Below are 144179 nucleotides of genomic sequence, written 5' to 3' on the forward strand. Positions count from 1 at the left end.
CTTAAGTCCAAGTCCCACCCTCCCCCCGAGTCCATGTAATTCAATTGAAATCTCCAGAGAGACATTTTAATTCATAACAATTAAGCAAAACATATTTTCAGATGCTGATAATCATAAACCAGCTCTTAGTTCAGGGTAAACTGTAATTTAACGAGCCAGAAGTCTTTCAACGCCGCTGAAGTTGTGAAATCTTGTAAAGCACCATGACATCTTACGACAGTTCATGATTTATTTATGTAGTGTGTACACTGTAAATATGTGAACACACACCTGAAGTGTTGATGTAACATTATGATAGAGGGGGGGGGGGGGGGGGGGGGGGGATGTACACACTTCCTTTTCCAACCTGTGGCAGGTAGTCATTATCTATGTCGATGTCAGTTTGACTGATGGCGACATGGAGATGAGACTCCTTTAAACTTTGGAAAAAATCCAGGTGAGAGTTCTTCAGGCTTCATTTATTCCAAATCAGCCAGATTCTGACTGTTGGACTGCTAGAAAGGATTTTCTATGTTTCCCTATTTTTCCAGAGAACAACACTGGCCATAGTTTTTCAGAATGAAGGGTTGTTATCACAGCATCCCCTTGTTTTAAAATTCCAGAGTAGCCTCTTTGTTCCTTGTTTTCCTCACGCCATGCTCTCTAAAGATTTTCAGGTTGCTGTCTGAATGCGCCCACATTAGTGCATTGCCCCCTAAACATCAATAAGGGCGCTCTTATCTTTGAAGGGTGAGGGAAAGTGCACACAAACATGACTGTGAGGGCAGCAGGCTCATGAGCATGCAGAAAGCTGTGCAGTGAGGGACTCATGCACAGACACACACAGTCACGACATAAGGAACAACCCAGTGAATGAGTGTAACTGATTAAAAGGAAACTCAAGGATCTACTCTCAGCCTTAGAAAGAGTATTTTGCTCTGAACAGTATATTGAAACCCTTTACAACTGTTATATACTGTATTAACCGTGCTAGCATGGTAGTAAAACTTGCTAAAATATCCTTTTAAAATACTCTTAACACACACACAGCTTCAAAGTGTTTTAACAAGTCCTCCAACGATCATTACCTCCACCAGAAGGGTTGTGTTTTCATTGCTGTCCGTCTGTTGGCAAGATTACTTTAAACCTTCAGTACCGATTTTCTTGAAACCTGGCAGAATGATTCTGGAATTTCTTATAGGGCGTTTTTTTGGGACATTTTCATTCACCAGGGCTTCACCTGCTACACGAACACTTGCTGAGTGTTCATCCTATATGCTATCCCTATTGTCAAAACATGGTAACACACAAAAAACAACTTCCTTAAGCCCAGAGACGGATTGTTGTTTTGTTTTATTGGTCGGGCTTAGACATAGAATGTGGACGGGGTTAAAAGAAGACAAGTCTGTAGGAAACAGGAAATGAACAGCCAACACACGGTCTGTTGATCCATTGCCCTCTGCCCCAGTTCTTCTTTAACAGGCTTTGCGATGCCAAAAACAACAATGTGTTACTTCTGCAGGTCACAGGGCTCTCAGGTAAACATACAAGTTAGTTGTGTTGCTCATTTTTAAAACAACTTCTTGTTCTTGTGAGGAATATACAATGCACACAGCCAGAAATCATATGATCACCTGAGAGACACTAAAAGAAAAACAAGTGCAACACATATTTGCAACTGAAAATTGATTTAGCTTTCTTTTTATAACGCAGTGAAATTAACTCACACAGTATAAATATATATGGATACTTGTTTTTCCATGGTGACATTAAGATATATAATAAAAGAGGATGATAGCAGCAGCAGACACATCTACTGTCAGTGTCCTTGAACAGCTCGGTGAACACGCTCGCTCAGCTGCGAGTCACTTTAGACAAGAGCATCTGCTGCAAGCCTGTAACACTGACGGCTTGTTAACGTGGACATTTCTGCTGCATTCTACACCTTGTGCTTGATCCAACAATTCTTATGGCAGGACAAAGTTACCCATCGAAAGTGAGCACAACACAACACAAGCACAGCATATCCCTGTGTGTGTGGGTGTGTGTGTGTGTGTGTGTGTGTGTGTGTGTTTACCTGTGCTGACAATCATGCGGGAGGGTGTGTGGTCTGCTTCTTTCAGGGTCAAGTAATGAGCCGTCAGATAAAGGCAAACCACTGTTTTGGTATCATCTGCTTACAAGTGGCAAAACAAGCCTTGTTTAATCACAGCACAAACCAAACATGAGGGTATGGGAACGACTGCTGATGATTATCTGTGTGCATGTGAGGCACGGAACCCAGCGGCAGCTGTTGGTTCACATCAGAGCCTCACAACAATAAGACACATTCCAGACCTCCTCGCACCATTTGATCACTGGTTTGGTGAGTGGGAAGCGATTGGAATGGTGGCTGTGTGTGAGTGCGTGTCTGTCAGAGGTGAGTGACGATCATGAGGGGTGGCGGCACCGCGAGTGTACAGGGGTGTGAGAGCCTTTGAAAAAAAAAACCTGGCTAATTGAGGATTAAGTATTTGAGTTGAGTGTGTGAGTCTGGGAGCACAAACAGATGTTACACTCTGTGCTTTCAACTCAGACACCTTTATCTTTTTACAAGGTACAAAAACAGGTTTGAAGGCATGTTGTGTGTGGAGCATCTCCAGATTACAGTGGACACATTTCCAATTGGCCATTGCTGCAAACAACTTATGGGCTCTCACTAGTCACTAGATGTGATGTTAGTCAGGAGCAGACACGTATTACCTTATTTAAAGAATGTCATGCTGTTGAAAATATGAAGAATAAACTGTGAAGACAACTTAAAGATGGTTTGTATCCTGCTGGGCAGAGAGGAGGAAGATCAAGAGCGCAGGAGGAGGTGGGATATGACTGCTTTGTCTAACCTGTAGTTACAGCGGTTGTGACATGACAGGACCGAACATAGAGCTGCAGTGAACTACATAATTAGCCAGACAAGAGCGCTCCCATTCCACCAGACTACCGACTCTACCTGGCTTTATTGCTCTGTGTTTCTGGGTTTGGCAACAAGTACTGCTGCCGAACCTCCCCTCTCTTCATTCTCTGTTTCTCTATTAAACATTAATGCACAGAAAAACACAGATGAGCCTTAAAGCTAGGTTATCTTAAAGCTAGGTTCTCAGGGTGGCACGGTGGTACAGCGGTTAGCACTGTTGCTTCACAACAAGAAGGTCTCCGGCTCAAATTTCTCTGCTGTGTTTGTGTAGGTGTTTCTCCAGCTTCTCCAGCTTCTGCCCCAGATCTCAGATAGAGGTTGGGTTCATTGGAGACTTGACCATATAGGTGTGAATGGTTGTTTGTGTCTATGTTGGCTCTGTGATACACTGGCGACCTGTGCAGGGTTTAACCCCGCCTCTCGCCCAACGCCAGCTGGGATAGGCTCCCGTACACCGCTCAAAGAATAAACAGTATAGATAAGCAATGCATGAATGGACTAACCAAGCTTATAGACACTTTGATAACAAAATATGACTTTTGTAATGACTAAAATTTCCATAGATATACAACTTAACAAATCACAACTCACACACAGTATGTTCATACATACATAGAGCCAGTAATCTCTAATCTTATCAACAAGGCCCGGGACCCCCACCTGACTTGGACTTTTATTCCGCCCCCACACCTCAAGGATGTGTAAAATTAACACATATTTTATTATATTATATTATACTGCATTACATTGCATATTGCAATTTGACACTGTTCACTGTTTTGCATTTTGCATTTCACTTTTTACTTCACTTTTTACATCTTTTATCTTTTGTATATTTCTATTTAGATATGTTTATGTATAAATAAATGTTACTTTGTATAAATATTAGAAAAAGTGAGTAAATAAGAAGTAAATAGTGAGTAAATATATATATATTGTTTTTTATTGCTTTCTTATGTGTGTTGTATTTGTTTTGTTTTTATGTTTCTATGTTCATTGAATGCACCAATAACCAGAGCAAATTCCTGGTAAGTGTAAACGTACTTGGCAATAAATACCTTCTGATTCTGATTCTGATTCTGATTCTAAATGCAAATACTAAAATATATTATGTCAAACTCAACTCACTTTTCCTCAACCACCAGTTTTCATACCTTCGGATTTATGCTGTGATGCATTATGGTCCAATTTTAACCTCCTGCCCCCTGCTAACAGCAATATGCACTGCTTCACCCGAGGAAGGGATAATTCCACAGTGACAAATCAATTTCTTCCACTCCCCGTCAGCTCTCTCCTCCAAACAGACGCTGGTTTTATAAGAGGGATTTCCTATAATCCACAGATATCTGGATGCATGCTATCTCCCCATATTTCACTCAGTCTTCCAAAGCTCCTCCGGTGCAGAGTGGCGACCAGCAGCCACCTCCACTCCCTGCTATCTGCCTAATGATGACGAGCGATGCTAAGACCTGAATGCTGCTGAAATCCACAGGAGCCACGTGAGAAAAGTGGATGTGTATTTAGTGAAGAAGGTATTTGAGCAGTAGAACAAACAAAGAAAGAATGTAAATACCATTTCTCTTAATGAGATAGTGTGTAGTAATTAGTGCTATTATATCTCTAACAGATAAACGCATTAAAAAGAGACTTATCTGATTGGCTGCTTTACTCTTACTATTTATGCAATTGTGACAGGAATTCAAAGCTTAACCTGCAGTAGTATGACTCCTTTCTAATAGAAAATATTCAGTTGACCCCCTAATGAATGTGCCACAGAGTAATTTGACATATATTTGTTTTTACACTCGTAGTTATGTGAAAGAACAACAAAATGTCTTAGAAATATATATTAAAAATGTATGAATTCAATCCTGTGGCTTCCATTGGATTGTATCCGAGGTAGATCTAGGATAGCAGTGCTGTGTGCGGCTAACATCATGCAGCTCTTCGGAGTGTTGTGGCTTTGATGACAGTGGGTGTTCAAAGTGTGGGCTGTTAGGAGAACTGTCATCTCGGGCACAATAGAAATATAAGACTCAAACCGATTCTCTCGGCAAGAGAACAAATCTTCGCCTGTCGGAGAGACGCGGGGAGGAAAACTTCATCCGGCTGACAGCCTGAGTGCCTCTTAATGGCTGTGACCTGGCTCGAGAGCGCACAATAAAAATACAAGGGCTGTTCTATTGTTCAAGCTTCCGTCTCTGAGTGACACGAGTGTCTGCTTCTAAGACACTGGGCCTTGAAGGTGCACCTGTGCCCACAGACCTAAATAACAAAGCCCTTAAGGGTGCCGCTCTCAATTTCCTGACAAACTGCTGGATCCGGAACCGTCACTCCTTATTTATCCTGCACTATAAATTAATTTGATAGTGTGTGATATCGATTTTACTAATTACCTAGGTTGGAGTAATTAAAAGGCAGTTGTGGATGAAGAGCATGAATTAAAAGTTGACAGTTAATTACATAATATTTATTTATGTCTCTGTAGGTAGGGTTAATTTAATTTAAAAGATGAAACCATCACTGCCAGTATATATTTCCTCGTGTCCTTTATGTAGGAATGCTCTTCAAGAGGGAAACCAAGAGTCAAGAGTCTTTGACAACAACAAAGATGGAAATGGTGGAGAAGTTTCTGGTAATGTAACCCTTTGCACAAATGAGGCTTAAGACATAGACAAAATATTTTGAAAAAATGACATTTCAATGGTTTGTCACACCCAACTGTCAAACAGAAATAAGAGAACAGCAAGCAGCTGCACCAAAAACTACTAAAACCTTTCAATTCCTGCTTTAAATCAGTGAATTATCAATGATTAATGATCACATAAACCGAGAGTTTGATCTATAAGCCTATTATTCCCCCCCAACACGCCTACATTTCCTCATAAAGCATGCATTTATACACCATTTTCCAATATCCCCACCCTGTTTTCATTGTCACCTGAGGAAACGCAAGGCAGGAGGTTAAGAAAAGGTCGGGATTGGTTTAAAACTCTGACAAAACTGCAAATTCACAGCAACTGGAAAACAAAATAATTATGGTTTGGGTTCGGGTATATGAAAACAGGAGAAACGTCAGTGTGTCAAACCAGATGGAAAGGAAAACCCGACACTTAATCGAGTGAAATCACTGACACTTTCATGACGTTCCCTGGTTTTCAAAGGAAATATGGCCCCACGCCATTTCACCTTCAATTTCAGACTAAACATCCAAAGAAAACAAGTGGATGAGTGGAGTCCCAGAGAGAGTCACACTATGTAAGCAAACCTGCATTCCAGGAAATAATAACTTCGCTGACGGGCCGAACACAGAACCAGTGATACACTTCAAATCGCCCTCTTCCTGTTGAAACCACTAATAACATCTGAGGTATTCATCTTTATGAAACCCACACATCTCGGCACAAAGAAGGAAGGAAACACTACACCCAGAGAGAGACTGCTCGGCTTTGAATGTGGCATCAGTAGCGAAGCAATTTCTATTAGCGCACTTAAAGTCTCTTAAGAATGTGAATACTTAGTGATTCTATTTGAAGTGGCGATGGAGGAGGACAATAATCAGGAGGTCTCTAAAGAAACATCGCAGCCTAATGGAACAAAGTACCATTTAATGTGAGCTGCTGTAGTTTTCATTTGTCATTGGGGACTATTGGGATCATGTCCTCGCAACAAAACATTGAAATTATTTTCTAATGATTATTTAAAACTCACTGGGATGTTACTTTTAACAAATGTATTGTTTCAGTACTTTGTGCAACACAACACAAACCAAATAAAAACAAATTAGACGAAACACCAGAAATCTTGGCGGAAAGTGAAGCCAATAGTTCAACTGAGAACATCAGGACATCAGGAAGAAATTTCCACTATGGCAGAGCTTTTTGAGGAGAGACTTTTACAGTTGATAAGTATGACCACCGCTGATTTTACGACAAGGCCACTTTTGCCTCTTTCTTTGGAGGAACATTATCACCACCACCTCCACTGTCACCATGTTTGTTGTTGTCAGAGACCCTTGACTCTGCGCTGCCCTCTAATGGGTGTAGGGCTTAACAACCATGCCAAGGTGAAGGACACGTGGACGTATGTGGGCAATGATTGTTTCTCCATTTCAAACGATTTAATCTCTTTTCGTACATAAAAGCAGCATAAATTAGCTTTTCAGAGGGGATTCAGTACATTTAATGGGATTAGCACTAATTGCAACCTTAATTAATTGGTATTAGCTGGACATAACCATGCTACATAAAATACTATTGCTTATAGTGACTGGTCTCATTTAATGTTAAAGCACGTTGAGGAGCACAGCTGAGCAGAAATCTGCAAAACCTCTGGCTAAATTCTGTCCACAATAACAGTCAAATGAAACCAAAACGATCCCACCGCGATTTGTAAAATGCATCATTTGTGTTCACTCTCTGTGAAACTGTGCCCTGCAACATATAACTGGGAGGTTTCTTATTCCCTGTGAGCTACAGTCTCCCAGAAGAGTCCTTATATTTATATCTGTTGTCAGTGCAGGGCTGGAGAGCCCTCCTGGCTCATAAATCTGGCCATGCTTACCAAGCACAAATTTCCCCCTCATTAGAGCTCCACACCCTGTGGAAGGACCTGAAATACACACCAGCTCTGAAGCTCTGCCCATCAACCAGGAGTATATGGCTCTGGTGGAGGCATTGACATCTAATCTTAGATGAATGTAATATTTCAAAAACAAAAACAATCACTGAGCTCTTGAAGACAGTAGTAACTACCTCTCATCGCGTAAAAAAATTCTGTATTGAGCAGCTTCTTCCATAAGTCATTAAAAAACGAATCACTAGAAATCCATCCCATTGCATATTTTCTCCCCTTCTACATTTAATGATTGTGAAAAGAATTGACAGCTCTGTGATGTCCACTTTGATTATCATACTGGTTTTTGCCTTTATCCTGCACCAGTGTTGCCCTGTGGGTGGATACACCCCATCTTTAAAGCCAAACTAGAGCCACAGGGAGGTCTGGTATAAAATAGGCTCAATCTGTCACCCCCTCTCCACCTCCCACACTAAGCCCTAGTCCTTCACTCAAGCTTCACTCTCTTCTCTCAGGGGAAACATGTATGTCAGAGACAGCAGGTGTGAAGTGAGATTAGAAAGCACAAGAGGAGGAGGAGGAGGGCAGGGAGGAGGATAATGGGAAAGGAAGGGGAGAAAAACACAAGGACGCTGTTGTGCCTTTGTCTCACTTTGTATGCAAGCAAGTTTTGGTTAAGTTAATTCTGCAATGCCCGTGCATCAGCTGTGCACTTTCACATGCACTGTTAATAGCTTTTGTTTCTCCTCGGAGAATGTCAGTCAGTGGGCCGATGTGATGGACAGCTTGGTGGCTGGCACCGGAAGATGAAGAAAGCTCCCAGGCCATCCACTCCTCAGAGCAGCAATTATCTCCTAGCCTCAGCCCCACACCATGGGCCTGCATGAGAATGAGCCCAGGGCCATGCCTCAACGTCTGGCACTCTGTCTTTGGAGATGCAGACCACGTACACATATACATGCACAGAGTTTTCTCCAAACTGACCTGCTGGAACTACTAAATGTATGAAAAATGCAGCGTGTCAGCAGAGGTTTAAAGTGGGAAGCCCGGGGCTAGAATTGAATTTACAGAAATTGACAGGTGAGGCCCTTTGGCCAGGAGCAGGACCAGCGTAGGCATTTCTGCTGCAGCCCGGGGGTAAAACAAAGGCAAATATAAATGTATCACAAGTTTTGATACAAGGACCTAGAGTGGCCGACTAAGTATTGTTGCTCCTCGGGCTGTAGCGGCTCAACAAGCCGACTACCTGACATCTGTGAATATCATAGCAAAATTAATTCCAACTTAGTAACGCTAAGTAAAGACCATTTCTAGATCTCCAACATTAATTCACATTAACATTTTCTGATTTTAGATTCAGACCTTTTTCTCTGTAATAACCAATCAACACAAAAAGTGAAATATAATCTTGTTTGACTTGTTTGGCACATAAACAAACACAAAACTACAGCCAATATTAGCCTGTTTACTTGCTTACCCGGCCCATCACTTACTTTACTGTTTTGTGTCTCAGCCCAGAACAAACAGTATTTCAAGAGAAGGCTTTTCAAACAGCTGAGGACGCTTGTACTTCCCGCCGGTTTCCCCAGAGATAAAACAAACAAACGTTCCCAGCTGCTCTTTCTGTTTACGGCCGACAGTGAATTGAAAAGTTCTCGAGCGCTGTGATTCCTTCATATCACATGAAATCTGATGTACGAGGGAGGTGTGTGTGTGTGTGTGGGGGGGGGGGGGGGGGTAATCATGCCATGGAAACTGGTCAGCAAAATCTAATATCAGGTGAGCATTTGACTCATTACCACAGAAAGCATGGAGAAAAAAAACAAATTACTGGTCTTTCTGCCCATCCAATTTCTATGGCCCACTTATCCATCCAATCATTATCTATATCACTTATCCTTTGAGGGTCCTGGGGGGGGGGGGGGGGGGGGGGGGGAGGCTGCAGCCAATCCCAGGCTCAATTGGGCGATAGGCGTGATACATCCTTGACAGGTCGCCGGCACATCACATGGCGAACATAAAGAGAGAAACAACCATTCTTCGACAGCAGAAAAGAAGTGATAGAAGCAAGACAAGAGCTAGCCATGCTATCCTTGGTGAGTAATGGAATGAACTGAAGGCTATGTAACAAATTCTCTCTTAAACTATGTAATGGAGACATAGTTTTGAAACTACCTCAAACTTACAGTATCTTTTTTTAACTGGAATTTATTTTCATTTATTGTAGAAATAAGTTTCTACTGATACTGATACACGATGATCCAATATTCCCTGGTATACAGTATCTAGATCTAGTTCTAGTATTATAGGACCTAGGCTACTGTTCAACTGACCAAAATACCAAATTGCGTTGCAGAGGAATAAAGTACGTACAAGAGTGACAGGTTTCTGGTGTCTTTTTATATAACCATCACTAATGTAACACACTATGACAAGAAGTTCACATTCACTGATTTCTATTGTGACATACTTTTAAGAAAGGACATTGTTTGTGGATCCTGACAGTCGTGATTCAGCGTAGACCGTTTCCACAAACACCTGCAGCTAAACAAACGTTTCCTCAGACCTGAGCGAGCAGAGCCATTTCTACATTTGTCACATAAGTAGAGGCAGTGATCACAGAGTGCGTTGACTTCGCTGATGATCTGATGGTCAGTGAACTTGTTGCTACAAAATCAAGTTCAACAGATGCTGCAGGAGCTGCAACGACAGCTCTTCTTTGCAAAGCTCTTGTTTATGTCATCCCTGGGTGACTTCTAGGAACTGTGTGTTGGCAGGATGCATACTGTTGTCAACACAGCAAAGAGGTCAGCTTTCATCTATTAGCATAGGGTTGCACCGGGGGGAAAACGACTGCTTTGTCCAATCGTCACAAAAGTAAGAACAAAATAAACACAGCAGAGGTAACGGCAAGAATCTGACTGCAGCACCGACTGCAGCAGAGAAAAAAAAACGAGTGGTAATAAGAGGAACGCTGTGTGTCTTTCTTGGTCAAACAAGGAAGCGCCTGAGGCCAGAATGAACACAAATTCCTTTCTCTTTGTTTTTTCTTCCCCTTTCCTTTTGTGTCTACAAACTTTATTGTTGCTGCTGTGTACTGTGCAGACAGAGCTGACAGAGAGATGACACTTAGCACACAGAAACACACATAGCAACTCCTGCTTCTCTGTGTGCTCTGCTAATATTTACTCTGCCAGCCCGAACACTGCCACTATTGAGTTTGGCCATTCAAAATAATGTTTGACTAGTATTAGAACAACAGTGAGGGAACACTGCCTGGGCAATAGGGCCACTACTGCTCAGGCCGTGGCCCAGATAGAAAGGGGAAGACAGAGGGTGTGGGCTGATGGCTCTCTTTTCTCACTGGTTAAACATTTAGTGAGTCAGTGTTTTTGTGTTGTTGGTTTTCCTTTGTTCATCCCCTGTGTGTTTGTGTAGGTGTGTGGTTTGACTAATGCTGCGTGTGGTTGTAATATCTGACATTTCGCTTTTTTTCTTGTTTGTCACGTGCAAAACAAACTTTTGAAGGCAAAGAAAAACAACCTAGAAAAAACTGATAAACGTGTTATCTCAGATGTAACAGAGCTATTCTCAAAAATTAAAAAACTACTGTGAATATTCCTGGAGAATATTTAACGAAAATCACATTGAATCAATCATCCAGCTGAGTGGAAAACGCAGGTTTAGCGGAACAACCCGGTCTAAGGGGAATTGCTCCGACTTCGTGAAACATTAGCCTGAGTTTGTGTTGGCTCAGGTTAAGTGTTTACAGTCTTTGATAGGCCAGCAAGTGGAGTTCACTGTCCATAGGTCTGTCATGATCATCACCAGCGGAGACCATAAAACCTCACAAACAGGTTAATCAGTGTCCACCGCTCAAGTGTTAAGCCAACACAGCAGTGAGCCCCTGCTGCCGAGCTTCCTCCAGAACAAAGGAACCGGCTCATTCTCCCAACACCCTCATCATAATATAATGAAAGATGAATGAGTGTGAAACTAATGTACAGGCAGATTAATGGGGAATTGACAGCGTTTTAATATGGATCTGAGACAGACAGGGCGGGGGGGGGGGGGGGGGGGGGGGAATAGGACAGGTCCACAACATCAGCTACCACAGTGAGCACCTTTCATGGTTAGTACTGCCATCTCCTGGTGATATGATAGACATTTGGTATTCATCATATTTAACACTGTACTGTTTGTTGATAATTATAATTTTTTTAGATTCACTGAATCTGGCATTTGGGTATTTTGGGGAACAAATAGCGTTATACTTATCTTAAGAGGAATTATGTGTTGTTGAATAATTAAACTACTAATAAATAGTAGTTAATACTGGGATTTGACTGAATAAATTTCACAAATGACCGACCTTACTATAAACATTCTCCATGTTAAATGAAGCATTTTGTAAAAAAAAGAGTAAGGATGCATGTTTTATTATTATAATTTTTCCCACTGTTGTGCAGATCAGTGCTCTGATACAAAATGTCTAATCAAGAAGAAACCTATTATCTAATATAAACAGCTCTACCTACTGAGATCTCCTGCTTCAACTTTACCCTGTTTGTCAGAAGAAACAATGTCACTGCACAATATCACTTCCTTATATGAGCTCAGCCAATTATTCCTCAAGCTTGGCAAACACTGTGACGGTTAACATTTTATTGCTGGTGGAGTCCTCTTTAAAACAATGACACCGCCTTACCGTTTTTTTTTTAACACGTGACCACCAATAAAATGCTCAGACAAATATTTGCTTTGGCAGAACATGACAGCCTATCAGAACAATGAAAGTCAATGGCCTTATTAAATGGTTTATAGATGGTCTATGTTTTTTTCCATTCAGTAGGTGAAAGACAAAGGGCACAGAAAGGAAAGAGATGTGCCGGGGAGGAGGAGCATATGATTACACTACGCTGTAAAAACCTGTTAGTAAGAGCTCATAAAGGTAATGCAGGACAAACATGCACAGTGAAGAATTATAACCATCAGCACGATTTAGAAACTGATGTCAGGGTTCAACCATTGTTCTTTCCATTGTTATAGTACTTCAGTTTTTTTTTTTGTCTACATTACAGTTACACTCTCTTTTGCGTTTCAGTCAATTAAGTTTTATGATAAAGTTGTGGCTACTCTGTCAAAACTGTTGGTTTATTTACCACAGGTCTGATCCAAGGTGATTTACCACAGCTTTATATAAACCATTATTTTCCCTTAAAGGAGGCCTTGGGTAGAGAACCACAACACTGAGAACCGAGTGGCCGCCTTAAGCAAAAGAGTTATTTCTATAGCAATCACCGAGCTAAGGAGTATTACCATTTCAGTAAAGTATTCAATTCAATTGTTAATTCAGAATTAGAAAAAACAGCATCTGAAATGAAAGCTATGTCGTTGCCAATACCTTATAATAAGGGTTATTGTGTGATTTCTACTAATCGCATTCGATGTGACACTGCTGGCTTAGTTTATACGAATTGCTTTTTTTAAACATGAGCTAAAAAAGAAAGAAAAAAAACTTGGTGTGCTATTTTCTAGTAACCAGTGTGAGCTCAGATGAAAAGGAAAGCAATTATGTCTCTTTTGAAAAGCCACTTGGACAGCTCTTGTGGCAGGCTGTGAGTAGCCCCACTCATACATGACTCATTTGTACTCATTTTCCTCCAGCGACTGAAAATGCACCACACTCTGCTGCTCCTGCCAGCTTTTGGTGCAATTATACTCCAGGCCCTCCACACACTTATCGTCTCCATGTGGGGTCAACTCAGGCACTAATAACCACATGTTTTCAGAATCCAGTCATCTTGGAGTAGTGTGGTGCATTTCAAAAGAGAGAAAAGCAGTGTTCTTACCGAGGGTTAAAATATGCAGCATATGAAATTAAAGCTGCTTCATGCATTTAAAGCCGGACATTATCCTGTGATGTTAAAACGTAGGTCGCTCTGGACATTTTCTGGAACTTTTCCTAGTGAAATTTCTGCAAAATTATTAAAAGAGCCCATGTGAGAATACAGCAGGATAATCACAGCAAGTGAGCGAGTGAGTCAATCACTTTTCTAACACACTATGGCTGCAAAGCTATGAGGCTGGAAAGCAAATGTTCCTGAGCCCAAACCTAAGGTTACAATGGAGAGAGCCAAATATCTAAATTTATACTAAAGCAAGAATTTGAAAGCACCACAAGCTCAAGTCAATAGCACAGTGAGAAATACGCAACTCAAAAAAACAAACTTAGACGTCGTGTCAAGTTCACTTGTGCTGTGAGTGTGATGATTCGAGATGGCAGCACATCCCATTTCCACTGTGATCGTTGGCAACAGTGATTCGTGTGTTGGATGTTTTACTCTATAGGTTGTGATAACAAGTGAGACCACAGACATTTAGGCCTGTCTCTGATTTAGAATAGCACATTATATAGATTTGTCAGTTGAAGTCTTTGCTCAGCTGTAGCTTGGTTGATCAAACACTGACCTATGTTCTAAGTAAACACGATGTGGGCGTGCAGATAGCACGTCTGGTTCACCGCCTCACCCTTAAGTAAATTACACTGACAGTTAATAAGGGCAAATGTGCAGAGGGCCTTCATTTGGAGCCCTTTCCAAGAGGAGAGTTAACCATTAATATCAGCTATTTACAGCGAGCCGTCATGTTTTTGGGGCCTAACCTCTATGGTGGTGTCAATCTTGGCCCAGTGACTTATGGTCCTGCCCCAGGCCGTGAGATAGACCAGCCTCAAAGATAAGATAGGACAACATGAGGGTGTTTAATAAGTGTTTTAAAAATGAGGTGAGTTAATCATCATTTGAACAGAAGACGTAGTTTGCAAAACCAATTGGGGAACTGGTTCTGTGCCGGCTCAGAATTCATATGGTAACAAATCCGACCGAAGCATGAGCGGCAGAACAGAAGCAAACCAGAGAGAAGCTGCTGATACTGTGGAAGTTCTGTTAGGTTGCAGTGACACTTGACTCATTTCCTTTGAATGTTAGCTATTACAAGTACTCTGACCTTGCACATATCAGTTTCGGTTTATTGGCTTAATAGAAACGGGGGGGAAACGTAATCGCCTATGTGAAATGATAAATAAGTGACTTATTCTATGATTACAAATACGCTGGTCCTTTTTATTTGCCTTTTTTCACAGTTACAATGCACATCAAATGCCTCAATGCAGGGTGCATTGGGTTAAGCTGTTTCTAGTTGCCACAGCTTTGCTCTTTGAAGATAAGAAAATGGTTGAAATGTTGCGTGGGACTTAAATCTAATCTGCTTATTTAAGTGTGTTGCAGCAATTGGTAAAAAAAGGAAAAAAAAGTCCTGTTTAACTTACATGAGGTTATAAAAAATGTTAGTTATCCTTTGACTCTCAGATTAAAAAGAAACAAACAGAATTCATTTCTTTCTTACATTTAGCCGACCAATCACACAGTAAATTGTGTTTTTACTCATTCAAAAAACTGGGTCATGAATGATTTCCTGAAATTATCATTTATACAAGCATGAGTCATCATAGGCCTGAGAAGCAGTTTGAGTTAAAGGGATATTTTAAAGTTGTGCCTGTTTGGCGTCTGATTGAGACGAGGTGTGAGTAGAGCAGGTCATCACCCGGAGAATTCACATGTCTATGTCTATCTACATGTCTGCCAGCGCTCACCTGAGCCAGAGGGTAAGAACAATGGGTAAGAACACGGATGGGAGGTGTGTCACATGTGTGCAACCACAGCTCCCAACACCGCCTGACCTGATTCTCCATTGTTTAAAGTTCACATGAGGATACGGTCTCAAATCAGAAACACATTATTTAAACTAGAACAATCACACTGTTAAAAATCAACACAAAAAAAGAATACTAACACCACCTCCCTCATTTGACCTGACTGAAGCTACAGGCCACTTTTGTCAACCCTTTCCTACGGAGGTAGAGCAGGTGCTCTTGTTGCATCACCAGTGCCTCTGTGTGACTTGTTGGTTCAACCATTGTTAACAAACGTTTTCATTAAATATAATTTGTGTGGCAGTTATATGACACCGGTATCAGTGCAATTAAGTTTAGCAAAACACAACAAACATTGTGTCAGGGTTGATGAATGTAGCTGCAAACCTGGCATCCAGTTCTAGAAGCTATTTTTGGGGTTCGTAAAAAATAACTCATAAACTCCAGAAGGGCTTTTTTTCAACATCAGTTAAATATCAGAATCATTACAAGAAATCTCATTGTACTGACACTTTCTACACAGCACCTGGGTACGTGTCTCAATCCTGTGGTAAAAATAAAAGAACTAGAAAAGGGGAAAATGAATAATGTCATTAGATGTAAAAAGAAATCAGGACATGACTTTAAAATGTATTTAGTAGTGGTGTATAGACCTCACAACCGAAATGTAAAAGAAGAACTGGAGTTTAAAACCAGGACGAGGAAGAACGCCAGAGAGCAATAGAAATTCACAGTAGACCTTAATGAGTGTGGGTAGATAGAGATCAGTCTCAACACTGTCATCACTGAGACCACAGCCAGTAAAGAGTCGGCCTGGGACTCACAGCGCCTGAGCAAAACCACACCACCGACAGCTGCAGAAACTGAAGGCTGTGCCAGGAACACGAGGAAAATATCCAACCCACTTTGGCTGAAAGTGTTTATCCCTCAACAATGCCTTCCAATATTTTCTGTGGATGCAAAAACCCAGAGCTTTCATTGTTCTTGGCAGGGACCTTCATATCCTGGTTGGTGTTGACAAGAAACTGGCTTAGCGGCAATCACTTGCAAATGTATTTATCTTTTATAGCTCATGATTGCAACTGTTTTCCACCAAGGATTAAGCCATGGGGTGTGAGTTAAGGCCTTTCTTTGGGATTTCAGAGCGGATTAATTTCCCCTGTATCCTATATGTTTATACTTTAATATACAGAGGCGGGTGGTGGAAGTAAAGAACACTAAGTTCCTCAGGTGTTGGGCCACCATGTGCTGGTGGAACATTTCAACAAGTATCTGGAACCTGGGACACGTTGGCCCTAGAGATGTTCTAAACCGAGAGGAAAAACTACGTAAAGAATCCGAACTAGAAAAGTCCATAAAGCTAAAAATGGGAGTTGTATAAAGTGTCCCCCATCTCTCCCTTAAAAGAGCCAATCGTCTGCTGAACAGGGAAACACAACAAGCCAGTCGTGACAAAGACACATAGATGAGGCCCTCAGCGGTTTCAACTGATGGCAGCAGCAGTAGGTGAAGACAGACTTAAAATAAACATGGAAGAGGAGGATACAATAATAATCAACTTGTGTTATACATCATCTATAATCATTTTAATGTCAGACATAAACTCTCAGATTTGTCCCTGTGCTGTGGTTGGATGAGCTGCCACTTCCATTGGTGTTCCATTGGGTTTAGATGTGGTGACTGTGATATGGAACATGACTCACATCACTTCCATCCTCATCAAACCATTCAGTGAGCCCTTGAGCTCTGTTGGGAGAAGACATCTTGGAAGAGACCAGGATATTTCATCAGAAGATAAAGGTGATCACCCAGAACAACACTGTATTACTTTGCTGTAACTCTTTCCTGTAAAGGGAACGAGTGGAGCCAAACCATCTCTTTTCACCAGAGCCTCTGGTTTCTGCAACACTGAACTGTCCAATTAAATAAAATGAGTCATTAATCTTTGTAATGAGTGGTTTGTACACTGCAATCTCACAATAATATCCCTCTTGCCAATGGCCTATTATTGCTGAGATGGTTTCACTTGCATATTTCACCAATGCACCAGTTTCAGTCATCAAACGTGTGCTGTCAACTCCAGTTTCTGACCTTATTTACTGAAATCCTTCTCCAACATCTAAATGCAGAGGTCACTTGAATCAATGTTCATACTGAAACACTTGACAGCCTTTGTGACTGAAGCTCCACATCAACAGTTAACCTCTCTTAGACCTTTTCTTGCCAATTTGACGGAAAATTCAAGAGTCGAGTGGTTCTGCTCAGCATTTGTATAAACGTGTCAGATGCCAGAACTGGATGATAACAGAGTAATTGTACCGTGGAGCACACCTCTGTGGAAGCATCTGCATTCATAATGTTTTGCCACCTATTTATTCAGGTTTTACCCTGAAATCTGTCGCCCGTGTGCAGCTGTAAATAGATGAAAAGGGGACCCGGTGCATTACAATGAGCTATTCTAACAGGTGGTGTTAAACGGAGCAATGGGAGACAAAGGAGGCCTACATGTGAAACAAAGCCAGATTAGCACATTTCCCTGCTCTGAATGTAAATACAGAAAGCATATTTCTGTGTGGATAAAGGATAAGCCATCCTGTAACCTATTTATAGTATTTGTTTGTATTATCTTTGTTCTCGGGCAGATAGTGGAGCGCTTCTCGGCGGTAGCGTCCCTGAATGAGATTTTGTACAGTCAAAAATCGAAATAATGGAAATGGTATTATGACTGCGCCACAAGCGGAATGCATTTTTGCAGCTTCTATTTCATAATGTTACCAATATGGTGGCGTATAAACCCCAGCACATTCAGGAATAGGGATTATGGTTACAGCGGAGCGATGCATAAATCCAAAGATGCAAAATATTGTCAAAGTTTATCTTCTCCATAGTTTGTGCCTGGCTTCAGCAGCTTTAAAAATATATTCAAGAAGTATATTTTTAAGATAAAACACTAAGAAGTTGTATTAAAAGAAGGTATTGTGCTGAATTAGTCTTTAACCTAGATTAACCAGCCGTAATCCACTGTTTAAGAGTCGACAGCCACCGTGGCTCCTCACTAAGTCTTATTTATGCACGGCGGTGCTTGGAGCTGAATGATCAAGTCTGCAGGCCAACATGCTCACCATGATAATGCCGACATGCCGACTCTGCTGCTGTTCCAATTACAGAATGACCGTACGGCGTCCTCTCCTTCTCAGGAGTTTGGTTTCTCAATTTTGTGCGTCTGAATCCAACTTGTCAAGTCCAAACACAATATTTCAGAATTAATAAGATGAGTTAGATTCAGGAAAAAAAACTCAGGAGATGAAACTCCCAAAAACGGGAGGTAGCAGTGTGGTTATTCTGGAATTGGAATAACAGCATAGTTAAGGTCACCATCCAAGTTATGCGTCTACTCCAGTTATCATCACTCTATTGTATGTTCACATTAAAATTAAACATGGAATAGAATTCAACCCTACCTCTTTTTTTCTAAATATTGTTACTTGCACTTAGATAATTATTTACATTGTATAGTGTTTATTGAATGTTCAAGGTTTTTCATTTATTTACTTAAATTATAATGCACTTGCACTGAGTTAAAGAAATAGAAACCTTCAAGAGTATGAATAAGATCCTGACAGTACAGGTCAGACGCTCAAAGATTATTTTTTTTTATTTATATAAAACAATTTGTATTTAGATTTACAGTTGCATTCAACCTCATGATAATAAGGTATTAATTACTCAGCTGTGAAACTCTTTGAATGTATTCACAGTCCCAAAGTACACTTTATTTTAATGAGACACTACATCTCTCTGAATTAGGTTTTATAGTATATATGAACTGGGAAACTAAAGCTAGGGAGTTTCTTCAAAAATAATCGGAGAAAGTCTCCATCAGTACACAATACAAAACAGAGACACAGGCAGATTAGCTTGTAGTCGTCTATAAATAGTTTGACCTGTTTGGCACTAATCAGCAACAAAGTTCGAGGGTAAAGAAAAACACAGACAGCTACACACTGCCACTGTAATAGGACGTTAATCATCATAGATGGAGACTGAATCTGGTCCCAACCCTTCCCCAGGAACACTGGCAATGATAAGCACTCAAAATCAATACTCACTCCAGTCCAGATTTTGATGGATGTTTGACGCTAAGGTAATGAATCTAGAGCAAGAAGGTCGCTCTGATGGCAACTCCATCAAGAGGATTTTAATCAGATGGAAAGGCTCTCACTGGCCAATGGCCTGTCAGTTAAGGGCCCATGTTTCCTCAGTTGTCCCTAAATTAAAATAATGCTTAAATGTTAGTTTTAATGCACAATAATAGCCATTTTAAGAGGTATTTAATAAAGACAAAACGATTCAGCCAAAGGTACAAAGAGAGTGCTCTAGTTCTGTGTTAAAGTTAATTAAAACTAGGCAGTAAAGTTATGAACTCTGGATTTACCGTCAGCATGAAAACAAATATAGGTTTAGAATCTGAGACCGGGTACTGCCAGTTATATATATTCAATATGAATTATACTGTATATCTATATCACAACACTACGCCACTGGCACATTTCAAAACAAGTTTGCAAAATAAGACTGTTCTCAGTGGGATTGCTGACCACCCAGTCACCTTGACTGCTGGCTGATACCTGCTCTGCAGATTAGATCTTGATGAATCAGCCAAAGATTTTTGTTTACACAACAAAAAAAATGTCACCTGCTGTTTTTCACTGCTTTTGCCACATGCTTGTGCAAATATATATTCTGGGATACTTGGCTGTCATAGATCCATACAAGTCACCTCCCAATGCAAGCAAGTGGAAATCTATGCAATCAACCCGCTATCCCAGTTAAAAACATCACCTTCCTAAAATCCTTTCTGCCAATGTGGATAAAAAAATGGAATTTAAAGTGGGCATTGCATAAAAAAAGGTTGGTTCTGGTCTATCCAACACTAATTAGATCTTTTATTGTTTAATAGACAAGCTGAGGTCAGGAATCCAGTCCACTGCTAGACAAGCAGAATGCCGACTATCTCGGCCAACAAGAGCTTCACCCTCCATTTAACAGGACAATGCTCTGATTGCTGGAGCTCATCAATTCCCACCCCGTCCAACACATTAGCTCTCAGACAGTTGTCCCTCTGACATATTGAGATATGGTGCAAGAACTGTGCTCTGGGCAACAGATGATGTGCAGCTGATGCACTTTGCTAATGTATTATTTAGGAAGTGGCCTCGCTAATTGAGTTTTAATGTCAGTGGCCGCTCTCCCACATGAGTCTGACCGAGCACGGGGGAAAGTTTAGATCTTGATAGATTACAGCTGGCCACTGGTGGTGGCTCCAAAGGTCACGGGTGCTGCTGGGGCAACCACCATAGCCTCAAACGTATTTAAACGGAAACCTGCCAGGGAACAATTTACTTGTAATTTAAAATGCAGACACTTCATAAAGTAAAGTGTGGTATATCAATAGAGCTTTCACTGCTCTTATTTACAGCTGAATGCATTTCTAAATAGATAGTACAGGCATTGCATTGACATGAAAGGCTTTAAATACGATAGTCCACAAACCAGACCAAATAAACATTCAAGTGCTACTAAAATAACTTCGAAGATACATTTGAAAAATATGAAAAGCTAAATAAAAGAAATTATGATATAATATCACTGAGAGAATCAAATGATATTTCTGAAAACAGCTTTAAACCCCGTACAAAGGAAACTGGTTAAGGCTCGCGAGTGGAACTGAATCTGAAGTTGAGAAACGGTATAGGGTTTGTAAAGTTGGAATTTGAATATGCACCCTGAACAAACAAGAATAAATTAGCATTTTTTAACAGCAACACATAGCGTGCCGCGGCTTTGTGTAGCACACTTTCTTTGCAATTACTTTGCGAGTTCACCCTACACGCCGCCTATGATAGGAAGGCACCGAGAGAAGCTCTAGTCTTTATGAGAATCACTCACCCAGAGCGCCAGATAAAGCAGAGCAATAACTTACTTCAAAAAATCCCAACTGGCTAATTAACATTGTGAATTCAACCAGAAAGCCAGTATTCCTCTGACGAGTCTAATTGCATTGATGTGTGAGCAACAATTTAACGGCTCAAATAGAGAGAGCCGCTCTGGCTCCAGTCAATGACGGTATTTCCTCACCTCAAAGACTGTAACTAGATTTTTTTTTTCTTTTTAGCATAATCAAGTTTAGCTTTACCTGAGCTCATTTGATGATTTAATAGACTTAAATGGGTTTTTTCCTCCCAAGGTTAATTATGAAGCAGTGAATTAAATTTGCCACTGTGATGATTGCTTATTTAGAAAAATGTCTTCAGTTCTGCTCGGAGGTAATGTGATTATTGGATTGGACTGAAGTCAAATTGTGTCGTGTGCTTAGGCTCGCTGATGAGCTCAAATGGTCACTGGGAATCAACATACTCCTACACAGTGAAAACCAGTGCATTTAGACAGCTGACCATCACTTTGTAAAACTAGTAATTTTAAGCTTTACATAAGAAAATAGTTTTCACGGAAACAGACCATTCTAATTCTACATTATGTCTAATCATAGCTCAGCAGCTGTAACTTGGTACCGCGGGGTTGCCAAGCTTCAGAGTTACTCACATGTAGAAGTGATGTGTGTTGAGAGCAATACTACACATGTCATACTACACATGTAATACTACACATGTCAAGGTTTTGGAGGGTGGTGTTTTTTTAAAGCCAAAAACCAAGGACCCAAAGAAGCGGTCTGGGTCTGAGTCAATTTGAAATATGATTCGGTTCATATCCAGCGTGAAAACACTTCTTTGGGAAAGTCCACTCTGTGGTAGCTGGTGATCGGAGTTTAGTGCAAAGTTAACAAGCTCTGCCACAGCTATTGATTAGATTTAAGGAAGTTTAATATTCAGTAACCTCAGTCACCCTACAGGAGATAGTGTTAAATTCCTCACTCATCATTTACTCCTCACTGAAATTGCTTCAGCTTCAGGCTTCCCTAACCAGGCTTTTATTTTGAAATGAGTCAACTTCAAACATTAAAAATGCATTAAACAATCCTCACTCGCTCTCTGTGACAGGCTTTTATTTTATCTTGTAGATTTATAAAGACAACTAACTTGTTGTAAAGTGCAGAGGACAAGTGATTATATTGTTGCGCAGCTCATCAAACACTGCATGGTCAAAAAGCAGCAGAGCACTCGATATCATAGACGAGTTAGCTTAATGGGTGCCGGGGCTTGACCTTCTCCACAGGGCCTGCAAGTTAGTCACTCTCCAGCAATTCCAAATTGAAACCGAGCAACAGTAACTACTGAATATGTGCAGAGCGAAGGAGGAAGAGGCAGCATGTGGGAGAGGGAACGTTCTGGCAGGAGAATTCATCCCCTCTTTCCCTCTGGGTCTCTTTCTTTAGGCTATGCCTGATCTAGCTGACTGACTTGGGACTGGGTGTCCCAGTGGGGTGATGGTGTGACAGTGTCTGAGTATTCCAGTGTCGTGTTTGTGGGCACAAGGAGGGACTGCAGACCACACCTCTAAAGGCTTCTTCTTTTTTTTTAAAGGCTCCATCAACCGTATCAAGAGCCTGCACCGGGGTTTTCGCTATCAGGGGCCCGGGTGTTGCTGGAGATTGGGCTTTGATGTTCACAGTGCGGCGCATCAGAGCAAAGCAGCAGGTGAAAATAATCTATCTTCCTCCGTGTGACTTATGGATGTAATTCCTCTGGTTCGACACCAGGTTTGGTCGTATCTTTGAAGGGATCTGTGGGGGATAATGGATTGAAGGAGGACCAGACAAAGGCAAAATGTTCACGTGTACATCTAAAGGGATTGGTTGACAGTTTGTCACGAACCTTTCAGCAACAAAACTGCAAAGAAAAGAATGCATAATGCTAGAGGCCTAATGAGATTGGTAAAATCTGACCGGGAGAGACTCTCAATCATGTCATCTCACTACAGCTTCAACTGAGCCTCCATGTGCAGCTCGTCATCCTTGTGCCCACTCTGAACGACCGGCGATTACTCTCATCCTTCTGACGGCCACCCCCAACGTTCACAAGTAAATCTATCGACAATTACAATTATGCAGAGTGATTGAGCCCATCCCTCAAGTTGCAGCGCCGGCCCCTGATACATGCAGCAGGTTCTGTAAATGGAACAATTAAGATAATTGAATGTACAAGCCCCATTAACAAAGCCTGCTTTCAGCTCGGAGCCGCGATTAGATTAATTCTCGTAATGGAAAAAGCCGTTGTTCCTCCATTGTTCTCCATTTGCCCTCTTCATTCCAGGTGTCATATTCTGAGAGTGGGGGGTTTCAGATTGGACCGGGATCGAAGTGTTTTGGCTGACGCTCACAGTGGAGGACATCAGAATCCCAGAGGTGCAGAAAAATGCTCATTGTCTGATGTGTCTTCACTGAACAAATTATTTGTTTAATTTATACTAGAGCAGCAACTGTGTGAATCCCGAATTCAATATTTGTGTTTTTTAGGGTTGTTTCAAATTGTAAAAATAATGATGTCCTCTTCCTGTGTCAGCACTCATTCACGCTTGGGAATCAATACGTTGTTCATTCAGACCCTCCTGTGCCACTTCAGTCCCCAATCTCTGATGAGGACATTTCAACAGGACCAACAGCTTTAAATATGAAACACTCGTCACTCAACATCAGCATTAAGCAAAAACTAGGCAGGGACAAATGCACTGATGGAATTGTGTCCACACATGCATCTAAATCTATTAATTGGTGCTTTTTTTGCAAGTGCTAATATATGCAATTAATTTGGATTAATTATTCAAAGGGATATAATTAGACTCATTTATTTAATTACTTTACAGCCTGGTTTTCTACATGAAATAAATACACGCCCACCTCGGGGCACGATGGATACAAAAGACACTTCATCAAACCTTGATTGCTTTAACGACGTCTCATTATTGAGATGAGAAACCAGAACCGTCAGTGAAAACCAGAATCTGTAGAGATGGAGGTGGAGATACAAGGATTCAAAAAGGCAGTGTGTAACTGTCACAGTGAGATAGATGCTGGTTGACTTCATAGTCAAGACATACTATAAGTTGATGCTGGACCTTCCACAAGCTTTAGTGCAAATTAAAAGTCTGATTAAACTGATAATATTCATCAATTATGATAGTGATCTATCATCTAAAATCAGAAGAGGATCTTTCCAATTAAGTTTACTAGCATTAATAATATATGCAGGCTTTCATATTCTGTATGAACACTTGGGTCCAAGTTAAAACTACATCTACAGTAATGTAATAATTACGGCAGTGGCAACTCATTGGCCCAGTTAATCTTACTCTTTAAGTATAGAATGTAATGCATGTATGTTTGTGATGCTGTATTGTAATAACAGGGGGAACATTTACACTTGCAACAAGTAAATAATGTAAGTATGACAGGATGTGGTGCATGTGGCAAGTCTGACTCACTTTATGTCTTATGGCAGCATCCTGGATTCTAGTGATGCGGTCACGTTACAGCGAGTCAATCATGGCCTGTGTGGGGGGAAGGTTATTATCTTGGTAATATGAACTGTGTGTGTGTGTGTTTGGGTGTGTGTGTGTGAGTGTGTGTGTGTGTGTGTGTGTGTGTGTGTGTGTGTGTGTGTGTGTGTGTGTGTGTGTGTGTGTGTGTGTGTGTGTGTGTGTGTGTGTGTGTGTGTGTGTGTTTTCAGGGGAAGGGAGTTAATTTCTGTCATGCTTGTTCCGAGAACTTTTTACTCACTGAGAATGAGGGAACGTGTTCAATTACCAGCGCCACACACACACAATCACACACTCACGCACACACGCACACACAGACACACACACACCCTTAGCCTCTAGGGGACTGGGCCACCCACACATCTGCACAGTCCTTCAGTCCTTCACCTCTGGGTACCACTGCCTCCCCTGGCCTGGCACACATCCCGCTCATGCAGGGTTATGCAGCACCGAGCTCGGGATTGAAACTTCTGCTATTAAATTTTTTTCCCCTTTCTTCAGATGTTATTCTACAGAACACCGGGCTCTCTTTCCTGCGGTCAGCGCCTGTCCAATTCATTCAAGAATGATACGCATTCCTCAGCCACTTACCACGAGCTGCACTCCAGCAGCTCAGGGCCGAGCGGGGCAGGCCGCGCTGCCAAAGGCAAGATAGCAAGTAAAGTGGCTGCACTTATTGGACAGTGGTTTAGTGAAAATAATGATAAAGAAAAAGCCATATAAGACACAAAACCACAGTAGCAAATTATAAAACATATTACTTGGCAGAGAAACCATCACAGTTTTTTCTTCTTCTTCTTCTTTCTGAGGAAACGAATACACAGCTGCTTCACGTTTGTCCTATTTCGGACCATCTGCAGTGAGAGCCCCTTCATGATGTCTGTAACAGAAGACAAACCAAATACCTTCTGAGTCAACACACCCTAATCCCTCCTGCAGCTGGAAAACAAATAAACAGCGGCTCACGCTAGGCAGCCCGGCCGAATCCGCTCAGGAATTTCAAATACTTCTGAATTTATTTTCCATGAGGTCTTCGGAGCAATCTCTGCAATCAAAGGGGTCAGTTTTGCTTGGAAAGAGAAAAAAAATGTTGGGTAAATATTTTCAGGGAAGCCGGTCATATTTGAAATGGATTGGCTTCCCTCTTCACCCCCTGCCCTCCAATTTCCAAACACACACACAAGTAAACACACACCTCCATTTCGGACCATACCAGAGACACAGATAAACACACAAACAGCTTTTCTTTCGACGCAATCCAGGTTTTTTTTAGGGGGGGGGGGGGGGGGGGGGGGGGGCTGATCTGCGCTGCTCCCTGACCGCCACACCAACTCACATGCTTGTTTATTTTTCCCATGCCCACTTTGAATTCCAACATCCCCCCCCCCCCCCCCCCCCCCCCCCCCCCAAATGAAAAGGCCTGTGTGCGCCTGCCTGGGAGGACGAAAAAGGTTGGAAAATATCAACAAGTCGTCATTTACATCAGAACAAAAACAAACAAATCCCGGAGAAAGGAGCTGCTAAGGAGGTCCGAGGGTTTTTCTGCACCAGAAATCCTTCTCATGTGGCTTCAGGCAGCCTGCCAGCCAAATCTAATATGGATTTATATACAAAGAAAGTGCTTAGTTTAACATAATGAATATTTAATCATGCATGGACCCTGTAAAGCAATTTTGCAGAAATAATTGAAAGCAGACTTTGTCTCGAGGCTTGAAAAAAAAAAAAAAGGAACAGCTAAACTGTTGACCCAAAGGAGCCCAAAAATCTCATGCCGGATTAAATGTTTACACTGCTGGCATACACTCTGATAAATGAGGTTAGGAATCTGGGCTGGTGTTAAATCTGCTGATTCGGTCAGGGTGAGAGAACACACAGATGCCTGGCAGTGTACATGACACCTCCCCTGTTTTACACTGGTCAAGCTCCAGAGTCAAATGTCAAGTTGACAGATGGAGGAAGATGATGAACATGAGGTCAGACAAAGATTGTGAAAGCAAAACCACCGGCTTAAACTTGTAATTCAATGTTTTGCATATTAAATGTGGCTTCACTCATTCGTTTGTGGTTTTATTTTGTGTTTTTAGAGATGTGTACACTTCCAGTTGTATTGGTGATGTGAGTAGTTCGACACCTGACATGAACCCATTTGAACCTGACAAGTAAGGCGGAGTTTGGACATAGTTTGGAAGATATTCAGGTTTTATTCTAGTTCAGTCAGGTTGACTGGGTGATCCAGATTTTTTACTGCACATGCCTGTTATCGGGGAAAACTGATTTGTTTGTTTGGACACAAGTTTGGCTATATTTCTTTTTTTAAGTAGCTTCAAAGTTTTTTTGCCAGAGCTGTCTAAAGGGAAGATACTGGGCTCCTCAGGAAGTCTGTGTCTGAGAAAGATAAAGAATTCTTTAGCTGAAAAGTACTGAGAATTATTATCATTGCTATTATTATTGTTGCTGTAACAGAAGTCGACGAGCTGCAGACACCTTGCTTTCCAACACTCCCAATACAGACTTCACAGAATCCAATAAAAGACAATTTTCAGGAGTTGAGCAAAAGCAAAGTCGAGAGTTGGTTAAGTACAAGTCCTTCATATGAGCAATATAACATTTGAAATACTTAACACCAGCATGAATTGTGCCATTCACTCCTTTGTGAATTATTAGCTCTCATAATAGCATTAACAAAGACGCCGTGACGATATTGCTGCAGCGACTCAGGACACACAAAAAAATAACAAGAAAAAGCTAAACTAAAAAAGACGGGGACATAAGCGGATTTGAGGGAAAGTGTTCACTTATGCAAAATAAAACAGGTTATCAGGTCTATTTGGTGATTCCCTGGCACCCTTAATAAATCAGCTTAGGGTGCAGCCTAACGGCTTCATTCACCCTACAAATCTCTGCACTGCAATAACATGCGCCAGCGAGCACAGATTAATTTAATAACTCTTTAATATTCTCCATGAAAAAGAACAGGAGACCGGCAAGTCCAGAGCATATGGGGTGGGTGGTGAAGGGCGCTATCTGTGGAATAGAATATTGCTGCAGCAACAGATTGAATATTACGTAATGATGTCATTTATATTCCATTCGAAGTGCTGCCTTCCCAGACTGGGGACTCACACAGAGCTGGGGATTTGTCTGCGATAGAGAGTAATAAGCTGCTTTCAGACGTGCACTGAACTCCGCAGCTCCTCCGTATTTTCTCCAAAAGAGGTGCATGTGAAAACGCCAAATGGTCCATGGTTCCTGCAGACTTTCTCCACCAGGCCTCCCAGTATAATGTCTGTAGAAATCCAGGAGAATTCAGCTTACCTGCAATTCATTTCTGAAAACGACTATAGATCGAGAGTCTCTGGGTAGAGACGAAATGAAGAAGGTCAAAGGTGAGAAGAGAATGTTACAGTCTAACTATATCTGAGTCTGTCTGACTTGAGATGAAAAGGATTAAGAATAAGAAGGCTTATTAACCTCCAATTCAAAAACTATACCTTCAGACAAGAGGCCTATTCCCAACATTTAGGTTAAATTCAAGTTAAATATGTTTTACAACTTCACGAACTGTATTTTTTTATATAGTGTTTCAGAGATTTAATTTAAAGCTGGTGTTTTGGAGATACCAGTTGCTTTATTGGACAGGGACAACAAGGTGTGAGCAGGCCCACAGAATAATAATGCACAAAATGTTTCCCATTCAGTGATGAGAATCCTGAATGTTCTGTACTCAGCAGAACGAGGAATATCAAAATGACATGTCTGCATCGGAAACAGGTTCTGAACACATCAGATGGTGAGATGTGGCGTGGGGGTGGAGGTGAAGCTGGGAGAGAATAAACAGAGCTTGCAGACGTTGTAATGAGAATTTGCTCCATTTGGCAGTAGCCCGCAGCAAAGGTCTCCCATCTGTTTCCTATTGGAAGGGGAGTCAACAGTTTGGAGGGGGGAGGAGGAAAAGGGAAGTGAAAGAATGAGCAGACCACAGTGACATCTAGCGGCAGCAGCTGAGAACACAGGGGAGGGTGTGGGTGGATGAACACAGACACACTTCAAGTCATTAATATACTGATGAACCAACTAATAAGCTATGGGAGTTATTATCTCTGAAGAGGATGATATGTTTCCACTGATGTTTTTCTGTATGCATGATAATGTATAATATACAAATACAAATATTTCAATTAACGGGTTGGTAAGGGAATTCTTTCACAAACTTTAACATTGGGGGTGATCGTTATTCAGGTACTGCACAGTAACAACTACTTCGTTCAACTATCAGAAAATTGATATTTTGTGTACATGGTAAATTCATCTGATCTCAATACTTCACAAAGTGGTGATGAAGACTCTCTCCACGTGCCCCTCTACTGTCTCAGTTGAGCTTTGTGTGAGTTTCTCTAAATCGAGGTGGAGCATCTAGTAGGAGCTTTACAACAGATCCTGGGATCATGAGGTGAGGAGAATCTACAGATTCAAAGGGTCTGACAACAAATATTTTTGCCTCACAAAATATTTAGAGGATTTAAATAAATATAACAGTGGATAAAAAACAACAATATGTAAACGATTTTAAATGTAACCCAAACGTTGGATCTGACCTGTTTGCAGATGACACACGATGCCGTCAGAGCTCATTCGATAACTTATACCAACGTCTGATATTTTAATTGTCTCAGAACAGAGAATAGTCTGAGCTTTGTGTTTCTGTTTGCCCTCACAAAAGAACATGGGAGTTGGCTGAAAGTCATAAAAGATTTGTTTGCACATGAAGTGACGGTCGTTTGTGCAGGAAGATTAAACACTGAGGTCAATGGAGAACCTGTAAAAGCACTTGACATGGAATGGCATTTCAGTTGTTATTAATGGCACTTGACATGGAATGGCATTTCAGTTGTTATTAATGTGTGTGTTTAAACTCGGTACATACACCGGTGCTCTACTCACAAACACACACACATGAGTGTGTATGAGAGTGTGTGTGTTTGTGTGTGTGTGTGTGTGTGTGTGTGTGTTATGGGGGTGTGGGAGGCTTTTAGCTAGATCAACAGGCCAAGCGGGTAAACAGGCTGAACAGTGGCTGTCACCTGTGGAGGATGTTATAGCTTTACCCAGCACACAAGCCCTGCCTCTGACTTCAAACTGTGAGAGCCAGATATCAGGCCACATGAAGACGCCTTATCTCTGCTGCAGTCACAACCTCAGCCACAAGCGGGGGGGGGGGGGGGGGGGGGGGGGGGCGGCACACTTTTGTTTAAGATTAACACACTGACACTTACACTTTTTATCTAAATAACCGACGATGGTATCAAACTGCGTGTGGCTCAGACATACTGGAACCTGTGTGTCTGGAATCTGATTACTTATTACACTGCTCTGGACAATTTATGGATGTTGGAGATAATTCAGATCATAATTCTAATTCTAACTGATGGTACCTTCATCTTCATCTATAAATTCTCAGCTTCCCGACAAAACAACACTGAACGTTTAGCAGATTCAGCTCCACACTCATTGACACCATGTCACAGAAATGAAGGACCAACAAGTCAAGTTTGACCTTTGCTCAACAACCAACATGGTAAAGCATCCAAACAGCGAATTTAGCACGTGATGCTTTGAGTGTAACTGATCAGAATTCGTAAATTATTTGTCATAATGATTTAATATGTTGATAATCCAAGCTTTTATGATTAAATACATTTCAGGAGCCAGGGATGCACTTTCCTCAAGGGTCCCTGCATCCTCCAATGAATACGTCCCAGATTGACCCCGACTCCGCCCACTGAGACATTATTCACAGTCGCCGCACATTTGCTCTGCTATCAGAAATGTAATAAACCTGTGTTGACATTTACTCAGTAACGTCAGGTCTAAAAAGCAATAGGCAAGGACAACCGAGGTGTGACCTTATGATTAAATGGGAAACAAGGGAACCCAGTGCAGCTTCAAACCGCCATTGTTTACTCTGAATGCTCATACACACACACACACACACACACAGACACACACACACACACGGCTGTACAAACATGGATTGTTGACTCGGGAGGAGACACAGGAGGTCGGTGGAAAAAAGGGAGGACTGTCATATATTTTCTAGGACAATGGTGGCAGAGATTATAATTCAGGAAGACTCGAGGGTTAAGCCATGACACAGATTTTCTATTATGGTGTAAAAATCCCTTTTTAATCACCGTTGTGTTGACCTGAGAAAAACTAAAGCACAGTATAGAACAACAGACGAGCCAAAGACAAAGGTCAAATCTCCCTTAGAGCGAATTCACAGGTCAAAAATAGACCCGGCTAAAAACACACTGGTTTGGGCCTGTTACTACATTTAGCAGTTTTTAGATTGTATAAATTGTTGTGGTACATTATAACTATAACACAAAATTTTACAGAGGACAACAACCACTGTATCCTCTGTTGCTAGGATCGCAATGTAAACAGCAGAATTATTCAGCACACACAGCACAATCTCACAGGTATGTGCTCCAGCGTGTGGTTGATTGGCCATCATTTACGCATTGTGCTGAGTCAGCCCTCTGGCACAGCAGCACCCCCCCCCCCCCCCCCACTGTGACAAAGCAGTGTTGAAATTCTCATTGAAATTAATGAGCAAGCCAAGTCGTAGTGGAGTGCTACTGAGTGTGCGGTCTAAACATAGACACCCAGTCCACCGAGCACACAGAACACTCACAGAAAATCCACTCAACCATCTTTAGCAGTGATCGTTTTTTGTTTTGTTTTTATAACTATTGTATTTTGGGGATTTATCCTTTTTAGAAGTGACAGATTTCTGGGCTCTTCGTAAATGTAAGAGTTTCACAGGAATCACTTCAATCTACAGAAACGTATCTAATCTATATGCTCCTGTAGAGGCCTCAAGTCCATGAGATAGCAACTGTGTTTTAAGTAAGATGTGTTTAGTGTGCGATATCAAGCGGTACAACACTACCCACAATCCTCAGGTGTGATGGCAACGGCTGTGATTGGTGGAAATGTTTCCTGCATCCATGAAGATCCTGTCGGCTGCAGTCGGATTGGCTCAGTTAAATCAACAAGCTCTGGAAAGGATCACCTGTAATGGTTTATGGGATCTTAAAAAAATTATGTCCACAATCTTAAATTTTTTTCTTTGCTCTGAATCAAATGTTGTATGGTCAAGTTATAAGAACAAGCTAAAATGACAGAAACTATCTTTGAGAAAAATGCTTTTAATGTGGCCTTTATAATAGGAGACAACCATTTTTGCGAGGCTGTTGTGTTTAACTAGCATTGTGTGAACTTGTTTGACTTATGATTACTATGACAAAGTCTTTCACTCTTGCATTGGACATTAGGTTAAAGATAATATTACATATTTAGAATGTTGAGACCCAGATGTTGATTCTATTTCAAATCTTGATTTTCTAACAGAAGAGCCCCAATATTTCTTATTTCATGATTATTACAACTCTCTATTATTATCACAAGTCATCAAAATAATGAAATTCACAATCAATTGTTTCCAGATAAAAAAATAAACATTTCGATGTACTTCCTTTACCTTATGTATTCTTTATTTTTAGTGTCATAGATATTTAATAGACTGTAATTTCCACATCATCGAGCCTGTGAGCAGATACATTTTGATGACGTCTTTTGATAGAAAAAGGGGGGGTGGAATGTGTACACAGACCAAACACACCCAACAAGCAGTTTGTGTATCTGCATCATATTTGTGTTCACCGCAGAGATAATTGCCTCGTGATTAAAAGCCTCAAACAGCAAATACACTGTTTGGTAATCTCACACTTTCACACTCAGCAGTACACGCAACACAAAAAATAAAAGGTGACCCATCTAATACAATGTACCAGAGGAAACACAGAGTCCACAGCAGATAAGAGGGGCCGTGTTTAAGCAGCCATTAGCCAGTGTTTGAGTTAAAGAAGCCATTTAGAAAAGCAGCGCTGTCATGTGTTTATTTGCTCCGACACTGCTTAAAGGCTGCCTGGTTAAACAAGCAGGGAGGGAAGGGTCAATATTTCCACAGGCGAGTCGCAGACACAAGGGCTGAGATTGGCTGATTGGTGTTTGCCACCTTCCTGCCACTTCCTGCCGTTCCTCAAAGTGGTTCGCCCACAACACATGATGGACATCCTGCTGACAAGTGACATCACTGCAGGTCAATATGATCAACTAATGTTTGAAAAGCAATTATATTTCTATCAATAAGCTGTAAATAGGTTTAAAGGGATAAATGTATGGTCCTGTCGATTAGAAATATCAATAAGGTTTATTTTGTTAATTAGTATGTTTTTAATGATCTATATAGATCAGGTCTGTGAAGTTGCTTTTAGAAATTAAAGAGTATGATAATAAATAACACCACATGTTGGACGTATGCATCTAAAGCAGACTTGATTTCCCAATCTGGATTTACTGGAGTTTTCCTGAAGGTGTTTAGTGCCACCTGCTGTTCACATAGGAAACTACAAGATTTCTGTCCCCTCTGTCAATACATTCACATCATGTTGCTATTTTAATTTCAATATTAATGAAGTAAAAAAAAACTATTAACTGTGGAATGGTAAGTTTCTGTGTAGACACACATTAGGTCCAAGGTTCCACCAATCGCTCGAGTTGGGGCTGGAGCCAAAACAGACTTTTCTGCACCAGTGTACTCGACCAGAAGAAATGAGGCTCTGACTTTGAGCTGAGTCACAGTGGCTTTAAAAACAAAAAAGAGTGTTTGACCTCTAGCTTGTAGAGTTTAGTGTCTTTATACAAGGTACACAGGAAGTCCAATAACCACAAAGATTACAAGAAGGTATCAGTTGCAGCACAATTAAATCATTCCTCTTAAATATCTTTAAATGTATAATGTCATTCCTCTTACAACAGATTAAATAAAATCCAAGGGATTTCCACAAAACGTGGTGTGAAGATAGAACATGGACCAAGCAAGAACTCACAAGGTTTTGCAAGATTTATTTTGTCTTTCTTCAACATAATGAAACTTATCTCATACATTTCCCAAGGAAAGAATCATGGAACTTGATAATAAAAACAAACACATACAAGGAACTAATATCTATGAGTCTGTGAATTCTGGTGGCGCTTTACTGTTTGTTTTATTATCTTCTTCTCAAATATGTGGAAAACCCTGTCAACACCAATCCATAATTTAAAGTTGCAGAATAATTAAGATTAACAGAAACCAACCCTCATAACTAATAATAATTTTTCTGTCTTCATGAACAAAAAACATTACGAGGAGACTTTTTTCAAAGGAATTTAATGGCACCAAAAAATAAATCAGTGCGCTACACATCCTGTTTTAAAAGACAGGAGTTAAAAGTTTCATCATACTTATTCTTGGGAGTAAGAGAATTGATTTCAGTAAAATCTACTTAACAGCTAAATATTTACAAACTCTACACACTGGAATTTCAAAACACGGGCCACTATTTTTTGCATAATCCACAAGCTTCAGCGTCGCCTCTAATAAATTTTAAAAAAGCAAGCAAGCGGAACTATAAATTAAAAAACTAAAAAATATTCTTTGCATGACTCATCACATAAGTTTAAGAAAAAAAGGTTCTTCAGATTGTCAGCGACTCAAGGCTTTCTCCGTCTGGAAGAAAGAAAGAAAACCCCAGATGTTATGAAAGGTCATTTATAATATAGAGCAGCACACAAACACCACACAACAAACAAACACACAAACTTACTTTTGGTAGCCATGGCTGGAACTTGTGCTCGATACTGGAGGCTAATGGGAGGAATGGGTAGACATAAATTAGCCTAACTGCACACACACCCATCAAAGTACACAATTCATCATAGATGCTGCTGCACTTCAGCACCTGAAGCCATGTCGAAGATTTTTCAATTACACAGTAACGTAACCAGAAAGAAGTAGTGATTTCATATTGTTTTTGTTATATAATTATGAATATTAAAATATTACCACGTTTTCGATGTTCTCTCGTTGAACTCGACCTTCTCCAGAGCCAGATCGCCTTTTGCGACTGAAACAAAAAGAAACAGTTTCAGTCGTCTGAAGCCCAGAATTAAACCTAGCTGGAATTACCTTAGAACTTAGAAGCAAGATGGATAAGTTACAAAAAAAGTCTGTAAGTTGTAGGAGTCAAACTATACAAGATATCTCTGTTGCAGGATTTAAGTGTCAATCCCCCAAACAAACAACAACAATATTGTTTTCAGTGTATCGTTTCTAGTAAATAGATACCAGATCCACTCATATTTATGAACATTAAAAAACTGTTTGCCCATCCTGCTAAAAAATGAAATACTATATACTTGGGTGTCTTCATTGTGCTTTAGGGTATTTGACATTCAGGTAGGAACCTTCACTTTAGGGACAGGTGTCGCTAGACGGAGGAGCACACACAGTTTTGGACCGTTGTGCCAGGTAAAATATTTGTATGAAAATGTATGAACATATAGATTATTAGACACTGATGTCATTTCTCTATGAGCATGAATAACTAAGTCAGTCTCCGTGGCCCCTCGGTGCCTTTTAGTTAGTCTCAGCTGCGATAATATGGTTGAACCTAAAATCATGATATGATACCAATACACAATATTAAAATAGGTTTAAAATGATGTTGCAGGAATGTTACTGTATGACAGATAAAGTGTCATTCAGACATTTCACAACCTGTATTGTAGTATTTGGAAAACTTCTGTACCTCGGTGCGGTTGAAAACTCTTGACTTAGCGTCTCGATGTCAGTAAACTGCACAGCTTGTCCTCCGCCCCTGGTCTTAAAAACATTTCCCTGTGGATGATTGAGAAAATGAGAGAACACAGGAAGAAACATATGTTCAAAATCAACAGTTGAACATACAACACTGTCCATCGATCATCTGAAACAGGATCAGTGTTAAATCAAAGAGGAAATTATTCAGTTCAGAGGGAAACTCATGCAAGAAATTAAAGAATCTGAAGCCTAAACAGTGATTATCATTTTACCTTGATGAGTTGGGTCTCGATCTCCCCGTCAGAGGCCAGCTCTTGATGTCTGAGCACATACTTTTGGCATTTAGACAGAGCTTTCTCGCTGGGGGTCGACACTTTGATTGCATTGGGTATGATTGGCTGCATGAAAGTGTCTAGCTCCAAATTAGAGGAGGGCTTGTGGTCTACCCATTTCTCCCCACCCGCAGAGTGTGAGCGTCTGTGCATTGGATGGACGGGAAGGGCCGTCTGGTGATCCCAGTGTGACAAAGACAAACCAGAGAGTTATTCACAGTTGACACCAGCAGTGACCATTTAAAGATTATCAGGGAAAACAGCGACGGTTGATGATCAGAGGGTTTCGGCCTGTGCTGAAAATAAATGTATCACTGGAAGTTGTAGAGAGGCAGGACATGTTAATAATAATAATTCATAATTTCATAAATGTTTAGAAACATGTTTTACATTTAGAAAGGGGGAAAATGTTAACGTACCACAAACAGATGTAAATCTAGATTATTCCAGTAATATATTTTTTTTCATACAAACTAAAACTCCCTCTGCAAGGGAAACAGACCAGAGGAGTCGAGAAGAAAAAGCATGCCAAGTTTTTTTTTGAGTGTTTGTTAAAAGATGAATAGAACAACGCACTGATGACTAATGCAACATTTACATGTCTGATACCACTATCATGTAGTCCTAAGGAAATACTTTTAATAATCCAACACAAAAATGTGGGCAGCAAAAATGTATAAATTGCCAATAAATCATTGTTTTTCAATTTCCAATTAGTATCGATATAATGATTATCAATTAAATATTCAATCAAATCTATTAAAACTGCTAGTGTGTCAACAGAAGAAACAAATCCAAAGATTAAAAAAAATCTAAAGTTCTGTGTGGAACTACTTCAATAAAATAAAGATGAGGAGCAGAACCGAACTGCCAGTTTGTTAAGTGGTGCTTCTGAATTGATTTTATACATCACAAGAAAAAGGCAACTCTATAAAGCAGTTTGCAACAAGCAAGAGAAAGAAGGACAAACATGATGCAACTACTCAGAGGGCTTCAGGTGCAAGTCAAGAGTCTTCTCAAGCATGAAGGACTAGTCTACCTTCTATTCTAGATAGGACACACACACACGACTAGAGATGCAGCTTCTACTCGATGCATTTCTAAACAATCAGACATTAATCTTGAATTTAGAGTTTCAAGTCTACACCAAGGCTTAAAACGACAGGCCTGCAGAAAAGCGTAACACATTCTTAATAATGTCTACGTTCTGACACACACACACTAACCCTTCTGCCTGCCTCTAGGTCTAGCCCGTAGACAAGAGTGGTAGCAGAGGCCTCAGTGTCTTTGGCCAAGTGCTGGCCTCTCCTGCGACCCACGCTGCTGGTGCCGTGGCATAGGGGAGTCCGGCTCCTGCACTGGGGAGTCCCAGCGCCTACAGGGTACTTCTGCTCCCAATCTGAGATGGAGGAGGCCACTGAACGGTAAGCTGAAGAGGAGGTGGAGGGAGTGCTGGAGGAAGGGGTGGTGTAAGGGTCCTGAACTGCTCTAACATGGGCTTGATTTTGGTGGGAAGGAGTTTGGCTGAAGTCCTGAAAGTGATGAGGAAACGTGGCCAAGCATGTTAGCGGTGGCTCCAGACTGACAAACACAAATCAGTGTCACGTGTATTCCACAAGAATAGAAATCCTCAGGTTTAGGTTGATCAGATAATCAAAAATAATTAGTAGCATGCAAAATTTCTGGAGTGGTCACGGTGTAGACTGACGGAAGAGGAAGTGTCACAGAGTAAACTACTCACAGGAGTCGGTGATGGGGATGCAGACCTCTTCTGGGTGATGTTCTTGTCCCTCTCTCTTGAAGGCCTCGCGGGTTTCTCTGGACATTCAGATGAACTACCCGCGCTGGTGCTATTGCTCTCCGTCACTATGGCTTTCAGCTGCTTCAACTTTTCATCCTTCACCCACAACTTGTTCTGCATCTCCATCTGCTTGGCGTTCACTCGTCTCTCCTGATAAGAAAAAGCAAACAAAAACAAAGAGAAGGAACATTTTATTTTTAATTTAATCCTTCAAGACAAGATTCTCTGACGTCATGTCCAACACATTTCTTACTTTTAGGACTACAGGTAGTTTAATTTTTCCAAATATAAAGTTGTTGCACTCCAGGTGGTTGTTTATGTACATGATATCTGGGCTACTGTCCATAATGCCACTTACACACTCCTTCTCCCACTTCTGTCGGGTGTCTGTCACCACGCCGTGCATGCGCTGCTCCAAGCGCCTCCTCTCACCGAGTTCCCTCTGGAGCCTCTGCTCCCGGGTCTCCAGCTCATTCTGCAGTGAGCGTTTGTCCTGCTCATACATGTCTGTCGTCTTTTGCAGGATGTCAATCTGATAAGATGGAGAGAAATACAAGACGTGTTTAAAATGTTGCACTTCAATTTTAGAAAAGAGAAGAGTAAGATAGTTTTCCAAGTAAAAGAGACGACACCTTATATTCCAGCATTTTGGATTTTTTCTCCAACCGTTCCAGCTCCGTCTTCTGACTGACGACCAGTTTGTCTTTCTCGTTCAGTTTGCTTTGTTGATTGTGCAGGAAAGTCTCCTTTGCACTGTGCTGGTTGTCAAACTGCTGAAGCATGGACATCAGTGTATTGGCTGTGGGAGAAAACACAGCAATGGTATTAAGTATTCAAGTATTAAACCATTTGGCACGAAATATTTAAATCGTCAACATGTAGACAGAAAATGCTCAGTGACCAGAGAAAAGCCATGTCCCAGTTCTATGACCAACCAAAGACGGTTCATTGTTGTACTGACTAAACATGGGACTGTACCTTTCGTTTTGAACTGCTCTGATATCATCTGACGAATGTGTTGCCTCTTCTCCAGGACTTCAACCAGGCGGGGCAGTGTCTGATCATCGAATGCGTCCACCACCTCACTAGGAGGCAGGGCTGGAAGGCTTTCAATGAGCCGATTCAGCAGATCTGGGTCATCTAGTGCATGAATTAAAAAAAAAGTGTGTCAAACTAGTGACGTACAGTGATCACATTTCTGAGATGTGTATCTGCCATGTAAGAATAAAGTATGAGAAGGAGATTGTGATGCAAAATGTACCAGAATTCCCGGGACCTCCTCGTTCTTCATGTCGACGTGACATCTCATCTCTGGACGCCTGGTGTCTTTGTCTGCGTCCTGCAGGAAGGACGTAGATCGGCCCATCGGCCGGTCGCGCCACCTCCACCTCCTGGGTCATCTCGGCAAAGCGCATCACCAGCTGCAGCACATACAATGAAATACTATTACTACTACTCTCCTCTTTGCCCTGCAGCCCCCAGCAGAGTTCCAAATTAAATGCAGATCTTCTGAGACCCAACTGAGGAAATCTGCATATTTGAGGAAGAGTTTATTTAACAATTTGGTCCAGTTTCCATCGTGGTTGGATGGTAAACCAGCCAGCAGCTGCAGTTGTGCCTTTACAAGGTCAGACTTGTTCTTCTAGGATAAAGAGATAAGATTTTTTAAATTCAGGCCATTTTGCAAAAAAATAAAACGTCTTACCATAGTTTCTTCATAATCATCGGCCTTTGGGTTGACGCACAAAATCATCCTGACTTTTCCTTCACCGTCAAAGTAGTTCTTGAACAGATGCGTGACTTTAGAGTCTCTGTATGGAACCATCTGTAAAACAAAGGAAGCTCTGAGAAACTGCAACTGCTGTAACGTTTCTTAACACAACAATAAGGAATATTAGTCTAAATAGAAAGAAAACAGAGCAACTGTAAAAAAAGATGAACACATGATAAAACACCAACCTTGTTAGTTCCATACATTTGGTTTTCCCGCAGGACTTCCATACATGTGCGCAGTGTCATCAGAGACTGATTGATATTACCTGTACATGAAATATAAAAGAGACATCACTAAATACAATGAAATCACACAAACAATCTGCAGCTACAGGGGAAAGTGCCTCCTGAGTAATGAACTGACCGGCTTCACGGAGTCGGCTTCCCTCTGCTCTGGTTCGACTGGTGCGTTCGCTGCCGGCCAGATCCACCAGACACAGCTGGCTCACATTCACCTGGTTTCTGTCCTGAATTCCAAACAAACACTGTTAGCTTCACCATAGATCATCTGAATCCTTTGTGACACACACACAAACTTTTTTACGATGTAACATTGCAGCTGCATGTCACCTGTAGAATGTGGTCCCCATCAGCATCCAGTGGGGCCTGGGCCAACTTCACAGTGAACACACTGTGGGAGCGACTGGATTCCCGGTTGAGTTGAGTGTTGGCCGTCCTCCTTTTCTTTTGCCCTGTTGGCAGCAGGTCAGAAATTTAGCATGTGATCATTTACAAAAGAGATCAAATAAGCAATAAGCAATTAATTGTTTTTTGCAATTATTCCTGCTGATGTAATCAGTAAACTGAATATATTTAAAAATTAAAAAATGGACGACTTGGCGCCACCATACATCATGTTGTCCGTCTTTATGAGAGTCTTTGATTTCCACCATGAGAAGACAGTTAAAAACTGCTTTGAAAACTTCAGTGCCAAACAAATAGGTCTCCATGTTACACTGAACACACTGTAAATATGACAGAGGAAGTTCTCATTAAAACTCACCCTTCCAAAAGACTTCAAACGCCTCTTCTGTGGATTTGACCTCCACTTCCGTGCAGCCAGCCACATACATGTTATGATTCTGATCTTCACGGAGAATCTTGGATTGAGGCGCTCTGAAACAAGTTCAGGAAAAGACTCAGCATACACACAACAGAGTAAAGCCATGATGTGTTGCTTTAGTAAGACGAGCAGCAGAAACTAAAATGAGACATACTTGATGTTAGCGTCAAAAGCTAAATTAAATACTATCTAGGGAGACGCATTAAACACACAAATTCAGGGGAACAGACAAAAGCACAGTTTGTTAACAAACAAGCTCAAGCCATTCAGGGAAGTTTTGCATCTCCACTTACACGGAACAAGCAGGAAGCCAATCCTCGAAGACAGAAGCCACCAAAATGACACAAAGGTAGTCAGCTACATCTATGATATTTATGAGGGTTTGGGTTTATAGGATGGAAATACAGAGACTAAGTTTACATGGACAGCAAATATTCCAACTATCATCTCATCCGGGTTAATATCGGAGTATTGCTGTCCATGTAAACGTTTCTAATGTTGACCTATGTCAGCGACAGCCATGTTACACCTACAGACAAACAAGGTACTGTGGAATGTTCTTATTCAGGCCACATACATGAACTCATTGTTCCGTACAGGCGTGCCTCCACCGAGCCACCTAATGAAAACAGGGTTCTTAAAAAGTGCACTTTGTAAACACAGAACTTCAGAACAGTAACAGCCTATGTCTCAATAAGCTAACTCTACTAAAGCACAGATCAAACCTGACAACCAGTCTCTTACTTTGATCTGATTGGGTCAAACGAAGCATCTTCCAGGAGATCATAGATGTAGTTGTTGTAGATCTCGACGTAGGACACGAAAACGCTGTAACAACAATCCTCGTCCACATTCTCAGATTTACACGCCTCATCCACGCTGATCATATCTGCAAATTCTGGGTCAGCCCTCTGCCTAATAAAAACATAAACCAAAAACAATAACACAAACAGTAGCCAACATGAAAGTTAAATACAGTTTGCTCTAATTTCAACAGTGCTTTTGAAAACTATAAATTAGTATACAAAGTCATGGGGTATATAAATTTGCTCATAACTACCTGGAGGAGGGCGTCTTGGGCACTGACGGCTGACTGTCTCGCTTCTGTCTCTCCAGGAGAGCGTCAACTTGATTCTGAATCTCCATCCCATTTTTCTCATCCGGTTTAAACACCTAATGAAGATTCAAAACAATTTCCAAAGTAAATATCCCGTATCCCATTTTAGAGACTGAAACACACAAAAGCCTCAATGAATGAAAAGACGTACAAATCTTTTGGCCTGAAAGGCGCCGATGCTGTTGAAGAGCATGTCTAAAGAGCGAGGGAGGAGTCCACCGTCCCCAGGAGCACCGGTCATGGTGAAGGTCTTACCGCTTCCAGTCACACCGTAAGTGAACAGCAGACCTGGGAACATTAAATATCACAGATACATAAACAGAGAAAGACTTATTCTTTGATATCACTATGGATAAAACATAGTCACATGTTTTGTATGAACAATATAGGCACAACCATCAATAGTCATTTAGTTATTTAGATACTCTCAACATTAGGCTTGTGTGCTGCACCTAAACCTTAGATCACAGCCACAGGGTGGTCGTGTCTGCCCCCCCCTGGTTGCAGCACTGCATCGAGGTACATTTCTCCACACGGGTCTGATCCAACATACATATAGCTGATCTTTCTAATGACCTGGTGAATTAATATTCATGTTTCTGGAAGAACTTCTCTCCTGCCTGCAGCTATAGTCTATATGTCACTTTTAAGATGCATACTGATAATCCCATTAATTTATTCATTAATGAATGTTAGTCTGGGTATGGGATTTTGCGCAGTGAACTACATTACAGTTCATTGAAGAAAAAAACTTTAACTTACCATTCTTACAGTCGATGAGGTCATCAATCAGCGGCTTGGCAATAACGTCAAAAAGCTCAATTTGCGTGGTATTAATACCAAATACTTTTTTGAAGGTGTACTGTGTCTAAAGAAGAAACCAGGGAAGATCATTCAGCACATGTGAGAGGCATTCAACAGAGAACAAGAACCATTTCTTAAAGTATTAAAACACTTAGGAATCTTATAAATACCTTACGAGACATGTTTTGTAGTTATTATGTGATTATTTTCCTATTTTCTGAAATAGTGTGGTTCTTGAGGTAGAGTCCACAAATTGTAAAAGGTACAAAAACTTTCCTTTACAGTGATGAAACAGACTCTAGTGTCATTTTCCGGGATCTGTATCAACTTGTTACTGCCCAACTGGTTCCACATCCCACTTACCTCTTTGTATTCTCCATTGCGGTTGGCTTTCAGACCGTCGGGAGCATGCAGCTGAATAGTGGAGCTGCTGATCATGTCAACACAACATTCCTCATCTTCTGCTCCAAGCGGTCGTATACGGCAGTACACCTACAGACACAACAGGAAAGATATATTAATAAGAAGCTCTAGGCCACTTTTTAGTTGGATTTTAACAAGCTTCTCTTTTAACTGTGGTCCGAGGGTGTTTCAGTTTTTAGCTCAACAAAGTGAGCGATGTTCACTTACTCCAACTGGATCTTTCTCTGTGTTGGAGGCCTTCCTAGGTCCGTGCCTCCGAGGAGTCTTGCTTTTGCTGTAAAACAATGATGCGACATTAAACTTATCGCTCGGTTAGTTAAAAATCCAGACAATTCACCCGAGTCACTTTCACAACATGGCCAACGGTATGGGGATAGCTGTCCTGAACACTGCCTGACTCTGTTCACCTTCAAGGTTGTGTGAAAGCCTGTCGAGCTCCCCCACAAGGACAAATTTTTTCTTTAAACTAGGAGTGGAAACGAGGGGCCCAGGCAAAATCTTGGAGAAGCAGATCCCACTGGAACTACCCATATGTACACGGGTCAGGTATGTGTCCCCATAATTTTGGCCTAATAGTTATACCAACCCTTATTCAAACTCAAGTTTAGTTATATTATTTATCATTATTACAGGATTTGTTGACTATTTGCACTGCGTCTCCCCAGGATTACACTGTCCTCTCATATTCAAGCTTTGTCAGACTGGCCGTTATAGTAAAAATAACATGCGTGATATTTATAGATGTAATAATAGTGCTAATGCTAGCAGCACCAGTTAATATAAATAATAATTACAACAATAGTATTATGACCATTATTGATAATCCTGCAGATCTGGAGTCAGCTACCTGCAATGTGAGTCAGTGAAAGAGATAGAGAACGTGTGTTTCTGTGTCTTTAAACATTTGGTGTCAACTGTTTGGCTGTTTTATTGTATTTGTCTAAATTTGGACCTTTCGTGTGTTTGACAACACATGATTTGTCTTTGTGTGCAGGTCTGGGCTCAGTGAGACTTTTATGTGAATGTTATGCATCATATTAAATAAGCTCCAGGGAGGTGGAGCCTTGAGAAACGTTTGAACACAGTAAATCATTGTTTACATCGAAGCATTGATGTTTAGTTTGCTGAGAAGTCGCTGCTGAGCTCGAACATCCACATCGACCTGAGATCACCCCACTAGCCTCCAGTTAGCATGATGGCGGGCTAAGCTAACGCTACGGAAGTGCTCTTCATTTTCCGGACTATCCGCATTTATCTGTTTCCAGACCAGTCGCTGGCAGACGGATGATGTCGAACCCAGTGGGTAGAAGTTATATTCACAGACTATATTAGTATTAAATTAATATAACAGCAGCTTTGACTCACCCTGTTCTCTGCATCGTTAAGAGCTCAAGGCGACTCTGTCTTCATTTGAAAACTTCCCTCTCTTCCGACGTCACCACAACACGCAGGTATTTCAGCCAATCACAGCGGCCTGCAGCGGAAGTCCCGCCTTTTCTTCTTCCTCTACCTTTCCCCCGTTTGAAAAGAGGGTCGTATCAAGCGTAATGGGACATTACCGCCACCTAAGGGTAGACCAGCGTTACCTCACTCTTAAAGATTAACTTATTAAACTGTTATAACACTGAGGATATTAAATACTGATTATTCCCATGAGATAAAATAAAATAAGACGCAAATTTATATTATGAATCAAGATTCTTTACAGGTGGTTTTCCCCATTAGTTTAAAAAAGATGCAATAAACACTTGAATGTGCACTTTTGTATTTCGGCTAATTATCTGCTGGTTTTGTCTCAGGAAGGTAAATTCAGTGATAACTGTGATATAGATGACTGCTTTAACATGATCCTGTGAAACGATTGACCGTTTTGGTCTTATCCTCCCGTGTGTCAGTGGTTTTCCTGGATACAAGCTTTATATACGATGCCTGAGATGTGTGGCACAAGCACATTAACACGAATGATTAAGAATTGCAACAGATGTGAGTGATTGCTGAATGTAACTCGTCTCATTTTACTGTCAACATCCACTGTTACCTAAAATGACAGAAACCGTCCTTGAGAAAAAAGTATTGTCCCCGACACTAACATGGAGAAGATGGTAGATGAGTTATGCTGCAGCCATCCACCAGGGGATGATCGAGATGATTTGGCTTCACTTTAAAAGTTTAATTTGGGGGATGGGGGTTGGGGTGGGGTAAGGGATGGGATGATTGACAGGTCGATGAACGACTTCTCCTCCGACTTTCTCATCTGTTTCTGCAGATCTTCTGTTTTCTCGGAGCTGGCTCAATTGGGGTTTGGATTTCCTCTGTCTCTACCAACTCTTCCTCCTTTACTTTGATCCTCATGTTCATCTCTCCGAGCTCCTTCTCCAGCTCCTTCTCTCCACACGTTGAGTCAAGGGGATCAAGTCCATATGGCACTTCAGCAGAAGTGAGGCAGGAGACTCCATCTGCTCCACCATCTTTCCTTCTGTTTCTCAGGTGAGGTTGTTGGTGGCGGTCTGCTCCTTCAGGGCGGAGTATTCATCCACCATAGTAATTGAAGAGGGATGTGATGATTGACAGGTCAGACGGAAACTTTGAATAGAAAACTATACAATTCCCCCTCATCGTTCCGTCTCGCTCTTTCTTTTCCTTCTCTATCTTCTTCATTTCTTTCTTCTCCATCTTCTCCATCTTCTTTTTTTCCTTTTTCTCCTTCTTCTCCTGCTTCTTCTTCTCCTCCTTCTCCCTTTTCTCCTTCTTCTCCTGCTTCTTCTTCTCCTTCTTCATGCCCTGCTTGTCATTCTCCAAGGGGACTTCCTGAAAAGACAGAGACAATATGAATTTCACTCTTTTTCTTTTTCTAAGTCTAAACCTCAAACAAACCTACGATCCATAAGATTCAAATCACAATGAGCTGTTGGAACTTACTTGAAGCCAAATGGGCAGTTGGATCAGGGGACATATTTCGTCCTTCTGCTTGTTTTCTGTCTTCAGTGACAGCTCCTGCTTGATAACATTTGAAGATAACATCTTCAAATGTCTTGTTTTGTCTGAACAACAGTTTATTTTCATGCAAGACAAAGAGAATCATCAAATTCAAACACAAAAGAAGCTGAAACCTGCAGATATTTGGTATTTTGCTCAAGACGGGACCGAAAAAATTATTTAATTATAAAAGCTCAACGATCACAGATCCTTAAAATTAAGATTTAACTAATAAAATATATAATATCTGATGCACGATCTCCTTATTTTGTGTTTGTGATGACAGATTAATAATTTCCGAGTTAGTTTGATGGTAAAGAGTAAAAACTAAATGAAATAAAATATAATAAAAGGATTTGAAAAAAGTTGGTGGATTAGAATTTATTTTAATAATTTTTTGTTAAGAATTCAGAAAAAAGGTCTGGTGACATTTCATATTTCTATTTGTCAAAAACCGAATTAGGCCACAGCTTCTCCGCTCCGTCATTTGTTTATTTTCTATTATGAGCATTTGACATATGTATACATTCTCCCAATATTCAATAAACAACTAACTGTCGGGTAACATCTGCTTAAAACTATAATGGTTCATTATTTTAATTAAGATATTCCTAATTATTCCTCTAAACAATTCATTTGGGTCATGGATTTTTTTAATAGATTTATATTTTCAAAAGGACCTGATGGACCTTGCCGAGGACATCGAGCAGAGAATTTGTAAAGATCTAAGAAAAGCTATTTTATTATCTTGAATGGAATTTACTTGAGAATTTAATTTTTCCATTTCGTCTTACTTGTTCCAAGCATCTTAATATTAGCTGATTCCGCCTCAACTTTATTATTGAACCTCAGAAGACGTGATATCTGAAAAACTGTGAACATTCCAGCTCTGTTAATATACTTTTAAAGATATTAACTTTCTTCCGTCCAGTGCCTCAGTGAGTGTGTCCGTGCTGCGAGGCACCATGATGCTACAGTCACCACATTCTCACCTTCCTGATGGGGGTCCCCGCCAACATCCTGGCATTCTACACCTTCTACCGCAAGGTGCGCCGCAAGAACAACCCAATAGACATCCTCCTCTTCCATTAAAAAAATTATAATGATTACATATCATATTCATATAATGATATTAAATATATTGAATTATTTAATCGTAAACCTCACCAATTATTCATCTTTTGATTGAATCTGAACTACACATATTGTCACTTTGTCTTTTCCAAATGTTTTGCAACAGTTTTCATATCATTAGGGCCAAAGCAGTTAACAGTGCAAGGGCCCTAGAGTATCTCCAAGCAATATTAATTTTCTGTAATTTGAAGCATTTCCGAGGGGCCTTAACATGCTTGAAATCTCACAAAACTTTGCACAATTGTCCAGTCTGGTATGAAATTACACATTATATGGGTTATCATGAAGGAGGGTAGTGAAATGGCTTGATTTTGACCCCTACTGTTTAAATTAGCCCTAGAATTATGACATTCTATCAAAGCAAATCTGCCAACATTTTAAAGGAACCTCTTGTGGCGTTCCTCAAATAAAACATTCACGAGAAATTCTGATCAGTTCATTAATGAGTCCAACTGAACCTCATCAACAACAACTGTGTGTTGGGCAGGAGACTCCTCTTTAGAATCAACATGAGTCAGTTTGGTTTAAAGTTTATTTGAAAAACACCATAATAAATATAATTTGTACTAAAATACTTTCAACGTTTGTAAAGGAACAACGTGAGAATGTTCTTCTTGTTCTTTCTTCTGTTTAACAGTTCTTACATAATTAGTAACAAAACTTAAAATGTTGTTACTTTACAGGCAACTCAAAGCAAAAAATACATCTTCTCCTATCATGACTGCCTCATTTGTCCTGACATGTTTCTGTCACACTTCCTTATACCACAAGCACAAGCGCTATAAATCATCTTTGTGTCAAGTTTCCTGAGTAACACATATCATGGTAACAATCATTTTTGTCAAATAAATTACATACGTGTGCAACTGATGCCTTTAGTTTCAGTTTACTCTCAACATGATGTCTTACAGTCAAACATCCCGATAGGTCTATTGCAGAGTGGAATCCTTAATCAACCTAAACATTCAGCTCCTCTTGGTTCTGGAGTCGACCTCACAGAGTTTTTAAATCACCCACAATGCACTCTTTCCACATGTGTCTCGTGAGTAGCTGGGATCCCAGAGCGATGGCTCACGAAGCGGCAGGTTTAGCTGCAGGCGCAGTCCTTGTGCGGGCCTCTATTTAGACTTTTACCATATTTCTCTGCTTGGCAGACGGGTGCAGTGATGAGCGGGAGACTGTAGAGGCCGATGATAATCAAGTTCAGAAGCACACAAAGCACCGCCACACCCAGTGAGTTGGATAACGTGATGGGGATGGAGTGATCGAGGAGCCAAGGCCGCCGTGCCTCCATGTCCTGTTCCACGGCCTTCATCTGGAAGTGGGTGCCGAGGATACCGCACACGTGGAAGAGTTGATGGCTGTGACCTGCAAAGACAGGAGTCGAGTCGTGTTTGAGAACAGAGACGTCACAGTGAGAAGAAGGAAGCTCAGAGTAAATAATTCATATTGCAGCTGAAAGAATGCAAACACAGAGAGCTGGTTATCTATTAGCAGTGTTCTACAACGTTTAACTTTTATCTTTCTAACTCCAGTCTTCGAAAAAATCTTTGAATTGACTTGAACTGTTCAAAGATCTGACTTGTTTGATTTGTCATAAAAAAGTGGGAGAAATAGAAATTGGTCAGAGTTGTAAAAATCGACTTCTTTCTCATGCAAACCTTTTGATCACAAAACTCCACCAATGTTACAGGTAAACAAAGATTCACATCAGTTTAAAGTTTAAATGTCGCATTTCATTCAAAGTGAGCTTCAGGATTTTGTCACATTTCATCAATCTTTGACTTTCCCTGATTTTTCTCAGTTTTTTGCTGAAATGGTTTTGAAAACCTCTCATACCTTCGTTTTGTGCTCTATCATTTTATATTGTGCGAAATCATTTTGTTCAATAATTGACCTTTTTTTTTTATTTGATTGATATAGGTTGTAAATTTGCGAGATGCTTGTTGGAGAGGGCTTAATCAACAGTATGGAATCACTAAAAACACTTAAAATGCTTCACAATGCTGAGCTGAGGTTGAGAAATTATCTCTATGAGTGAAAACAAGCCTGGTACAAAGGTAGATATACTTTTTGGCCACCTGGAAGCAGTAGAGATGTGGATATGGAACTTGTTGCCAAAAAGTTATTTACATGGTATTATTTATATGTTGATAATCTACCTCACCTGGATCTATGACCTCACACCGAAATATTTAGCTTGCACTTGGTTTTCTTTTTTTTGTGTGTATCTTTTGTGTTTTCCTGTGGGTTTCTCTGTGCAGACACACAAACATATGTCAACATTAACTACTCAGTCATACCTATGTAGTCGAAGCTGCCCGGTGCCAGGCGCTCAGGTAAATGTGTGGCAAACAGGAAGCCTGTGAGGAAGGCCAGGGTGATGTGGTGGCAGTGGAGGAAGTTGGTGTCGTTGTCCGTGCATCCGTCTCCCTCACACAGGAACACCTGTGAACGCAGCACACACACATTTAACAGAGTGAAGCCACAAAACAGGGTTTTCACTCCACTGGTCAAAACTACTGGAAGGATTTCCATTATACTTGAGGGGTATTGGCTGGGAAAGAACCCATCACATTTTGGTGCGGATCCAATTCAGGAATTTCGTTGAATCAGTTTTTAATATTGTGAGATGGTGAACAATTTGCACTGATTTCCCAGGGAAGAATCAATGGATGTTGATGTAAAATAAAACATTTAGCGGAATCTATTTAATAATGAAAATTTGATGCAGCTTGATGGAATCTAACAGGACAGTTAGGCCTTGTCAGAGGTGCAGAGTTATTTTGTGTACGTCCAGAAATTAAACTTGCTGCCACTGTCTGAGTCAAGTGTGTGGTTCACTTTAGATAATTACACGTATTAACTGTCCACCGCATCTCACGTAACAGTGTAACATTTGTTGTTGAAAACCACATGTTGAATAAATATTAGTCAGATGTAGTGCATGTGTGAGCTTGAAGCACCTGAGCCAACACTCTGGATCTGTGTTAAAAATCCTATTCAGAAGGAAACGTGCAGCGTTCACTAAGTACTACATATCCAGGTAAGTCACTATATTCTTTCCCACTTGTCTTGTGAGGACACAGGATGAGTGAAGAGCACAGACGTGGCCGTACCCTGTAGAGCAGAGGAATGTTGACGAACAGGCAGGGGTAGGCGAAGGCAACCACACGAAGAATTTTGCTGAACCTTGGACGCCGAAACTCTGGGAATCTGAAATAAAAAAACTAAAATGTTAGTAATGAGAAATAAAGCCTGCACACACTCATGAAATAATCCTCAGGGTGAAACTATATTATATCTGTAGAGGGAGCTGTGTAGAAACAGGCAATGGTAATGCCCCATATACAGGAATTCTTTAATTCAGTACCAGAATATACAAATATAGTGATAAAGTGTACATTTAAAATGTTATGTCATCTTGAACCAGCTTTATGTACAGCAGACCTGTGCTGAGTGGTTAGAAGGATGAGGGATAAATAAGTAAAAATAAACATTTACAACAAAAATTTAAATCAAAGAAATTTAAATAATTCAATAATTAAAGATTGAATAATTTTTTAATATTCCATGTGGTAGATTATGTAAACGTCTTTTTCTGAGCACACGTTAACCTTTTGTCTAACCTGCCTGGCTGGAGCTACTGTACAATCGGGGTTAATCACTGTTTAGGGTTGGTCACTATAGTCACGGTGAGGCCACACCCATTGTTAATAATAATAGTCTATTGCTCAATTGTGCTTTTGAAAATCCCCGTCAATAATGTCTGAGGAATGAACACATGCAAAGAATTCAAAAGACTCAATCACACACATTGTAGTGACAACAACCACCAGGGTTCATTTCAAGCACAAGACACAGGCAGAGCAGGCACATTGGTCTTTACCTCTTTATGGTGTCATGATTATACTGGAGAAATGGTAAACCAAGCCTTGGCAGGGGGGAGAGAGAAAGAAGAACAAGCAACAACATTAATCAAGTGCTTGAAGAAGAAAAACAGTGGCAACAACGTGTTACATGCAAGAGGAACAGAACTGATTTGTAAAGACAGGCGTGAACAAAAAATTCCAATGGTAAAGTTACCCTCCATTATTTTCTATTTCTACAAAAAGAGCAGTGTGTGATCTGAGTCTGGATTAGGGAATTATAATCGTGATTTGTGATCGGTGATGTAAAAATACTTTATCGGTTTTTCGAAAGATCAACAGGAATCAGCAGAAAATGAAATGCACAAGAACATATGAATGAACGCATGCATGATGGGATCACAGTGCTACGACAGGAAACGGTGCTAACATTAGCTAGCGTTAGAATTTCGTCACCATACCTGGAGTAGCAGGCCAGGCCGGTGCAGAAGAGCGTGTTGAGCACAGCGATGGGGAGGTAGCACTGATGGAAGAGGCCGTTCACCCACTTGTCCGGGAAAACATACGCTGAGTAGATGGTCGCTGAACCTGCAGCAGCAGCAGAACACCAGTTAAACTTTGCTCCAAGCTATAGAGCGAAACAGTCAAACAGGACCTAAGTGTCCACTGGGACATGTTATTGGCCCCTAATTGATCAAATCTGCCACTATAGTCCCTGATAATAAGTTGTTAAGTTACTGACGACAGTTCAGTATCAACAGCTCAGTGCACGATGACCATTAAAGGCCATTTCACACTGAGTTCTCGTCAGACACTGTCACTGAATCACGTGGGCTCACCCAGGCTGTAGAAGCTGAGGGCAGCGTAGTCGAAGTAGAAGCAGATGTGGCGAGCCCGAGCCGACATGCTGCTGAAGGTGTGAGCACAGCTGGACGCCAGCGGATAGATGCAGCAGGAGATCAGGAAGATGACCAGAGGCCAAGTGAAGGAGTCCTGCCACGCCGTCTGCATCAGGACCACCGTCACCAGTTTCCACAGGAAATACCTGCCAGAAGAATTAAGTGTGTAAAATTAATAATTATGGCACATTGCACAATTCCACCCGTATCTTTGGCAGGTTCGCTGGAATATTTGTCCGAGATAATAAAGGAGGAGCTGGACTTGATTGTTCATCATACACCGCGTGTGGGTGTAAGAACAGTGTAAACAGACTTTTCCCTCCAGACTTCAGCTCCGACTGAGGAACAGTTACATCGAGTTACTTCCTGTAACTTTTCAATTTTACATTTCAGTTTGTTGAAGGATCAAACAAGTGTTCCTTTCACAAATGATCACTTAGACTCGCAGATTGACTGGTTAGGTTTGCATGCAGGTCAAAGGTCAAAGTTAATATGACCTCATATTAGTCTGGATAAATAAATGTTTGCGTACGGAAACTGCACCGGTTGGCAGAGGCTTACAACCACAGGGAAGTATTTGTGTTTTTTTTACACGTGGAGAGGGCCGTGCTGTATTTCCACCTAGACTCTATATGCTACGCTAAGCTAACTTCCTCTTATCTCTTATGCCATCTGAAAATGTGACACTCAGCCATGCTGTGAATGATCTATCACACCAACCAAAACAAACTGGTTTAAAAATTTAAGACATTTCTTGCCTGAGAGTTCGAAGGTAAACACAGAGGGAACGTTTCATAACGAGCAAAGCAACAAAAGATCAGAAATGTAGAAACCTCCTGTTTCTTCTCCAGCAGACTTCAACGTTAAACAACCACTTCATTATATTTGTTTAAAACCTGTTGGTCATGTGTCAATGTTTGAAAAACCAAGATGTTTTTTATGCACAAGAAGCGTAGGAGCCTGTAGTTTGCCTTGTGTATCACAGCCACTGCTTCCACGGCTCAGTGCACCTCATTAACAAATCAACGTTATTTGTGCTTTTCCTCGTCACTGAGCACTTAACTAATTGTGGCACCTCATATGAAAACCTTGAGCACGGATCTGCTCATTAGCGTCTGGCCTGCAGGTCCATGGTCCCCTGACACAAACATCCATGGTCCCTTGTTACGTATATATATATAAATATATGTATATGCATCACACACACACACAAACACACGCAAACACACACACACACACACACACACACACACACACTTTCTCTGTGGACTACACGGTCAAAACAACTACATCTCGACAGGCAGGAAGTGCAGCATTGCTGGCTGGTGAAGGAACCTCTGTAGAAACACACATACAAATGAGTAACGCTGTGTTTGTCAAACACTGAAGTCTGGAGGAACCTGAGCAGCCACAGTGTTGCCTCCATGGTGTTAAAATGAACATATGCTGATGTACAGTAGATGGCTGTGGGGCGTATTCCTCATTCTCATCCTCCTTCTGTCTCCCACCTTGCATTTATCACTCTTTGGCTTTCATTTCCTCTTCCTCGTCTCCACAGCTCGTCTGCACCTCACCTCACCGACTCCCTTTACTCAGTAGATGCTGAGAAATAAGGCAACGAGCTGCTGCGTCTGTTTGAGCTACTTGTGTATGTTTGATAATTTATTCTCTTCATGTCAGGACATTTTCCGGACCTTTACATATGAAAAAACGCAGCCTGAGATTTTTCCGGGTCAGAGGAAATTGTCTGTAACACTCAGGTGAGGGGTGAATCCCGGGTAGAGCAGCAGGCGGCTGGTCATGACGTATTGATTCTGCTGCAGGTGTCACGTGTTGTTTTCTTTAAAGCACATCAACACTCTTGTTGTCTTTCCAAGTTTGACATCTTTGACAACATCTTCTACGTGTACGACTCCTCTCTCATCCAGAGATATTTGTATTGTCTTTTTTTTGTCTTTGTTTTGTGTCCGTCGTGTGTTGTAAACTAAACTATCAACAAGTCCCACACTCGCTGTGAATTTTCACATTTTAATGAAATTGTTTTTTTTGCAGAATGTCTATAAGATTAAGATTAAGATTAAGATTATAAATTCCGTTTGACTTTGAGCTCATCCGGGTGTAAGTTCTTCTTTGTGTGATGGAGAAAGAACGCAGGGAGTGGCTGGCTCATGGTGTTCAGAGAGAAGAACACGTGACTTCTCTGATATGTAAGATATGTTCTGAAACATGTAATATTGTAAAGATGATGGAGCGATATAAAATAAATTTAGATTTGTGTCTGAATGTTACATCCTTTACAAGCAGTGCACGATTCCTCTTCCACTGCCTGACTGTTGTGAAAGTCAGGAGTTTACCACTGGTGAGAATTTGGAAATAGTTTGATGTGACATGTCTTCAAGTTACAAACTATTCTGCATTAGTGACTAAGACTCTACTTGTTGCATCTCGAGAATAAATAAATCGACCTAAAACATGTTTCTGAATCTATTATGTTGATAGTTGTGACGCTTTGCAGGAAACTTACCATGTGGGTAGAAAGTGTGTCCAGATGTTGAGCGTCTCATTGGTCAGCTGGAAGAGGCTCAGGACGCAGTCAGTGGCCGAGCTGCGGGGGTGTCGGTACCCAGAGATGATGCTGTCCTCATGGAAAACCTCAAAAAAAAGAAATACCTCAGTTAGTCTGGAGTTAGTTCGATAACTTTTAGAAACTTTTTTCCCCTTTTAGGTTTGATGCAGCAATGAGAAATGTATATTAAACTAAGGATTAAATTATACAGAAGACAGGAGGAGGAAAGTATCAGTGAAACAAGAGTTGCTTGTTTAATTGTAAAAGCTTAAATATCCCAGTTTAAAACCGACGATGTCACACAGCTTGATGGTGAGATTTTGTTATTTTTCTTAAAAATGAAGCTTTCACCTTGTTATGCTTCTTAAAAAAGTTTCCTATTCAATAATTAATTAATAATTAATAAAAAATCGTTTTATATTTGAACTGCTCACTGCTCATGTTCATACAAAACTTCCAGATTAAAGATCCAAGGCACAAAAGGCTTATCGTCACACCGGTTATACAGGTGTCACGGTGGAAAACACTTTAGCAGACGAAACTCTGTAGTAACACAAATAATAATAATAAAGATAAAAATAAGAACAAATGTATTTGTAATAATAACAAATATACATTTCTATCTGCGTTGAGTATTTATACAGATTATTTAATTGCATTATTTATTAATTAGCCTGATCGTCTGAAGGTCTGGAAGGTGACGGACCCGAGACAGTGATTTCAGTGTTAAGAAGTTAAAACGAACAGGAGGCTGTGATTTAAGAGTTTTTCCCTTCATGACTCTAAACGAGCAGATTTTTTTCCAAAGCAAGTTGATGCTCGACAGAAACATTGATTTCATCTCACATCAGAAGTGGATCCTTCTCACCCACACACGTGTCTTCTACCACACAGGTGGTTAATGTGGACTGTGTGGTGCCTGCAGCTCAGTGTGAAGCGTCCTACCTGTCCAGTAGAGATACAGTGAAGAGCAACTTACTTTTGGTACTTGGTTGATGGTGAAGACTCGTGGTAATCTAATGAGGCTGAACATGATTGTGTGGCTGCTGCTGCTGCTGCTGCTGCTGAGGTGTGAGAGTCGAGCTGATCTGAGGGCGCGCCACCGGCTTTACAGGGTTGTGTGTTGCCATGCCGTCCTCCAGGTTCCTCCCCCTCCATCCCCTCCTTCTTCGAACCCAGCGAGAATATCCAGTATACCTGAGAGCTGAGCCACACCTCCGCCTCCTCCTCGTGCTCCTGCTGTGTCTCTGTGGAGGTGTGTGTGTGCACACAGACACACACACGCACACACACACACACACACACACACACACACACACACACACACACACACACACACACACACACACACACACACACACACACACACACACACACACACATACACACACAGCATCGTGTCTCCATGACTTCAGATGACATTACAGTGATTCCCTGGAGACTTTATCTAACCTTAACCATGTTAACTAATTGCCTAACTCTAAACCTTAACCTTAACCTTAACCTTAACCTTAACCTAAAGCTAAACATAACCTCAAAACATGACATCATCTTAAAATTGAATGATTCATGTTATGGGGACTTTTTGTATCCGTAAGGAAGAGAAGTCCCCATAACATGATACAGAGATATAGGTCCCCACAACATGATTAACACCCGGACACACACACACACACACACACACACACACAGGTTTGTTTACCTATCTATACTAGGACTTGCAACACATCCAGAAATGGTGTTTTGCCTTAATAGGACTTTAAGCTTTAGTCCCCATGATCTACTGGGACTGACAAAGTCAGTGTGTAACGTCTTTACGTCTATATTCAGTCTTTTAACAAAAGAATACAACTGTTGTTTCATAACAAAAGTCTTGTGTTTGTAATTGTGTTCACGTCTTGTCACCAAGTGATGACAGACGGGCCTGTGGAGCCGGTTTCAGGGAAAGACCTCAGCTCAGCTCAGCACAACTTATCAACAAGTGCATTCTGAGTCTCAGCCGCGCCTGATAAGGCTGCATGACTCCGTGAATGGAGGGTGTGAATTGCTCTCTCACAAAAGTCAACAGAGTTCCTCACGTGCCACTTTTCTCGCTCGTCTTCTTGTTGAACTCACATGTCACCATCTGCCCTCAGACCGACGGCAGCGTCACACCCAGCGGAGACGGCCGAGTTTATCTTGTTCAAACTCTGGAGCAACGAAGGCAAACACGTCTCACTGCCAGAATTAGGAAATACAAAGAAGGAAATGTATTTTACATGTTACACAGGAGAAGATTCCTGAGCTCTTCTGGATGACTTAAATCTAAGGTAATCAGTAACATCCAATAAAAGTCATTCTGGCTTAAGTTCAAATGATGTTAATGCTTCAACTCGAAGGTTTGATGGAAAACCCAAATGACTTAAATACCTAATCCTGAGGCTTCTGTTCACATTCCTTTAACCTCTGAGATTGAGTTGTGTCAAAGCTTTTCTTTCCGTGATGCACCAGGTTGAGTTGTATTCTGCAGCCACAGCAGCTCATTGTAATGAACCCCCACACACACACACACACACACACACACACACGACGCGCTGCAGCCGAGCATCATGGGATCTCACTCTGCTTCCTCTCAGGGGAGCAGAGCCGCGGAGCAACAACAATAATAAACCAGCCGCAGATGCATGTTTGTTTTGTTTGTGCAGTCAGTTAAAGTGGAGTTAATATGTGAGTCATCAAGACTTTTTAATGGAAACAGTGTAAACAAAGTCAAGTGCTGAGGTGGAGTTCAAGTTACAACCACAAAGTTCAATGTTGTACAGAGAGAGAGAGAGAGAGAGAGAGAGAGAGAGAGAGAGAGAGAGAGAGAGAGAGAGAGAGAGAGAAACCACAGGCGACTGCTGAATGGGGAGAAACAGATAATATTAATAATAACAATACTACTACTACTGCTACTACTATTACTACTACTACTACTACTACTACTACTACTACTAATAATAATAATAATAATAATAATAATAATGTCTTTATTTTTAGAGTACTTCTCAAAGCCAAGTTAGAAGGTGCTTACACACCAGTAAGAATGAATAAAAAATAACATAAAAACTAATAAAAAATAGTCATAAAAGAATAAATAAAAGAATGCAATCATCTTAATAAAACTAGAATAAGGTCAAATCAGGGAATGAAATATGATACAAATTTGTGTGAATATTTGATTCAAGGGAAGTTGCTGACTCATCCGGCCACATTTCCTCAGATGAACAGATCGACGCAGCTTCTTAGTTTGAAGTTAAGTTTAATTTAAACCTGTTTTCGTGTGTTTTCTTTGACGTGTGATTGAGAGCCGGTGTTTCATTGTCCACGGGCAGCAGAAGGCTTCAGGACTGTGGGCTCACAGCTGGGTGTGGCTGGGTGGGGTCGGGTGAGAGCTGTGTGCTTTCCCACACCAAAACCTGACTGGCACACTTCAGCTCACGCTTACGATTGACAAAACAACAAGTGGGCCAACGGGATTATAATCGGTGGAGGTGTATGAAAACAAATGTTACACAACATGTGGCTGAACCGGAGTAGAGATCAGAAATACTTGAATGATCCCATAGGGCGATTGGAAGGAAAGGTTTGTTCTTGTCTCTGTCTTTTAAAATCTAAATTCATCACAGCTTCTCCATCACACGTCTGACTGCAACTCATTACAAACATATTCCCTCTATTTAGTAAAAATTAGAGGTGTGGAGTGTTTATATCCACTAAGTTTCAACGGTCCCCTTACAAAACCAAGTTTACATTTACGTGATCCCGATTTTTATTTGGATCAGCTCCATACTGATCAATTATCAGTCCTCTAAACATGGACGATTTAATTTCAAGAAGGTTCAGGAATTATTCTCTGAGAAATCGAGGAAAATTTTTAAAAAAGTGAAAGAAAATACAATTATACATTGAGAAAATAGTCATTGTCCCCTAGAAGGTTTGATTCCAGCTTGTGTTTCTTCTCTGTACAATCTTTCTGTCCTCAATAAAATACTAATTATAAAAAAAAGAATGGACACCTTGTGCACATTTAGCTGAATATGATGTAAAAAATATGTAATTATTTGTGATCCAGCAGCCAATGATATTGGTGCTGACACTTGTACCATCCAGTCTGTCCACAGGGTGTCAGTGTTTCCAAACAGAAGCTGGGATTCAGGTTCATTATGAAGATTCACGATCAGAATCAGAATCAGAATCAGAATTATTTTATTTGCCAAGTATATTTACACATACAGGAAATTGTCTTGGAGTGGTTGATGCATTTGTACATAAAACAACAAACGGACATTAAAACAACAATATACACAGTAAGATGAGGAGAAAAGCCACTGAAAGGTTCAGTCTTAATGAAATGTATTATAATACAACACTAAGATCTCCAGACTTTGGCCTGAGATTCAATAGATTTTATTCTAACGTGTGTTTTATTGAACGCATCAGTCAGCATAGACCTCACAGCTCCATGTTGTGGAAACATCTCAGGGAATTAAAGGGCATCACTGCAGGTTCTTCATGAAGCTGCAGAGACGCTCGCTTCATATCGACTGTTAATGACAAAAAAATAACAAGTTTGCTTCGGGCCAAACTCTCAGCTCCTCTTCCTCTCTCTTCGTCTCCCAGAGCAGATGAGCCTCCTGTGGAAAACACTTGGTGTTTGTGTGGAATCAGCACAACGACCGAGCAGCTCCTCACATCAAACATTCAGTCAGTGTCGCTGAGGCAAATGTTGTTTTCTTTAAGAGGAGAGAACTTTGTTTTTGTTTACTGCCGTCGACCAAAAGAGCCGCAAGTCTTACGATGAATTATTTTCTAATCTAACGTGGGCTGTGATTTAATTTGCATGGACGCCGACGTGGAAAACAACTTGTACTTGTAATATCTTAGTTTCTACTTTAACTGGTGAATATTACTTAGCAGATTTAAAAACACTGAGTTTACAAAACCACAGCTAGAGATTAAATCATCTAAGAGTTTATAAAGTAGTTTTAGTTTATCCACAAAATGCTTCTTGAAGTTTGCATGTTCCCGCCATTTCTCATTCCTCATCAATATTTTTGACCTGGATTGAACGTGTCAATAAAAGTAATGAGGAGATGTATAAATATATAGTCCATAGTCCATGGACTGAATCCTAAATCCCATATATATATATTATAGGGACTTCCGCATTGGCTTCACTTTCCAGACCTGGATTCCATTGGATCCATTTGTATACACAGCCTCTGGATGTTCCAAATAAAGTGCTCAGTGAGATAATGTAACTATAAACAAGAAAAATAATATTTCTGATGTTAACACGATAATTATCTTATTTTTTCATTATTTTCCTTGAATTACTCCATAGTTTAATAATTTCATTTTTTTTTACATGGACACATATGAGGTAGTAACAGTAATGATTATAATAAATAATAAAGTTATTCATTTTATTGTATTTTTCTTGAATTAATCATCGAACAATGTATTTTTTTATTTACATGAACTAGTAACACTGATATAATATTAATAGTAATAATGTAACCGTGTTGACAGATGGTTGTTCGACTGCTCGGCAGCTGCTCACAGAGTCGCAGGCTCCCTGGTGTTTTGGTGGATGAGATGAAGTTTGTGTCTCCAAATGTGTGCGACTGATAAATTATTAATAATCGTTCGACTCCAGGCGCCTGTTTTTTCTCTGTGGGATTTCAGACTTTGGTTCAGCTCCCTCCTCCAACCACAGGCTCGTTTTCTCCCCAGCACATCTCTCATTCTCCCTCTTTACTCCCCCCCCCCAGTGCCGCTGTCTCCTCATCGTTTCTCCTCCAGAACCATCATCACCATCTCAGACTCGGCTGGAGATTGTTCTGCTGAAGACTTTCATCCTTCCCGTCTCGAAAAAGTAAAGAACTGTGTCAGCTGCTCATGAATGAACAAAACACAACCGATACCAGGTTTGGGAAAAGAGACGGTGGATTTATTTTTCATTTGAGCCTAACGACCATTTCTCTGGTTTTCATTTAGCAGAGAGGAGGAGATCGAGCTGAATATGAAAACAGAACAAATGAAGTCTGAAAAGGATTTGGCCGAGAACTAGGAGAAAGACTATTTAATAGTTAATAAAAGCATCAAAGAAGACGACTGCTTAATAACATGGACGAACTGAAGCCACTTCTTGTTGATCGCCCCCTGGTGCAGGGCTGGAGAACAGATCAGGTTGTACTTCGCTTCTGGAATCCGTCCAAATACCACAAGTGTAAAATGGACAATTTGTCTTGCACCCAGCGGCCAAAAGCCATTAATCGTCTGGCGAGTGAAAACATGTATTTTTCAAAGTTTCAAAAGAGCCAGACTCGCTGTTTCCCCTTCGCTTCCCTGTTGTGCTCAGCAAACCCAGGCGGCTGCTGGCTGAAGCCTTTGGTGTATATTTAATGGAAGGATATGAAGGAGGTATTGATTTCCTCATCTCTACCTCACTGCCAGAGAGCAAGAAAGAAGAAAAAAAATCATATCCCCCCAAACTTGAGATTAAAACCTGGGGAGAAATTAACTCGTCAAGGTTAAAGGATCAGAAACTTCGGGATCCTTCCGGGACCTGAACTGTCTAACTGCACTTTTAAAGTTCCATTTCTTTCCGGATGCTTCCAGATCCACTTTCTCCTCTGAGAGCCGCAGACGCCCAACACACAAACAAACAAACCCGACAACGCCGGGTTCATCTTTGTGTTAATCTCATCAAGCGGGCAAATGTATTGACGGGATGAAGGCTGCGGCCTCCAGACGCCAGATTACCCAGGATCCCCTGTAATGTCATCACGGCCAGCGGAGGAGGCAGGAGAGGCCGACGTGGAGGCGGCTGAGAGTCGCAGTTTATTGGGTTTACGTCGGATTAATTAGACGACTGGGAGACAGACCCGCCGTCGGGGGGGACGCTAATATCATTAACGTCGGATGAAGAGGAGGAATGAGATGCGTGGGCTGGAGTGTGGAGCTGTGAGGGAGAAATGCCAGAAGGTAATGAAAGATGCAGGCGGGCGGCAGGAGAGCGTCTTTCTCAGGTATCAGAACAGCCTGATTAGGATTAAATATTAATCACTATTGTCTTTCTGCTCGGCAAGTTTCTCAGCGAGGTCGTTGAGCGAGGACAAAGTGTTCCTCCTCCGACAGACGAGAGCAGATCAACTGAATGTTCTTAACATCCGATGAATCAAAGAACCGGGATCTGAACGAGAGCTTCAGGATTATGTGACTGTGTTAATGTCCTCACCTATGATGGTCATACTTAAAGTGTACTCATCCTGTGCACACATCAAATTATAAATATGTTTTTTATGCAAGTTAGTTCTTTCACACCACAGCAAATTCCTTGTATGTGTAAACTTACTTGGCAATGAACCCTAATACAGATTAAAACAATCAGCCAGGAACTGGTTAGAAGCAACAGACCGTAGATAAAGACATGTCAGCTCTCAAAAAGTGAAGCCAGAGCGTCTCCATTGCCCCCTGGTGGCTGGCTACAAAAAAGCACACAAACTCTGCCTCCTCCCCTTTAGGGGACGGGACATAGACTAAACTAAGACGTTCTCTCAAAAAGAGCTTCTGTCGTTAGATAGTTCTCATCATTTTGTCCAAGTGGAAATCTTTCTGAATTTTTTTGCTATTTGAAGCTAAAAAAAACAACTCCTGATTCTTCAAACCATCCATCAAGAGGACGTCGTTAAAGCAGCTCCATCAGCCAATGAGAGCAGACGCTGGCTCCAGATGTCTTCAGAGCAATAGTATATATGCAGGTTAATTCCAGGATAGAGGATGAAAGGACATGTGTCGTCCATCTCTATTTACAGTCTACGATTATAACAAAACCTTTTCTATAGAATCTGAAGTTAAGAACTCGTCAGTCTGAGACAGTTTGAATATGTCGTCCACAATGAATAACAAAGGTTTTGATGTTCGAGCCACAGACCCGAGAAGAAGAAAACATCCGATTGCCGTCTTCACGTGACTTTGTCCGACCAGCAGCTCAAATCATAGAATTTAATCAACTTTTGACATTTAATTAAAAAAAAGCGGGAAAACTTCAAAGCTGAGTAGCAGATCAATAATTGATTCTCTAATTATCTTCAGATGAATATTCTATTGATCGACAACTCAACTGAATGTATCAATGGAAAGATGTGAACAGTCACACGAGTCTCATAAAGGTTCATAGTATGATCATCTTCAAAACACTGAAAGACACAGAACTTTAAGAAAAATGCTTTTATTTTTTACACCTTTTAAAAAGCAACTTTTATAGCACAAAGATTTACTCTGTATATAAACACTTCTCTTCCTGTGGCTAAAAAACGGTAGCTTTTGCACATTGTGCTTAGATTGCAAAGTCTATACAACTGCTCTGGGTCTCCTGTGGTGTAACGACCCCAGTAAACATTTTATTGCATAAATCACATGTGACCCCAGCGATCATATGTTGACGTCTTTACTAATGGATAGTGGAAAGACAGGAAATAAGATACCACTGAGAACGAGGAAAAGGAATTTCTCATCTCCATTATACAGTGAACAATCATAGCAGCTTTCTTAATGAAGGCGATGCACATTGTCCTAAACAAAATAAAAATAAAGTGATTATACACGGCAGTTGTGCTTTTGTCTAGAAAAAAAATCGGATGCCAATGATATCAACAAATAAACAAACACACTTAGAAATAAAATGTAAAAATGAGCAAAAGCTTTCAAGGATCATTTGCAGCTCTTGGTTCACGTCCCTTTTAAAAAGTAGCTGACTAAATGCTAATCTCTAGTTTCACACAGCCCCCGTTTACCATGAGCGCGTTTTACAAGCGAGTTGTTTTTGCGATAATCTATTTAACCTACATTTGATCAAACGAGCATGTCTCAGAAGGCAGTGTCTCGCTCCACGACTTCTCCGAGGAGACGCGTCATTAAATACTGAGTGGAAATGAGTTTGCACAGAAATATACAAATTCAAATGTACTTAATTCAATGACTTTGGTATAACCAAAACAGAGGAAACATCAGTTCCTGATAGTTTCCCTTTAAGCAAAGAAGAATCAATAATGCAAGTGTTCATGGGAAGTAGAAAAAACCGCCACCACGAAATGAACAAAATCAAAAAATGCAGATTATGAAAATGTGCACATATACGTGTCCTGTCTGGGATAAAACTTGAACTGTGAGCTTTATGAACTGAGCATTCATATCACTGTTTGCATCCACAATATAAACCTCTAGTAGTATCAGGGCCACTGTGAGAATAAAATGCGTTTCCATACAAAATAAAACGAATTAGGATTTAAAAGACATATTCAGGTTCATAATTTTGAATTTGTGTTATTACTTGAAAAAGTTTAAATGCTGTAATGTTCTCAAACTGCTGCAGCTCCTCCTTTCAGCCTCTGTCAGAAACACTTGATTTGAGCTCCCGTCTCTTTAAGGCCCCTCCCCCCCTCTCGATAAAGACTTTGGGCTTTTTAACTTTGCAGAACTTTTACATTCCCAGCAACCATAAAACACACAAGAGGAAAGAGAAACTGAAAAAAAGCATAATGTGCCAGCTTTAAAGTCAGGAACCGACTCTTTTCATCAGAATGAATCACAAGCTTTTCCTTTATTTCTCACACCAAGACGACCTGAAATCAGACTCTGTGGGAAATTGTGTTTATCTCAAAGTCGCCCCCCCCCCCCCCACCCGGTTTTATGAAAACGACCAAAGAAAAATTCCCCACTGCCACTTTTCAGACGAGCGACGGCGCCACATTCTCCTGCTTCTCATTAATAATCTTTAAAGCAGATCGATGAAAGCCTCATTGAAGCCGAGGGCTCCACTCTGTTGTGTTTGTGAATGTGACGCCGGTGGATGCTGACTCATCCCTGACGAGCGACCCCGCCGCCCGGCCGCCTCTCCAGCCTATTAGCCGGGTGAATTGTTGGTGTCTGGGCGAGTCGGCTTCTCCTCGAGCAGCGGTCAGCAGGGCAGCGCTCAGATTAAAAACACAGAGTTCATGCACCCAGAGAGAGAGAGAGAGGGGGGGAGAGAGGGAGAGAGAAACGAGAGCCTCTTTGTGTTTATAAAGAATTCACCTCCGGCTCCACTTCTCCTGGCTTTGTTGAATTTAACGTTAAGAGCTGACATGGCTGTGAGATGCAGCTGTGCCTCCGCTGCTCACCTCTTCCTCTGCTCGGAGACACAACACACACGTCTACACTTAGCTTCACCTGCAGCTCACTTTGAGAGGAAGATGACTCTTAAGCTGTTTTTCCAGACGAGCACTGAACAGCAGCAGGGAAACGTCAGGAAAACTCAGAGCAAGCGAGCGAGCGGGCGCTTTGATGAGGTTTCTACCGCGCAATGAACGCACAACTTAAAAACTGCAGAATGTAAATATCTCAGGATGACAAGACACGTAGAAGACGCAGACAAAGATTTGGAAAACTGGGAAAGACGGATCGCACACGATTTGGGCGATAACATCATAACCTGATGATTTGCCGTAAACAAAAACATGTGATTTCAATAATTTATACGTCACATCCTGCGTCGTCTGAATGTTCCAGACTTTTTCCAGTTGTTGTAAACGTGTCTGAGCCAGAAGACCTCCTGCTGCTTCTTCATAGGTGGAAGAAAAACCCAAAATGTATTATGGGATGAAGGAGCTTCAAAATAAAATGGATCTTACTCAAATTTTCCAATAGAATTTGTCTTGTAACGCACATTGATCTCCATTCATCCAAAGTGCTGACTCATCTCCATCTGTACTTCCTTGTTTAAATGGAAATTATGAATAATAAAACCTAAGATTGATCTTAAGTTGGAACACGCCCACGAACGAGTTAAATATATCTGACTCTGAACCGTCCAGCTTTACCCAAACCGTGCAAACCAGAAGAACTGTTGGGGGGGGGGAACTTTTAATCAGCAAATCTTCATTTCTCAGTCGCCTTCTTTCTTTTTCATTAATCACTGTGATTTGTGATCAGCTGCAACCGCACACACAGACGCACACACAGACACACACACAGACCTGACTGGACTGAGTTGGGATTCACAGCCAGGTTCTCCGAGATGGGAAACTTATGCTTTACAAACTGAGCTGAACTCAAAGTGATGCAGAACTAATTACTTTTAGCCGTGTTCCTCAACGCCACATGAATTATTAATGATTCTTTGTGACCAGCCAGAGTTTAGTGGGGGTTTGGTTACAGCTGAGAATGGTGGCAAAACAGCGTGTTGTCTTAAAACTTCACGTGTAGATACAAGCTCTGCAGCAGCTTCAGCACTGGTGACAAACTAGGAAAAATTATTATTTCAGATTATTGATTATATGTCATGAACTGTAACAGGAACACTCATGTTGGGGCAGCTCAATCCCAAGCTTGCTACAGATTTGTATCCAGGATATTGTGTGTTCATTTCTAGACAGTAGGCGGAAACGTGTCGTCCATATATCTACAGTCTACAGTGGGAGGGCAGCTGGCGGCCGAGCCTTTGAAATCAAATATGGTGGTTTATCAGACACATGGTCCACGATGTTGAGTTAGATTAAACACAAATACTTAAACCGAGTTCAGCTCATGAAGCAAACAAATGTGTGTGTTATGTGTATCATAGAGAAAAGTCAACAAATGTGTGTGTTATGTGTATCATAGAGAAAAGTGCTTCAGAACGGACCTGGAAGCTACTGGTTCAGAAGAGTAAAGCCTTTCACTCTTCAGCTTTCCTGTGAAGGGATGAGGGTAAAATAAATCTCACCTCAAAGCTTAGAGAGAAAAAACTTAAAACTGGTCTTTCGAAGGTTATGAGATAAAAACGATGAATTTGAAAATTATAATCCAAAATAATTAAATATTGATATTCTTTCTCTTTTTTTTTGGCAACATTGTCCAAATAATTTATCATATATTCTGTTATTTACAGTTTATCTATTCCAATAAACTTCGCAACTCTGGGGTAAAATGGTAAAAAAGTAGTGATGGATTTATCGAAGACTGTTGTGACCTCAATGCGATTCGGTTTTAACTGTTTGAAGAGTCTCATCTTTCTCTAAGAGTGTACATCACACACACACACACACACACACAAGGTCTGTGCATAATTACAAACACTCGTTGAAGGAAAAGAGGAGGAGAGCTACAGTCGGCAGAAAATATAAAACCTGCAGCAGAGATGAGAACGTTTTTGAGTTGTGAGCTGCAGCTGATTAAACTCATCTGTTACGGGTTGAACCTCAACCAGAAACACACTCACACACACACACACAATGTGAGAGGACCCACCTCACATTCATTATCCAGTTCACACACACACACAGTCTACCCCTCAGCTGGATCACATTGGTGGATTACACTTTGCCTAGTTGTGCTTGGCGCGAATCCCTTTTAAGTAGTTTTTCCAGCGCTTGACCACATCTCTGAAGACGGGAGCATTGTCTATGGACGCCAGCAGCTGCAGCTGGTTAATGTGCGTGGTGTGATAGTCCCAGCGCGCCAGGTTGGGCGCGGCACCCAGCATGAAGTGACGCAGGTCATAGATGCTGCCCGACCCCGTGTCATAGAGCGGCAGCATGGCCTTCAGCGACTCCATGCCGCGGCTGAACAGCTGCCCCGCCTCCCTGCCAACCTTCTCTCCCGCTGTCTCAGTCAGGTCGTAGAGTCCCAGCAGGGAGTAGATGAAGCCGTTCAGCACAAAGGAGCTGGGCGTGGTGGGGTACTCCTCATACCAGTCGTACTTGTTCATGAACACAGCTTTGACCCCGTGCTGCGCTGAAGGCACCTTGTAGGGTCCGACTGCCTTGAGGGCAGCGTTGAGGTAAACCTGGTCCTTTGTGAGGAGGTAGGCTCTCACTAAGGTGGACATGGCCTGGCCCTGGGCCATGGCCGAGTACCAGCCGGGCTCCAGAGGCCGGAAGCCCTCGCCCAGTTTGCGAGTGACCATGATGGGCCAGCCGCCTCGCTCGTCTTGGTTGCGCACCAGCCAGTCGCTGGCAGCAAAGAAGGCGGCCATGTGGGCAGTGGTGGAGATGGTGACGTTGTCGACAGAGCCGCGTCCTTGTAGAACTAAGCGCACCACCCGTCTGGGCATGATCTGAGAAAACCAGACACAATTAAAGCAAAGTTTAAAGTTGTTGCTTGAAAACTGAAGAGATTAATTATCTCACTTTAATGACACAGTTAACTCCCTTTCAAGGGGATTCGTGATTTGAAATGATGACTCATTCATCCATGTGCTTACTGATTCATTTTCCACTGAGAGGTTATTTGTTTCTGCTCCAGTCCAGTTAAATATTCATTAGAACACAGATATTTGATGAACGCACCTTAGTGGCCTTCACAGCCTTGGTGTTGGACAAGCCGACGCCCTTCCTCAGGTCGGTGAGCAGGTCCCGGGTCAGAGTGCTCCAGGAGGTTCTCGGCCCGATCCCGTAGGTGATCTCGTGATCCTTGAAGGCGATGAGCTGCGAGTTGGTCACATAGTGAATGGTGAAGGGGGGGCCCTTCTCTGTGGTTTCCAGGATCACGGACACGCTGCCGTTGGAGGTGAACTTGATGTCCAAGCTGAGGATGAAGTCTTTGGCGTTTCCCAGCTGGAGGGAGACGCCTTCTGACGACTCTGTGGAACCAGAGGAACAAATGTGTCTGAAGCAGCCGAGTGGAAGGAGAAGGTAAAGTTTACAGCTGGTATTCAAGTGCATTCCTTCAAACTAAATAAAAAACTTAGTGAATCTAAGAACTTCAGACAGTTACTAGACGACAAGGGGCTATTTTTAGCACAGTGACTGGAAGTCTGTCTCTGAATAGACGCCTTTGATGCTTCAATGAGAGCTCGTCTTTTTACTCATGATCCCAAGATTCACTCTGTAGTCACACTGTCAAATCAATAACACACTGACGACTTCAGACACACTCTCTGCCTTTTATTTCAGGGGTCATGTTTCGTTATTACCTGTGTGAAGTGTGTATGAGTGAGTGTGTGTGTGAGGTGTCTTTGAAAAGTGTGCGTGTGCACGAGTGCAGAGAGAGAAGTTAGACGCAGACAAGCACAGACGAGGCTCTCATGGGAAGCTGAGTACAGATGTTCCACTGCACATTGAAATTAATTAGGAGGACAGAATGAAGAGAATAGAGGAAAAGAAGTGAGAAGCAGCCGGATGGAAGAAGAGAGTGTGACGACTGCGGCTCTTTGGCTGCTGTCGAATCGTCTACTTTAGTTAAAAAAGTTCTTCACCGAGTGAAATGATCCAGAAGGATTTCAGCTGCAGCCATGATGAGACCTTTTGAGTTCTCTTAATGATGAGGAAAGGAGCTTCAATGTTTCCTATGTTATCTCCTTAAGGAAACACTGAACCATCCTTTATGAAAGGAAAGAAGGAAATGCTCTCCCACAATTCAAATCAATTATTAAATTATTATTTCAATTGCATGAGCATTTCCCCTTTTTGTATTCTTTATGTATTTATATTATTTCAACATTTCAGCAGTTTGTTTTGGATTTAAATTCAATAATATCTATTAGTTGTTACTTCCTGTGAGTATGTGATGATTAAATGTTCCTTCAGTATGAACTGAAAACCTTTTATCAGGAAGTTGGATTGTGTTCTTGATGAGGAAAATGTATTTGCACATCTGAAAACAATATTGTGTTTGTCATTGTACTTGTTAAATATATAAATAAAGCTAGATCAAAAGAACTCATTAAAGATTCTCCTTCACATTTTTCCTCAACCTGATGATGTTTTCCATGTTGAGGAAGGGATTTTGTTTTTGTGGTGCTTTTTGTCAGCGGCCCTTGTGTGTGTTCTTTTCTCCTCTGCCTGTTGAGGAGGAAATCAGAGTGGCAGACGGGCGTCAGGAGAAGATGAGCCACATCTTACGAGAGGTCTGGAGGAATCAGCTGTCTCTCTCTCTCTCCTCCCAGGAGGGAGGGTTTTTGTTTCTTTTTTCACTCCGTCTCTTTCATACCCTGAGTTACACTTTCACACATTCCAGCTCTCACCACAGCACTGATACTACTGACCTACATATTCCACAGTAGGTTTTCTGTAGAGCTTACAATTAATGCTGTTTTCCGGCATGAACAGACCAAACCTTAAGTTTGCGTTTCACATATGGAGAAAGCAGCAGGATAATGCTGGGGTCAGACAAACGGAAAAGCTGAAGGTAGGAAGAAATTACTTATAAATTCCACTGTCTTCTACACGTCTCCTCTTTTTCCTCCTGAGATACGTGTAGTCTCACATGAGCCGTTTCATGACAGAGTGCAACTTCTCTACTCTTCCCACACACTGCCACGGCGCCGCTCACACCCCATCATCTCTCAGCCAGTTAAACTTGAGTTGAGTTCATTTCAAAACCCCGGAGCGCCACGAGCTCCTCGATTGATCTCCCCTTTGGCCTCATTGCTGGGTCTAAACAAACCTTTTTCTAATCAAGGCTCAGCCGAAGGACGGAGGGAGGACAGCGTGGAGGAGTCAGGAAACAGAAAGAGGAGGGTAATGGAATGATGGGTCGCACAAGAGCCCTTAAGGCCAGCTGAAGAGCGGAAAGAGTGAAAATGAGCCAACAGCGAGAAGACAATTGAGAATCGGAGACGGAGAGATCTCGCATGACACGAGCTGAAACAGCTGAGGCAGACGAGGTGGACGGAGACACAAAGACAGTTGATCAGCAGGAGAGTGAAGGAGAGCCAGTCTGGCAGGGGCCTCTGGATGACTACGGCTCTTTAATGCACTCATAAATCCATTACTTAAGGCAATGCAGAGAGTAAGTGGATTTGTACGCTGGCCCTGTGATTACTCTGCCATCAATAAAGGATGGACAGGGAATATAGAGGAAGAGATTCCACCTCCTCTACTCAGCTCGCCGGCTGCTTAGCAATAAGGCAGGAGACAGAGGAGACGTGCAGCTCGAAGCACATGTCAGCACAAACCCTGCTCGTATACATGAGTGAGCGTGTGAGGCGAACACGTGAAAACATGTACGGTGCGTGTTGTGCGTCAGGGGACACAAAAGATCCAAGTGACAGGACAACAGTCAATGTCGTTCAAGGATTCAGACAGAATCTCTGGACACATTCAGGAGACATGGGGCTTATTTAACATCTAGGAAATTGGACTTTTGATTTATTTTTATTCGTATTTCTTAATTATTATTATTCAATTCATCTTTTGTCCATGCAATATTGTAAAATATGAAGAAATACTAGGCCAACGTGATTGATTCAGAGTTCAATCTTTATTCAATCTTTATTTGGAGAGCGTGGCCTAGAGTGGGTGTTCTGCAACAAGAAGGTTGCCGGTTCGAATCCCACTGGATCCCATCTGCATGCCTAAAGGTCCTTGGTAAGATACTGAACCCCTATATGGCCACTCATAAATGTTGAGTGTACTAAAATGCTTTGGACAAAAGCGTCAGCTAAATGACATGTAATGTAATAATGTAATGTAATTTGATAAAACTGAAACCATTATGACAACCTGATTGTTTGCCTTTGAGATTTTGATTTTTGATTTTATCAACCGAAAGAATTGATAGTTAAATAGTAGATTTAATGAGACTTTTTTAATATGAATAAATTGGAAGAAAAACATCTTTAGTAATGATTCTCATCAATCTTTAAAATGACAAAATACATGTTGGAGTAAGTATTCACTATTTTCATGTCAGTATTCAGAAGATGTGCCTTTCAGCCTTGAGACTGTGTGAACCATTAACTGTGAATAAAGATGGACGACACATCTCCACTTCCTCCCACTGACCAGAGATTAAGCAAACATATTGTGGTGATTGTGGAGAAACAGTATTTGAGGAATGCTTATGATCTATCGTGAGTCAGTGTCAGTCATGTTTGATCCTGTTTCTACAATATCAAACAACTAATCAAAACCAAACTTACTGGAAGATTGAGCACTTGAACATACTTCAGTGTAATAAGAACTACATAAAACCATCAGGCAAGCGGATCACAGTGGCATCTATAGTAGCCTGACTTTGTATTTGTGATGAAGTAGCTGCTCAAGGTCTCCCAGGACTGAAATCTTAAGGAGCTTTAAACAGACTTTGTTTATCACGCCAAATGAAATCTGCTTTAATTTGGTGCTGTAACACTTTGAAGATTTGAGGAAACTTTTGAGACGCAGTACAGCTGGCGACAGATGTTACTGCGTCTGCAAACAGTGAACAATCTAATCAGTGATTAGTCTGTACAAACTGCATTCTTATACCAATAATCGAACCCCGAGGGGATTGAGAAAATAACGGTGCTCTGTGGGGGACGGTGTTCGTGAAGCCATGTGCAGATGGTAGACAGCGGGTTATTATCAGGGGACTGACGATTGATCCACTTGTCAGAAGCTTTGAGGGGCTGCTCAACACAGGTGCCCTAGATACAGTAGAAAGAAGGGAGAAGGAGGAGAAGGGAAGGGAGGCAGAGGACAGAGAGAGAAACTGACAGCAGAGGAATAAAAAATAAAGAAATATGTACGAGAACAGAAGGCATTAAAATGAATCAGACAAATATGACTGCAACGTTTAGGACGCACAAGAAAGGTTTGCGGGGTGATAAGTAGGTGGAAATGATAAAATAGAGGTTGAAGACGGCAATATGGTGATAGACAGTGAAGATTAATGGAGAATGAAGACTGTCAAGGGAAGGCTGAAGAGCGATGATGAAAACATGATGATGTCAAGGAATGAGAGAGCTGCGATTGAGAGTTGAAGCTGGAAGCTACGAGCTGAGCGATGAGCAGAGACAATAAGCTGTAGAGCGGTGGAATGAATGGAAATTGATGATGATGATGATGAGGGGATGGAAGCTGAAGAATTAGGAGGTGGGGGTAAATATAAGGAGACAGAGAACCACTCAATAGAGATCAGAGAAAAGGAGACTGTCCTGGATATCTCAGCAGATCACATGAGATGAATGAGTTCAGTCATCACTGGGTCAAAGATTCAGACTTCTCCCGTTTCCAAAAAGTATCTCAGCAAAGTGGCCGTTGTTATTTTACAGATCATGACCACTTATAGATTTGCAAAGTCACGTCTCAGCACTAAAGACATAAACCTTGGTGTCCAACTTGTTCTAGTAGTTATGATTACGCTTAAGAGTCAACAGACAGCAGTCAACTAACTCTGCTGCTTTTAGACACATACTGAAGTTTGGACATTTCCTGAAAAAAAAAAGCTGTAGGAGTGCCTAGGATGTGAGAGGCAGGATCAATAGTGCTTCTGACACCTGAGCAAGTCTCTCCCTTATTAGAGGAATAGGCAGCCGAGCACCAGCCTGGTCCTGTCTGTCCTCCTGTACACTATCCAGACTGTGAAACTGACCTCAGACCTGAGACGACATCTGGCTGCCTTTGATACCAGCTGTCTGTGCAGGATAGGAGGCCTGAGGTGGTCCCACAGTGTCTCCAATGCTAGACTCCAGCAGCTGAATGTGAATCCACCTGTCTCAGCAAGAATCAGGGCCAGATTCTCCCCTTTAAACCTGCTCAATTGCTCTGGGAGCTGCCACCCTGAGGATGGACCAGACATCCCAGGAGAACGTGGACTGGTCTCCTGTAGCAGGACCTGAGAGGCCTGGGACTACTTCAGAGTCCAGAGAGTAGAGCACATGCTGGAGGAAGTTATCACAAGCTCAGTGTTTTCCTCTAAGGACCCAAATTTGATCCCATTGATTTGCTCAGCTGTATCTGTGCTTCTGAATCATTTGGTCAGAATTAAAATCCACAGTATCTGAGTCTGTATCCCGACAAATACTCTCGCTGCCCGGAGAGTAATCCTGTTTGGGATGCAGTTGAAATAACAATAAGAGTCAAGAGGTTTTTTTATTTGATATTTTCCCTCTTCAAAGATCAATTTTTAGATGCATAAGTGAGAACACTGCACCAAATAACAAATCACTACATGTTCCGAGGCACCTGGAGCACAGTGTTCTCTGTACCACACGACTCCGGGATGCAATGTGAGAGAGGTGAATTAAATTTGATTCCTTGGAGGTAAAATGGTGCAAAGTCAGTAAGCTTTATCACGAGTGATTACATTTTATGAAAGTGTGTTAATTACGTACTTGAGGAGAAATGAAGAGACAATAGAGCGACAATTCAACAGTTCGGAGGGAACTTCTGCCTGCAATTTTAAAATTCACAAAGATCTCAGAGACATTTTAAAGATGTTAACTCAATCTGTGACTCACCCTTTAAACACATCTAGATATATGTGTTTATACTGCGTATAAACATGTTATTATATTGCCTGTGTTGTGAGCTCATACAACATTCTTAAATAGGTTCATTAAAATAAGGAAACTTGGAATTTCAATTGATTTGATCAACTTATAACTATAATTAATATGACTTGACTTAAGAAATAACGTTATGATAATGTACATAGTTTTTAAATAATAAAAACACAATCTGACAAAACCCGATCCAACCTATCCCTCAATTTCAGCTAAAAACAAGACTATAGTTATAATTTCAACCTGATCTCGCTTAAAGGAGGCATCTGAAGCATCAGCAGGAATTTTCACGTTTCGTTTAGACAACATAAATGTGACAAAGAGAAAAATATATGATGAAATGTGTGAAGCTGCTTCTTTAATCAATGCTGTAATTTATAGAACTCTGTGATTACGTGGGGTGTCCGCTGTCAACCGGCATCAGCCACTGGTATTCCACGACTGTGCCGGTGACTCATCCTGTCCTGAGGGTGCAGTTGCATATCGAGCCTCTTACAGCCACAGTTAAAGGAGATAAGCTGCATGCCTGGAGGCTGTCGGGGCTCGTGGCAGGTTTGCTTACCTGGAGCACTGAACTGACGCACGGAGGTAGCTCTGGTCTTGTCGTGGACACGGCTGAGAGCACAACCTTTCGGCACACTCCAGGGTGCTGTGCTGGCCCGGCTGTCTCTCTCCTCCACGGTGTCGTAGACCTCCACGTGGGGAGGGCGCTCGGTCAGGTTCTTGCTGTAATGGCTCAGACCGTACTGGGCAATCTGGATGGCGTAGAAGTAGCCCTGAGGGCCCCACTGGGTGGAGAGAGGCACGCCTGGGTGAAAAGGAGAGAGTGGTAAAAACATTACGCTTATGTAATTCGTTTGAATTTTCTAGTGGTTACTTTGAATGTTAAAAATGCTTCTAAATCTTTTGGTGATCATTTCTTTTTTTAAACTCGTTGCAGGGAATTAAGCAGATGTTCCTTTTAACATGGCAGATGACATAACCATGATTACATCAGTAAAACTGGACCAAATAAATGACTAAAACTTTCCACGGCACTAACAAGGATTAAAATCTGAGTTCATCTTAAATTTTTAAACAGAGAAACAGAAGAGAGCAGAAAAGGGTCAAAACAAATAAAGAGCAGAAAAATGTAAGTGAAAAATACCACCGGCAGCAGCTGTGGCTAATAATGTCACGGCGTGGTGAAATCCAAGCTAATCTACAGCATTTCACCGGAGGCGCGCTTCCCTGTTCACACAGCCAGAAATAGCTTGGGCAGGAGCATCAGTCTGATTAACAGATAGTTCACTTCAAGACCTTGTGACAGAGAGAGCAAATGTGCAATTCAAACCCCATCCTCCCGAGAAGAACACAATATGCTCAGATTAGCGCTGGTGATAATGGGCCTCCTTGTCTCAAAATAATTACCGCTCCGAACATAGCTGATCACTTGTGTTTTCTGCTGGAGAGATACTTGCTGTTAACTACTAAGCAGGAGCATCATGGAGCTGGTATATCCAGTGTCTGGTTTGGTGCTTCGATTGTGCACGTCCTCAGAAATTAATGTTATGCATCCACACGATGCAGCACGCATATTAACAGTGGGGGGGGCAGATACTCTCAATTGTCACAACACTGTTGATTTACCGGCATCTCTTTCCGTCTATAACTGCACCGTGATCATTTTTAACCATAAACTAACCTCTTCCTGTGTTTTCAAATTGAAAACCATGAGGTTATACATGGTCTGAATTCTGTGGTGTGATATCTACTTGAATTCTCAGGTAGCATGCATACATGGCAAGTATGTAAACAATTACACCCATGATGCATCTGGGTGTCAACACAAATGGGCAGCAAAAAAAATCTCTGTATATTTCCCACATGACCCAGCCTCAAATCAAGAAAATAATAATAATATAATAACAATTATTTATTCCTGATAGAAACTAATATATTTGATTGCGTTGGTAAAAGAAAACAGAAAGAAATACATAAACTCACATACAAACTTAAACTTCTATGTGTTGGAGCAGCTTCTAAACCCACTGAAGATAATATAGCTACAGACCGACTTTTGCTTTTGACCCTTAAACTCTGACATGTGGATGAATGTGAGTAGAACTTAAAGCTGCAGTAAGGAAAAGGCTCCATTTCAACTTTGAAGCAAATGTCTGCAATGTGTCATGAAGGGCCAATGAATATTCTTTATAATTGTTTGTCAATTCCTTTTCCATAATAGTTTAATAAACCGATGGTGTGTCAGGACCAGTGATGCCGGTAACGCGCTACTTAGTAACGCGTTACTCTAATCTGACCACTTTTTTCAGTAACGAGTAATCTAACGCGTTACTATTTCCAAACCAGTAATCAGATTAAAGTTACTTTTCCAAGTCACCTTGCGTTACTATTTCGTTATTTGTGGTTAACCCGCTGGGCACGTCCTGCGGCTGGGGGAGCAGTCGCCCCGTCGCCCTCCTCACCACGCCGCCGGAGGCTCGGTGTGCGGCACGCCTCGACGTTTTTTTTAGGGGGGGAGGTGCTCATCCGCGGTGCGGGGGCTTTCCTTCTAGTATGCCGCGGGGCGGTGTCCGTCGGCGCTGCGGAAGGCGGGGACCGGTTGGAGGGGACCGGGTACGGCGGTCGGCGGTAGCGACTCTGGACGCGTGTCGGTCCCGTCAGATCACCTCAGCTACAGCGCCCGTTGGGGGAACCCTCCGTTCGCGCGGGGGGGGGGGGACCTCCGGCGGTGTCTAATAAAGTTAGTGTTGGCAAAACCGGTTGTCATTTTTATGTTGAGGCGGCGGGGGTGTTGTCGGCAGCTGCTGAATGTAACTAATAAAGTAACTTGTAATCTAACTTAGTTACTTTTAAAATCAAGTAACTTGTAATCTAACTTAGTTACTTTTAAAATCAAGTAACTTGTAAAGTAACTAAGTTACTTTTTCAAAGTAACTATGGCAACACTGGTCAGGACTGAGTTTTCCAGAGCTGTTTCTGTAGTATTATCTGCCTCCTGGTGGCTAAACCATCTTAATGCGGTTTTAATGTTTGGAATACAGCTGGGTTCATCATGAAACACTTATATATTCTAATTATTAAGCTGGATACGATACTTCCTGCTGTTAAGGGTTTCACAGATCACTGTTTCCCATTAATTAACTAGACTGTGGCAACTCGAGTCCCCCCCCCACCCCCGGGCAGCTACCGCCACAGATTCCATCTAATTCTGTGGGAAACCCAGCAGAACACGGGGGTTGAACACTCGACAAACTGCCTCATCTGGCTCTAACCCAGCTGTATTAAGTAATTATATGAAAAATCTCATGCACTGCAGGTGTAAGCCTATTGGAAAACGGCACTGATGAAAATAATTACAATGCTCGCCGTCTCCAAACCACTATTTTATTTTTAAAATGCACCGATTGAAATGGGATCCAAAGTTTGTCCATTTAAATTGCTGTGTGGTTTGGAGTCGATGTAATCGCCCTCTAACCACAGTGGTTTGCAGCGGTGCCCTTGATTCTGTTAGACTAGCTCCCCTCTGTTCTAGAAAGTGATATATTGTGTTAAGTAAAAAACGAAACCAGACTTCAAGAGCAGAAGTGATAATGTGAGCATTTTGTCAAGCACTTAAAAAGCTATAGGACATGTTTTATTACTGTGTTTGAACAAATGTTTAAGTGATGGTGGTTCACAACAGAACGGGGAGCAAAGATAAAGGTAGTGCAGGAGGAAGTGGGAGACACAGAAAACGAGACGTATCATGATTTAAGAGGGTGTTGTTCAGGAGGATTAACTACTTCCACTAATGATCGTGCCCGGGTGCCGGAGCTTCATTTTTCTCAGGGCTCCTGCGGCTTAAGGCAAGTTTGATTTAACACTTTTTAAAGACTTTTAATGCCACTAGGACTGAAATGTAAGACCAACCTGTAACTGCATAAAAACGTGTGGGCAAAGTCAGACTCTGGGAAAATTGCGAGGATCAAGTCTCCTACTGTCTCATTTAGCTTGAAGGATGTGTTGTTTTGTCTCCGTGTTCAGACACAACAGGACCTTTGCTTTGTGGTGATCTCTCACCTGGTGACGTATTGGGAGAAAACCGTATTAGGAGATGACCGTAGCACACAACCTGATTGCCCTTCCTGATAAAGAGTCCATTCTAACCTCCCAGGGGCACAGAGCAAGATTCTGCTGAGCCGTCCTCTTACCTGACCCCTGAACCATTTTCAATTCACCTGAAACCCCAGTGCTCCCACATCAATCCTCCCTCCTTATGAGAAGTTTGCTCAATTTAGCAGCCTCTGAAAAACTGGATATAAAAAGAACAGATAAGGTATAAATATTGATTGAATGGAATATTTTCCATTTTCTATTAAGATTAATAGAAAGATTAATATCGAGAATGTACATTTATCAGAGCCCTAGTTTGGCGCCAGCTTACAGAGAGTGCATCTGCTTTTAGCATACTTGCTCCACGGAAAATAAGAGTGTTGTTGGTTGCAAAGAGAATTCAGTAAGTATTTAAAATATATGTGTTTTCTCTCATTGGGATTCTCTATTTGCAGTGAGAGTAACAAATGATTTTCCTACAAATCTACATCCTGTGTCTAAGTGTTTTTAAACACACTTTATAACCAGTTCCTTTAATATTTGAGACTAATGAAGATTTTTTTTAAGGAACCTGCTTCTGTGTCATGGCGCTCTGGGGAATTAAAGACCTCAATATCTTAAACTACAGTGAAATCACAGGCCCTCCGGTAGATGTGACGAGGAACGAGTAGTGCTGCGAGTGTTTCATGAATCCAGACAACCTACATCCGCATTCATATCCTGTCTGAAACACCCTCAGTCTAAATTAGTTCCATCCCAATACCATCACAGTTTAAAGAAACAAACGACCGTTGGAGCTGCGGATATTAGTACAAATTTAACTGGATGTCCAGCGATTTAATGCCAGAGTGATATAGAGTGGTCATTATAACATTTAATATTGCTGTGGGTCCTGTTAAAGCACTTGTCCATGGGTTGAGGGAGACTCGGGAGAGAAAACGCTCCCATGACCTTGTCTAAGCCCTAAGGTGCCTCTGACTGTGACAGGCTAATTAATGAACTGCTATTTTCACGTATAAAAAAATATGCTAAGTTGAAAAGAGGTGTGTAAGCTGGTGGATGTGAAGTGCTACATCGCAACGGAGCCCTGGGCTTAATTAATGGACCTTGATAAATGGTGCGGGTGTGAGTGCAAGTGTGTGGCAGTGTTGAAATGTTTCCTCAGTTCTATACGAAGAGAAACGATCTGAAAGCAATTGGAGGGTGAGAATAACTTGGCTTCCTGCTGCTCAGCCAAGAGAGAGGGCTGTACACCTGTCTGACCCATTTCCCACTACGTATGTTCCCTCTCATGCATGTGTTGCATTTGGGCACAACTATGATGAAGGAAGCATAACTTGTCGCCCAGAAAGGCCATTACGTGCAGCAGTTCTGATTAAAAAAAATAAAAGATGGAGAGCTACAAACATATAAAAAGCAATTTATTGAAAAACAACCTAAGTTAATGGAACTTATCGAACAAATGTGTTTTTTTTTTTTTATGGGTTTTCTGACCAACCTCACAATCCTGTTCTCTGCAGACTTTACCATAAAGAAACCACTCAGCGGTTCTGTTTGTGTGATGAACTGAAAAGCAGATTTCTGTCAACACATAAAAAAAATGCCAATGTTGGAAAGTGCACCATCCATCTCAGCAGAAATACCTATTTACTGCTGGAAAATGGCTCTTAAAAGACACTGGCTCTCATTACTCATCAAGCTAACCTCCGCAACTGACACTTTGCTCGTGAATAATTGAACTTTTACTACATCTACCCACCATAGAAGGAAAAGTCTGGAGTGGAAAAGGACTCAGGACTGTGGCTGAATAACTGTAAACTGCACCCTTTCAACTTCAGTGATAAAAGCAATGTTTGACTATGCGAGGGAAGACTTTAGGGGACGAATGCTTCACTTTGACTTCCTGTCGTGACCTTATTTTTGTGACTTTTAACGGTGACTTTTGTTAATTGACAATAAAGGACGTCTAATGAATCTATTTTGGAATGTTTGGCAAGTATGAAGAAGGACTTCTTCAAGTAAGCGGGGCACGGAACTATATTGATGACAATGGGGTTTGAACTAATAGTTTTTTTAAATGAGCTATTGATCCTTCCTGGCAATTATTTTGAAAGGAACATTGAAAGGGAAACAACTTCGAGGACGAAGTGTGAGGGAAGAGGAGAGAAATGTATTCACTTACCAGAGTTCCAGCAGGATTATCTACACAAAGAAATGTGCAAATGTCTGACTGAAGGAAATATACGTTTTTAATTGACTTTCTAATCTGTTTTAAATAGAAGTTATATTTCTTTTGGGAATGTGTGGCAGGGATTGAGTAGGTGCTTCTGAAATAGAGCTTGAAATCAAGTCATTTCATTCATGATGCATCACTTTGCTGTAATGGACCTCATTGAATGTAACATTTATCAGTGGTGTCTAAAAGTGAATCACAGTTTATGATACCCTCCTCATTATCCCACATTCAATTTCTGTTGTGTTGATGGTTTATGCTATATACAAGTGAGGAACCTGATGGTTTATTACCTGAACCAATAAGGTTGTGATTTCAACCCTGTTTGTTTGGCTCGACCTCACTATCGAAAGTGCCTTGAGATAATCTAAGTTATGATTTGGCGTTAAACAAAGACAAATGAATTGAAATTTGAATGGTCCATTTGTTTGTTTGTTGGTTTGTGAGTAAGATTACACAAAAACAACTGAACAGATTTCCATGACACCAATTGGGTCAGAGAAGAACCCATTAAATGTTGTTGTTGATTCTAAAAGCAGACATAAGATTTTCTTTCTTCACTTTGTTAAATATTGTGATATTTTCGATATATATCTAGTGTGTGTGGATTTTGGTGCAGCTCGACTGAATTTAAGGGGACTGTTGCCAGAGGTATTCGCTCAACTGAGTGACAACTACTGTTGTCGGTGTGTTTGCATGTTGAATATTTTATGCCCTTGTGTGTCACAGGGGGAAGAAAAAAAACACCAGCACACTGACAAAATGCAAATCCAAAAAACCAAACTGAAACTCAGGGTATTGTTCTTCCTATAAAATCTTTGTTTTTCAAGTATCTAAAATAACCCAATTCATATGAGTTTCTTTAATATATAAGTGTTTAGCTGCACGGTAACTTAATTTGATGAACCTCAAGCTGTGCTCAACTATGTGAACATCAATAATTAAAGTCCTTACCTTCCACTCCACTTATGCACTTGACGCGGTCACGGACCTCCACGTTGTAGCCCTCAAATGACATGAAGACTCCATCGGGGTGGTAGGGCTCGCGCTGCGTGTAGACCTTCGAGTAGCTGTGCTGGAACTCGAAGCGGTCGTATCCGTCGTACTGCACAACTTTCCCGTACACCTCAAAGTACTTCTCCATCCAGGTGAAGGGCAGGTAGATCTCTCCGCCCTCACGCCGCCCTTTGATCGTTGATTCGTCGTTGATCAGGCAGTCGATTTCTTCAAACTTGACGCCGCTGACGCCCCCAACCACAGGCGGGGGCTCTGGGGGCTGGGGAGGGTGTTGCTGGCTGCTGATGCTGGCATCCCCCACCCTGGGACTGGGAGCCACGAGGGCGGCCCGGGGCAGGAAGTGCACTGAGATGTCACTGGAGCATCGGTTCCACAGCAACACGGTGATGAGTGTGAAGAGGGCGCAGATGACAATGAGGGTCTTGTAGTTCACCCGAGCAGCCAGGCAGCGCATTGTCACAAGTCACCTGTGGGACAAAAGCACACAAAATAAATACAAATCAAATCATAATTACTTGCAGTCATTATATAATTGAATCATTTTTATTTGAAACAAAGGATGAAGTGTAAAAGGTGCATATCTAATTGCAATGACCTAAATACAGTCAAGAACATAAAGCACAACTTTTGGAGGGCAGAATAAAAATAAAAACAATAAATGAGTACCAGAAATCAGGTTATGCAACATAACATGTTTTCATGCACTGCAGTAATTAAGCAACTGTAACAGCTGAATTCATGTTCCTCTCTTTCTCAAGACTTTGGAGCCACAGTTGTATAAGATTTTTTTTTGTCTGTGCATTTGTGTTGCCAATGCAGTGAGAAAGACTGGCTCTGTAGTGAGAGAGCACAGTTTGTCCTTTCGACAAGAATGTGTCTTCTAGACTTGTGGAGGCTACTTAGTGTCAGCTACAGTTTCACTCAGACTTTGAATGAAATAATTGGGAAACAAGGATCCATTGTCGAGCAGTGGATGAGAGAGATGGTAAATGTGGTTTGTGACCAATAACAAGATGTGGATTGTGCTTTGAACGCCACTGTGTTCATGTGTCTTATTTACTAGTCAAAGAACGATTAAATGGCCAAAATACAGGCATTTTTCAAGTTCTTTTGTTTTATAACTCTGAATGGAATGATGCACCAAATTCCTCGTCAACTGGCCTAATTGGATGGAGATCTCATTCAGCAGAGAGCGAATCAGACATGTCAAAATTGATTCACATTTAAATGTTCTCAGTGCGTCTCCGGGGTCTTCACCACGCCGGCAAGAAATCAATGTACATACTGAGGGGTCTCCTCCTCCACACTAATTGCAGCTCATAGAATTTACTATCATCGGTACAACAGAACCAGGTCCTCTGATGACGGAGGAGGGAGAGGAGGAAAATCATTACCCTCCAAGTTAATTCCAATATCTCAGCTTAAACAAAGCCACGACTAAAAGGTCAGCTTAATTATTGTGCATTAATTGGACAGTTGCTATCAGCCATAGCGCTGCAGTCAAATTATAGTGCCAGCAGCTTTTTGAACAAGGTTAATGTCTGACTCTTAAATAGGAGAATGGACCTCTAGAGTGCTTTTACAACAGAGGATGAAGAATAAGATTCCTCTAAATTAAGAGTTTGGAGTAAAACTGCAAAAAGGGGAACAGTGAATTTCGGCTATTTGATGGAATAAATATACATAAATAATGTGTCACTTAAATAGGTACAGCACAAGATTCATATTCACTGTTGTTCCACAAGAAAGGTGGAAGAAACACGTACAGCACTCTTTCATATTAGCTCTAGATTAAAGGGGACATATTAGCCCCATTTACAGGTTGATATAGTAATTTAAACTAATAACAGATGTTAGATTGAAAAAGCAAACTTTTTAAAACCCCTCAGTCATTGAAATGCTACTCTGCTTTCTCCAAACGACTGTACAGTAAACATGTACAGTCAATCATTATCTGAAGTACATTAAATGCCTTCAAAGCTACTTAGGTAGACTGTTTTATGAGAATGAGCTCCGCTTGGAGCAAAGAATTCCCCGGTGAGCCGAGATCAGCTTGTTAAGGAAGTAAGAAAATACACTGAGAGCCAGTAATCTGTATGTTTTTAAAATGTATATGTGTATATGACTGAAAATAAGGAAAAGCACATTCGATCCGGTTTTAAACTTTTTGTTGTTGTCTTCGCGTTGGTGCCTGATAAAAACTTTGGTCTGCGGCTGATGAATTACTGCCACACATAAAAGCTATCATTGATATTTGGAGAAATGTCAGCCTGCTGATAACAGATTGGGCCGGCAGAGCTCTGTCAGGGAGGGAAATGGGAGGTGGAAGGCCTGAGGACTGCACCCTGAAAGATAAGTAGGACCAAGCCTGTCAGAAAACCAACTATAAATAATTGGCTCTTTTTATAGTAATTTGTCGCCAGTGTTGAGCTCAGGCTCAAGGAGGATAGACATGGGCTTAAGCACTGCAGCATAAAGACTATCCTAATGCTTTCCAATGACTAGGAGACAATTTGTCTGAAGCCATGTCCCATTTCACAAATGCAATTTGCCCAGACGACAGAACAGTGGGAGCACTGAAGGAGTCACCGGCAAGTAAATTACAAAAGCAGTTGATTTATGGATCCAAAGTCATGAATGATTTGATTCAGGTCTGTCTCATCCACATCTGACACACAAAAAAGCATTGACCCATTTGCTATATGGCTGAAACTAGTTCAAGAGGCTGAAAGAAACTCACTGGAGACATGAGATTCTTATTAAAAAAACAAGAGACAGACCAAAAAAGGCAAAGAGAAATAGAGAGCCGAGAAAAGAGACTGAGAGTGCAACCAAGAAAATCTAACTAGAACCAAAACTTTATTTGTTCCATATTTCATTGAGATAAATTAAAAATAGCAGCAGATATAACTCATCAACAGCCGGAGTAATGAGACACACGACACACTGCGGAAAATCCTCTTGTCAAAAAGCAAAGGATCTGGCAGGGAGTCTGGCAAATATCAAAAATGTTTTCTGACTCAATAACACTTTATCATAATTATATTGTACTATGTGGCTGCACACGGACAAAAGGGACAAGAAGATGAGTTAAATGCAGACGGGTCGTTGCATATATCCCTGTCCTTGCTTATCCTTATTAAATGGTTCCTTATTATATTAAATAACGTTAACTGGAGAGAACATGTAGTATGAATTCAAGGACAGAACTGTGAGCAGACTTTACACGTTAATAAATACCAACACTAATCAGTTACTAGGATCAGAGCAATGCTGAAGTTCACTTTGTGTTTGTTTGATTCGCTAGAGAGTTTATGGGACACACACACACACACACACACACACACACACACACACACACACACACACACACACACACACACACACACACACACACACACACACACACACACACACACACACACACACACACACACACACACACACACACACACACACACACACACACACACACACACACAGAGAGAGAGAGGAGGAAGCTGAGACACCATACATCTTTATATGCAGTCTTTGTTTACAATTCGTTCTGCAGTGTTGTGGCATCTGAAAAATCTCTTGACATATTCATCTGTTACTGGACTTCAAGGACCTTAGACAATATGATCCCCCACAAACTCAGTGCCGCTGGTGTTGCTTTAACTCAGGACCAGTTTAGATCTGAATCCCTGCTTTGGCCGAGACAATCCACTCAGCCAGTCGTTCTAAACCCACATAGATAATTAACATTTTGTGGTTCAGTCCTGTGAACTGCGTCGATGCAAACAATTCAGTCTAACACCTCTCGGCTGTGTTTTGACAAATCGGCTGCTGTGTACAAGTTAATTACAAGGCAACCAAACAACATTTAGCTACTTAGACAGTAGCAGAACTGTCCCTGGTGTATTTTGACCCACATTCACTTACATTTATTAGACGTCAGCTCTCAGCAGAAACACAACAGCAGTGGTTGCTTATTCAGAAGCTCAGACTGGCTGTGTGTTTATCTTCCTGACAAGCTGAACCTTTAAGTGCTGCCAATAAAGACTGTGTTTGTTCAGAGACCAAACACTGGAGATGATGATCATCTATTTTATTTATCCAACCAAGCATGTGACTGTTCAAAATTTAGATTTTTATGACTCAGAGTTTTTATTTATTTATTTTGTTATTATGTTGTATATACAGTATGAATGGACCTTTGTCTAAACTACTGGTTACAGGCACTTGAGGAGCCCTGCATGGATATGGCTCCCTCGGGTAATAACACTGTTTTGATCTGGAAGGAAAACTACCCTGACATGAAATGCATAAAAAAAGATAGATGAGACTGGACAGGAGGTGGAAGACAATCCTGCCAGAGGATAAAAGTCTTCCACGCTTGACAGATAAAGGCAAAAGATACGGGAAAACAAAAGCAGCTTTTCAGCTTACATGCTCCAAGTGTCCTGCCTGAGGAAATTGAAAAGTGCCTGAAATAGCTGGCAGTGACTCCTTGAGATTTTGTGGAAGATTTTATAAGATTCTTTGAGAATATTTGAGCGATCAAACCGTAACATGTGTACTGATAAATGCAGAGAGAGAAGAATGAAGGGAGACTTTTGCTTTTTGTGTTTTTGCCCAAACAAACCCATAATCACTTATTATTTTTCATGCTACAGTAACAAAAACCTGTTGTTTTGAAGACAACACATGAAGAGGGTCATTATGCTGTAGATTTGTCTGCTGTGTTTTGGAGGAAGTGGTAATTATTCCAGCAGCGACTGGGGATTTTTCAGTATTGTTCTTCAAGGAAATATATATTACACTTCCCAGCTAGTCCCTGACCTGTGACAAGTCATTGAGCAGAAATAATGTGTCGGACGCTAGATCAAAAATAGATCAACTCCAATCTCGTCAACAACCTGTCACTTCACTGAAGTGCCATTTAGAAGCAAATTGCTAAATTGAATGCAGTGAGTTTAGGACTTTGCCTCCTGTTGCTTATTAACAGTCCTGTCACACATTCGCAGGTTGTGGAGTGGAAACAGCCGACAGAAAATGACCTAATTCAGCAACACGCTGGAGCTGTATCTATAAACATTAAAGAACATATTCAGTGTCTATGCGATGCATGCATGTGGCTGATGAATCCTACATGATACTGTTGACAGTTCTACACACAAACACACTCAGTCGTGACACCCTGAGGTCTCGGGCCCCTCATGGCCGATAACGCTCCTTTTCTTGCTGCTGCTGCAGATCCTCGAAAGGCTTTAGACTTTGATTGTGAGGATTTGAGCTGTGATGAGCTGTAACATACGAGGGCTATCTAGCTGGATGCCCTGATGATTGCTTCATCGAAATGTGAAAAGTTATCCCCCGGGCCCTTAAATCTATGGGCATTAATCCTGCCTGACACAGATAGCACTTTTTTTAAACACACTGAATTATTTGGATGTCTTAATCCCCCTAAAATTCCTGGTGATAAGGCTCGACAGTTGTAGCAGGTCTCTAAATACCACCACTTGTTTGTTCCATCATCTGCATTCCGACTCGAGCAGTGTATGAAATCAAATCTTTAACAGCAAAATAACATGTGCCCTTGTTAGCTGCACTTCAAAATTGAACATTGCTGCTAATCTCTGTCTGGGTCTCCGGTGCATTTAGAACAATGTCAGACCTGCCGCAGCACTGGGCAAAGGGACGGCTGAGTAGAGTTGTTTTCATTCTCCTGATGTCCTCTGGCGTTAAAATCACAAGCAGTCATCACAGCAATAAAAGCTTGTGAGCCACCCTCAGGGAGCTATTGGAGCAGAAGCCCAGTGTATGCGTGAGGTGCAGGTGCTGCAGCCCCAGCTAAACTCTTGATGGTTTCACTGCTCTCCTGTACGGGTGAAATAAGGATTTTTAGACTGGCTATAATTTATCAGCTTATGCTGAGGCTGTGAGGTATGTTAGCTGCTGTGCAGATGGGATGGTTTGTGTGGGTTTGTGTGGGTCTGTGTGTTTGAGTGTGCATATATATTGCTGTGGTTCTCAGCCTGATTATGATAATGTGTAGGCATCAGGGCGAATTCTCGGCAGCAGCAGACAGGGTGAAAAATAATGCTGCTTAATCCCACAACTATTTATTATGCGAGTTCATATAAACATGTTGCAAATTGTCAAAATGTTAATATAAAACTAAATGTCAGCAACAGACAGATCACAGGAATATAACACCAGTAGATTCTGTTGTTTTGAAAAAAGATTTGTCAAAAAAAAAGGTTGACCCAACAATATCGTCGGCGAAGTCGGCACTGATCTGAGGTCAGTTATCCAGTTATTAACTCTCCAGTTAATTTAAGCTTTCCTGAGCTGGAGCCATTAAGATGGATTTATGCTTCTATGCTTTAACTCCAGCGGTGACGTGCATAAGCTCCAAGGTTATATCATAAACTTCACCTTATCTGAAGTGTACCTCCTCAAAAATTGAACTATGCAAGCAAGAACTGTGATTGGTTCCGTATGTTTTCTTCTACCCGTCTATTTAAAAATCTATATGTGCAGCTTTCCTTTGCTCTGTATCACAAAGTAGTGGAAAAAAATGCAAACATGAGTTCTGCAGGGCATATCAAGCATGTGCAGCCTGGTCATGTTTCTACTCCTGCAGAGGCATGAAATTCGTAGGTGAAACTAGAATCTCAACTATAAATCTAAACCTACGCCTACGAATCAATGCCTACAGGACTCCTGTTAACCCCTTGCATTGACTATGAATCCAGCTAAACCACATGATATGATTTAATAAGTCTGATAGCAAATTATTAGTAAACATGAGTCAAGTTTTCCAACACATTTAGAATCATTACTGTTTTTGCCTGAAGGTTCACTAAACATATGCATGTAAAATATACATGTTAAAAGGTTAGTTGTTACGTTTCTGTGTTTTTCTTTAATACAGCCCAGTGTTAACAGATTATTATATATTATTATAACTGCAATTATATCATGAACATGTGATGATGGTCAAGTAATGGCTTGAACCAATAACTACTGCCCACAGCCCAAATAATGTGGCAATAACTCAACACTGCAAGAAAACAAAAGGTCAGTTTCACTGGACAGTGAAAGTCGCAGAGTAACCAGGACAAGCTAACCAATGCAATTTCATAAATGTTGTGCAGAGGGTGTAGTTGTACGTTTCCTCCTGGTCTTTGTGTCTGCGGAGTCGCTCTGTCACAGACTGAGGATGACACCAGAGCTGCAGCGAGCACAGACGTCTGCATACTTAACAGCTCTGAGGATTCACTTCAAGTAAAACCACCAATCATACTGACGCTGCTGTCTGCCTCGCAACAAAGCCACGTTTCTTTTTAAATGTAGATGATAAAAGTGAATTAGATTCACAAGATCTAATGACAACAGGGCTGCAACCACAAATTGTTTTGAGTATAAAATAATCTTCAGAATCTCATTTCAACAAACAGATTTATTATTTGGTCTATAGGCTGCAAGTAAACACACAAAAAACAATCCCCTAAATGTCACTGTGAAGACTCAATATTGTTTTAGTGTCAGGTTTTTTTTATGAAGTCTTCAAGTAGTCGAGGGGTCGAAGCTCTATGACTGCAGCCACACCCACTTGCTTTGGCCGAGTGTCACCACAGGAATTCACTTCAAACAGAATAGTCAGTTAATTAAAAATTATTTAGATCAATTTTCTATCAATTGACAAATCAAGTCTTTGTTGGTGTTTTCACTGTGATCTCCATTAAACTGTTAAATATAAAACAAAAAACCTTTCAGACAAATAACTAACAAGATATTTGTACTCTTCTTCACTGCACTGTTAAAAACAATGGCAGATGGTTAGCGAATAAACCTAAAAACACCAACAGCAGACCAAAGTTGTGAACTTGCATCCGTGCTCAGTAATACTAGTGAGTAGAGTACACTGCTTTGAATTAATGTGCCCGTGTGCGTTATCTCCAGTTGGAGGATTAAGCAGGTCATTACCAAAACTGAGGCCCACTCAGGGATTAAGCGAACTCTTAATCAAAGGGACGGGAGACAAGAGAAAAATGGATGCATAATTTTAGAGGCAGGCCATGCTAGCTGTTTGTCTTGCAATATCTTGCAATATCTTGCCTCAGAAAAAAATGATACTATGGTAGGATTTACTGCACCAAGTCTAGAAGTGATGCTGCAAAGACACAATATCTTCTTCATCTTTTTCTTCAAAGTTGAGTTAAAATCAGGATCATAGGAAAACCAAACTTAAATCATGTTGCAATACAGAGTCCCTGCTTTTCTAAGGCCTTCATGTTTTGATTCTTGACTTTTGCTTTTCTACACTGAACAGCTCCTCTTTTTTCTTTGTGTGTTTGATATTTTACAAACAACTTAAAATTCAGCCAAATAACCTGGCTAAATCTTAACATGATCCAGACATTATGTTTACTGAAATATATGTAAAAATTACACAATAAAAAACTATAACTTTTTACGTTGTGCTCATTTCATATGTTAACCAAAGGAAAAAACTGCATGTTCACTTTAGTCTTTGTTCAACCACAACAGGGTTATGCCGCAAACATTACTGTGCATGAAGGATTCAACATAAAACATTATTAAAATAACATTATCACACAATGACTGTGGGACGTAATGGCCTCTCACATAATGATGATCATAATAGTGTTGTATTGGGGTGTGGGTTGTGTGGAGAGAAAATCACCACAGCTCTGCTGTACAAGCTAATGCAGCCAGAGTTAGTTCAGAGCCCAGTCTTTTCCTTATGCAATCAAAAATTAATCAATGTTGACAAGAGGAGGAATGCAGAGCTTGGGGGACTCGTTGCAGCTATGCTTAGTTATTCTATCACACAAATAAGACCAGGCCTCTTTCACAGTGGATATGGAGAAGATTTAATTTGTCTATGTAATGAAGTCTAGCACAAATCTGCATGCATAAGAGGTTAGGCCGCACGTACGGAGCGTGCATGAGCAAATTATCCGCACTAAAAATGACAGCTGGAGAATAAGCTCTCCTCTGCGGGCGCTTGTTGGAACTTGAGGACCTTAAAGATAACCACTGCCTTTCCCTGCTTCTTGACAGGGAGGACTTTGCAGGTACTGACCTCTACTCCATTCACAAAGAAACGGCCAAGTGGCTGGACATCCTCTCAACGTTCACCCCCCCTTGAGTCTCGACGCAGGTGGTTCTTCTGCAGTTTCCTCAGCACCTGCATATGAGAGGAGAAGATGAGTTTTTGTGAGAATGATTTTTGCACTGATTTGAACGTTTAAGAGTATTTAAATATCAACTCTTCACTTATAAGTATGAAATGTAGGCGGTGTTTAAGTAGCTTGAACCTAATCTGGCACTGGCCCATTTTCTTGGTGCTTAAAACGCGCTTACAGCTATTCAGGATCGCATGGAGCGGAGGAATGGTTGGTTTGGGTTATCTCAGTTTGCACTGAGGGCAAGTGAGGTAAAAAATACTGGAGCTGATCACGGACTCAGTTCAGTCGAGTCAAATCCTCAGATGTCAGGGACGGTTTGAATCTATAGTGGCAGCTGTTGATCAGCTGGTAATCACACAGAAGAATTAACTCCTCCCTGCTCTGTTCATCTCAGCTTCACCAGACGCTGCTCTCATGAAATCCTTTGACACGCCAAATGCTTCTCGAGGCAAATTGTGACTGATGGCTGCTGCACGCGAAGCAGCTTTTCAACACAAACAATATTTTGGAGTGAAACAAAGTCAACTGTAGACATTTTATTCATTGTTGCTAATTAGAACGTTGAATCAATGTGCCACAGCCGTTTGACACCGATGCACTATAAATTAAGATGAGGAAACAAATTCATATTTGTAATTGCAGCCATGATGAATTCATAGGCTTTCCGACAGCAGGGTCATTAATGTACAACCGATCTATCAGCGCAAATATGCAGAGTGACGGGGATACTTTACTCCACAATTAATCTCACCAATGTATTTCTCGCCCCTGTTGAAACAGGCAATTAAATTAAAGAAGGTGCTAAATGGCCACATCAGAGAGAGAGTATTGATCTTCTCATGAAATGGGCTTATTGACGAAACACTTAAATTAGATCTTGTTGAAATGAAACCATAAATGAAATGAAATCACTGCCTGGTTCACTGCAGTTGAAGGTGAACGGATGAAAACGATAGTTAACATCTCACTTTATAATGCAGTCAAATTAGGGATCAGTATGATGAATGAATCTAAGAACCACTAACTACCCTCTGTTGTGTGTTTGTTCCTGTCCGTTTGTATGATGATTCGTTTGTGTGTTTGTAAGCAAGATTACACAATAAACAACTGAATGAATTTCCGTGAAACTTGATGATGAGGTGTGGGTCAGAGAAAAAGCAATTCAATCTTGAGTCCGCTCTGTACGTGCCACTTTCTTCATTATTTTGAGATTGAGCATTTTCGACACTTCCCAGGGAATAATTCATGGATCTTGAGGGAACTGATAACATGTTTGATAGAATTTAAAGGGGGATGTTGGACCTTAGTGGAGCTATGCACTTTACTAAGTACAATTCTAGCTGCCACTGTAATTAATCCCAAATGAACATCAGAAATAGTGTTGAAACACATGCATGTATTTGCCGTCTTTCTTCTTCTGAGTCTTCTCTTCAGATACAAGTGAATGATGCATTTGCAGGATATAACAGCAAAATATCAGCAGGCTGTTGCCAAACTGAACCCAAACTCTTTCATTAATACCCATCAGCTTGTCTGCTTCAAATAAGTAACTGCACGAGATGCAGAGACCTGCTTTCCAGCCTATCTGCCGGTTAGCAGATTTATTGCAGCCCAGCCTTGGCTAGAGAAGCAAAATTCATAAAATGGATCTAAAATGAATAAAATGTTATTTATGATCAAAATCTGTCACCTGAAATTCAATTTTATGTAAATATTTGGGACATAATGAAAGTCTGATGACACAAAGGGGGGATGGTGTGTGTATTTGTGTGCAGCCTGCCTTCATCGGAAAGATGGCACATGTTGTACCCAGCCTGTGTGAAAAGGAAGTAGAAATGTCAGCAGTCTTAATCAATATTCCTGGGCTACTGTATGGGTGTACTGATGCTGTTTGAGGCAGGTGTGCTGCAGGCAGATGGTGAGAAGTAGAAAATGAGAGCAAATGTCACCCAAGCTCATTCTTTCTGCAACCACTCCTGCCACCCAGGCACATGGTAGGAAACATTTCATTCTGGGTATCCTCCCTGTCAACATCCGGATATAACCTTTCATTGCATAAAGAAACATCTGATGGAGGTTTTTTTGCATATGTATGTGGATAAACTTAAAAAAGCTAAGACTGTATTTTGGTCAAGATGCAAAACATGGTCTAACTCGATGGTTTCTGGCCCAAAGATATTGTCCCTCGCCCACGGGTTATTCAAATTCACATGCAGAATCTTTTAACACAGATTAACTTTCCAATAAGCACTGAGAAGTCAGAGAGGCTGAATTTTCAATTCTCAAGTTTATCCAGGGTTAAAGTATGAGTCATAATAAAATCTCCTAAGGATGCATGATCAAGGGTAAGGAAAGCCAAGTCGCTCTCTAGCTCCTCTTCAGGGCGGCTTACCATGTCGCTCTGTGAGCTTAGCTCTGCACTGACAACGTTTTCATAGCCTTTGCATAGTGTCCTATTCAGACGACCTTTCTAAAGCAATGGACGAACACCTTGAATATGAATCATCAACTTTATAGCACTCTCCTGTGAATACATTTTGAACGTTAGGCTGAGGATAGTTTTTTTTACAGGTTTTGACTGGAAATGATATCAGGTCATTAATTAGTTTAGTTGCTCCTCATTTACTGCCATTCTGACAGAGGCAGCCATCTATCAGGACTTTAGTGAGGGTAGAAAAAACTGAGCTGGATACCCATCTGTTGGGGATTCTATATATTTTCTCAAGGGAGTCAATGGCTGGCCAAACATTGTATGATCGCACTAGTGATGCCACCCTGGTGCCAGCTACCACTGACCATCTGATGCCCACAGAGACATCCAAGAAGTATGAATCTGCTAAGTGAGGATCTCAGTTAATTGAGTTTTCAGCTTACAGTTAGAGCAAACCGATTAAATTTGATGACTTATCATAACAAATTTCAACAACTATACCTTTATCCACACGTACATGAATAACCACCTAAGCCTTTCATACAGACATTGTTATTGTCAAAATTCCACTGGAGTATTACGGCCATATTGAAGAAAATTCTGATATATAGAATTAATTCAAAAGAAGAGTTATACTCCATCCTAGATCATACCAAACTGAATGCTTCTTGAGAAACTATGAAACCCTTGAACATGAACAGCATGCAAATATAAGCAACTATAATCTCAACCCCCTTACCAGACAATTCTCACCTTCTACAAATCGCAAGATAATACAAGTCTGAGACATTCTTCCATCGAAAATGACACGTTGCCTTAAAATTATGACTTTTAGTAATGTTATAACTTTATTGTCGATATCTTATATTTTTTCCATTTACGTGGCCCTAATACTCTGTTGGAAGAGTTCAACACTTAATGTAGTTACTGGATAAAAATAGTTTGGCTTTTTTTTAATTGCTGTCTGCCTGAAAACAGTAGAAGAGTTTAGAAGACAAGTTTGTCTGCCGAGTCAAAACCAATAAAATAATGTGTGTGTGCAAAGAGATACAGTCAACAAATAGCTTAATTTAGAAGATTCAATCCATCACTAGATGAAAGGGGAAAAAGGAGGCTTCGCTTTCCCGGCTATTTTACATTCTGCATGTTTTATACCAAAGGTTAAACAAAAAAATCTGCTTCTTAAAAAGTATCTGAAACTCCAGCTCATTACTGTTAGAGGTGATAACACTGAAACAATTTTCGACAACATTTTAATATGGACTGCAATGAAATAATATAAGGCTTTTTCATTATTACGGGTCAAATCAAAGAAAGGACACTTTAAAAACAATACCGACCCTTTACACTGCTGTGGTCGGGCGTGATTCAGATTCGCTGCCGTACCAACAGACTTCAAAACAGTTTCTTTCCTCATTACTGAATTAATCCAACACACTCCATCGCGAAAAAAACATTACTTCATTATTTTTATTCATTATTCGTTATGAACCTCTCAATGCGATTCTTTCACCAGAGTTTAATCAATGAGCCGGAAACCTGAGGGCCCGAGCTCTTCACCAGTGCTAGGCATAGTCTTCCACTCCACTGGTCCCATGCCAACGTCTCCCAACTCTCAGAACATTAGGGAAATTTCCACACTGGATTTAGCGAACAAAGAGGGTTTCAGTGTGCCGGCATCACATGTCGAGAGATGTGCTGTGGCTGTCACAAGTGCTCAGGGATGTAGACGGTAAATTCTGATGTTATTTAATGGTGCTTTGCATATGTTTAAGGGCTCTGTCGCTGCTTCTGGTGCCTGTGAAGAAATGCAGCTCTGTTAAAGCGACTTACACTCACAGTTCGCTCTCTTGTTTCCAATCAAGAAACAAATGTTTATAAACAGACATATTTCTACACTGAGGTGTTTCCCAGAGAATCATCAATCGTACTGTTGGCAGTAGCTAACCGCTTGCAGAGCATGTGAAATTGTCATAGACCCCTTTCATGATTAAAAATGCGCCATAGTCAATGCACCTTCTTGTGATTTTAGAAAAAAACAGTTATGGAAGAGGTAGAGCGACCACGGAGACGAGTTAATTGACCACGGATGGCGTCATTATCAGACAGATAACAATAAAGCAACAAAAAAGCTTAAACTAGGTCTATACCCGAGTGGTCCGCCCGATTTCAGTCTACAATGGTAAACACTGCTTTATAAACCACATCAGTCATTAGTTAGACTTGAAACAAACAAACATTCAAAGCTACTTTTTTTTTGCATCCAGTCATTAGATCATGTTAATATCAGCGTTGGGGTGACACAGTTTAAGGCTGAGGCAACAAGAACAAACAGGCTCTGGGGAGACAGATGGAGTCGGTGCAGAAATGCCGTACAAAGCAGAGAAACTTGAAAACTGAAGCGTGTCTGAGAGCCACTCCTGCTCTGCACTCCAGCTCCACACTGAAGAAAACAGGATGAGAGGATGAAACTTGGAGTGGGAGGCAGCAAAGGCAAGCTTGCAAGAGGAAGCCAAGATGAAAGTAAATAAGAGTTTGAAAGTTTTTGGAAGCCGAGTAAATTCCCTTGGTGCCTGTCAGGCCTCTGTGGTGCTCTCTGTAATGAACTCTGCTTTCATGCTTGTCGGCAAAAGCTGGGAATGGAAAGAACACACCATCAGATTCCAGCAATAAGTCACAGGATAAGCACACAAAACAGCAATAAAGCTGGTAAGGCCCAGGAATTATTCATTATCTCATTAAGGAGGTTAAAAAAAGAGCTGGAATTCTGAACTTACAGACACCAAAGAACCGTCTGCATGAGACTTCACCACTTGTGGTTACGTAGAGGTTATGATCATCCCGTAAGATTATGTTTACTCTTGATTTCTATAAAATAGAGTCGGGCTGCAAATAAAAATGACTTTTTAATCTGCATAATTAATGAATTAATAATTAATCTATTCAATATATAGATTGTCAAGACAATGCACGTTATAGTTTTGAAGTGATCAAGAGGACTCAATGTATATTTGTTTTTGAGTTACCGATAATTATAAAACAGAGAAAGACATAGAAACTCGAATCAGTGTATGCGAGACATTTCTGCTTAAAGAAATAATTAAATGATTAAACAGAATAGTTGCCGATTAATTTCCTATTAATCTAATCAACTAATAGTTCCAGCTCTTAAATGGAGTAGACAATTTAAAGCTACATACTTAGCTGATATTACAGACGACCATTTCTTGACTTTTCCTCTTTCAAAGAAAACTAAATAAAGAATCGGACACAGAGTGCATGAAAAAACATATTTTGTCTTTGACAGGACAAAACCCCAAGTACAAAAAGACAAACGACATGACAACATGTCCTCTCTGCCCCTTTCCTTCTGACGAACAGCTCTGAACTTTTCAGTAGCACAGACACCTCGGTGTGCGCTCTGAAGAAGAAGAGGGCTGTGCCGCAGATGCCTTTCACATGAAGACAAGACTTGCAGCTTCAGAACCTTGTTAGTTCTCTGAAAAGGCCACAGACTAGTTAGGAATATTAAGCAGCTCATGCTGTCGGAAATCAAAAGGGTTTTGGAAGAGAGTGGGAAGCTTCAAAACCGCTTTGATGGTATATATCGCTCAATCTCCAGCAGATATGACGGAATTGAAAAATAAAGACAGGGCAACAAAGAGCTGCAGGGAGAGGAGGTTGACAGAGCGTATTCTTCTGCTCTCAGAATTCTGCCTATGCATATATCATTATTCCTCAATCAGTGAGTCCTGCTCTTAAAATGTCAAGACTTCTGACGAGAAGACAGAGAGAGCGAAAGAGAGACAGAAATAGAAAAAGAGGAAAGTGGGACACCAAAATGTTTCAGGTCATTGATCATAACAGGCAAGTAAGGCAAACTCAGTTCTCACATCCAGTAATGTCCAAAGGCAGACCACATTTACAACATTAATAAGTTACGCATCAGTGCGGGTCTGTGCTATCATGCCCAGCAACACTACTTCTTTATTCTGCATTGAAAAGAGAGCAACTATAGAAAGAGAAAACCAAACGTCCTGAAATCTTGGATGACTCAAGATTCACTTTTGGTTTCTAGCCTTTCCTCAGATGGGTGGGGACGGTTTAAGTCTGTATGACGATGGAAAAATACTCATTGTGAAGAGGCGGATGAAGGTGGGAAGCACATTAGAAATCCTGACCATGATCTCGGTGTGGAAGGAATGGTTTCTCCAGAGGAATCTATGGTCAAGTTCCTAATGAAATCATTAGATCCCAAGAGGTCTTTTGTGGGAATGATTACAGACACTACAAGCTCCTCCTGAAAGGGTTTAAAGACCTGAATGTGCACTGAGTATTTCTTTGTGTGACTCTTAGACAAACATGTTGATTTAATAAAGGGCACTCCTTTTGCAGGGAGAAAATTAAGCAATCACATTGCTGGGAGATTAGATTTAGCCTGATAACACGTCCTTCGTTCACCTCCGGAATAAAATAGGCTGCTGTCCTTGAAAGAGGATTCACAGACAAAAACTTCTCAACTTGAGAAAAAGGTCAAGACTTTGAGAGTCACTTCAGAGATAATGAAGACAGAATGCGTTGTGTGATACTCACTATGTGAAATGCCTCGTCTCACTGAGCTAAAGAATGCAACAGCCTGTGGGCCATTCAGCAACAAGGTTGAACATGTTTGGCAAAGGAGAAAAGAGCTGTTCAGACAGAGGGAAAGGTAAAAGCCTGGTAATATGCAAAAATGTCTCTTTCTAGCTGGTCTGGTCTCTGCTATGACTCGGCTTGTCAGTATTCTACTAGTTGTATGTGCTCTGGTGGTTTTCTCTGTGTTTATGTTCTGCTGTCTTTTCATTTTTGCTTTAATGAGCCAGGGACTGGAGGTGGAAATTAAGTCAATTAAACTAGACCCTAAAAAAAATATCAATAAAACACAGCATAAAAATTGTGCTTTAATGTCTTTTTCTTACCTATATCAAGGAAACCCATCTCTTGTATAGCACTGGGCAATGATGTGCAATCTCCCATAAATAAGGACCATCCCTGGGTTGGACAGTCACAGTCCCTTTTACATTAGAGGGATAAAATGGTTTGAAGACATGACATTGAGACAATGCACGGTCCATCAAAATCATCACTGCTGTCAGACATGAGCTGAATGGGAAATGTGCTGCTCAGGCACTGGGTGTGGGTGTGTGGTCGCAATGGGAATCGGATAAGCAGCAGATACACGTTCAGTTTTTCTGACAGTACAGTGAAGCCTATTTATTCAGCAGCAATTCTTCGATATACGGAGAAAACAGGAAAAATCACCCCCCTTTTCTGGAGTCAGCATTCCAGGGGCTTATTGACTTCAGCCCCATTCATCATGACGAGGCAGATGTCACAAAAATGTAAAATAAAAAAACAGGAATCATTAAACTCTTGTGCAGAAGCAAATAATCATGTACAGCTCGTATAGTCTCCGTGTTTGACAAGTATAAGTGGAGCTGTTGCAGGGTATCTGACAGAAAATTGAAGCATGACACTTCTACTTGAAGGATTGGCCAAATCATTAGAAGTGACAGAATTTATGAGTATTTATATTTAACAACCGCTAAACTGAATTTAACTGACTTTAAAATTAACAAATTACAAGCATTTGACCAATCGGCTACCGAGGCTTCAAAGTAGAAAAACCCTTTGAGAACCAATAGAATATGTGATTCTTCTGAAGGACGCCAATGTTTAGACTCTTCAATTCACTTTGCCGGCATGTCTGTGAACTGTGGGAGCAAACCGAAGGCCTCAAGTGATTATTAGGATATAGAAATTAGCAATGGTGCAACTTCATGAATTAAGATACTTAGCTAAATGTATTGCCTTGATTACTATTTGACCAAAAGCATAGCGCATGGAAATGTTATGTGATAATGCGAATCTGCTTTCTTCCATCATAGGGTTTTAACAGCAGATTGATGGGAAGAATTAATCTAAATGGTTTTACCATATGGTGAAGGTGTCTGAAAGCACTGTGTAAGAACTGAAGTTGCTGATATATTGGATTGATTTATAGTAAATCAAATAGCAAATGTCTCCAGACATGAAACTACAAAAGAGCCAAGGAGAAATCAAGCACTGATGAAGCAGGTGTACCGGCTGCTGCAAAACAATGCTGGGACATCGTCCGAGCTTAGTATGTCCGGCCAATCCAATCAAGACTTAACAGGTCTCTGGGGCCAAGGTCGAGTCTCCTACCTCAAGAGAAGGAAAACTTAATTTGCAAGCCTAATCAAGTGTGAATGTCACAGTGGCATAGCAAAGGAGGGTTGAGGAAGGCTAACGTTGTTCAGGGAGGACGAGAGAGCACCAGTGTCATTTCATCATAGTCATTGCATCAGTTTTGCAATATTGTAGAGGCAGGTTGTAAAGATGGCTATTAAAACAATTAACACAGACATCCTTAATCCACACTGGGGAGTAAGAGAGGATGGCTCTCATGAGAGTGAATGTAAAATGGCCGTCCAGAGACATTTCACTACACAAGCTTCTCACACTGAGACCATTAGTTGTGAAGCTGGATGGAAAATAACTAATTCATGCAAAATCATTGTTGTCTTATCTTCTTATCTTATCTAACCTGCTTTCCTGAAATATGACTAAATAAAGAAAAATCAGTGCAGTGCAACACTCACTTTGTATGTCTTGCTTCATGCCATAAATGACAACCCCCAACTGAGCTGCACTGAGATCATGGCTGACTGCTCAAACGTCCACGTTCACTTGAGTGATTTTGTAGCTCCATACGAAGCAGGGGTCCATTCTACCCGTTTCTATTTTTAATTGTTGTGTGACAGATGGATCCATCTGAATTGTTAGAAAAGATGTTTGTACCTAACAATTATAGCATTACTTCCAAATTGTCCACAGCTCTTTGTGGAAATACTTGCTTAGTTTGTATGAATACTCAATAGAGGCAACTACATAGTCTGTTTACCATTATTTAAGGAAATCAGTATATCTTCACGTATAACATTTGAATATACATCTTATAAGATTTTTTCATGGGTTAAAACTTCATCAACACCAACACTTCAAGTGGTGAATGCTGCTCAGGATCTCCTGCTGTGTTCTCACGTCAGCACATTAGAAATAGAAATGACTCCTTACTTTATGTCCTTTGTTCCTTGTGATATTTTGGTCCATTTTAATTCTGACTTGTGAATATTATGCACATGAAATGCATACACTATGCAGTTCCTTTAACTAGCTATCCCAGCAGCCGGTTCTCTGTATTTATTTCCCACCCAGATTCACAATGGCTGTTATTATTAAAATTAAAGACTGGTGTGAAAATAGGTATTTTACTTTGGAGTCATAACGAATACAATGCAGGAAAAAACAATTAAATGTCAAAGCACCCACTTCATTGGCACAAGCACCAACCACCAATGAAAGGGTAGGAAAATATTCTGTTTGTTTAGCTGGTGCCAAGTTCTTTAACCATCATGGGCAAGAAAGGTTTGAAAAAGAGAGCGACACGAGGAGTCTGAAGTGTGTACAAATGGAGGGAGAGGCATTCAACCTTTTAGTACAACACTACGAGGGTGATTAACATTGGTTGCACAGAACAAAAGCTGTGAGACAACACTCTAGTATCTCTATTCAGTGCCACTGCAATAGACAGTTACAACTCAGACAATGGCAAGAGACAATTCTGGCTGAGATGAGCAGCACTATATTATTGGCTTAAGTTGGATAGGGCAGTGAGGTTATTGGGTTCAGGTACTGATGCTGTGACTGATAGTACAGAAGGCAAAAGCACAAGCAGTCCACACATGGTCATGAGACAGTCAACGAGAGCATCTCACCCCCTGTGGAGTTTTTTTTAACGATTCCTTGGAAAGCCTTTTTTTTGGAGCTACCAACTCTGGCTTCACACATAATACAAAAATCGTTGTTGGACAAATTTTTCTGAAAGACTCGTTCAATGAAAGCCAAAAGTATGAGGAATGAGAAGATTGAAGCGCGACTGTTCTCTGTGTGCCTTAGGGCATCTAGGGCCACTGTCTTTTGTTGTATGGGCTGGTGCGTGCTTGGGAATGAGGAGGGGTATAGAGGAGGATGCCTGGGGGAGGGTTATGGCTCCAAAGTATGCAGACATAAGCTGTGCATGAGTTGCCTTTGAAGCAGGCCATGGTCGGTTGTACTGAGAGGGTCACAAGGCCAAGGTTTAGAACAACAGGGTCCCACAGAGAGCCTGGACTCATCAGACCACCTTGACCCACTGCCAAAAGTTAACAAAGAATGTAGGCTAGAATAACTAGAAACCTATTGACCAAATGCGAACAAAAGAAGCCATTGTGAAGGGCTTGTTGGGTTGTGAACTTTTGAGTATTCAGAAATGCAATTAGAAATTACTGTGGAGAAATGAGAGTGAGCCGATTGCCAAGAAGTTAAACACTTTGACAGTTATAATGGCTTTGTAATACCTATCGACAAGAATGAAAAGAAAATGGGCCCAAATTCGTCATTTTCTACAAGGGCAATTGACCAAATGTAATATTTGTAATGGCAGAGTGTCTGAGTCCTATACCATGGATGGCTGGAGCCCTTTTTGTTCATCTAATACATGAGCTGTCTCATAGTGGAGCAGCATCTTGACACCTCATTGCATCCAGACAAAAACAAGAGCAAATACAAACTTTTTGACTTCGCACTCCAGGTTTTATGGCATTGACCGAAAAGGAACAAGCAGCATACTCATAACTATGCAGAAGCGAGCACAAAATGATGTTGGTGGTTTCAGGAGGGGCAGCGAGGTCAGTCCCATGCTACTCCTTCCAGAAAATCAATGGTCTGGTCTGGAAAGACGCCATGCCATGATTGGTTGGTTCAATTGTGTAGTCTGCCAAGTCACAGCAAGAAATTAAGATTCTGATCGTCTAAATCAGACACAGATAGCATCTCAAAGGACGGACTTATGGTTTTTTGTCTGAAACCCAAATAATACAATCTAAATGTCATCTGACTGTCACCTATCATTGCATTGCCACCAACTTCACAAAGGAGTCAAGCAATCCTCCACCTGCCCACTCACACACAGAGATGTTAGCCAGTCATCAGGCACTGCAACAGTCCTCGTGAATGACTGGGGTTAATTTTGGATTAAGGTGTTAGGGCTTTTGGAAGTGTTATGCATGCAGACCTCTTTCTATTAGCCTATTATTAAGCTCCATGGGGCATTCAGGCTTTGTCTGTGTTACAGACAAAAATCCCAGCATGAGCAGACTCAAGCTACTGCAGCAGTGGGCCAGACGCAAAGTGATTATCAGACATCAACATCATTTAGGGGAGCTGAAGGAAGATAGTATAACAGCTCAGCGTCAGCAACTTCCTCTCGACTAACACAATATCTATTATCTAGTCTTTGAATTGCTGCAATGCTGATGAGAACCAACAATTACAAAACCACAGTCTATGATTTTAGCTGCAGTTGCTTTTGCTGCCTTTCCTCAACACGTTCAAAGTTTGCTTTATAGGACCAGTGAGGCTATATGTGGGGAGTTACATTCAAAGCAAGACGGCATCTTTTTTTAATCTTAAAATAGCAGCTTCAAAATTAGTTTAGTACACTGACTTAGAATCACCCTGAACACCTGTTCTTGTAGTATGTAACTTTGGTGAGTGGGCACATTCTGAGAAGTGCATATCTAACAGATAGTTGCGGTAAGTTCCAGAATAATGACCAACTGTAGATTAGTTAACAGACTTATGTCATAAAACCTAGCGTTTATCTTAAATATTCTGCAAGTAAACCTTTAAAAATATAACAGTGACAGCTCCTCTGGTTGAGGAAGCCTGGGCCATAAGGAATAGCCTCCATTCAGTTGTGTTTCAGTTCAGTGAGTGGGGCTCTACAGTCAGAGCTCCGGTCAAGAGACTGATTGGCTTTGTTTATTCTCTACATGAAACCCCCTTAATCGCTCGGACACAGGGCCCAACAGAATAAATCACTACGTGGCTGCAGGGGGTGCTGCTGCTCAATAGAACGTACATAATGTTGGTTTAACAGGATTTCATTTCCAATGGATGCACCAATGTTGAGAGAGGAAGGGGAAGTAGGTTGGGAGTGTTTAAGTCCCCCGTGAGAGACTAAACGAAAACAATTCTCATCATAGGGTGAGGTTTGTGCAGACAATGACAGTGTGAACTCTCAAGGACAGCTGGACAATGAGACTCTGCCGCTGCTGCAATTGTTGCCAAGATTATATAGGTTTTAATCTTAATGCCACAGAGTGATCAGTGTTCTATAAATTCAAGCTATGGGCATAAATATGTCACGCTCACATTAAAATGTGTAATCAGGGCGTTGAGTAGATCTTTCTCCAGTGGAGTCTTGTTCAGACAGACATGTTTAGACTTGGCAAAAAGCAAGGAATATATTTTTATAGGCTTCTGCATAATTCAAAGAGTGGGCAGATCAAAGACCACTAGCAATGGTCTTTAAGGGTCATAATTACTATGGAGTACACAGCAAAGGCCTGGACACGCTACAAGTCGCATTACTGGTTTCAACTCAGCTCTCACTCTGCAGAACTGACATGAGTTCAATGTAACACACAGTTAGTGTCTGACAGCTCGCTGTCCTGTGCTCCTCGATGTTTTAAACATCCCACTCATTTGAAATAAGACGAGAGAACTTCAGGCTCAAGGACACTTCGTGCAGTGTGGTGAAATGTGCTGATTAAGGGCACTCATCAGGGAGGAGACTGAAATGGCTTTGGAAGGACATACATCAACAATAAATCAAAGCACAGACATATAAAACGGCACTCTGCCAAACTCTGCAAGTAGGCCCTATGTTTTTAATATCTACTGGAGTTGACACACTGAATGAGGGGATATTGGTTTAAGACTAGAATTGTGACATGTTTGATACCAAACAATCATGAGGATTGAGTAAAACTGTACAAATCAACTGCAGAGACACAAGAAGCTGTGAAACAACAGCAACATGCCCAGAGACCAGAGGGGCATCTTGGTGCCACGTCAGATTATAGGCATACTTATAACGTCAAAGCCGTTTCAACTTCTTTAACTCTTTACGTGACATGTGTATTATTCCACACACATAAAAAGGTATCAAACTGGCAGTGATATAATAACACTGCTACGTAATCGGAACAGAGATGTAGCGTGAAAGCGGATATGGACAACATCAAGGCTTCACTGTGCTTTCTGTTGTAGGTGTAACTTTTGATGAGGTACATTTTGCACCACAGCAGGAAATGGCCTTAAAACATCTGAGAGGGTTTGGTAGAGCTGTTTATTGATACCAATGACTAAAGGATTACTTTGCCAGCTGTGACGATTTATGTGTTTCAAAGCTCTTTATTCCTCCGCGCCGGCAACATCCGTGGCTGGAGACAGAAGGTGTGTGTCTGCATGTACGCACCATTCTCATCGCCACATCTCAGGAAAGTCTCGAGTGGCAAGTGGATTATATAAATTGTAGAATGTCTCATGTGTATAAAATCCCAATCAAATACAAGATGTATTTTATTAGATCTTATTTTATTATAATATGTAAAGGCTGAAATCTTCCGTTTACTTCTCATTTGAGTTTGCGTAGATATATATTTTTTAATATACATATATATATTTTTTCCTAAAACTTGGTAGTTAAGAATTGAGAAATTTCTTATCGTATGGGTGAAATTTCATTATATATATTGAGTTTACGAGCACAAAAAACTTCCATCAACATGAAAACAGGTCTCTCTTAATCCCATGGGGGACATTCAGAAGGTTATGGACATATGTTAGGACCCTGAAAATAGCCGGATGCCGGTTAAGAGCCTTAACAATGCACACTGTTAGCAGCTGTGTAGTCACCAAAGCAGATCTGGGATCAGTCCGTAACTAATCGGGGTGGACGGGCACGACAAGATGTGCAGTCAAGTGTGTCACTGACAACTAAAAGGTAAAGTTAGTGTCATTGCATCTGTTATTACTTTACTCCCGGAAGCACAATTTGACATAAGTGGCCTCTTCCCTTCAGCCTATAATAACAACCCAGCTGCAGAAATGTTTGCCGCTCGTGGGTGGAGATATCGTGGGAGGTGAGGGGGGGGGAATCTTTTGAGGAGGATGAAGTTACTGCAGATTAAAGAGACATTAAGGTGACACATAATAAAGAGACAGAGTTATTTTGCAATGAGGAGGATGTTAAGACTATTTTCCACGAGGGAGAACAAGGAGTCCAGCAACAGATGGTGGAGCCTCCACAGAGCTGTGATCTCCACATCGTGGAATAATTCCTGGGATTAGAGGCAGAAGACACGGAAGCGGATTTAAGACTCGTGGCAGGTATCGACCACCATTACAGAATATAATATCCTGGAGACCTGGTGCTGTGAGGTCACAACAAACACTGATTGAATATTGATATTTGACTTTTTCCTTTTTACTGCACTTAGACGATAAAAAAAACACACATGGGGGGAAATTACTTATTCTGCTTACTTTTGGTGTTTAAAAACTTTTGCACAGCACTTGCAGCCATTCCGTTGCAAAGGCTAAAAACATCTTTAGTGGGAAACCTCAGCTAACTGACGCTAAAAGCAAAACACACAAGGGACTAGGGGGCTCAAGTTGAGCTGCTCAGTTTGCCAACCTGCTTCATTCACAAAACAGCACGTCTGTCATGGCTTCCTCGCGCCGCCACCTCATCACAACCTCAGGACAATAAGGAGGAGAGAACGTTATTTACGTGGCGACCCACACACACACACAGACACACACACAGCTAGCTAGGGAGCCAGCCAGCAGCTACTTTATACTAAGCAGTTAGCATGGAAGCTAACAGAGGTGTGTGCCTCTCTCAGACAGTCAACACAGAGAGGTGATGGGAAGTTGCGGTTCTCTCCCTCCGCTTCGGCTCGCGCCAGCCGACGAGCTGAAGGTTGAATCGGACACTTATCGGCGGGGATGAGCGCTGACAGCGGAGGGGAAGCGAGCGGGCTGCGGTTCGAACGTTTCCCCCCCGCTGATGGAAAAGTGAAGTGTCGGGGGGGGGGAAACGATCAGCTAGCTCTTAAGACACCGGGTCCGGACCGGGGGAGACGGTAGCGGGCTTACCTGAAGGGTTGCACCCGTCGAGAGGAGTTGGTTGCTCGGCAGTGAGCGTGTCGTTCGGTGGTTGTAGTTTGAAAGAGTCCAGCTCCGGGCTCCGGATCCTCGGCTCCGCCACTGAAGCTCCGCCGCGTCCTGCTCAGCCACAACTGAGGCTGAGCACAGCACACTCCAGATCCGCTCCTCACGGAGAGCAGCTGCGGTCTCGCGAGAGGTGGCGACGGCTGCGAGACCTCAGAGAGCCAATCACAGGGGCCGGCTGGAGCTCTGAGGACAGGGTTATAAAATATAAAATATAAAATATAAAATGAAATGAATTATAAAATGAAATGAATTATAAAATTAAATTCTACTTAAATTAAATGAAGAAAAATAATATCAAATAAAATAAAATAAAGAAAAAACAATAACTTTAGATCAAATAAAATTAAGTAAAATAAAGTTAGTAAAATTAAATTAATAAAAGTACGATAAAATAAGTAAAATAAAACGCCGCAATATATAGTTAAATTAAATCAAATCCATGAACTATACCTTTTATCATTTGAGGAATGGGGGTACAATGAAATAAAATAAAATTGAATAAATTCCATCAACCACACTGCCTATCCATTGAGGTAGGGAGGTAAAATAAAAATTCAAACAAGAAAAAAGAAACATCCATCCATTAATCATAGCACTTATCCTTTTAGAGGGAGGGTTTAAAATGAAAAACAATGAATAAGAGCATTGAGCTTCAGGATCTGCTCTAAATTACTCCATGAAGATTGATCAGTCAATACCCGACAGAAGTATTTCAAAAGTCAGTGTTTATTGGTGGAACCTGTAGCTGAAGATACGAACAGACTGTCACATCAATAACACTTATAATTGTCCCCAGTGCTGTACAGTAATTAATGTTAAGTGATACATTCAATTCATGACACCTAAAAACAAATGAAACAGTCAAAAAGCAATATTTAATTACTGTATCCAAATAAGGCAATTGCACCACGGGAGGCATCACATATCTTGCTCAGTATTACTTACTGTATAATGTATTATTCACTTTGTTCAGGCCAAGCCTTGCTCATTACATCTCCAGAGGAAAAGACTCAATGTGTAAATCTTTATTCCTTTGCTGTGAGGAAGATTCGGGAAGAACCAATATTACTTCAAACATAAAGATGCATCACTGTAAATCCTGCAGTGGAAGGAGAGATACATTTTTTAATAGACCCTCTTGTCAAGTTGCATAGCTCCTTCCTTGATCTTTTTAAATGGGAAATGATTTCAAGCAGAGTTTATCAATAGTGAGCATAAGTTTTCCTAATAAAGTTTCAATTGTTGCAAAACCACTGGATTTAAAGCTCAGCTCAGACAGATCCAAGCTTCCATATTTCCTATGCCCCACAGATGAAATATAATATATATAATATAATCCCACTCCCTCTTGTCCAGTCCTTGAATAAAGTATCTTTAATTTGGTGAGATGGACTTTCCCACATTTGTATTTCCCTCACAATGTTCTGTTTGCTGTTTCCACACAGCATTTGCTTATGTTTGCCTATTTTAGTTTAGGTTTGTTGTTTTAGTTGTATGTGTGTGTGTGTATTTGTTCTTGGCACTGTAAGGACCAACAGAGATACTGAAACCTGGAGTCAAACACACTTGTCCAATTAGGCTGATTCTGATTTGTATTGCGATACTAGCCTTAACTATGATTTATCCTTGGTTTGGATTTTGTGGGTGTGGAATCTGTTCAGCAACATGATGGTTACCAGCATGACCAGAGGGAGAAAAGATGTTCAAATGTTAAAATGGCTTTTATAAAGTCTCATTTCTAATGCTGTAATATCTTTTGCATGAGGCTGCATGAAGCAAAGACTTAAATAAATGAGGCTTTCCCCCACTCTTCAGTATGCGCTGATGCCAAGTCGTATACAGCACACTACAAGGAAGATTAAATGAGGATGATATCATCACAGGCACACAGAGCTCAGTGTACAGCACATGCATGATGCAAGAAGGCAACATCTTCTCTCGGAAAGAACTTTCCCATTTTCAGTGAGAGTATCACAGTTAGTGTGACTCACTGGATGTAGGCTGCAGCTCTGAGCCTGACATTGGCCGCATGGCTCACCCAGCATCCTTCTCCTCTTCTGCTTCCAGCCTGTCGCCTCTTTCAAAATCCCCTTCACTGCTAGGAATGACCTCAGAGCCAGCAACCTATGGCCAGCAAATGGGACATGGAGTTTTAAAGAGGATTTACATTGTGCATTCACACAGTCAATATGTATTTTACTATATGTAGCATTTTCCTGTGATCACCTACCAACGTGCAAATGTACCACCAAAACATAAATGTTTTATAGAGTATGTAGATATAAATATGCCGGATAAGAAAGCTGCCATCTTCTGCTGATGAGGTTATTATGAGCCCAATTCTGCACAGTAGCAATCAGGGGATGGAGCTAAGGTACCGTCAAGAGTCGTCTCAGCTGTCAATCATGACGTTTAACCCTAGTTTTATAGCATCAAATAACAGATTAAAACCGTACTTACTGGGCAAATTAGTGCTTGAACATACATACGTTTGAAGAACTACCTAAAATGACAGAAACCATCTTTGAGAAACATTTATTTCACACCTACCTTGACTTTTTAGTTTGGTCCATGTGCCATCCACCAACATGGAGAAGGCAGGGTCTAGGTGTATACCGCAGGCAGCCACTAGGGGGCGATCGAGTCAAGCGACTTCACTTAGCATGCTCATCTCAAGATGGTGAACATGACATTGGGAGCTAACATGCTCATAGTCAGATATGATGATCATGGAATTAAAGCAGTGAGCTGGGGACAGCACAGCTCCTCTGTGTGTGGTTCATGCGTTCCCTCAGTAGAAATATTCTTAGTCGTAGATTTCCATCATCCTCCGTTGTTTTTTAATATGTTTGTCTCTGTAAGTAGTGTAATATCCCTTTATTACAAAAACAAGGAATCCCTTGGTGGTATTTTTGTCCTAGAGCACAGTGTGAGAACGACTGTGGGAGGACAGTGTTATGTGGAGCTTCATTCTCACTGTTTAGAATCGTGCACAGTTTGACTGAACCTTCTATATCAGTATCTCTGAATGATGTTCCCATAATGCAGAAAGATCCTCAATAAAGCCAAAGAAAGATGCACAAGGGAATTACATTTTTATGCTCTGTATTTATGACATTATGCTATTATTTTGGTATGTCTATTTGTTGATCTGTCACATATCTCCATTAAACTTGTATGTTGAATGTAAATCCAGCCGTTCCCTCCATGCAGAGTAGTATTGGATTCTATTGCTGCTGTTCTGCAGACTCAGGAATCTAAATTGGGGATTAGACAGAAACAAATCAAAGCAGATCATTTTCTCACATTTCCTCCATCGACAGAGAATATTTCAGAGCTTACTCTCGTTCCTGATTGACAAGCGGGAGCAGCCCTCTCCAGCAGAGCCCACAAAACCGAAAGTTTATGGAAATTAAAATTTGCATGATTGTGTGATGAAGGCTGATTAAACACATCACAGCTGAGGAGATTTCTGGCTGTTTTTCTGTGGCTCAAACTCTCAAAGTGTGCTCTTACCTCCAGGTTTAGAATGTGGACTCTCTGAAGCAGTTTCAATAGAACTTCAAACACCCGTTTTAATACAGTGTCAGAAATCCTTCCACTGCAACAGCAGCATAACACAGGGATTAGTGCAGCTCACTGTCTGACGCAAATATCAAACTCCCTTCTTAAAGATGCTGGAGCCCCGTGGATCCACTTTTACAGCAGAGGAAGGGCAAAAAGCAGCATGAGCAGAAAGTAGATAAATTCTTTAAAGAGGCTTTTAAAAAATAATAACATATTGAAGGCAGAAGTTAATTTTACATGAGTGTGAGCCGTACCTGTTTCCAGAGCAGCCTGGGGGATGGCTGCGAGGATCTCCGAGGCCACGCTCTTCTCTCTGGGCCTTTGTAACCGGCGCCAGCTCCAGACCGACTGACTGGGCGAGATAAGGCGCTCGAAATCCCCACCATTCATTTGATCTGTGCCATTTGTATTCCGAGTCTGTTCCTCATTTTAACTTTTGGAAAAAAAAGGGTAGAGCTGGGCGCGCCACTTTAATGTGATGTTCTCCTTATCTGATATCAACCCACCGGGCACAAGAAAGAGAAATGAACTGACTGACAGCGCTGCGTGGACACAGATAGGGGGGGAGGAGGGCGGATGGGGGTCTCACTGTGGATGGAGACATTCAAAACCAAGCTGTCTCTCATACAGCTCTATCAATGTGTCAATGCTTAACCATTCCCTTTCCAGTGCTACGCCCCGTCACACAGTTCTACGTGGCCCTTTTACCTCCTATCATTTAGCACCAGACTGAGTGTAATGTAATTTGCACCAGTGAAGAGCAGCCTCACTTCCTCTCAAAGCACACAGACGCCCTGGGAGACCATTTAGATTGATAACAGTTTGTTAGTCAGGCTGCTAATTTACATTCTCTGGAAGCATAAAGTTGTGTCGCTAATGAAAGAAGAAGGAGCGCAAAGGAACATAATCAAATGCTAATTTTCACACATGGTTCCCTGGGACACAACGGATCCAGTGCTGGATGCAGCTGGTGGCTTTAGAAGTGAACAGCCTGCGAGCTGTAATGTTTTATTATATAAATTAGGTGGTGCATCGAAACAGATTGATCAAAATGAATTTTTTTTTACAAGGAGGATTCACTTAGTTGTTTACTGTTGGAAAAGTGAGTGACAAGACCCAGACGTTCAAATTACACTGAGACTCGGCAAGATCAAAAGCATCTGTGAATAGTTGTGTTTTCATCTCAGTGGGTTTGTTTGTCTGTTTGCAATAAATACCGGATTGATTATCACGAAACTTAGTGGAACAATGAGATATGAGTCGGGGAAGAACCCATTATACTTTGGTGCAGATCCTGTTCACAGTGGGGGTTATCCAGGGATTATTTTTCATTTTCTCTAACATTTTCTCTAACAACTTGATTTCTCAGAAAATAATTCATGGATCTTCATTTAAAAAACTCTCACATGTTTATGGGACAAATATTAACGAGTGTATGCAATTTGGAGCAGGTCAACATAAATATCTGTCCTATATCTGGTGAATTGAAATGTAGTTTCTACCCATTTTTATAGCATTAAGTTGGGCCCTGGAAGTATGTGCCCTGCTAGCTATATTTGCTATTATCAATAGTTTTGTGCACATACAAGTGTCCAGGATACATGGACTAGTAGTGCTGAAGCAGTGAAACATTCCAAGATCTTACAAGTTCTTTCAATTCTGTCGAAGTGGACCTCTGCCTGCAGGCGCCTTCCTGTGTGGAGCGTGCATGTTCTCCCAATGCCTGCAGGGGGCACCATAGGAGGAGGACTTGCAGGTTTCTATAGGTTGAGAGGAGATTTTAAATGGTGCACAGGTGAGTGGTTGTTTTCCCTGTGAAGCGCTGGGGGACCTGTCCAGGATTTGTTCCAACTCTCCTCCAATGTTAGCCTCAGCTCCCCCTGCAACCCCTCAGAGGACAGGAGGTAGAGATAATGGATGGATGTCTGCAAATTATGTTGAAAGCCTGTCTGCAGAAAAAGGACAACTCCTAATATACAATATGTCTGTGAGTCACCACTTCTTTACTAAACACTGTAGCACCACTCCACGTCGGAATGAGACAGTTAGATAAAGCTCCAGCTGAATACATTTATATTTATATGTGGAGTGTGTCATTACTGTCCCTCCGCAGCACTTCAGCACATCTCAAAGACGCCGCCTGAGTCTCAGATTAAGATTCAACGCGGAGACGAGTCAGTCTCGGCCACATGTGATTGATCTGAGTGTCCAGGGTGCAGCATGAGTGCAGCTTTTGTCTTTCACTTTATCAGCTCTCACATCAAATATTCATGTCCCGTGGCTTCTATATACTTTATCTTAAGTGGAGCATTACATCAAGAGGGATCAGTGCCTTGTTGATTTTATAAGATATTCTACTCCCTGAAGAATGTTCTGTTTAAGCAGTGAACTAAGTGAAAGAAAGATGGCCGACGAGTCAGGGAAACAAGATTTTTTAAACCACAGCATGCGAGAAGAGTTTATACCTTTATATGCAAAGTCACTCCCTCTCCCTCTTTGTTTAATTTAATTGCCAAACTCACTGGTCTTCTAGGTTCAGATGTTAGAGATGTTAAAAAAGAAAAAAAGTCATATTTTAAATGAACTATGCTGATCGACTAGTATAATAAAGTATTAATATAAAGCACGTATTAGAAGTATCACTTTATCATAGGAGTCTAAATACTGTCACATTCACAACTCATTTGTGTCAACGCAAAACTCCACAATAACAATATAACACCAGCTAATGTGCTTTTGTCGAAACTCTTGCAAAACGCCACTCGTGTTATTTATCACCTTAATACTTTTCCTAGCAATTACCGTAAAGCTGCTCATTTTTTTAAGAGGTTGGAGAAGTGCTGAAGGCGGCAGCTCCTCCCGACAGCTGAATGAAACCTCAGCTTTTCCACTTGTAATCCGTCACTGAGCTGAAGTGCACTATATGACAAATCTGAGTCCTTGCACTTTTCACTCGATGCATGTTTTGCATAGTCCTCACTCTCCCGGGCTGGTTGTTTTGTTTCAAGAGCTGATTCAGAGTCAGCGATGACGACTCGCTTTCCAACTATCTGTGTCAGGGCCGATCGCTCTGCTCACTGTGTGTCATTCACACTTCAGTGCTAAATTAAAACACATAATAAGCTCAGGAAAGAGCGAGTGGGCGTTCTGCACTTTACCTCAGCTCCAGTGGTCCTGATTATCTCAGTTCTTTGGTTATTGAGGAAATTAATGCAGATGTTTGGGTCGCTATCACCAGGTTCCTTCCAGCTTTAAACCATAATGTGAGTTACGTTTGCTATTCTTCATTTTCCTTGTGTACAGCACTGACACACATGCAGGTAGTAGTGTGCTGCATTTGTTTGCAGCAGGATGAGAGTATTCGTTCATGGCCTCAGGTCTGCTGCATGAGTGTTTTCTGCTGCAGAAGGAGCTGCACGAAATGTAAAACAGTCAGTGCTGGTGAATTGAAGAGGACAAGTTTGAAAATGAAAAACAAAAAAGCCGTGTGCATGGAATTAGAAAATGTCCACGAGATGATTGTACTGGTGATACTAGTATTGTTCATATACCCTGGGTTATTTTTTGTAGTGCATGTTGATTCAGTTCACATAAATGTTACTTTGCAGCTGCAACAACATCCTGGACGACATCAGTTCCGGTTTTGTAAACATACACAACCTCCCTGCTGCTGTGATCACTCGCTGAACAAACTCTGCAAACTTCTAACGTGAGAAAAGGTCAAAGTGATCCTGCGGGTGACATCCGAGTTTCCCTTGTTGGCAACTGAAAAAACGCTCTCAATTAAAAACAGTGTTTAAAAACAAAACCAAGCATTTCCACTCCAGAGTCATAATTAGTAATAATCCCTGTCCATACCAACATGTGGTAAAACCCATATCACATATCAACAAACACTGTGAATGCACATCCTGGTGTAAACAGGAAGCAGATTGAGCATCCAGCAGTTGAGGAGGAGTAACGATGAAGAGGAACTGTTAATTAACAACACTTGTTATTCCTTGTTCACTTTGCATTAACTGTTTACAGTTGAGTCATGAACCAATCAGGGCAAATGGTGGTGTTTGCATCATTATTTTATAGGTTTCTTTCTGTTTCAGATTAAAAACGCAGCTGGAGACCCACACGCCTGATTCTCACAGAACTGGTAAAGGTCGAGTTGCATTGTGGGAGATGTAGGCGTCAGGTTTTGAGGTAGATAGCCTATCTCTGGTTCTGCGGGATTGACACTGATCTATTTCTTCAAACTGCATTAAAAAGCTAAAGAAAATGTTGAAATATTCCATCCAGACATACTGAGTCGTGGTAATTGTTTATTTGGGACGGAACAATAAAGCAGTTGTTGAATCCGTTTCCCCCGGCAGGGGAACAAACACTCCAGCAGTGAGAAACCAGTCGGTGCTCACATGTTCCTCTGCCAGCAGCTGCCTGCTCCTTCTCCTCCTGCAGGCAACCAGTGTTCAAAAGACTGAGGAGGAGTCACACACAACATGTGAGAACAGGTTTCTTCAGTGCCAGTAAACTTTAGCTTTCTCATGACTCAGGTACAATTTAATTAATTCCTTAATACATCTGTCTGTCAAGAATTCGTCTGTCGAGGACTTTCCTCCCTTTCTTTAAGCTCCTGTTTGAGCAGCCTTCTAGTTATCACATGTTGGAGTAATACCAGCGGAGCCACTGCTACATTCCAGCATCTGATCTGTCTCAAAGGATCATAACATGAGGGCACAGCGTCAGATCAGCGTGCTGCAAATATGTAATTAAATGTCATCCACTGTGTTGAGATACAATCTCTCTGGCATCGATGTTTGGTGTGAATGAGAGAGAGAGAGAGAGAGAGAGAGAGAGAGAGAGAGAGAGAGAGGTGCAACAAAGAGGGAGAGGATTTAGATCTGAAGCCGACACCTGGATGGACACAAGTGGAAGTTTTAAGAAAGTTTCATATGAATTTTGGACCAATGCAAGATGGATACTTTATTAATCCCGTCGAAAATTTATAAGATAAGTTAACTTAGTGAATGTCCTCTTCCTTCCACATCCAGAAACTCAGATAAAATACGACCACTGCCATCTTGGGTCGATGTGATTTGCAGCCCTGCACAGAAGGGATGTGGGATATACTGCCGAAAGGCCACCAGGGGGTGATCCAGATGCCTGGGCTTCACTTTTGGGGATCTGTCATGTCGTCCACCTTTATTAACGAGTCCAGAGATCCCACAGATCAGAGTCTCTGACCAAAGCCCTCAGACTCTGAGTCGAGTCCCAACACGAGACAGAGGTGAAGGAGGCTGACCGGGTGCAGCAGGTGTTGTTTGGCAGGAAGGGGATGGTAGAATCATCAGAGGAGAACAATGATGTGGAAGAGAGTTGGTGGAAGAGTCGTGATTCTCTGCAGCTGATGAGGAGACTCAAGTGTGTCTGTGAACTTGCAGGAGAACACGATGTTCATTCAGGATTCATGAAGCACAAGTGAACGTATAAGGAGCTGTTTCATTGCAAAAAATTCTGTTTCATTCCCTGATGAACTCTCTCATCTGTCTCCGCTACGATGAAATAAAACAGAAGCAGGATTCAGTTTTCTGAACCGGATCTCACATCGATAATTTAGAGAAACCTCATCCCTGAGATCGACCTCGATGGAGCAGAAGTTCTTTTTAAAATAGCCTGAATATTATTTTTCATTTGGTTTGCCAGTGGTGGCAAAAAAGAGATATGTGGTAGGTGCTGGTGGAGCTATGAGCAGGAGAGAGGCTGAGGAGTGTCTGCACAGTAACGTCTGACTGCCGGAGCTGAGGCCTCATTAAATTTTAATTGCAGCACCGTTCTGAGAGCACTGGCATCTCCATCCAGATGCATTTGACCTTCTTTCCTCCCTCAATCCGCCTGGACCAAATAAGTGTGTACATTTCATCTGTCCTCGCGTGTCGGAGAAAACATGGACTCAGTGAATTTCCAGTTAAAAGCACAAAACCAACAGTGAAAGATTAAACGCGACTCACTTGTCCCACGAGAACAATCTGCATTTCTGTGTTTGTGTACATCTGAGCCTCCTTTGCACCACAGACAGTGTGAGACACGAGGAATTCAGCTTACGAGACCAGCCTGCTTGAGATATGAAAATAAATATGCAAAGAGCTCAACGTGATTCACCAACAATAAGTATCACACTCCGGAATCGAGGCTGAAACCCGAGCACCTGAGTTTCTCACAGCTCCAGGTTGACGTGAGCAGGAAGCAGCCTGTTCAGTGTGCACGCTGCAGGAGATTAGTGTGTGTTTATCGTCTTCCTGTCCTCCATGGGTCTTGCGTTACGAGGTACTGTCTCCAAAACTGCCAGGATCAATTAACATGAATTATAAATGTCCACTGACGCTGCCGGTCTGGAGTGCTCGTTTTGCTCCGGCCTCCATTGTTCCTGTGGAGCGGGGTTTTAATTTTGCAGAAGGTACGAGACGCTTATTCTTTTAAAGGTAGAAAAGCAGCTCCTGAAATATTCTTCTCGAACTCTGCGCCCTCCAGCAGTAAAAGAACAACATGACACGAGCCGCCCTGCTTCTCAGGAAGGATTGAATTCATACGGATGAGACTGATTTCATCTCATATATGGACCAACACCACTGAGTTGAATCAAGAGGCATCAATGAGGCGTCTCTGCTCCTGCACTGAGATCACTTTACACACTTCAGCACACACAGCCGGGGGGGGGGGGTCACACACATTATCCAGGTCACTGACCAGTGGTGGCCCGTGCACCAGCAGAAGCTGCGCTGCCTCTGCACGACCCAGAGGGGAACCAGTAACATCAGACTCCTTTAAATACAAAAAGAAGTCGGTGCACAGGGAAGACGGCAGCGAAGCACACAACCCACAAGGGTCGAGGCAGAGTGGAAAACAGGCTGAGGTCAGAAAACACATGAGGCGGGATGAACTGGAAACTAACAAAGATGAAGGAGCGACTATCCCTTGAGTTCCCACTGCAGACCTCAGAGCTCTATTTCCTAATTAACAACTTTGTTCTTGCAGCTCTGCAGGTTTTTGCTGAATGGATTTATTGGGATTTCTATAATTGACGTTTCTGTCAATGAGCAGCTGACAAGTTGTTGATCAATTGAACTCAACAGCGAAAGAAAATAAGAGCAGTGAATAGTCGGAGGTATATTATGGTGTTTATGAAGTGTGTGGAAACATTTTGCTTTCAGGATCATATATATATCTCACATATCAGCAGACAAACAGCGTTTATAATCATTTTTCATTTATCAGCTGACAACATCTGACAGTTGTTTTCTAGTTTCTTCTTCCTGACGCGGTAAAGTTTTGACACCAGAGATATTTCCTGAGCTTCGTATTAAAACAAACATGCAGTGGAAATGATGTTCAGAGATAAAAGCTGCAGTTTGGAGGATATAGAAGAAAAAACTTGTGAGGAACTTAAAGTTCTGCGTCTGTGAATCTGGCTTCTGCTCAGAGGGAAACTGTCAGTTGGCTCCTGCAGAGGAAAAAACCTTCACTCTAATCAAACAGGTTCAGGTTTTTATTTTATATTTCCATGCAGCTGCTGGTGGGAGACGAGTTAATTACAGCTGACAACTATAAATAACACGAGGAGAAAGCTTTAATGTGAAATGTGCAGTGTGCTGAGTGCAGGGAGACCAGCTGAGTGCTGAAGAGTTTAAAACACTTTTCACTTCGCTCGACTAAAAACTGTGTTTGAAACAAGGCGTTCTGTGATGTTCAAAGGTGCACGTGAAGATTTAAATACCTTATCTTCAAATATGTGCTTACGTTTTGGAATTTAAAGCTCATTAGCAGCTTCCTCTTTAGCTGTTCCTCCTTTAATCCACATGTTCAACACACTAACAGCAGATACTGACCCTCGTAGCACATCTGTTCGAGCTCTTCTTAGCAAACATCGCCCTCTTGTGGTTCAGGCATTGCATGAAGACACGGTGTCTTGAAATAAGTTTCAATTTCTGGAACGTTTATTATTCAAACTTAATTTTAAACCTTGTTCTTTATATATTTTACTTATATTATTCTTAAAAATTTAGATTAACTTTTTATATCACAAATATATTATGAAGGCAACTGAATCTAAATTTTTAAGAATAATATAAGGAAAAGATATAAATATTTTTCCTTACTTTGATACAGCCTTGGAAAGTTGTCTTGAACTTATATAAAATGTATATATGCAGTAAGTAACTAGAAGAGCTACACAAAATCTAATGAAACAATTTTCTTCAGGCAGGTTTAGGAAATGGATGTTTAGGATTGTGTGTAATTAAGTGCAGCTTGATCTTAATGTGATTGTCACATTTAAATCAAGATGACCTTTTCAAGAGAGAAAGAAAACATTTAGGAAAAACAACACGACCAGATCTTACAACAGGAAAATACATTCACACACATAGAGACATAAGAAAATAGATCAGAAGTCACGACACGGGGATCTGGAGACAACAAGAAGGAGTTCAGTCTTCGTTATTATTATTTACATCTGTGCTTTACCCACTGTGACGTACATGAGGGTCGTGTGAACATGAGACATGTAACTGAGAAGATCTCTGAATGATCAAAAGAACTGAAAACAGGTTAATAATTGGTTTTGCAGAATTAATCAAGTTTATGAGTCTCCGTAAAATCAATGTATGTGAATGTTATGTCCTCGCAAGTCATGGAGAGAGACGACTGTGTGTGTGTGTGTGGTGTGTGTGTGTGTGTGTGTGTGTGTGTGTGTGTGTTTGTGTGTGTGTGTGTGTGTGTGTGTGTCTCTCTGTGTGTGTGTGTGTGTGTGTGTGTGTGTGTGTGTGTGAGTAATGTACATTTGGAGTTATTTGGATTTAGATGAGCTACTAAGAATAATCTAAACAAGAATTATCCTCCTGTGAAAGAAAAGGGCCTCGGGCTCATGAAGCTCTTTTGAACCTGATACATCTGTGACATGATAAGACACCAGAGGAGGAGGTGGAGATTGAACTGATATTAGAAACAAAACAAAGAGACATTAGTCGTGTGTTCAACGAGGTTAAAGAAGCATTTCTATTGTTTCAATATGTAAGATGAGTTTTTTAGTTTCAGACAGATGTGTGCTAACATGATTTATGATGCCAGGCAGCATGATGAGGCAAATTCACACACAATACATCTCACAACATGTTTGTCATTCTGGCAACTAAACAAAGATTTACACAAACAACTCAGTGTTTATCAACCAGGAAGTTCACAGTCATACTCCAGAAAGAAATGTCCACCACTGTGTGTTGAGAGAGTCAAATGTACGGAGGCCAAGAGAGATCAACTTAGTTAAGAAAACACAAGCAAATAGGAAAAACGTGTGCAGATTAAGAAAACTACTCAATCAATTTGAGGACACCTGGTGGACTCATGGAACCATCTTGAGTCTGTAAAACAATATAAAAGGTTTAATGAAATGACAGTTACTTCCTCTTTTGTGAGCAGAACCTGAGAGAAAAAGTCTAACTCAAGACCATTGTGCTTTAAACAAGAAAAAATTCAAGATTCCATTCAATATTCAAGAGGATTTATTATCATTTTTAAACATGAGGTACATGAGAGGGAAACAAACTAAGTACTAAGGTCCCGGAAAGCAGCAATGAAATAAAAACTAGCATCTTAAAACTAATAAGAAGACGACTCACACTGGACTCAGATGAAAGGTTTAATTTAATGTTTCTCTCTGTTTCTGGGGGTGAATCTCCTCGACCCTGCAGCAACCTGATCGATACTCGCTGGAATATTCAAATGTTTTTTATTATTTGTTGTGACAGTCAGTTTGATAAATGTGTCCTAGAGCGACATCTGGTGGTGGAAAGGGTTGAAGTCGCTCTCTGGTGGCGGTGCTCCAACTTCACTCAGCACCAAACACCCAGTTTGTGCAAAACTCACACTTTACTGCTAAACTTTGTTCTCTCTAATATGTCAGGATGGTTTTGTGGAAACATGTGAATGATACATATATCACTAGTGATCATGGAGCTTCAGTGTAAAGAGGAAACTCCTGATGTGTTCTTATGCTTCTTTAGTTGTTGTCTTGTCCTGATGTTTTATCTCAGTTTCATTTATTAGATATTCTGCTTTTCCGTGAAGTTTTTTCCCTGACGATCACTTTATCCTGTTCAATTCTGTCTCAACCTGCTTTTTATATTCAAAGTTATTATATTGGATCATGTTTTATCATAGATGTATTTATGTGAAGTACTTGTAGGTGTTTTTCATTCATGACGTGTGCTGTATTATTGTTATTATTACTGGATTTGCATTAGGTTAGACAGCAATAACTTGAATTCACTCACTTCTCAGTCAATTGTCATGAAGAAGTCATATTTAAAAGAGATTTGCATGTATTGCATCATATTTCAATTATTAATACTAGATTGCTAATGGATTGAAGCTTTGAATGGCTGCTGTTCCCTGTGGTTAAGATCAGCCTCATTACCCATGATGCATGTGTGTGGTTTGTGCTGTTTGCTCGACACTGACAGAGAAGGACAGTGTTAATGTGCACCAGAGCTAATTGGTTAATCAATTAGTCGACTGAGACAAAGTGTACTTGATCTTGTGAACTGATTAATCACCTTAATCTTCTTTCATGTACAAATTATAAAAGGGCTTAATATCAGTATATCTACAGGTATTGGAGTATTGGTTGATCTGGAAATATTACCTTGTGTTCTTATTGACTGAACAATCGATCCAATTGACAGAGTAATCATCAGGTTAATCAATAATAAAGACAGGCTAGTTGTCGGATGAGGCCTCTATGTGCAGTACAGGGTGGTAGTAAAACCGTTATGTCAGTTAGGCTCGTCTCCTTATCATTAATATGCACATTATTTATCAGGCTGATAGAGTCACATGGAGACGCAGGCAGGCGTTGCTCCCTCTCCCTTGATTACGACTGGCATGAATTTCTCTTTGGCTCCACTCAGGCTGATGCATTTCATTATCTTCCCCTCGCATCACGTTTTAATTCACTTAGGCCACAGTCGCTTCTTCATTAGACCAGTTACTGTTCATCGAGCGGATTGAGGCGAGAATGAGACGAGATAACTCCCCCCCACCATCACCCTTCATTTAGCTATGTTTCTATTTTTATGAAAACCCACATCGAAAGTTAGACTGATAATGGAAATGTATTCAGCCCACTGACGACCACTGGCTTCAGGCTGCAGGGACTCTGCTTCCCCCTGGTGGATGAAGCCTCTGCAGACTCAGACTGACACACACCACACACACACACACACACACACACACACACACACCGCTTGTCTTATGAGTGGAGGTCTGCCTTCTCATCTGAATGATCACTGCATCAGTCTCTTATTTGTGTTTCACTGAGTATGAAAAGGTTTGTGTTTTATCATTTAAATAGTCAATCAATCAATGGGACTTTAATTGTGCAGCACTTTTCAAGCAAACAACACACACACAAAGTGCTCACAGAATAAAAGCAATAAAAGCAATATCACACACAGACACACACTGAGCAAAACAATATTAACAGGATCTGAGGAAACGTTATTGTAAGTCTCATAAATTTGAAATGAGGAAACACCAAAGGCAGTAAAAAGAGATAAAATGATACTGAAAGAGAAGCGGCGAGAGGAAAAGAAGAAAGGTTGAAGATAAAATAATAAAATACTTCAAGAAGACTGAGGAAAGCCAGAGATAAAAAACCTTGTTTTAGAGTGAAACTAAAAAATACACCTGCCTCCACCAACCAGAGCATTCTGTCTTTATATTTAAACATACTTTTCCCCCCCATATTCATATAAGGTCACTGTGAACTTGAACCACTGAAAAGTATTCAATCCATCAGTGAATCAAAATGAATTGCACCAGATGTAATGAAATTATCGGCAGTTCTAATACATCATATTCACGGAGACGTGAGGTCATCGGGACCTTCACCCTTTGACCTCCAGGTACCAAAATCTAATCAGTTCATCTTTGAATCTGAGAGAATGTTTGTACCAAATTAAAAGTTATTCCCTGTAGGCGTTCTTGAGATATCGCGTTCACATGAATGAGTCGGACGTCCACGCAGATTGACTGGAATACATGAGTAAATGAATAGAAGAAAATTATATATATGTAAAACTGGCCAAGATGTATACATAAATAGAGAAATAAATAAAAGCAATTATAATGATGGTTTGCTTTAAAAATTTAAGATTAAATAATATGAATTAATCATCAATCGTGTATCATTCACTGAATTTAACAAGTGGAACTGAAGTGGTATTGTTGGGTATCTGCCGCAATCATTATCCTTTATTATACAACTTAACTGTCAGTGTGCATGAGTACAAGTACAACACCAATGAAATGCAGTTTGTATCTGAGCAGAAGTGCAAAGATGGTATTATTTACAGAGTACTACAGGAGAACTACAATATTGACACTGGTGGAGAATTACTATATTGAGATATACACAGGTGAATGGTTAAAGCACATACAAATAGAAGTGAGTACAGTTGTATATATATATACACACACAATATTGGGATTTTATTTAGTCTTGTATTTATACACATCTTTTTATAGCTGTCGTACAATATACTGCTGTCTATACCATGGAGAAACTTTACCCATATCTATGAATACATATATCCATATACATGTATTTATGCATTCTTTTTTTATACCATACCTACCTATTTACTTATGAATCTATTCATTAATATACGCGGACACGTCTTGTCTTTATATCTCCTTAATGCACAAGTGTAGTTTACATCCTCAGAGTGAAAGGTTTTATATCATGTACATTTATGTCCCTTATGTTTATTCTGATGTATTTTAATTCTCTCTCCTTCTGAATCAATCTGCTGTGACTTTCACCAGCGTGGGATCAGTAGTGTGATCTTATTGGGTGAGGGGGGGAGAGTTGTGTGAATGAGAATCCAGATGTTGCAAACAGCTGTTCGAAGTGACGTGGATCTTTAACGTTGCTAATCCCCCCCCCCCCCCCCCGGCCACACACACACAGACACACACACATGTGTGGCCTCTCCTCCTCGTGGAGCTCCTTCACTATAAAACACCGTGAGAGTCTCATTATTCTTGTAAACTTCACTGAAACAACCAAACTTCAACAACAAAGACCCCACCCAGTTCCAGCGGGGCGGCGCCATTGGCCCGCGTCGCTGTAGATCCGCTCCCTCCTCCTGTGGCGGCTCCGATTGGTCGACGGTGACGACAATCCCGCGCCGCGCTCCCGCCCACCGAGCGGATCAAGTTTGAATGAACGGCAGCAGCTGCTCCGGAGCGCGGACGCACACTTGGATTTGCGGTAATTATCGAAAAGTGCGGGGCTCGTCGATCGCTGATCCAGGATGGACATGAAGAAGAGGATTCACCTGGAGCTGCGGAACCGCACTCCGGCTGATGTAAGTGGGCCTCCCGCCTCTGCTGCTCCGTGGTCCCCGCTCGGCTAACGGGAGGGAGCTTCGGTGCGATGATGCGTCTGTGCGCGGATACAAAGTTTCCTCTCAAGTTAAAACCCGGTGGAGACGTCGCCCCGCAGGGTTGCGGTGCCGGTGCTGCGGGGGGACGTGGGGTGAACTTTTGTTTTGCGGGGCTCCCGTTTGCGGCTCCGCGGTTATAAACAAGGCGACGCGCAGCGAGGAGCCATGTTTGGAACTTTTCATCCACGAACGCGCCCCTTCCCCCGTTTAAAGCCCCGCGTTGTTTCTCTCGGAGCCGCGTTTTCTCTTTCTGTGTAAAAACCGCGTTAACGCGTTTGAGTCGTGCACTTTGCGGGGAGAGGACGCGGATGCTCAAAGGCACGAAAGGACCAGCGATGCGTAAAGATCACCGCCTCGTCGCTGCGTCCGGGAGCCGCGGCTGCTAGGGTTATTTCTGCGGGAGATCAGGCAGGGTGATCCGGGGGTTAGCCCGCAGCCCCGCGCAGCCGAGGACCGGAGCCCCCCTCAGCGCGTACGGATGACCGAGGGATCGTTCCAAGGCACCGCGACCACACCGCGGGAGAGGAGACACTAACACCGGCTCTGTTTATAAACTGAACCGCTCGGTTTCCTCTTCTGAACACAAACCGTCGAGCCGCGATGTTGTTGTTGTTGCTCCAGTTTTCCAGAACTAGGACACGCCGCCATTTTACCCAGAAACAAAGGCGAAGCCAAACACCGCGAACAACCCGCGCAGGGACGACGCAGAGGACGGTCGTCTCCTGTCCCCGGGTTTATAACGGAAGTCCCCCCCACCCCCCAACATCAACATAGGTCATTCACCGACGGTTTAGCTCCGACAGCTGATCGGATCTCGCTCTCGGCTCCCGGTCGTCTTCACCCGCCCCTCCTACTCACACATGTCCCTGAGCACGACCCGTAGCTCCTCTTCTCTCGCACGAGCGGAGGAAGCAACGCGCTTCAGGCTCTGATCGAATCATCGTAGTGTGATATTTACGCAGTGGGAGGAGAGATACCTGCAGCGTACAAATGTGCGCAGGTTACGTGTTATTAATGCGTAATAGTCCCGCTCCGCTCGTCGCTGATTGGCTGACGCTTGTTAAATATCCGGTAACAGTGCACCTGTGACCGCAGAGCACAATGTTTATATATCACTGCTCTGAGCTGCAGCTGGTTCTCTCAAACATCTGCACGTGTTACACATCTGCAAACTTCAGACTCTGCACGTGTTAATGCAATGTTCGATTTCCCATTAAAGGGATAGTTCACTCATTATCTACTCACGCTGATGGAGAGTGTGTGTGTGTGTGGGGGGGGGGGGGGGGGGGGTTGTTGAGTCCACAGTGTCCAAAAGCCCTGACATTCAAATTAGACTCTAAATGGCGTCATTTAAACCGTGTTTATAAACCTAATGTCCTCTGATAGCCTCCCGCTAGTTACTGCTGCAGCTATCACGCGTTATTGCGATACTCACGCGTTCTCGTGAAGATCATCAGTAACTAGCTACTTCACGGAAGAGGTGGAACATTTAGAATTTTAGCTTCTCAGTTATGAAGTTTTGAAGTTTTACTGTAACCTGATGTTAAACTGAATAGGATAAACTATATTTGTATTTAAACTGTAGGTCGGACACTTGGCTATTTGGTAATATTGCAGTTATAAGTTGCTGCTCCAATGTAAATTGTTGTATTTTTAAAATACTTTTAGCTTTTTCTTTTTCCAAAGTGGAGCCCGTTTTCCTACCTAATATCCGTCTGGACAGTTCAGTAAATGGTTGTAAACATAAACTGCAAAGTAAATAGTAACTTGTCAGGTAGATGAAGCGGAGTATAAGATAAAAGTAATGTGTGCATAATTCAAGTACATCTACCTAAGTATGATAATTCCCAAAAGCTGAAACAAAAATCATTTGCCAATCATAGAAAATAGTGCAGCGTGATTTATATCAAGTAAAGTAGCAAATTTCAGCATCAGTAAGACTAAAATCTTTCATCGTGAGTAAAACAAATGTTTTAACCTTGAAACAGAAAATAGACAAACACATTTATAGACTTTTAACCTTTTCCCAGAACGGACAGATACTGATGAGATGTTTGTTTTGTTCTCCAGGTCAAAGAACTCGTGTTAGACAACTGTCGCTCGAACAAAGGAAAGATCGAGGGTCTGACAGACGAGTTCGAGGAGCTGGAATTTCTAAGCACAATTAATGTTGGACTGACGACAGTCGGCCACTTGCCAAAGCTCAACAAACTCAAAAAGGTGGGTGTGTTTTCTTTCTTTTTGCCCCCCCCCCCCCCCCGAGCAAAACAACCCTGTCACTTGAAGGTGTTGAACATTTCCACTGATCCACAGCTTGAACTCAGCGATAACAGGATCTCAGGAGGGTTGGAAGTTCTGGCCGACAAGTGCCCCAGCCTCACACACCTCAACCTCAGCGGCAACAAGATTAAAGACCTCAGCACGATAGAGCCTTTGGTGAGTGACACCGAGGGCCATCAGGAGAGAGAGAGAGAGAGAGAGAAACCAGCCGAGTATCTTATTCCTAAAACTTTGATTCTTCTTTCTCCTCTGACAGAAAGAACTGGCGACGCTGAAAAGCCTCGACCTGTTTAACTGTGAAGTGACAAACCTGAACGAGTACAGAGACAACGTGTTCAAGCTGCTTCCCCAGCTCACGTACCTGGACGGCTACGACAAGGACGACAAGGAGGCGCCGGACTCTGACGCCGAGGTTTACGCAGAGGGCTTGGACGATGAGGACGACGAGGACGATGGTACGTACGAGCTGCCTCACGTACACACATGCTGGGAAGCTGCTCTTAAAGCCGGCTGATAATAAACCAACACTTCGTTCACTCAAATGTAGACGAGGAGGAGTACGATGTAGATACAGTACCAGGAGACGAGGAGGAAGAGGGGGAGGATGATGAAGAGGAGAACGAAGAAGAGGAAGACGACGACCTAAGCGGAGAGGTGGGATGAGAATAAATTAGGTTTTGATCCTGTAACATGTAAAATGTCGAGTGTGAAATAATCAATACTAACTTTACCTCGTCTTTTTTTTTTTAAAGGAGGAAGAGGACGACGACGTGAACGACAAAGAGGCTGATGATGATGAAGAGGGAGAGGGTGAGGGTGAGTACAATGACCGGCTCAGAATTTGTCTCCAAGTGTTAGCAGCATTAGCTACATAAATGTGCACAGTGACATCTCCTGGTAAACAAAGTGGTATTTTCTACATGTGGTTAATAGGAGGCTTTGTTTATATCCTTCCACATCAGAACTTTGTCACATGTTGTTTACGTGTTAGCATGTTCATGACCTCCGTGTCACCACCACAACCAGCAGAAAAGCATGAAACCATCATAAGGACCTTATTAAGTTCTTAAGTAGGATTCTCTCTTTGCTAACTGGAAAGCAAAATTGCACTGGGAAAGGGTGGCACGGTGGAGCAGCGGGTGGCTCTGGCGACTCATAGCAGGAGCATACAAGACTTGAACCGGATTAATGGCGACCGAGGTCTTTCTGTCTGGAGCATGTTCTCACACAAGAGTGACACAATCCAAACACATACATGTGAGGTTATTTGGTGAATATTAATTATAGATTGAAGGTGAACAGGAGCTGTTATATCTCCCGGTGAAAAAGAGGTGACACAATGAAACTAAGTGATGACATTTTATATCCCAAATGTCAAATTCACTGTGACATCTTAATTCTCTGTAGACACACACACATACATAAAGGTGGTAAATCAATTATACTTGTTACTTAATTTGGCTGTGAACACAAACACTATGGCTATGACAACTCCACACCAGAGTAGTTTGTCAGGAAACCTTTTATTTTCTTGATTCCTGAATCTTCATGTTGGAAACTCTTTGTTTTCCAGAAGCGGAGCAGGGTCAGAAGAGAAAACGGGAGCTGGATGAAGAAGGGGAGGAAGACGAGGATGAGGATGATTGAGAATCCTTCTGAAGAAGCTAAGTTGTGAACTGTTTTAAACTTGTTATCTCCCAGTCACTCCCCAGCAGCCCCATGTATCCCCCCCCCACCCCAGTTTCATATTGCAGTAGGAGTGGTTTCTTGTTATTGGCCAGTCAGGTAGACGGGGTTGTCTGGAGAAATGAGTGAGACGTCTGTCCCCTTGATGCTCCCGTGTCCCCGTCTTTAACGTCCACTTTTGACTGCTTCGTGGACACCGAGTTTTGTAATATCCAATATTAGCAAAGATAAACCTTTTTAAGAAGCATTTTGTTTTCTCACTGTTTGTGTAAGACCAGTTTCTGATGACTTATGTATTTGAAGACCCCCCCCCCCCTCCCCTTTGCCCCTTCAAAAGAAAACCAGAAAAATTAAACAAAAAAAGAGTGCATGTCTAAAACATTTCTAAAAGTCAACAACTGGATTCCATGTGCGGCTGTCCCCCCCCGTCTTAAACTTATTTTTGCATTGTACTTTTTATTTTTTATTTTTTAATGTAAGTTATGTGTTTGTAGTGTCACAAGTAGGCCAATACTCTGCTGTCCTGGTGTGAACCTTGTGTCTGAACATGCACTGTGTGTGACTCAAACTGGGCGTATTTTTAAATCATAGCAAAAACAATAAATAAAAAAAAAAAAACATGTCTGCCCTTGTCAAAGCTCCTCCTCCTTCAACCCTCAGCTTTGATAGTTCGGAAATTACGTGTTCTTGTAAATAATGACCAAATACTATTTTTTTGTATTCTCTTTGATGACGGCAGACATTGAACAGACCACTGAGGTGAACCTTTGAATTGTAATAAGATATTGATTATGTAATGCTGCTTTGTCTCAAATACGCAGTGTGAAATTTTCTTGAATTTGAAGAGAACTTTGTATGCATCGATCTTTCCACCAAGAGACATGTTCAACATCAGAACTCACTCTTGCTTTTCCATGTTCTTCTCTGGGACACGCAGGTGGCAATGTTTGAATTTGTGGTGGTAGAGTAGAGAAGTTAATCGATATATATATATATATATATATAAATGGAGGCTGCGACTTGCAACATGTGTGCATTGAAGATGTATCGTTTCAAATTGTGTAAAACTCTGGGAAAACGGTCGGTTACTTTGACTTTGTTTTCACTCGTATATACGCAGCGGTCAATTTGGCCTACCTCAGTGATTCTTCACTCTGTTCAACCCACTGTCATCAGCCAAATTCTCTTTGTTTTTCCCTCCCATCCACTTCAATAAATCCCTTTTTATATATGTTTGGATGTTTGTGGTTCTTGTGCAACAACACTGACGTTTTTCTTTTCAGCTATTTTATCAGGCTTTGTGTTTGTAAACGTTCTGAGAGGTTAAACAGAGCAAAGGGAGCTCCTCTCTGCTGCTGAGGCTCCTCGTCAGTAATCCGACCAATATTCCTTCATGATTGTGATGTCACGCGACATCTCCATGGCCCACATTTGAGTCTGGCCCAACCCCCCACAGAGCCGGGGGCATGATCAGTCCCAGACGGTTTGGTGCAGTGTTCAGGGTTTGAGATTTAAACGACATGTTGGCTTTAAACAATGTTCGTCAAACCTGAAGCTACATATTCTCTCATAGCAGTGATGTGTATACAAACCCCACCTGATTAAAAAGGTTTATATCGATTGTTTGTTGTAGGTATTTGGTAATAAATTGATTATAATAACCAAGTATTCAAACCAATGTCGCCTGAGATCTCTGCAAAAACGACAGGAAGGAAGATGCTGGTATCATAGTTTACATTTAAAGCAGCTCAGGTGAAATTTAAGCAGACTCCTATATTTCCTACATGTGCTTGTAAGTGATTGACCAGCCACAACATAGTGGGTCAGCTGGCCAATCAGAGAAGACTGGGCTTTATCAAGGGGGGGGGGGGGGGGGCCTTAAAGAGACAGGAGCTAAAACCAAGTGTTTGAGACAAAGGGTGAAAAGAGGAGCTGCAGCAATGGACACCTTAAGGAAAGTCGTGTGTTTTCTGAACAGAGAATATAAAACTTTTAAAGTAATAACACAAAAACAAAGGATGAACCTGAATATGAGCAGAATATTTCTCATTTAATTCACCAGGTATTTACTTTTCTCTTCTCATCCAGGATACACAGACTGACATGTGATTCTGATCGCTGCACATTAGACCTGTGGTTTTAACAAAGATCAAACTGAGCAGTAATATAAACCCAAAGTTTTCTTCTTTACTACAAAGTTGATCAGGTTCAGTGCCAGACACATTTGGAGGTAGTGCCAAGGTTAACACTAGTTTGTCAAAGCCCACATGCCAATCACTTCAACATCATCATTTCAAAACCATTACATCTTTTACATGTCATTAATCCTGCCTGTCCACAAACAGCCATTAGATTCCATTTCTCACTACAACAACATGAGAGGCCCTGACCCCGTCGGGTCCGTCCTCGTCCTCCACCTTCTACCTTCACTGCAGCCTCTTTATTTCACCTTGGCAGTAACATACATTTACCATGAACGTGGCTTTCTATGGAAACGTCCGACATTCACATGAGGAAAAAACTCTGCTCTGTTTTTCTTAATGTATGAGATCGATCACCTTTTCCTCAAAACTCTTTTATCTCTGAGAACATTGAAGGAAACTTGTACAATGTGTGTTTTGTTCCAGTTTTATTTGGTTTGGGTTTGAGATATACTTGTATACTTGTGTCTCTAAGTAATATACACAGCATTATTATGTTTGTCGGATTTTACGCAGGCACATCAGGACTTCTGGATTGTTCTGAAGGAAAGTAAAAGGATTTTGAGTATTTTGAAAAATTAAAGCAAAATAAAGCAGAATGTTTCTTTTCTCAGGTGAATGCATAACGCTTCCCTCGTCTTCTGATTGTTGAACTTGTGTAAATCCATCATGAACAGAATCAGGCAAAATGTGACTGGGCTTCATGGATCATGATACACACGGGGGTGCTCGGCAGAATTGTTTTAGTTATCTGCTTGAACCTGGTCGCTGAAATAACACATCCAATCACACCAACTTCTCTTAAATCAAAAAAATGATGGTAAAACATAAGAGTTTAAACATGATGGAGTTTAAGTTGATGATACAAGAGGAAAAGGAGCAAATGACCTGAAGTCTCTAGAGCAAAGCTACACATCTACAGTAAACATGTCTCAGTAACAGTTATGTTCTTAGATTAAATGTGAAAGGAGGATTATTGTTACAGTTTCCTGTGAGAAGAGCCGAGAGCGAATCTTCACACCTTCTCTCGAGGTTCAATTCCAACATTCAGCAAAATCTATCAAGCGTCACATTCATTACTTGCACATCCGCCACGTCGTACAAAAACAATGAGATTAAACAAATGTACAAGTTAATGGCTAAAAAGGTCGAACGTGACAAATAAATAGAAGCAAATATACATTATCGCCCTCGGAATCAGCCTGAAAAACCAATAACAGCCTGCAGAGCTTCCCTTGAGATGAAGTTTGAGTCGGTTTAGTCCGACACCTCTAGATCCACGTGTCCCCTGCTGCTCTCCCACCGTTTAAATAAAGGATCAAAACATGGTGAGTGAATGAACTATCCCGTCCTTGGTAAAAAACTGCATTTGGATACAACTATGTGTCAGGTGTGGATTTACAGCCGGGTGAGGAAAGATGTAAAAGGATAAGCAGCTCGGTGGAAAAAACACAATCCACGTCTCCGAGCTCTCTTCACGTCTGTTTGGTGCGAAGCTACGTCACGTCGGCCATCTTGAGATGAGGTGGCAGCTCGCAGCCGAGTGTGTCTGCAGCAGGGGCTAAGGCCTTGGGGAAGAAGACAAGTAGGAGCCAGAGACGAGTCTTTCGTCTCTTCCAGTTTTTGCGTGGACAAAAAGGCAAAGTGAGGCAAACATCTCGACGCTCTCACCAGAAATATGCAATAACTGATCATTAACGCTCGACACAATCAATTTGTAAAAACGGATGATACCAAATTTGATTTGATTTCAAACTTTCACTGTCGTTTAGTTTGTGTCAAGGTGGAAAAATCCACCGACACGTCCTCGTCTCATTATTACAATATTCCGGGAAATCGCACCAGCTAAGATATCGAACAAATCGTGTGCACTACATATATCCAGGGGCAGCAGGAATGGAGTTATGATATAATGCGATATATCAAAAGAGCAGAGTTGGTGGGGGGCGGGGGGGGGGGGGCTCAGAAGCTTGTCGGAGGTCAGATTCGGAGGCAGAGGAAGCAGCTGTGTCAGTCCCGGAGGCTGCGAGGTCACACGTTGTTGGGGCTAACGTTCTTCAGGTTGTTGAGCTCCAGCTCCAGTTGGCGTATTCGCACGTCCTTGGTGGTCAGCTCCTCTTTCAGCCGCTTGAGCTCGTCCTGCTGCCGGAAGAACATCCGCAGGAGCTGCAGGGGAACAGAGACATGTTGTAGCAATAAGTTGGATCATGTCACACGTATGTATCACATAACATTATATAAACTGGATATGTTCAGGATTCATGATGTGATCAAAAGCTGAAGAACTTCTGATTTCAAAGTCAAGAGTGAACTTTACATTTTTACTTTGACAAATTCTTGAATTAAGGTCCACTAACAAGATGTTTCTGCAGCTATTTTTTTATATTATTAATAAGTTACCAAACTATCCAAACTTTATCTTCACAATTCTTTCTCTTATCTTTATTCTTTTGACTTTGCATCCCTGTTAGTTGCAAGAGCCTGAACAATATGTAAACAAATTCCTATACCATTTTATCAATGTAACCATAAACAGAAAATAAATATAAAACAGAAATGCAACCAAACAAACCAAGAACTTGTGAGAAAATAAATATAAATGCATATTTATTGTTTCCTATGGAAGATAAAAGTTGTACTGACACCGATAACTTGGCTCATATCTTCCAATTGAATAAAGTTTTACTGAGTTCATCTTTGACCTCATCACTTCTCCACACACCTCGTTCTCTGTCCTGGGTGGGACGTTCTCCAGCAGGTCGATGCCGTTCACCACAACACTCTTCTTCTCCTTCACTGGGGCCTTGAACACTAACTGGTTTGGCCGCTGGTAACCTTCCTTCAGAGACATCAACACTGGGTCTGTTTGTACAAAGGGAGCAGAGCATGTAAAAACCAACACGACTCACAAGTCCCACACGTCTGAAGTGTTGTTTACCTCTGTCGATGCCGCTCAGCCATTCGCTGGCAGACAGCGCCGGTTCTGTTCCTGCTGTCATGGGGTAGATGTCCTCCTGGTATGTGTCTGACTGTAGGAACCAGGAAAACAACACATGCTTTATTGTTTTCTACAATAACATTTGCCATAGTTGATTATCTGAAAAATTATAATGTCTTCAGCAAAAGCAATCTTTATTCTCAGTTCTTATTTTATCAGTAGCTGGCCTCTTGTCTCTGTTTGACTTTTGTCTTCATGTTTTCATCCCTGTTTGTCAGCAGGATTACGCAAAAACGTGATATGTGAATATGTGATTTATCGCTTTCTTTAACATAGTGAGATTTTATTTTGAAATGTTCACAGATTTCCCAGGGAATACCATGGTTCTTGATGAAAGAAACAGAACAATCATTTTTTTGGTTGAGGTATGGGGTCTGCTGTGTGTTTTAATCTCCCCTGTCCTGGTTTGCTCTCTGCTATTTACAAGAGACTGTTCTCACAGTAGATTTCTGTCTGTTTCCTCCCACAATACTGGAAGTTCTATATCATTATGGGCCAGCCAAATGTGATATACTACATAAATAATTAATAAGTACAAGAACAGAGACGAATTAGTTGATTCCATTATTTCATTTCACTCTTACCCTCCTCGGCACGATCATGGAAATGGGCTCAATCAAACCCTTCAGGGTGACGAGCTTGTAGAAGCGGAACACCTCGCAGGCCGACACGTCCAGCCCGTGCTTCGGCATCACGCCTGGGGGCGAGAACAGAAGCATGTGGTGACTCTGTGTGCTCTTAGCATGTGAGATCACATGTTAGTGATGCACACGTGACTCACCCAGTCCTTTCTGTGGAGCCGGGGACCTGAACTCCATTAGATACTGCAAGTAGGGCTTCTCCGTGGTGATCTCAAAGTAACGGATGTTACCGTCGCCCTGCCGAGACACAGAGAATGAAAGTAGTTCCTCTTCTAAGTTGTTCACATTAGATATTTTAGTGCTCAAAGTTTACTAGAGCCTCTGATTCCCAAAGTAAAATGATGCTGCTTTGGATTTTGCTTCTTTAAATATTTACCTCTGCCAAGGAGGTTGTGTTTTCATTGCCTCATGTCTGTTTATTTTATTTTTTTAAACTACTCAACTGATTTTCTTGAAACAGAGAAGAGCAAAAATAACTTTTTAACAGATTCAATTAAGAGATGTATTCTTAACATTGAGATTTAGGGCGTTTTTTCAACAACTTTTGTGTTTTCTCAAGAAATACTGCAGAGATCTTTATGAAAAATATTCTATGGGGAGTGTTAATATCAATGAACAAGCAGAATTTGTAGGAGATCCTGAAAATAATCCAGATTTATGCCATGATTCAAAGTTCAACGTTATTTAAACAAATGCACAGGAGACAAAGAGGGAATTAAAGCTCTGATAACTAACAACAGCTTGTAACTGCTTCATGTGGTTGACTGAACACTCCTCCCTGACAAAGGACCAGCTGTCTCTCTTCCTCCTTCTGCTAGTGTTTGTAAAATACTTGATGAAAGTCAAAAGACAAAAAACCACAAATATAGTTTTCTACAGGTGTAATGTAAAGGATGTAACTCAAACATGATTTATAATGGGAATAGAAACATAAACCTTTCATGGACTAAGTTTCTGACCTTATAGCCGTCCTATTAATGTCAATCAAAACTATGATGTGGTATCCAACAGTACATATGGGAAATATTATAGTAGTTTAATATAAAGTCAATGTTATTTGCACGGTCAGGGGAAGTCCTAACCTTTCCTGCCAGGTACAGCATGTGTGTGTCAGCGTCGTAGAAGGGAAACAACAGCCCTGAGAGGCCGTCTATGTCCTCCTCCGCAATTGGCATCGACAAATCCTCCTGGGAAGAGCAGCACACTCACAGAATTAACACACACACACACACATGCACACAAACACTTGCTCCCCCCACTCTGGCATTATAGGCCTGAGCCATATGGAGGCGTTGTCTGACCTGATCCCACAGAGCGATCTGCCGGGTGTTCCAGCGAGAAACCCCCGTGGTGAGCAGCCGCTTCATGTTGCCCAGGAAAACCACTCGGTTTACACGGTGGTTCTTACAGCTGGCTTGCTGCAGGATCAACATGCGGAGATAAGACAAAGTTTCAGTGCAACATGATCGCTGACAGTTTGTACACAGTTAAAGGTCCAGTGAGGAAGATTTAGGTGAAAGGGATCCAGTGGCAGAAAGTGAAACTGAACATAAAATGTGTTTCATCTAAACTGTACGAATTTGTTTTCTCTACCATGAAATGGCTTTATATTTACATCTCTACGGAGGCCGCCATTTTTTTTACAGTATTCAAAAGTGGACAAACTAACACCTTTAAACAAATTTGGAAGGTTTGGCAGGGGGAGGGTTATTCAGCTGCAACATGCAACTTCACCACTAGGTGTCACTAAATTCTACACACTGAACCTTTAAGTCAGAGTTTTACATGTTGCAAATCATTTAAAATCCTTCGAATGTATTTCACTTGTTAGGGCAAATAAACAGATTAACAGTCAGGTCACATGGTTATAAAAATATGTATATTTAGGAGTTCTTCATGTCCACGCACACTCCAATACAAAGATCCGTCCCCTCGCTCTGACCTGCAGGACTCTGCCGGAGCGCGGCTCGATGACTCGCAGCGTCTTGTCCTTGCAGCTGGTGGCCAGCAGGCTGCCGTCCGTGTTGAAGGACATGCTGAGGATCACGTCGTGGTGACAGTCGATCATTTTCACCGGCTCTCCGATCTCCAGGTTCCAGATCAGGATCTGATGCGGCCGGGAAAAGATTGTGTGATTGTGTTGTGAGGTTGTGAATGAAGACTGACTTTGTCTGGTTGTGGTTCTAGAGACACAACAGTGTCTCTGCTGATTCAAGGTGAAGTACGAAGAATGTCTAATAGCACTTAAATGTTTCTTCTTGAAATGAACTCAGTAACACACACTGATGATATCCAACAGTATGTTAGTATATCAGAGGGATAATTTTAATCTCTGTGTTGGTTATGTCAGTCTATGCACAGTGTGGACTTAAACTTGTTGTGTTATTGTTGTGTTACCTTGTAGTCGTAGCCGGCGCTGAAGAGGATGCCGCTGCTGGTGGGATGCCACTCGATCAGACCCACACGTCTGCTGTGACCGTACAGCTCCAGCACGGCCTCATTCATGTTGCGCCTCAGACCGCCCTCTGGGATCTCCCATACCCGCACCTGACACGTTCACACGTTCACACACACACAATATATATGTGAATACACAGCGCAACACCATAAAGCATGCACACAAAACACAAATATTTAAGAGCACTTTCAATTGAGCCTGAACGATTTGAGCCTTTTCACTGACATATCGTATGCTCCAATTGCTTGACGATGATTAATTTAAGTTGAAATGTTTATTTTCTTAATTTAACTTCTTATAAGTGGGTGCATTTGTACTTTTTCATTAAAGTTTAATATATCGGCTAATATATCTGAATTGGGAAATATTTACTCCCTAATATTGACATCAGCCTGATAAAATCTATATTAGGTCGGGCTGTAATCCTTGTATAACAGGTTAGTAGGTGAATTATGCAGAACACGTTTTTTCATCTTATTACCGTGAACTGAAAACATAATCAGTGAGACGCAGCGATAGATCCCTCTGATCAAACACACCTCTTGCTATCGATGCAGGCCGCTGCATTAGGATTAGAGTGGATTATAGTGATGGCTCCAGCCTCTGTGTTGGAGCAGAGGAGATTATCCTCTAAACAAGTGAAAGCACCGGACAGGACTCTGTGCTTTCACTCTGCTGGACTCTATCATGTAACAGGTGCAGGTACTGGGAGGAAAAGGGCCACCGGGGCTCTTATGGTTGATCATGTAACATGTGAGTGATAGTGAAGGGGATGTGATTTTGTGTCTAATTTCATTTATGTAAGTCCTCTAATGGATTAATGCCTTGCTCAAAGTCATTTCCCATCTGTCACTTGCCATTTTCAGGGCACTGACCCATAACAACATCATCGACCAGAATCCAATCACAAGCCTGAGTCCAGTCTGAATCAGTGACCCTGTGACTGAGTGAATTGAATGAATACTGGATTGATGACCTGTTTGCCCTCAGGGCCTGTGGGCCTTATTAGCTGCTGTGGTCGTCAACCTCAGCAGATAATAAACTCACAGTTTTCACTAAAGCAGTGATTTCCACATCCTCACAGTCATGAAGGGATTCTGTGATTCTCCTGTGGTTCACTTACCGACGTGTCCTCGGAGCAAGACGCGATGACGTTTTCAAAGAACGGATTCCATTTGATGTCCAGCACGTTGCCTTGATGACCACACACTTTTGGGTAGTGAGAGTCCAGGCGGCCGGCCTGAAACACAGAAAATAAATCTGGATTACGTTTTTTTTTAAATCACAATCTCGCACATTATTGGACACAATCAGTTACAGGATGTCTGAGAACATCTGCAAAAGAATCCTCCAACGGCAAAGACATAGGTATTATAGAGACGACATGAGATGAGCCCTTGATGAGCATCTTGTTGCCAAAAGTGGAATACACATATTCCTGTATCTGTAGCTGCACTGTACACGTACGATAGTGAGTTTGCTAGATTTTTGTTGCATTACTGGAAATACTTCATTTTGGCAAAAAGTCAAACAGCTTGTCAGCATCTTTGATTAATTTCTTGACCACTAGACTCTGGCACAGTCTAAGTACTAAATGAACTAATCAGTAATTCATTATTTTGTTAGAATACACTCACTTAAATATAAATGAAGCTACTTCCGAGAGACGACAGTGGTAAATATTGCAGAGCTCCTGGTTGATGGTGTTTTCTTGTTGGAAAACAAACGCAGCCGTTGTTGATACGGAAATATGAATGAAGTGTTTTCAGTTGCATTTGTTCATTTTGGATGAGATTAGCTGTCGTGGTGAGCAGCAGCTCTTCAGAGAGAGTAGGGGATATTAAATCAGCACAGAGAAATATGGAATCAACTTTAAAATAATAAACCATGAGGTATGTTGTTGACACTATCAATTACAGATGACAAATTAATGCTAGGGCCAATGAAATACAGTCAAAAACTTGGATTTATAAGACAAAGTCTCTGATAAAACAGCTTGTGTCATAGATCCAACTCAAATGCAGTAGAACATATTGCCCCGATACCAAATAAGCAGTGATATAGGGGATAAGAATTTATTAAATCTGCATTCCCCTATTCAGATGAAACAATTTGCTCATACTGACGTGAACATGACAAACTAATAAAACATGACCCCAGTTAAATCACATCAGTGAGAAGATACGATAACTCCTGAGCAGAACAAAACAAAAACAGACCTGGTTATTGAGTGGGGACGTCTGAGGCACATTGTTATTGCAATAACCCACTGAGTCCACAGGGGGGCACTGGCTCATAGCAGCACAGACTGGAACCTTTTGACGTCTGTCGTGATGTCATGAATGTTTGATGACTTCAATCCACTGACCCCCTTTTTTTTTTATTTCCTCAGAGATTTGTTCTGCGTCCAGCCGCCTGATGTGTGTGTGTGTGTGTGTGTGTGTGTGTGTGTGTGTGTGTGTGTGAGTGTGTGTGCAGACGTAAGCACTGTCCTCACTAAACCCTGCAGATTCACTCACTAACTCTCAGGCCTCTTAGCAAACTGTCCTATGAATAATTAATCATTTACTATTTTCAGTAAAGTCGAGAAAATGTATCACCGGTATTACTGCACCTCAACCTTTCAACTAAGAGTTAAATACATGCCCCCCCCCCCAATCCTTTTCTTAACTAAAGTTACACATTTTAGTTATATAAAATATCCAATTCCTGATACAGCTCAAAGGACTATTTGATACTGCAAAGTAACTGAATCAAGTTTACCGACCTAAAATGAATTTTGTTCAAAAAAAATCCAGCTCATCATCCAGATCCACACCAAAGCTCACCTGTTCATAGATGTTTGCTTCTATAAACAAGATCTCTGCATAAGAAATTCACAAAAAGCATAATATCATTGCTGAAGATGATTATTATCCATCTTAGAATTCCAGAATTGTCTCTCTGTGTGTCTCACATATCTCGAGAGCTGTTTATCTTATCAGCTTCTCACTTGGCACGTGTATTGTTAAAGGCCCAAGGAAGTGGAGTGAGGAATTCCTGTTCGATTTGGACACAAGTTCAATAAAGAGGTGAACAGCTCTTTGTGCAGCAGCGGCGGTGCAGCGTCAGGCTTCTGTGGACAGAGTCCTGAGTCACCACAGGCCAAACAAACAGCTCCTTCCAAACAGGCAGGTTTAGCAGGATGGGAGAAGAGGATCTAAGATCAGCATTACATGTTAAAACCAGAGGAAAGAGCGTCCGATGAAATGAAGCTATGAGAGAAGAGAAGGACCGAGTGTACACAGAGTACAAAACCATCAGCATCATCCATTACCAGAATCTCACACACATCACATAATTTCATCAGATGTAACAACATTAGATATGTTGTAATTTCTTGACGAGGAAGATGGTGAAGCCACAGCTCTGTGACATCTCTCTCTTGTTCCTTCCATGAAACTTTGAACCCTGAAAGATTCTCACTGTGCTCGTGCGGAAACTCAACGTAAACACATTTGTAAATATCCGGAAAGTAAATGCTTTTTCTAAAGATGACTGTAAGATTTTAACACGACCTTGAAACATTAATAACCCTGGATCTAAGGGACTCCTGATTTAGCTGCAACTAATTACCCGCGAAGAAATGAAGTCTGATTGAAACTGCAGGGTTCAGAGGCGCAAGAGGTTTTATAAGGGATTAAAAAACATGACGGGACTTGAAATTAATAAAACTATTGTTCATATGCACCTCCACTGCTTCCTATCTACCACAAAATACAAATAAAATAATAAGAAATATAGCCTGTGACAGGAAAACCACATCAGGGCTCAGTGTCGCTCTGCAGCTCGTTACCTGAGACCTGCAGGTGACGTACAGATGTTACAGCTGCACAGGCATCTCACATTAACCCATTATACATGTATATCCTCACTAATGTAAACTACCGCTGCTGCTCTATGATCACAGTGTCACAACATTCAGAACATTCAGAACAATCATGTTTTGAAAATATAATGTGGCTCCAGTGGCTGTAACGTGGATGAACTGAGGAGCTGCTCATATTTTAGTGAAACTATTTCTTTAATTTTGCTGCTGTCGGTGTCTTTGAGGACATCACTGTTGAAGTCTGTAACTCTGAGCAGAGGATTAACAGCAGACTGTGTCGGGTTTATTCTCCCATATGAACAACCGCTGCTCCCTGAACTGAAAAGACAACACGGGCTGAGTCATGTTCAGTAAATCAGACAAATTGAATTTTCTCAGAGCTGTGCCTTGTATCATGTTGACGGTTAATGCATGTTCCTGTAGCTCCATATAGATGTGTATATATAGATGTATGTATGTATGGGCTCTGCAGGGTGTGGACAGTCAGCTGGTTCACTTCCTGTCACTGGAGCAGTTGTTTCACTGTACAGTGAGAGACTTGTTTACAGTGCTCAGTGACAAATTCTAATGAAATGGTCAGATTACTGTAACCAAGAAACAGGCTTGTTTTTGAATGTGAGTATTATCCATCACGTGGTGGAAATACCCTTATAAAAAATAAAAAATAATCTGTAGAGCAAAGGACACGTGAGAATCTGCTGGTAAAGAACAGAAAAACAGCAAAAACAAGTATATTAAATGTGCTTAATATTAATTTGCATTAATATGATCGCAGCTAATGCTTGAAAACTCACAGAAATGACGAAATATCAAAAACTGTTGTTATTCTGCTGATAGACTGATTGACCACTCAACTGATTCAAGTTGTAGTAGTAACTCTATAGAGATAGTAAGTGAGTCAGAGAGCAGCAGACTCACTGCTCCCTGTTCCTCGGAGCTGATGAATAAGTGTTTGTGACCTTGTGTGTCATTTCCTGTGCCGGGCCGGGCGCCAGGTGGTTCACCAGCGGAGGTCTGTCCTCTCGCCAGTGACGGCGTCTGGGTCTGAACCATAAGGTCGTCTCACCAGCTGTCATCATCATATCACGTCTGCTACAGACATACCTCTCCATTTAAAATAAAGTCACTAGTTTGAGAGTAAAATTAGATTTAGATTTTTTATGTTTACAGATTTTTGTCAACCTTGTTTGAAGATGACCCCAAACGATCCTGAACTTTTGTCATTTTTTGACCTTTTCTGATCACATCTCCTAAAAAGAGCTGACAGCCATAGACTCTGGTTAGTGGTTAGACTGGTTAGATGACTGGTGACATCCATCTGTTCAGCACACCTCCTTTTCGTTACAAATATATTCAGCAGGTTGGTTTCCTTTGGATAAATCTAATCTATAACACAAACATATTACACTCTAAATGTATGATGCTGTGTTTGGAAGGGACCGATAATCTGAATATTTAAAACCCACAAACATTTCACCACCTCTTTTATATGCTCCAAAAATAACCATCTTCTTAAGGAATCACTTAAGCTTTCTGATTGATTGTTTTGGCGTGAGGACTCTGCATTAGAAGCCGTCATCTGTTCTGCTGCTGAATATGATGAAAGCCATCTCTGAACCGCTAAGTCAGCAGAAACCACAGCAAATGCTTCGGTGCAATACACTCACTAGGAGGAAATCGATGATTATGATCTCTGGACGGGTTAATGTGGAAAGAGTCTTGACGCAGCATTAAAAATAACTGTTATATGAGTTTCAGCTCATGAATTATGAGTTACTGTTGATAATCATGTGCAATAGGTGTTTTTCAACCCTATAAGATAAATATGTCACTAAACAGAAGTGAGAACACTTGAGGAGAAGATTTTTCTTTTGTTTAGTTCCTGAGACATTAACTTTCATCAATCAGCAATAAAAGTGAGAACCAACACATCGGTATAAGCTTTCTTGATATTCCTTCAATTCATGAACTGAAGGAAATGAGCTCATATCCTCAGTACATCTGTCACTAACACAAACACTATCAACTTATCCTTTCATCATCAGTGATTAATTAAATTATATTACACAACATAAATATTTAATTGGAGTTACCACAGAGTAGTTACATCGAAAACCAGCGAATAAGACCAACTCCTTTTGTCTATGCAAGCCACCATTCATAAATAAACACTGAAGTTGGTTGTGTCACTCCATGTGAAGCTGTGTCTTCAAATTTAAACGCTCAAAACAAGGTTTTGAAAAAAGTATGTTGTTTGATCCTCAGTATATATTAAAAACTTGAATATTTAAAAAGGCTGATATGACTATAGCACTTTAATCCAACTCTCTGATGCACACACACACACACACACACACACACACACACACACACACACGCACACACACACACACAGAACAGCTCATGATGTCGTACAGTAAAATTCAGCTGAGCTCTCACTGAACACTTGTTGATAACAGACAGACTGGACTCTACTCAGCAGCTAAGAGCTTTTCAAGCACTTTGGCAGAGTCTCTGTTAAAGAGGCAAAGCACCAACTGGTTTCTCAGACACACAATGCATCATAACCAGTGGAAAAAGAACTCGTATTGCATTCAACACTAGATTCTTCACATCAAACCCAGTGTCAACACAGCAAATCAATTAATCAATTAATCACTTTACCCTATAAATCTGGGGTAAAGTAAAATGTGTAGCTTTAAGGTTTATCTTCCGTTGAGCAAATTAAGTGTTTGGCATTGCAACAAGCATGAGCTCAAGAGAAAAAATGGGAACCAGTTACCTGAACCACAGGTATGACGATGAAAGAGCCTCCGCCCGAACTCTCCGTGACCACCGCGACGAACTTGGAGTTGACGGCACAGAAGTGGTTGTCATGGACGTTCTTGGTGATGGGGACACCGTCGAAGCAGTGCTCCCGGTTGGTGACCTTCCCGTAGACATTTCGAAACTTGGAGCTTCGGTAGGTCGGACGCCATGACATCTGAGGAGGAAAAGGTAAAATCATAGTTTTTCTCTCTGATTGGAGCATCCATCCATCCAATTACATGTCTTGATCAAAAACAACCCATAGATCAGAGATGTTCAAAACACATTTATATTAACCTGAGAGGAAAAGTTTCACATTTTAGTTGGAACCAGACAACTTCAGGCATTTTAAATTTTGCCTGATACGAATAAATTCATTTTCTATCAATTGATGAATTGATGATTTGCCTCAGGACCTTTGTGTTAAGATTCTACATCTACTTTTCATCTGGTAAATGTGTAGAAATAAACCAAGTAGCAATTTTAAACATTTAATAAACACACCAGACTGAAACAAATAAGCTTAACAAGCTCATTTAACCTTTCTTCCACATTGGTAATGTTGCACCCAATGATGGCTGAAAAGAAAGAATCAGTGAAATTCTACTGTCACATTGAGCAAACCCACAGTTGCAGGGTGGGTTGTCCCATCTGTGCAGACATGATAACAGTCACACATGCAGTCGTGTGAAGTCGCCCAAATTGGTGCAGAGAGTGAGACATTTGAAACAAGATGAAAACTGTTCTGATGCTTCATGTTAGAGCCTCAGAGGCAGTGATGAATGGGACAGTATTAAAGACCTTCTTCCACATAATCCCAAAATGATGAATCTCTGACGAGCACATTACTGCATGTGCTGTTTGCTTCACTCAGTTTGAGTCCATGCAGATCCTCCACCAGAGAAAAGCAGCCTTTGTTCGCAGCCACCACACAAAACAAAAGAGAAATGGTTACGCTCGACTCAAGAACTTTCTTTTGTTTGGGACTTCACTATGAGAACCCATCGAAGGAGCGCTGGACTTTTGGCTCAAAACTTGACTCAGCCACAGGAAGTGGAAGTGAAATGACCTTTGTACCACAGGGGAAAGTTGTGGGGGATTTCTCGCTAATGAATTTGAATACTTTAAAAAGAAAGTCTCCTGAAAAAATCGGATCTGATCACGGGTTTCAGGGACATGATTGATGGAGACTTAGTTCAGTTCAGGAGACGAACTGAGGAGGAAAAGAGTTTTAGACTCATTTCGGATCATTGGCAGCAACACTGGATGACTGAAGGCAAATCCTCTATTCAGTATTGTTCCCCGGATGGGGGGGGGGGGGGGGTAATCGTGAATATGCAAACACAAACATCCGATGACCATGCTGCTGCCGTTGTCTTTCCCTGTTCGGGTCCATCTCACAAGTCGCCAGCACCGAACACATGTGAAGTTTACTAAGTGCAATTCTTCACCTCCACCAAGGAGATGGTTTGTTTGTTTGTAAACAAGATTACACGAAAACTACAGAACAGATTACCACAAAACTTGGTGGAAGGATGCCGAATGGATCAGGCAAGAGCTCATTCAATTTCTGTGAGGATCCAGATCAGTGGGTGGATCAAGAAAGTGTTCAATCACGTTCTTAACATTGCCAGATTGGGCTTTTTTTTTAACATTTCGACAAATTTCCAAGCGAATAATTCATGGTCTATGAAAAAATTTGACAAATTAGGGGAACTGATATCAATGAGTTTGTGTATTTCGGTGCAAATTTCGGTTCCATTAAACTTGGTGGAAAGATCGGACATGGGCCATGAAAAAAAAAAAAAACATTTCTGTGTGGATCCGGTCAAAGGGGCAGAACCCTTTTTTACAAACATTGATCTTGATGGAAAAACTAAATATTACTGTTATTTTGGGGAGCGATGTCTTTGTACTATATGGATTTAGTGGAAAAAACATATGGTTTCATTTTTTCAGCTGCTGTACAGTAGAAATTCGGTCTAAAAACATATAGCTACCTTTAAAATGTAGCTGAGATAATGTGGATTCATAAGAGCATCAATATTTTATATATGAATCTTCAATTGGGTTCGAACGTCAAAACAAACATGACGGAGATATGAGCTCTTCTGAATGCCATCCCTGTATTATTTTTATTTCACTGAATCCACTATATTTGCCAGCTACTGTCTATGATAAGTTTATGAAATAACTTTTTTTTTTCAACAATAAATGTCACTTCCTGTGAGTGATGGTTTTCTATGATCAAAACAAAAACCTTGACCATGAGAATGAACTATACTCGGGCGGAATAAGTCCATGCGTCCAGCAGATTCCCATGTGAGCTGTCTCGACCCTCGTCCCTTGAAGGTCCACGTCCGCTCTGTAGCCGTGTCTGTGTGAGCAGGATAATGGCAGCTTGTTGAGGGATGAATGTAGAACAGAAGAGGAGCAGAAAGTGGCCTGAGGGACGGTTAGAGGAGAGAGAGACGGGGGAGACTCATCTGCTTTGAGCTCTCTCTCTTTACAAGGATGCTCATTCACGGGCCGCTGGCGTATGATACAGAGAGGATGTCTGTGTGTGTGTGTGT

At 41.3% G+C, this 144179-nt stretch overlaps 5 protein-coding genes across 11 annotated transcripts in view; 1 reads left to right on the plus strand and 4 right to left on the minus strand.

Annotated features, from left to right (window-relative positions):
• Positions 1-33974: 33974 nt before the first annotated feature.
• LOC128436988 (kinesin-like protein KIF23) lies at positions 33975-44195 on the minus strand. 6 transcript variants are annotated; one of them, XM_053418948.1, is made up of 24 exons: positions 44103-44195; positions 42945-43011; positions 42678-42806; positions 42273-42378; positions 41662-41798; positions 41454-41566; positions 41138-41308; positions 40971-41012; positions 40334-40446; positions 39901-40022; positions 39695-39797; positions 39517-39596; positions 39263-39382; positions 38819-38978; positions 38536-38697; positions 38190-38356; positions 37916-38089; positions 37498-37707; positions 36983-37288; positions 35697-35930; positions 35414-35502; positions 34669-34729; positions 34430-34470; positions 33975-34332 (listed from the first exon to the last, which is right to left on the minus strand). In XM_053418948.1, the coding sequence occupies exons 1-24, from the start codon at positions 44114-44116 to the stop codon at positions 34317-34319; spliced, it is 2937 nt and encodes a 978-aa protein (XP_053274923.1). In that variant the 5' UTR covers positions 44117-44195; the 3' UTR covers positions 33975-34316. The 6 variants fall into 6 exon arrangements, with proteins under 6 accessions (XP_053274923.1, XP_053274931.1, XP_053274949.1 ...); XM_053418956.1 differs by lacking the exon at positions 40971-41012; XM_053418974.1 differs by lacking the exon at positions 36983-37288.
• A 3170-nt stretch (positions 44196-47365) lies between these two features.
• paqr5b (progestin and adipoQ receptor family member Vb) lies at positions 47366-55308 on the minus strand. Its single transcript, XM_053419677.1, has 8 exons — positions 55161-55308; positions 54140-54267; positions 51556-51761; positions 51178-51304; positions 50737-50781; positions 49967-50063; positions 49151-49295; positions 47366-48215 (listed from the first exon to the last, which is right to left on the minus strand). Exons 1-8 carry the CDS (start codon positions 55212-55214, stop codon positions 47935-47937), a joined length of 1083 nt encoding a protein of 360 aa, XP_053275652.1. The 5' UTR covers positions 55215-55308; the 3' UTR covers positions 47366-47934.
• An 8572-nt stretch (positions 55309-63880) lies between these two features.
• glceb (glucuronic acid epimerase b) lies at positions 63881-105698 on the minus strand. Its single transcript, XM_053419918.1, has 6 exons — positions 105529-105698; positions 89882-89986; positions 80719-81248; positions 73999-74244; positions 67516-67808; positions 63881-67283 (listed from the first exon to the last, which is right to left on the minus strand). Exons 3-6 carry the CDS (start codon positions 81233-81235, stop codon positions 66552-66554), a joined length of 1788 nt encoding a protein of 595 aa, XP_053275893.1. The 5' UTR covers positions 81236-81248; positions 89882-89986; positions 105529-105698; the 3' UTR covers positions 63881-66551.
• Positions 105699-122416: 16718 nt separating this feature from the next.
• On the plus strand, positions 122417-127863 carry anp32a (acidic (leucine-rich) nuclear phosphoprotein 32 family, member A). Of its 2 annotated transcripts, none has more exons than XM_053422927.1 (7): positions 122417-122588; positions 124737-124886; positions 124980-125102; positions 125203-125401; positions 125494-125600; positions 125699-125762; positions 126520-127863. In XM_053422927.1, the coding sequence occupies exons 1-7, from the start codon at positions 122535-122537 to the stop codon at positions 126591-126593; spliced, it is 771 nt and encodes a 256-aa protein (XP_053278902.1). In that variant the 5' UTR covers positions 122417-122534; the 3' UTR covers positions 126594-127863. The 2 variants fall into 2 exon arrangements, with proteins under 2 accessions (XP_053278902.1, XP_053278908.1); XM_053422933.1 differs by having other exon boundaries at positions 125699-125756.
• Positions 127864-130833: 2970 nt separating this feature from the next.
• Positions 130834-144179, minus strand: part of coro2ba (coronin, actin binding protein, 2Ba) — a 34113-nt gene continuing 20767 nt past the window's right edge. The window contains exons 2-12 of the mRNA XM_053422917.1: positions 141581-141781; positions 136054-136170; positions 134870-135019; positions 134415-134579; positions 133774-133890; positions 133555-133659; positions 132613-132709; positions 132416-132528; positions 131772-131862; positions 131556-131695; positions 130834-130999 (exon numbers count right to left, since the gene is read on the minus strand). Coding sequence (XP_053278892.1) covers positions 130865-130999; positions 131556-131695; positions 131772-131862; positions 132416-132528; positions 132613-132709; positions 133555-133659; positions 133774-133890; positions 134415-134579; positions 134870-135019; positions 136054-136170; positions 141581-141781 — 1431 coding nt within the window. The 3' untranslated portion in view covers positions 130834-130864. The remainder of the gene's footprint in view (positions 131000-131555; positions 131696-131771; positions 131863-132415; positions 132529-132612; positions 132710-133554; positions 133660-133773; positions 133891-134414; positions 134580-134869; positions 135020-136053; positions 136171-141580; positions 141782-144179) is intronic.

The sequence above is a fragment of the Pleuronectes platessa genome, chromosome 1 (genome assembly GCF_947347685.1).
Source record: "Pleuronectes platessa chromosome 1, fPlePla1.1, whole genome shotgun sequence".
NCBI classification, from domain to species: Eukaryota; Metazoa; Chordata; class Actinopteri; order Pleuronectiformes; family Pleuronectidae; genus Pleuronectes; species Pleuronectes platessa.

Bases quoted from the DNA above. Each gene is read 5' to 3' on its own strand.
- LOC128436988 (XM_053418948.1), bottom strand. The intron at 39,798-39,900 runs GTGACATGCAGC...TTTGGAATTCAG, and splicing joins ATGGGGACCACATTCTACAG to GACAGAAACCAGGTGAATGT. The intron at 38,090-38,189 runs GTGTCGTCTCTT...CCATCTTATCAG, and splicing joins CCAAAATGCTGGAATATAAG to ATTGACATCCTGCAAAAGAC.
- paqr5b (XM_053419677.1), bottom strand. From the start codon at position 55,214: ATGTTCAGCCTCATTAGATTACCACGAGTCTTCACCATCAACCAAGTA. The intron at 50,782-51,177 runs GTATGGTGACGA...CCCCCTGCCAAG, and splicing joins GGCCTGGCCTGCTACTCCAG to GCTTGGTTTACCATTTCTCC. The intron at 49,296-49,966 runs GTACGGCCACGT...CTGCGTTCACAG, and splicing joins ACATTCCTCTGCTCTACAGG to GTGTTCCTGTGTGAGGGAGA.
- glceb (XM_053419918.1), bottom strand. From the start codon at position 81,235: ATGCGCTGCCTGGCTGCTCGGGTGAACTACAAGACCCTCATTGTCATC. The intron at 74,245-80,718 runs GTAAGGACTTTA...CTTTTCACCCAG, and splicing joins GTGCATAAGTGGAGTGGAAG to GCGTGCCTCTCTCCACCCAG. The intron at 67,284-67,515 runs GTGCGTTCATCA...TGGTTTTCTCAG, and splicing joins AGGCTGTGAAGGCCACTAAG to ATCATGCCCAGACGGGTGGT.
- anp32a (XM_053422927.1), top strand. From the start codon at position 122,535: ATGGACATGAAGAAGAGGATTCACCTGGAGCTGCGGAACCGCACTCCG. The intron at 122,589-124,736 runs GTAAGTGGGCCT...TTTGTTCTCCAG, and splicing joins GGAACCGCACTCCGGCTGAT to GTCAAAGAACTCGTGTTAGA. The intron at 125,763-126,519 runs GTGAGTACAATG...TTTGTTTTCCAG, and splicing joins TGAAGAGGGAGAGGGTGAGG to AAGCGGAGCAGGGTCAGAAG.